The 141,219-nt window shown below is 39.2% G+C and overlaps 12 protein-coding genes, 1 long non-coding RNA gene and 7 other non-coding genes across 29 annotated transcripts in view; 11 read left to right on the top strand and 9 right to left on the bottom strand.

The window, feature by feature from the left end:
- The window catches only part of dpr3 (defective proboscis extension response 3), a 45,054-nt gene extending 1,173 nt beyond the window's left edge, over window positions 1-43,881 (top strand). The window contains exons 2-7 of the mRNA XM_017154182.3: window positions 34,668-35,071; window positions 35,244-35,321; window positions 36,178-36,310; window positions 40,386-40,713; window positions 40,779-40,876; window positions 43,244-43,881. Of these exons, the coding sequence (XP_017009671.3) occupies window positions 34,668-35,071; window positions 35,244-35,321; window positions 36,178-36,310; window positions 40,386-40,713; window positions 40,779-40,876; window positions 43,244-43,374 (1,172 nt within the window). The 3' untranslated portion in view covers window positions 43,375-43,881. The remainder of the gene's footprint in view (window positions 1-34,667; window positions 35,072-35,243; window positions 35,322-36,177; window positions 36,311-40,385; window positions 40,714-40,778; window positions 40,877-43,243) is intronic.
- On the bottom strand, window positions 16,322-17,797 carry LOC108066011 (uncharacterized). 2 transcript variants are annotated; one of them, XM_044395047.2, is made up of 3 exons: window positions 17,603-17,797; window positions 16,654-17,512; window positions 16,322-16,587 (listed from the first exon to the last, which is right to left on the bottom strand). In XM_044395047.2, exons 1-3 carry the CDS (start codon window positions 17,647-17,649, stop codon window positions 16,555-16,557), a joined length of 939 nt encoding a protein of 312 aa, XP_044250982.1. In that variant the 5' UTR covers window positions 17,650-17,797; the 3' UTR covers window positions 16,322-16,554. The 2 variants fall into 2 exon arrangements, with proteins under 2 accessions (XP_044250982.1, XP_017009817.2); XM_017154328.3 differs by having other exon boundaries at window positions 16,325-16,587; window positions 16,654-17,524; window positions 17,603-17,794.
- Window positions 43,882-55,649: 11,768 nt separating the features above from the next.
- Or22c (Odorant receptor 22c) lies at window positions 55,650-60,003 on the bottom strand. Its single transcript, XM_017154220.2, has 6 exons — window positions 59,471-60,003; window positions 58,654-58,844; window positions 58,379-58,566; window positions 56,649-56,750; window positions 55,770-55,922; window positions 55,650-55,700 (listed from the first exon to the last, which is right to left on the bottom strand). The coding sequence occupies exons 1-6, from the start codon at window positions 60,001-60,003 to the stop codon at window positions 55,650-55,652; spliced, it is 1,218 nt and encodes a 405-aa protein (XP_017009709.2).
- A 7,852-nt stretch (window positions 60,004-67,855) lies between these two features.
- Window positions 67,856-70,364, bottom strand: Kebab (Kinetochore and EB1 associated basic protein). 3 transcript variants are annotated; one of them, XR_011417549.1, is made up of 5 exons: window positions 70,233-70,364; window positions 69,865-70,173; window positions 69,648-69,797; window positions 68,225-69,424; window positions 67,857-68,157 (listed from the first exon to the last, which is right to left on the bottom strand). XR_011417549.1 is itself a non-coding variant. In XM_070211563.1 (5 exons), the coding sequence occupies exons 1-5, from the start codon at window positions 70,262-70,264 to the stop codon at window positions 68,936-68,938; spliced, it is 921 nt and encodes a 306-aa protein (XP_070067664.1). In that variant the 5' UTR covers window positions 70,265-70,364; the 3' UTR covers window positions 68,785-68,935. The 3 variants fall into 3 exon arrangements, 2 of the variants coding, with proteins under 2 accessions (XP_044251038.2, XP_070067664.1); XM_070211563.1 differs by lacking the exon at window positions 67,857-68,157 and having other exon boundaries at window positions 68,785-68,989; window positions 69,049-69,424; XM_044395103.2 differs by having other exon boundaries at window positions 67,856-69,424.
- A 1,523-nt stretch (window positions 70,365-71,887) lies between these two features.
- Window positions 71,888-78,585, bottom strand: Su(dx) (Suppressor of deltex). The gene is made up of 7 exons (XM_017154300.3): window positions 78,317-78,585; window positions 76,068-76,316; window positions 75,855-75,997; window positions 74,654-75,796; window positions 73,669-74,591; window positions 73,403-73,601; window positions 71,888-73,343 (listed from the first exon to the last, which is right to left on the bottom strand). The coding sequence occupies exons 2-7, from the start codon at window positions 76,228-76,230 to the stop codon at window positions 73,074-73,076; spliced, it is 2,841 nt and encodes a 946-aa protein (XP_017009789.2). The 5' UTR covers window positions 76,231-76,316; window positions 78,317-78,585; the 3' UTR covers window positions 71,888-73,073.
- A 2,269-nt stretch (window positions 78,586-80,854) lies between these two features.
- On the top strand, window positions 80,855-83,023 carry lectin-22C. The gene is made up of 2 exons (XM_044394823.1): window positions 80,855-81,169; window positions 82,556-83,023. Exons 1-2 carry the CDS (start codon window positions 80,855-80,857, stop codon window positions 83,021-83,023), a joined length of 783 nt encoding a protein of 260 aa, XP_044250758.1.
- A 590-nt stretch (window positions 83,024-83,613) lies between these two features.
- LOC108066016 (uncharacterized) lies at window positions 83,614-87,283 on the top strand. The gene is made up of 2 exons (XM_017154340.3): window positions 83,614-83,668; window positions 84,232-87,283. Exons 1-2 carry the CDS (start codon window positions 83,614-83,616, stop codon window positions 87,153-87,155), a joined length of 2,979 nt encoding a protein of 992 aa, XP_017009829.2. The 3' UTR covers window positions 87,156-87,283.
- A 930-nt stretch (window positions 87,284-88,213) lies between these two features.
- TRNAG-GCC (transfer RNA glycine (anticodon GCC)) lies at window positions 88,214-88,284 on the bottom strand. The gene has a single exon. It is a non-coding gene; the product is annotated as a tRNA-Gly (tRNA).
- A 1,173-nt stretch (window positions 88,285-89,457) lies between these two features.
- On the top strand, window positions 89,458-89,528 carry TRNAG-GCC (transfer RNA glycine (anticodon GCC)). Its single transcript has one exon. It is a non-coding gene; the product is annotated as a tRNA-Gly (tRNA).
- Window positions 89,529-89,657: 129 nt separating this feature from the next.
- Window positions 89,658-114,863, bottom strand: LOC108065998 (apoptosis-resistant E3 ubiquitin protein ligase 1). Of its 5 annotated transcripts, none has more exons than XM_017154305.3 (9): window positions 114,441-114,863; window positions 94,248-94,690; window positions 93,675-94,187; window positions 92,828-93,026; window positions 92,635-92,771; window positions 91,857-92,582; window positions 91,033-91,359; window positions 90,709-90,971; window positions 89,658-90,626 (listed from the first exon to the last, which is right to left on the bottom strand). In XM_017154305.3, the coding sequence occupies exons 1-9, from the start codon at window positions 114,634-114,636 to the stop codon at window positions 90,524-90,526; spliced, it is 2,907 nt and encodes a 968-aa protein (XP_017009794.2). In that variant the 5' UTR covers window positions 114,637-114,863; the 3' UTR covers window positions 89,658-90,523. The 5 variants fall into 5 exon arrangements, with proteins under 5 accessions (XP_017009794.2, XP_017009797.2, XP_017009799.2 ...); XM_017154308.3 differs by having other exon boundaries at window positions 91,857-92,564; XM_017154310.3 differs by lacking the exon at window positions 114,441-114,863 and adding an exon at window positions 105,185-105,341.
- Window positions 97,964-118,402, top strand: LOC108065918 (neprilysin-1-like). Of its 3 annotated transcripts, none has more exons than XM_070211522.1 (4): window positions 97,964-98,204; window positions 116,586-117,476; window positions 117,536-118,034; window positions 118,104-118,402. In XM_070211522.1, the coding sequence occupies exons 2-4, from the start codon at window positions 116,646-116,648 to the stop codon at window positions 118,364-118,366; spliced, it is 1,593 nt and encodes a 530-aa protein (XP_070067623.1). In that variant the 5' UTR covers window positions 97,964-98,204; window positions 116,586-116,645; the 3' UTR covers window positions 118,367-118,402. The 3 variants fall into 3 exon arrangements, with proteins under 3 accessions (XP_070067623.1, XP_070067627.1, XP_017009669.3); XM_070211526.1 differs by having other exon boundaries at window positions 117,536-117,941; window positions 117,992-118,173; XM_017154180.3 differs by having other exon boundaries at window positions 117,536-118,402.
- TRNAQ-CUG (transfer RNA glutamine (anticodon CUG)) lies at window positions 111,286-111,357 on the top strand. Its single transcript has one exon. It is a non-coding gene; the product is annotated as a tRNA-Gln (tRNA).
- TRNAQ-CUG (transfer RNA glutamine (anticodon CUG)) lies at window positions 113,823-113,894 on the top strand. Its single transcript has one exon. It is a non-coding gene; the product is annotated as a tRNA-Gln (tRNA).
- Window positions 114,046-114,117, top strand: TRNAQ-CUG (transfer RNA glutamine (anticodon CUG)). Its single transcript has one exon. It is a non-coding gene; the product is annotated as a tRNA-Gln (tRNA).
- TRNAQ-CUG (transfer RNA glutamine (anticodon CUG)) lies at window positions 115,240-115,311 on the bottom strand. The gene has a single exon. It is a non-coding gene; the product is annotated as a tRNA-Gln (tRNA).
- On the bottom strand, window positions 115,636-115,707 carry TRNAQ-CUG (transfer RNA glutamine (anticodon CUG)). Its single transcript has one exon. It is a non-coding gene; the product is annotated as a tRNA-Gln (tRNA).
- A 400-nt stretch (window positions 118,403-118,802) lies between the features above and the next one.
- On the bottom strand, window positions 118,803-119,485 carry Nplp4 (Neuropeptide-like precursor 4). The gene is made up of 2 exons (XM_017154215.3): window positions 119,381-119,485; window positions 118,803-119,129 (listed from the first exon to the last, which is right to left on the bottom strand). The coding sequence occupies exons 1-2, from the start codon at window positions 119,390-119,392 to the stop codon at window positions 118,947-118,949; spliced, it is 195 nt and encodes a 64-aa protein (XP_017009704.1). The 5' UTR covers window positions 119,393-119,485; the 3' UTR covers window positions 118,803-118,946.
- Window positions 119,486-120,920: 1,435 nt separating this feature from the next.
- Window positions 120,921-121,349, top strand: LOC108065952 (neuropeptide-like 4). The gene is made up of 2 exons (XM_017154219.3): window positions 120,921-121,057; window positions 121,147-121,349. The coding sequence occupies exons 1-2, from the start codon at window positions 120,953-120,955 to the stop codon at window positions 121,294-121,296; spliced, it is 255 nt and encodes an 84-aa protein (XP_017009708.2). The 5' UTR covers window positions 120,921-120,952; the 3' UTR covers window positions 121,297-121,349.
- Window positions 121,350-122,198: 849 nt separating this feature from the next.
- LOC108065926 (neural cell adhesion molecule 2) lies at window positions 122,199-134,077 on the top strand. Its single transcript, XM_017154187.3, has 7 exons — window positions 122,199-123,015; window positions 126,614-126,868; window positions 127,360-127,500; window positions 128,170-128,301; window positions 128,835-128,987; window positions 132,395-132,883; window positions 133,209-134,077. The coding sequence occupies exons 1-7, from the start codon at window positions 122,961-122,963 to the stop codon at window positions 133,391-133,393; spliced, it is 1,410 nt and encodes a 469-aa protein (XP_017009676.2). The 5' UTR covers window positions 122,199-122,960; the 3' UTR covers window positions 133,394-134,077.
- A 5,945-nt stretch (window positions 134,078-140,022) lies between these two features.
- Window positions 140,023-140,818, top strand: LOC138913777 (uncharacterized). The gene is made up of 3 exons (XR_011419618.1): window positions 140,023-140,037; window positions 140,096-140,264; window positions 140,318-140,818. It is a non-coding gene; the product is annotated as an uncharacterized lncRNA (long non-coding RNA).
- Window positions 140,819-141,219: the final 401 nt, after the last annotated feature.

The following is a 141,219-nucleotide window of genomic DNA, read 5'->3' as shown; positions in this document are numbered from 1 at the left end:
GGCTGAAAAGGGAAAGCGGCGGAAAAGCGGGGGAATGCTGTATTGCATACTTTTAGCTGCTGCCATAATATTTCAGAGCAATGCAAATTATGTTTACGTGCGTGGAAAATAGCTAAAATGGCCGCCGTCCATTCGGTTTGGAAACACGACTCCCAAACACCGCCCACCACCCACGCAAAGTGTGCTAAAAGTATGCTTTTAATAGTTCAAATTGCATTTAATGCATAATGCAGAAAATTGCTCACAACGGGACTGGCAGTCGACTGGCAGCAACATCTGCAACAGCCATAATAGCAATAACACGACCCATTCATTTGTTTCGCTCTCATGCTGAGCAATTTGTTAATAATTAATTTTCGAGCATAAAAATCCTCTGACGAGTGATGCGTTTTTCATTTCGACGCCATTTATGCACGTCTGTTTAAAGTTTTTCCGGGCTTTGCGGTTGAAATTGAAATTTTCTATTTGCCGTCGTTGATGTGAAAGTTATTTATTGTAATGCGGTCAGCATTAATGGTGCGTACTTTCATAATAATAAGTGTTTAATAAATATTTTACATTTCCCGTTTGACATATTGTATTTGTGCGGGGGAGTTGCAAACAAAGCAATTGCAATTAGAGGAAATGTAAACATGTTGAGATAAAAACATCAGAAAAATATGCAAAATCCATAAGTGGTTAAATGGTTTCGGTAAATATGTAGCATATCTTTAATTTATCCTTTTTTATGAAAAAACCCATTTTCTTAAAATGTGAAAAAAACTAAATACATTTAAGCTTTTAGTTAACAAAAATTAATTCATTAAATTAAATTTTATTTTTTTTTAAGTATTTAAGTAAATTCTACTTTTGGGTATGAATTTCTATATATTCAATTTTGCACAGGTATTAAAGTTAATATTTACTTGTCAGCTGGAGTGATATGTTTGTAGGTACTTAACCAACATGGGATAAATAATCAATTCGGGTTCAAAAGTTATCAAAAATGCAACACAAGATAATGAGTTAAAATGGGGCATATGTGGCTGGAATTGCTAATATTTATAAATTAATTTTGCCATCAATGTTGGATACCTTTCAAATTTCCCGACGCCCAAGAACACTCATATGGAATTTCACACAATTTCAAGTGGTGAATAATATTTGAGAGTTTCCCCCTTCTTGTGTTTATCTCTTTTTGAGTGATGGCAACTGATTGCCTTCAGCTGCTGGGGGATATTCATTGCATTTGCTTGAGGACGTGTCAAACGAAATTGAATTCCAGACACATTTCTAGCCAGCTTTAGCCTTCTATTCTCTGGTTCTGGTTTTCTGGTTCCATTCTCCATTCCGAACTGGTCAATATTTAATATTTACACGAACGTTTTCCGGGCTTTTCCAGGAAAAGCCTGCTGCTGCTGTCTGCCGCTCTTCCGCTCGGATTGTTTTCACCCATATTGGCATAATTATCTTCTGCATCATCATGCTGGGAAAACTGCTTAAATGCGTGTGAGTTTGCCAGGAGGAGCTGAGCTTTCCCAGGACCCCGAGACCCCTGAACCTCAAACCATCCAACCATTACCATTTTCCGACTGCAGTTGTCTGCGTTCTGCGGCTGCTGATTTATGACCTGGCTCATTGTCTAGTTTTGGCTCGAATTCCCCCCTTTTTTCGCCCCTCCAATTGTCTGCGGTTCTACCGCAATAATCTTGTTTTATTAGTCTCCAGCGTAATTTTTCTACAGTTTCTTCTTTTTCTGGGCTTTGGTTTTGGTTTTGGTCTGGCCTTCTTCTTTTTGTTTTTCCTTTGCCTTTTCTCTGGCTTTTCCAATCTTTCTATATATATTTTTTTCCTCTTGCGGTTTGCTGCCGTGGGGATTTCCCCATTGGCTCTGCTCTTGGCCCGACTTGTTTTATTTCCGATTCCTGTTTTATTTGCCCTCCATCTTATCTCATAAATAATTCATTAATATTTTCAATTGATTTATCCCCCAGTCCCGAATTTGTCAATGGCCAAACCGGTTTCCTTTTGAATCCCAGAGCCTTATGTCCGGAAAATCCTTGTGAGAAAGTGCTGAAGGACGGAAAGTGGAACATTAGACGAGTTTGTTTGTTTAAGCTGGCCGCTTAAAGTTGGCCAAGTTGCGGCCCAAGGAAAACTTTCCATATTCTGCCGCCACTTTGAGGTTTTGATCTTGAGGAGCCAAGTTTTCCCCCTACACACTTGTACTCAAGTGCTCATTTTGAACCGCTGGCCTCTGCAGGTCATAAATACATTTGTTTAATGACCGAAAAGGTCCGGCGGCCGGCAAAATGACCAAGCAGCGTTAACAAATCTACAGAAATTGTTGCTCACAAAGTGCCGGCCAAATTTTCAACTAATTAATGAAATTTATGTCGGTCAACTTTTCAACGTTAGCAGCAAGAAAAGCGGAGAAAATGAGGCCATCGTGGCAGCTAATTAAATGCAATTAGAACGGCCTTGAGGGGGGTGGACTATAGTCTCTATAGATAGTTGTAGGCCCTCCCGGAATTATGTGAAAGCCCCTGAAAGTTTGCCCCCAGGAAGTTTGTTTGCTGCTGATGCCAGCGGAATCTGCGAAAATTTATAAATCAATATAAAAGTCTTTGCAGTTGTGCAATTTCCCCGAGTTGTTAGGCTTGATTAGGGCATAAATTCGCTTCGATTTTACTTTTGGCTTCTGTGTACTTCCATTCAATTAACCGTGAATAGTTACGGTCTTCGTGCAGTTTATAGTTATAGCTTTCGATTAAGTTGCTCACAAAAAGGAACCTCATCATACATATCATCAAATCGAGCATCGTTTCAAATCAAGTTTTTGTTTGTACGGGCCCTTTATAATTCAGCAAATAATTTTAATAATTTAATAATTCAACAATTATAAGTTTAGTGGTATGAAAGGCCTGCAGTAATTTTACTCACCACCTGTGGAGAACCTTTTCCAACCTTGTTAGCAATTTGCCACTAGTTCAAGGTTCCTCGCACGCTGCCATTTTTTGGGCTCTGCTCACTTCCTCTTCGAGCACACTCTTAATTTGGCAGGTGTGCTGCGAATTCATCTCAGAAATTCACCTAATTAACACGTTCTAAAAACATGTGCTGCTTGTTGGTCTGTTTGCTAGTTGCCTGTGTCCTTGTTGGTGGGGGGCCATGAAATTAATTTCCAACCATGTGCAGCACTTTCAGCAGCCAAAAAGTTGCCTGTTCGTATGAGTAAATGTCAAAAACTTTGCCATCGACAAGAACTTAATTATGTAAAGCATGGAATAAAAATAAAACTAAAATACAGTCAGGTGTAGAGGATATATGGCACTATATTTTGAGGACTAGAACCCTTGAAAAGCAGCCATGAATTTTTGAAGCGAGCACATAGAAATGGAAAAATACAAGCGGGAAATACAATATTGGGTAAAGTGCATCCTGCGAGGCGGCGAGCTGCACATCCTGCCGCACATCCCGACACATCCTGGCCGCATCCTGGCGGCAAACCAGGACCCACAGCTAAACGGCGACCATTACCGCGACGTCGAGTAGGAAATAACTCGTGGCGGGACGGGGTTCCAAAGGCTCTGAGGTTCCGCAGTTCCCGGCTTCCCAGGATCCGAGGGGTAAAATTAGGTCAATTGCGTGTACGACGCGTTGTGAAGCCCAGCATCCTGTCTGCTATGTGTATGTGTTTGTGCAGGTCCTGCGTCCAGGATAGCCTCGTGTTGTTCATTTACGCTTTAGTTTTTTGCCGCTTCTTCCCTTTGCGGATTGTCAACGTAATGTGGTGGCTATATATGCATGAATACATATCCACAGTGGCGGGCAAGTTATTAGGGTCATTGCAAACGAAGAATTTTAAATTATAAGATGTTTAACCTTTAATTTACTATTTAATTATGATAGGTTTACATTTTTTTTTATTTTTCTACCTTTTTTATAATCTTGTCATAACTTTTTTTTCTAATAAAGACACAAAAAATTAAAGACAATAATTATAAATAATAGGGTAAAGTTAAGTTGCTTAAAAATTGAAAGGTCAAAGATTTCAAGACTTTGATGATATTAAATTCCAATACAATTTCTAAAGGACCACTACTAACTCCACCGCAACTGTGCGTATGTATAAATTCCCTATATAAGCCGCATTCAGCGACAAAGGAAACGGGAGATAAATTTAAGCGAAACTTGCTCGCATCGCCCCGAAAGTTGTTGGCCAAAGTTGCGCATATAATTTAAGCGTCGAGCGAAAAATATCCAACTTGGGCAACTTACTTAGGGCCCATAACACACTCAAACAGAAAAAGTAAACTTTGGCCTGCTTAAAACTACAAGAAAAATTAAATTTGGCCAGAAAGGAAAAAGGAAAAGGGGAGGACCAAGAACCGAAATGAACCAGGCCGACTTGGAGTCGGAGTGAAAATGGGAATGGAAAATGGAAAATGCCGAAGCAAAAGACGCCGCCTCGCTGGGCGCAAAAACTGCGCTAATAATGTGAAACTTTATTAATTTGCTCTACACTGCAGCTGCTGGCAGGAAGAAAAGGCTGCGGAGCTGAATTTACAGCTTGCTAATTTGGTTAATTTGGTTTTCTAGTAATTTTCCCCCATTGGAGGAGCGTCGGCTGTGCAATTTTCACTTTCCTTTTTTCTCGCCGCCGAGGCCCCAATTTTGCGGCTATTTGCATTCTCTCTCTCTCTATCTTACACTCGCCTATCTGCCGCGCATATTTTCGCAGTCTGCGATGCATTTCATTAATTAAATTGCAATTTCTAGCTGCGTTTTTTTACGAACGTTTTTCTCATGTTAATTTTATACTCAGTCTGGTGGTATTTTTTACAGCTGGGATTTATCTGTTCTTCCCCACTAGTTTTTCAACACAACACACTCTTCATATTCTTTATGAGGTTTCTGGTAATTTTTTTGTGGTTCTACCCAGGCTTGTGTTTTTTTAGAGGATATTATTTTTGAATAAGTTTTATTTCATTTCCCTTTTGATGGGAATGATTTTTACCGGCAAAAAGGGGGAATCATTGCTTTGACAGGAAAATTGCATTCACCCGGGGATCCGGGAAAAGTTTAAGCTTCTTACCCGGAGTTCGTACACGAATATGTATTCCAACCAATTAATTGTATGACCTGTTGTGAAAACATTCTCGTTGGAGCGTCATCAAAAGTCAGCGAAATCAAAGCCACTTCCTCTTGGCAACAGTGCGTATGAGTGATGGCCTTTCAACTCATACCCTTTTCACGACCTAACATTGCCATTGGCAGTTGCCAGTTGTTTAAATCAAACCACAGCACACTGGGCCAGCCGATCAGATTTTTGGCCAAAAATACGTTTTTCTTTTTTAGGAAAATGACCAAATTGAGTTTGCGATCCTTTTTATAATACATTAAACTAATTTATGCCAAAGTTTCAAAGAATTCGGGCAAGTAGTTTTCTTTTACCATATTTTCAAAGTGAAAAATTCATAAAATATTGATGGAAATGAAAAAAAATTTAGAAGTCAAAGATGCTGATGTTGCTGTTCGACTTCTTTCCAAAACTTGCAGAAGGGATTATTTTCAACAAGTAAAAAATATAATATAGCTCGTATGTCTTACTTGTTTGCTAAAATAAATGTAATTGTTAATTTTTACGCTTTTTTTCAGCAAATGAGTACTTTGCTTTTCGAGTGCCTTCGAGTGCCATCCCCAAATTAGTTCATTCCTTCAAAAAAAAATTCGTTGATCAATTTACTAAAAGCGTAGCCCACCGACTCGATGCGGTTTTGCCTTAGTTGCCGGTAATTTTAGTTTTAATTGAAGGCTTAACTCAAAGTCTAGCTATTTTGAAGAGCTTTGCTAGAGAGCCCAAAAGTATGCCGTACTTTTTTCTTCAGGTTTTAGTGAACATTTGGCGTGATTTTAGTGTGACTAACATCTTAAATCTACTTTTTAAGTACACTAATCGATCATGGTATTTTCCAAACCTATATCTATCTATTTAATCAGGACTATGCAAATAAAAATGTAGCATACTTTTGTGATGACTTCAGAATATGTCAAATTAACATTAAACAAATCAAAAAACAATATTTTTAAACAATTTTTTTTACATAATTTGATTATATAAAACTTAAAAGGTAACAAGAACAAAAAAATAGAAATTTTTTTTAAATCGATTGTTTGATAAACGTTGATGTGGGAGCCTCCGAAAGTTGCACTTTTTAACGGTTCATAAATCTTAAATGACATAATATTTTTTAGTGATGTTAATTTTTTTTAGTTTGTTTTATCTCATACTTTATTGTTTTCGAAAATGAAAGAAGTGCGTCTTCTAGTTATTTTTTTAAAAATAAAAAACCGAAAAGTACGTAAAATTTTCCGACTTTGGTCTGGATTATCTATATCATATAAAATTCCAAAAAATTTTACTTGTAGTTCGTTGGAAAGTTCAATCTTTTAAGAAAAAAACGCAAAAAACTGCATCCTTCTAACTGTCCTAGGAAAGAAATTACAGATTTTTGGCCAAAAAATTAACTTTCTGGCCCAGTGTGCACAGTCATCTATGGCGCTTGGAGGCCAAAAATACATACATGACAGCCAATTAGCAAACGATTTGTTTGACTTACGGTATACGAATACCGAATATAAGCGAAAGCTTTTAACCAAACGAAGAAAAACCTTTCAGGCCCAAAATGCCACATTTCCGCTATCGATTTGGCTTTCACTTGCTACGCTTTTCCCGCTTTTCCCCCCAACTGCCTCTTTATATTTTCCTGCCTGTGAAGAAAACGGAACTGATGTGCAGACTCCCCGAGAACTTAATGTGGGCTTAAGCAACCTTGTAACCGTAACATAAATATTGCGCAAAACCAACAAAGGTCTTGCTGCACTAAGAAAAAATCAGATGCATTTTTCCCGATTTTTAATAAGGAAATTTTTTAAAATATATTGAAAAATTTTAACTTTTATTAACTCTAAGAATTAAAGATCTGGTATCTTTAAAATAATTCTTTTTTAATAGTTTTTATTTTTATGAGTGCAGTAAAACCCACACGTGTTGGCAGGGAACATGCCACAAAAGTCATTCAACCGCAAAAGTTTTTGGCGTCAGCGGCGCCGACTGCGGAATTAGTTGTGCAAGTATAAAAATTCACACATCAGCTACATTGCACAGGCACCGAAAATCGAATAAAAAAGTCACTGGGATATATGCAACGTGCAGATATCTAGCATTAAGATTAAATTTATATTCGTATGCATTTTTATCTGTGGAAAATATGTTAAGCCCCATATTAGGTATCGAGTTTCATAATGTTTAAAATGAATTATATAGCTGTATTTTTTTTGTATAAAAGATTCTGATTTCTTCAACCCTTAGGAAATGTTGTTTTCCTAATAACATTGATGAATTATTTTACTTCTATTTTTATGAAAAAAAATTACACAAAAATTCAAATGAAAATTTGTATGAAAAATAAAATAAAATATTCCAGGTTATAAAACCCTTAGGACATTTGGCTTTCCTAATAATAATAATGAATTGTTTTTATTTAACCTTACATAAAATATTCTGGTTTCTAAAGCCCTTAGGAACTTTTTCCTTCTTAAAATAATTGATGAATTATTTTACATCTTTATTCGGAATAAAAAATCAGACCGAAATTCAAACTTTAAGCCATAATAAAACGTATTTCCCAAATATACCCATTTTTGTTTTGAGTAGAGGGAAGGCATAATAATAATTTGCATTTACTGCTGTTGGCTCCGCAGTTTGCAGGTGCGAGTGCTGCAGCAGCAGCAACTGAGGCACAAACAGCAGCAACATCTAGTGGCAACAGCAAAGGCACAAGCAGCAGATGCCGCATTAATTGCGCCCGGCCAAATACAGACAGCACATCATTTGTGTCAGCATTTCGTGTGGGCTGGGAAAGCTGTGGGTGGGGGGCCAAAAGGAAAAGCGGCCCACAGCCGGCGGGCAAAGCAACAACAGCTAAACAGGCCAAATACAAATGCTAAACATACGGATACAAGCCAACATCCACACACACACACAAGCACACAAACATTTTGCATTGCGGCAATAAAATAAATTGCAGACAAAAAATAAAAAAGAAGCGAGCCCCAGGAAAATAAGGAATGAAAACATATGTTAGCCGGCACATATGAAAAAGAGAAAACTATTTGCCGGGGAAATGCTGAAATGGGAAATACGCTTTGCAGCAAAAGGTTTCAGTTTCAGTTTTAGAAATTATGCTTGTGCGGAGCGTTTTTGGTCGGGGGTTTGATTTGATATTTATCAGCGTTTTTAGTATTGTATTTAGAGGGGAGAAAAAGAGAGAAGGGCAGGAAATCGAGGACTCGCATTTAAATGATAAGAATGGAAGTGTAGGCACGTGGAAGTGGGATGAGTTGTTGGGAGATGATGAAGTCATCAAGAGTATTAGCATTTGGATGATTGATTGGGCATGCCGGAAAAGAACCACAACGAAATGGTTTTATTTACGGAAGTAGATTCAATTTAAATACATTTCTTACAAAGGAATTACCTTTTATTATTTTAAGCATCTTGGCAGCTTCCAGTTCCAACATTTTATTTTTAGAAATATCATCTTAAATTTACAAATATATGGAATTTTATTGGCATTTATTACACCAAAGTTATTCTTCCTTGAACACTTACACTAAAATCCGATAATCTCTTTCCTACTTGGAGTCAACTTGTTATGCTGATTAAGAATCAACATCTTGGATGTCCTTTCTTATACACCCACATTAGTAAAGCTCCCGCTCTATGGGCACAAAAGGCTATGCAAATATGGACATATACAGATATATATACACACACATTCGCAGTGCAAACAAGTGCATCTTTAGCTTTTCCGCTTTTTCGTAGCTTTTCCAGCTCAGCCTGCCGGTTTTTTGCCCTTCTATTTATTTTTATTTGCTGCGCAGTGCTTAAAATAAATAAAAATACTTGTAATGCGCGTACATCTGAAAATCGTTATAGTGCCCTGCTGCTCGCTATCTCTTACACACTTTTACACAGAGAGACAAATTTGTTTTTAATGGCATATTAAGAAAATATGGGGTCCAAAGATTTAAAAAATAGATTCTATAAGGTTGATTACAAATTATTTTGAAATTTTCTTTATAAAGCTAGTTAAAAAAAAATTTTTTTTTTGAGCTACCTATTTTTTTCTGCACATCCTTGTCACTTTTTCCCGCTTTTCCGGCGGCTGGCTCTTCTGTTTTTCATCGTCTTGTTGCCGTCGTTTTTCGTGCATTTTAAGGCAAAAATGGAATTGCTTTTGGACGTCTGCGTGTGTGTGTGTGTGCAAAAAGTCTTGCGGTTGGCCAAAAAAGAATTTTTGCTAACGCTGCCTTTGCTTAACCCAAAAGTGCAATGTTTGCAAGGATGCCCAGCGCTAACAAACAACAGCCCACCGTCTCCCCCTTTTCATGTGTGTCAGTCAAACAGACATTGTAGCCCCGTCTTGTTGGCTGCATTTCATTTTTGTGGCGCAAGGACATCGAAATGCCTGAGGATGTCTGTGGCACACACACAACATAAATTTGCTTAAAGATTGACCAACAAAAAAAAAAGACAGAAAAACCGAGTGGCAAAACTGATGTAAAATGCAAGCAAAATACGAGTAAACAATGGGGTGAAATAGAGACGCAGAGTCGCAGACACAAATAGACTAAAGGTCAGAATCCGGATAATTTTGGGCACGAGATGGAAAATCCATGGCGCACACTTCGGGGCAGACTGTCTGGGTTCGTCGGGGCTGATTGTTTGCAAATGAACTTTAAGCCACTTGCCCTCGACCACGCCCTCTCCGTCGCCCCTTTTCTATTCATTTCCATTTTCTTAGCTTCCGTTTCCATGGAACTCTTTGTCCTTTTATTAACACATTTTCCTTGGAATTGGCGTAGTGGTTTTACTTTTTTTATTATCCCATCCAAAGGGGTTTCAGGAGAACACAGAGGGCAAAACATTAGATCTGATTAGATTGCATTGCATGTCGGCGGTCCAATTTGTCCGAGTAAACTGTTTGCTTTCACGCTGAAAAAATTCAAAACAGGCAATTCTAATTTAAATTTAATTCAGAAAAAAATATGTTTAATCAAATAGGATAAATTAAATAAGTTATTAAATTATTAAGTTATCACAGGTGAATTAACCAGGACAGCAGTCCAGTGACTACTGAAAATTTCCAAGTTAAATAAAAAAAATCACTAATAAAAATAATTTAATAAAAAGATTTAAGTCTAAAAATGTTGATAACAGACAGTAAATACCATTTTATAGAATCTTTAAATATTAAATTTCACAAAAATGTAAGCAAACAATTCTGTAAGAAGTTTTATACCTAAAAGTACTTAAAGGTTTTGCAGGAGATTCTTTTCGTTGAACCATTTTCCAACAATTTGAGTTACGACCCCAAATACATTTACAACGTGCATTTTAAGTTTCCACAAGACCGGCTTGTTTTTTTTTTTTCCTTGAAACCCTGACCTTTCCCGTTGCTCCACTTGTTTTCCTTGGCGAAAATTCCTGGTGGCTGACCATCTGTTTGCATTTGTATCTAAATAGTTTGGCTAAAAGTTTTAATTTGTTTGATACCAGACTGTTTTCCTGCCTTCAGAGTTAAGCTAAAAAAAAAACAAACGTTAGCTTTTGCGATAGTTTAATGATTCATGATTGGAAAGTTAAGTTTATGCAGCTCATGATTTGTGCCGGGAGTTGGCCATAATTTATTACTCTCCCAACGCTCTTAGAATGGATAAGAGAAATCGTGAAAAGTTGGTCAAGAGAGACTAAAATAAATAAATAAAATTTAGTAGGAGATAATTAATAAATGGCGAAGGAGCATCAATAAGTTATGGCCAGCATAAATCTACGCAATATATATTGTTTTTCTTTTTTTTGCCCACTCAGCTGCAAATAACTTTCGAATTCATCTTTGCTGCCACACATTTTTGCAGGCGAAGGCAAGTTTAAAGGAGTATTTTTAAAGCAAAATAAAATAAATATCCAGGGAATCGACTTTCTCTACTTGGCCAGGAGGTCCTTCTCCTGGCTCTCAGGTCGGCTCCTTGGCCTCTGATTACCTGGCAAATGCCAGGCCACATCAATCAATCGAGGCGGCAAAGTTTTATGCAACTTTCTGGTCCGTTGCGGTGTCTAACCAAGCCAATTAATTTGCGGTTTACATGCCATTCCGCTCGTCAATAAATAAATGCCGCCCACCGCCCCCATTTCCGCACTTCTGCCCCAACACACACCCCTGGGCATTTCAATAGGCGCCCAACGAGCGTAGCCCATAAATAATGGAAATCAACATTGCAAATTTCCCACAAAATAAATTTCCATGGCTGGGGCAGAAAAAAAAAAACATTTTCATGTCGATTATATGTTCTACATGGCTCTACATTTCACAGTAACTAATTTTGCGGGCAGGAACGTTCTCGCATTGAATCAAATTATTTTGCTGACTTTTTGCAACAACAATAATAAGCACAGAACTTTTGATTAAGGCATTTTTTCGGTTTAATTAACTGTTTTGTCTTTGCTCGCGAACGCGTGTGTATGAGGGGATTGAGTAAAGAGAACCGAATCAAACGTATTGAAACCCTTTGAGAAGAATATTAAATGTTCTGAAAGTCTTTTAAATTATTTTCAGTAATTACATTTTTTATTTTATTTAATTTAATTAGTAATTTAATTTTGAAAACATATATTTTTAGACTTCCTGCTGAAAATATATCTTTATTATCGATTGTATTATCGAAGGCCCGATAATATTGTATAATGTTGTTTAATAAATATTTTTTCTTGGTGCACAAGTATCTGACCGAGTGAAATTTTTTGCTGATTATGAGTTTTCAACTGGGGAACCATGAAGCTCATTAGGGAGTTGGGCGTTTTTTTTGGGGTGGAGAGTGGCATGCCGCACTTCGAATTTTTTCTTGCGGTAATCTGCCAGTGCATTTAGCTCTCAGCAGTGGCCATCATCAGCTTTCCTCAGCTTTCATCGGCTTTCCTTGGCCGTTTAATGCAGTCCAGAGAGCACTCGAGCAGTGGAAGAAAATGCTCGAGGGGTGGCCAAGAGGACGACGGCCCTCTCACGGAAAAGTTGCAGTTGACACCATCTTATGAAATTAGTTTCTTTTTCTCCCATTTTTGACTTGACATCGTTTTGGCCGCTGCTGGCACTCGAGGGTCGTTTCCTTCTTATCCCAGCCTCCACTTATTTTTTCCGTGTCCTCTCACTGTGTAATGTGAATATTCGTGCGGACATTGCTGCCCGGCTTCTCTCACAAAAGGCAATGTCGCAGCATAAATCCTGGCCAAGGCAGCTAAGGCAGCCCAGCTCCTTCTTCTCGGCCTCCCAGTTAAGCGTTTTTGTTTAACTTTACACTTGACCCCCGAAATGGGCAGCTTCAGTTGCCTTGGATTTATGCTTGCGTATTTTTTGGCTGTCTGCGAGGAATTTTGTAAAAATTGCAGGTTGATTTTCGTCTACAATTTTTATTTTCTTTTAATAAAAGCTTAAAATTCTATGATATACGAAATATTTTAGAGTTGGGTGTAATTTAAAAGTAATTTAAGGAAATGAATTTAAATAAATAGAATAATATTTAAATTAAATAAAATACAATTAAATTTCAATAATTTTTTTTCGACTAGATTTTTGATTATTTTGTTTTTTGATATCGGCCTTTTATAATATTTAGGATAGCTTTTTATACCCGTTACTCGTAGAGTAAAAGGGTATACTAGATTCGTGCAAAAGTATGTAACAGCTAGAAGGAAGCGTTTCCGACCCCATAAAGTATATATATTCTTGATCAGGGTCACTAGCCGAGTCGATCTAGCCATGTCCGTCTGTCCGTCTGTCCGTCTGTCCGTCTGTCCGTCTGTCCGTCTGTCCGTCTGTCCGTCTGTCCGTCTGTATGAACGCTGAGATCTCAGAAACTACAAAAGCTAGAAGATTGAGATTTCCCACACATATTCTTTGGCTTCCTACGCAGCGCAAGTTTATTTTAGTCGAGCGCCACGCCCCCTCTAAGGCCCACAATCGCCCACTAACGATTTTAAAATGCGTCCTGCGCCCACATCTTTAAAGATTTCCGAGAAGTATAAATGAAATTTTGTTGTGTATATTTATACCTATCGAAATGTAGAAGACATTTTTCAAATCGGACCATTCATTAAAAAGTTATACGCTTTATAAATTGTCAACATATATCTATCTCCCTCGCACTCCCTTTAGCTGAGTTACGATTATTAGTCGGGACACCAACCCGACACAGCGTTCGCACTCCCTTTAGCTGAGTGACGGGTATTAGATAGTCGGGACACCAACCCGACTATAGCGTTCTCTCTTGTTTTATCTTCAATTTCGAAAATGTTGAGAATAGAATTTGCTTGTAAATGTAAATAAACATATATTACCTTTTGAGATATGTACTTTTAGTACCATCTGCTGGCACTAAGTGCAAAGAAATTGACTGCCGAATGATATTTATAAAAACAGCAACGTTGTATTTTCAATGACAGTAAAATATTACAAGTGAAAGCCAGCTGAGGAGAGAAAGCAAAACCCAGATACGTTATATAGATCATGAATCTTTTTTATTGCAAATTAAGGATTAGCAAGTGGGAAAGTGCCATCTCGTTGGAATATACGTTTTATGTTTATGAGGTCAGCTAGGAGCGAATGCGGGCTTATGGCCGATACGATAAGTATTGAAAACCGAGAACGGGTTTGACCTTTTTGTGCTGCCATAATTCTTGACTCACTCTTTGTTTAGACGGGCGTGGTCGGGTCGGAAAACACACTCAGAGAGTGGGCAAACAAATCTGTTTAATTAAGGCGAAAGTCCTCGCCTCCTCCAAGACAAGAGCCACTGCCTTGGCAGCCACCACTTCCTCCGGTTTATCTCTCGCCCCGAGCTCTTTGGCTCCGTGTGAGCGATGAGGTGTTGGTTAGCCTTTGGGCCAGGCAAATTGCTTGGTCAGTTCTTTGAGGCCGGCAAACACACTCGCACACCCCGAAGAGTTCATTTCAGTCAAGGATATGCAGGACGAAGAGGCCATCAGGGGGATCGGGGGGATCAAGGGGCTCGGGGGGAGATGGCTAGGTGCCAGAGCGATAATTTGTTGCCAGCCAGTCGCAACCTCTCGTAACTTAGATGCTGCCAAAAAAACAGAAGCTCAATTTATAAATGAAATCGTTTCGTTGCCTCTTCCACGACACGCAGAGAAATAGGTTGAGCTAGGAAATGGTATGAGTTTCAAGGCAGCCACTTAGATTTGGTATTAAGGGCCGTTTTCTCGATAAATTTAAAGTAGGGATAAATCGTATACAAATTCATTTTTAAAGCGTACTTTTACTTAAACATCAACAATTATATATTTTCTTGAGAAATATAGTGCATAATATAATAGTGAAAAATATATCCCAATATTAGATTTTTAAAAATATATTATGGAAATACATATAGGTACCATACACATAAATTTTATATAAATAAATTAATAAATACCTTTAATAAAAATCCTAAAATATTAATAAAGTATATTCCGCAATCTTTAAAAATCCTTTTTATCTAATCAAATAATTTTAAATTAATTTCGTAAAATAAGAACGGATACAAATTTAATCTAATCTAATTCTCGTTAATGAATTATTTTACGTGTACCTCCCCCAACATTCTTGGAATCCCTCGTCCCGACTTTATCCTCCTGGGTTCCGCCTCTTTTGAGCGAGATTTGAATTTCTTTTTGTGTTACTTATCGCCTTGATAGATACACTTGGGTCCATTTGATTGCTTTGATGTATGGCTGGCTAAGAGAAATGGCAGCCGAGAGGAAAGTGCTTGCAGAATAGTAAGAGAAAGGTCGTCGAGGCGTCTTTGATTTGTTGCGGGCTCAATGCACTTGAATTTGTTTGCCTTTGATGTCGGCACATTAGTTTTGGGGCTGATTTGAAAGCCTCACAATTTACCTTAATAGGGTGAAAAATTTAAAATTTTTATTTTTTTCAATTATAGAATATTTTGCTGTTTATTAATTCATGTTGCTATTTTAGTCAAGTTTTCATTAGTGAAATCTGCAAGGGTATTAAAACTTCGGCTTGCCGAAGTTAGCTTCCGTCCTCGTTTGGTGTTTGTTTTCCCCTCGAAATGAACCCGTTTTCACATTCGAATTCTCTGAGCAACGGAGCAACAGTTCCGCAGACCGCAGGAAATGCATTGGCTAATCTATTTGAGCCATCGTGCAGCGTGACGTTACCCCTGCCCCCCGTTCTCGTTGTAAGTTTCTGGCCAACAAAATTGTGGCAGGTTGGCTGGCCATTCCATTCCCCCAGCGACAGCTGCTGCTGCATGCGACATCACAGAAAGTGGGGGAATGGCATGGGTTTTCCTGCCAAATCGCTGCCACAACAAATTCCGAGCGTCTGGCCAAATGAAATAGGATTCCGCAGTGAACCACAGTGGCGGGGCGAGTTTGAAAAATAGAAATAAAATAGAAATCGTGGCTGAGAGGAAACGTCATAAAAGTTGTCTATTTCTCACATAGATTTTCTCGGGGAAAATCGTGGAAAATATATACTCGAATTTATATATATTTCCTTGTGTGGGCAAGTCTATAGAAATGCTTTAGAATCGTCATGGTGGCTTTTGCCAGGATTGCCAGGAGAATGCTGCATCACTTCGCAGAGGAAGAAGATGTTGGTCGGTGGGGGGTTTAGGGAGTACTATGGGTGGTGGACAGCAGGGAGCCACTTCCCCAGGTTGAGCCTGTTGCCCGGCAACTTTTGTGCCCAATCGGATAATAAACAAACACCGGCATCTCAGCTTTACTTTCAAAGCGAGAATTATATTAAAGTCAAGCAGATGCTCTTTTATAAGTAGTTGGATTCCGGAACACAAGAGCCTTTGTAATGGTGTAAAATATGAACATCGTATTATTATTTGTCTAGAGACAAATAATTTGCATTTTATTAACTCAATATGTTCAAGAATTTTCAAATATTTCATATTTGATTTAAATATTTTTCTCTATGTTGTAAATCCATTGGTATTTTTATAAATTTTAAATAGGGAAATATTAAATTAAATTTACTATTTCTATTTAAATATTTAATATTTGTTGTTTTAAACATGGATCTTTAAATTCAATGTTCAGATTTGTATTTACCTTTCCTTTGTTTTTTTATAGAGTGTTTTGTCATTTTTGCAATCAAATGAACTACAATTTCTTTTGAGTAATGCATACTTACAAATGTTTAGTTTTTAGCACACACTGTTCATTCCCAAAGAAATATGAAAAGAGCATTGCATAAACGGAAATTCTATCTCTTCGGCCTTTTCATTTTTATTAACTCAATATTTTCAAGTATTTTCAGTTAAAATTTCTTTCAATTTGAGGGAATTTCATATCAATTTTGTTAGAGCTTTATTTTATCGTTGGGCAGTTGTTTTCTCAACAGGGGAATTTCCATCATGCGATGTTTGGGTGGCCAGATAGGTTGAAATCTCCTCCTGTAGAAATTCAATTCCTGCTTACATTGCTTCCATTTCGACTCGATTGACCTCCTGTATAAAAGTGAATTTGTCTATGCATTTATTGGCCTAAGTTTGTGAGTGGTTGTTGAGACTTACCAGCAGACACTTGTTGGCCAAAGCCTGGGGGCGTGGCCGTTCCCGCCTCAATTTGATGGGGTTGTCCATACGTACATAACGGAGGGCACAACCTTTGTAGGAAAGCTTAATTTCATCACCGCGCTCCGGATTTTCAGGGGACTGTTGCTCTCTATAGCGCTGATCTGATAAATATATTTCCAAGTTGGTTTCTTGTAAAGCCCGGTTGAACATAAAGTTTATCAAATAGCTGCCACAGTCTTTAACTAAATTCTTTCCGTCTTTTGGTGGAATATCGAACAGCATTTCTACGTAGTTGCAATTCTGCAAGTCTGTATCGGGTAAAATAGGTAGAATTTCTACGGGTCGAGCGTTGCTGCCACGTTTGGTGGAATGTCTAATAAAGGGCTTCTTTATATCCTCGAAAGTTCTGCCACTCAACTCTATCTGCTGTTGCAGGCTAATGGGTTCCAGGATTTTAGGGACCTGTTCCACCACAGGACGCTTTAGTCCTGAGCGAGGTTGAGGCGCTTGGACCCGCTCCTTGGCAAACATCTGGGAGCATTCCCGGGCGCGACTTGGTCGGGGCTTACTGTAACCACAATCCAGAGCCTCTATATCGGCAAGGAGAGCTGCATCATCGGGATCCATTGAGTTTCCATCGCAGAGGTCCCTCTCATAAGCCCTCTGATCCACCAAATCCAAGTCGAAGAGCGTTTCAAGTCCCCCGAAATGATGCAAAAAGGGATACTCCAGACTGGGAAACGAAACGGGGTGCACAGTGTACTCCAGAATATCCTTGCCGCAGGGCATAAATTTGCAATCTATCTCAGGTCCGGGTATCTCATTTTTGTAGACAATGGGGCAGAGCAACTCATTGCTGGGGGTTTTCCTGTTTTTAGATTGGGTTCCATAGGGGGTTTTTTGGTTAGCGGAAGGAAGTGCTTCTACCCCTGCCCCCCTTACTTACTGCTTTTCATTCCGCTTCTTCGGTTTGTCCGATTCATTTGCCGCCATTATGGGAGAGCTGTTTTCCTCTTGTTTCTCGCCTCGTTTTCACTGGGTTCGTTCTGGTCTCTCGTCCCAATTGCTCGACAAGTTTTCTGATTTGTGCTTCGTCAGTAACTTTGACAGGCGCTGCAGTTCATCCTGACAGACCCGTCGGCTGCCAGTTGGCAGCTCCGTGTTGGAAAAACTAGGTGCCGATAGCGTCTCGTGTTGCAAGTGGATGGATTGCCGCCTGCGGCTGGAAACTGCGAAACCGTTTTAAATTAAATTTAAATTAAGTTGTGTTACGAAAGACCTTTAAAATATATTTACTTGTTGGAAGCTACGAACAGGAAAATTATTAAAAACTAATTAAATTAAAGCTCAAAAACACGAATAAATAAATATATTACAAATTTTATAATAAATATATTGTAATTTGTTTTCCTCGAAATCTAAAAGATATATAAAGTATATTAATTTGCGGAAAACCATTAATACTCAAATTGATTATCTTAGTTTGTGAGCTTATATTTTTCTTACTTTTTACTTTTTTCAACACTATTGCTGGTTATCCTATCGATAGTTAGGCATTTAATTAATAAAATACTATTACTATTAATACTATTAATACTATTAATTAATATTAATACTATTAATTAATATTAATACTATTAATTAAATGCCTAACTATCGATAGGATAACCAGCAATAGTGTTGGAAAAAGTAAGAAAACTCTATAAAGTGTTGATAAGCTGAAAAGGAACAACCACTTCTGCTCAGCGACACGTGTCCCTAATCAGTTTTAGTTCGTCGAGGTCCCCACCTCAACTTGACTCGTCCTTAATCAGACGACTTTAAAATCCCTTCCGTGTCACTCTCACCCACATTTACCCCCACTTTAAGCCCCACGAACAGCCGAACATCCGCAAGATGGGGGCCACTCGGCCATAATGGACTCTGACTTGGCCACCTTAGGTTTTGGCCAGTGCTAAGCTCATTACGTGCCACGCCTCCACAACGCTTCCGCACATACAATTGCAAACTGTTGTTGTGGTGATGGAAATTGTGCACTGAAAGAAAAGCATTCACTTTTAAATGCCATATAATTTATTAAAAATTAAGCAGTTTTTTTAGAAACAAAAATAAAAAACCTAATAAATATTAAATGCATGGCTTACAAAAATGTACTCTCAAAAATAAAATGATAAAAAAACAAAATAACAATTTATTAAAAATAGAAGTAAATTAATAAAAATTAAAATGAATGAAATAAAATATTTTAAATAATAGAAATTATATAAACAAATATTAAAATCAATTACATGTATATATTTTTGTTTTATATATTAAATCTATATTATTTATTTATCATATAAATCGTACCATTTGAATTTTGTACAATTTATTTAAAGGTATATAATTGCTGTGGAATAGTTAAAAATAAAGGCTTATAAAATAAGCATTACATGGATTAGAACAATTTCTTAACAAAAGAAAATAATTTGTAAAAATTAAAAAACATTTACAAACATATTACAAATCGATGGATTTTAATTTACGAAAATTAAAAATTAATTTAACACTATCTATGTAAAGTAAAATAGCTCTAAATATTTTTTAAATAATCCTGGCTAATTTTCAGTGTGACTGATGGTGATGAGCCGCCCGATAAGAGTGGTTGGGAGTCCTGGTCGTGCTCGTGGTGAAATTAATTGATGCGACAATGGCTGAGCAACGACTAACTTAGGCCTCCAACTCAATTCAGGCCGCCACATCATGAGCTCATCATCATCATCATCGTGAGTTGCAAAGGGGCAGGAAAATTAGGAGGCGGCGGAGAAAAAGGAGGAACGGGAGGATCCGGAGGAGGAGCTGCTGCCGAGATGGGAGGTGTGCCACGAGCCATGTGCCATGTGGATGCCCCATTCGGAGGGCTGTGCAATTTGGCGTGCGGAATTTCATTAGAGCCGCCGCAGTCGCCGGAGCAGCGGAATCAAAATTTAATTTATGCTGACATTGAAGTGTCTGTGGGGCAATTAAATCGACAGCGGGGCGTTTTCGGCTGCCTTTGTGTTGATTAAGTACCGCCGAGCAATATTTTAGCATAATGATGTCCTGGCACGCAGTTGGGGCCTTTCTTTTTTAGTGCCTGCTCTGCTCCTTCGGCAAGCCTTTCACTCGAGTCCCCGCCACTTGGGCCAAAGGATTCACTCGGACCGCCTTTGATGGCTGATGCCCTGATGGTCTGAACGGCTCCGCCTGATTAGCCGCCCGATTAGCCTTTGTGCCCCGGAATTTACGACAGCTAAGCAAATTTTTATTCGAGTTCCTCGACTAATTTGTTGATGGCCTCCTTGATGAACCGTCAACCATTTTGGATTGCACATAATCCGGTTAGCAAAAAGGGATCTCCAGCTTACACGCTTACGTTTAATGGCCGGAAATATGTTACGGACAATCCAAAAATATATAAATTGATATACTTTATCTTCTCTCTCTTGGGATTATATATTTTTGTGTGCAATTTATCTCTGCTATCAAATTTATTTTTTGATAGAGAGTAGTTGATAAAAAAAACCTCCTTCGTCGCACCAACTTTCTTCACTTTTTTTCTGTTAGCTTAAAGTTGTGTTCGGTGGGCTAAGTAGCAAAAGATGATTTTCCCCAGCTAAAGATACTTTTAAGACAGATTCACGGCTTTTACTGTTCAGTAGCTCGAAGTACTTTTCATTTTCTTAAACTGCTTTTCCGCTGTTGCTTCTTTGTAGTAACTTTTTAAAAGCTGCATTTCTTCTGCTAGATACTCTTTGGGATTTTAGTAGATACTTTTCCGCGGGTCAAGATACTTTTGTATGTGAAAGGAGTAGAAAAATGGTTATTCGGTCTATAAGAGAAACTCTATCATAGAATTTTATTTGCTTAATTCGAAGAAACCTTTGAAAAAACATCAAGATTCTTATAATTACATTTTCTTAACATTCATTTTATTTAGGCTTATGTTTCCCACTTTTCCTTTTCCTAATCATGTAAACCCAGTTCTATCATTCCCTTTCTGACCTAATCGCATAAAGAATTTCACTCTTCAAAAGGAAACCCTAAACAGCTTTCGAGTTGCTCTTATTTAGAAATGATTTTTCCTGCCTATTTTGCATTCTATTTCTATTTTCCTGGCATTTGAATGCATTCGTTGGTTTTAAGAGCCCGCATCTGCTGGACTACGATTCGAATTTCGAAATGCTAGTTGAAAGTCGGAGCTATAATTAAGCTCTACAGCTGATTGGACACGCCCACTTTTAAATCGGCCATTCTACTAATTAAGTGCGAACGATGATGACGCTGCCCACTCATGAAATGATGACTGTGTTCTGCCAAGTTTTCCACTTTCCACTGGGGAAAATGTGGCGTTGACAATGGCGGCATCGTTTACTGATTTTTCAATTGTCCCCAGCCGACGGCAGGGAAAATCCTTTGTGGCAGGACGAAATGCGAGGAGGATGGGGAGAAGGGGGAGAAGTTGGCATACCGTTTCATTAGCATTATGCGGCCACAAAAGTATTCCAGGAATCCTGTCGTGTCCTGATCCTGGTCCAGTTTCGGGTCAAGTTGAATTATTTTAATGATCAAGGATTAGACAGAATGAGAAAGGGAGTGAGGGTAGAAAGCAGGATGGTGTCGCATTAGCATGCATTACATCAGGACACATTTGCACGTCTCGCCGGTCCATCCTGTCCTTCCCTGTCCTGTCTTGGTGTTGGTGTTGGCTTACCAGAGGGAATCTCGTCCTCGTCCTCCGAAGGGAGGGGACAAATGAGCATCCTGTAATTACTTTATCCGACATTCGTGTAGGATTTCCACTATTTTCGGGCGGCTTGACATAATAGCAGAGTTATTTGGGCGAAGGGAGGGGAAAAATGGATGATGGAGAGTCCAGAATGGAGATGGGCGTAATTGTAGCCAACGCCCCCGCCCACACAATTAGACGCCTTGCACATTCTCCAAAGCGACATAAATCATAATTACTTGCTCGACCTTTTCCACACACACACCTCTCTCTCTCTCTTCCTCCATTTGAGTGGGTGGTTTTTGGTGGGTGGCTCCAAGCGCACTCGAGTGAAGACGTTTATTAGGCGCCATTACCTCGGCATATAAAGTGCTTTTGGAGGCACTGCGTCCTTTGGTCCTCGGACTCCAACTCAAATTCCTATACCTATTCCTATTCCTCTTCCGACTCGCTCGAATGTGTTTTCTGGACCACTACAATTGATTGCACTGTGGTTATGGGTCGGGTAATTTGTTGGTGCCGTTTCGTTTCGTTTCCTGTCACCAATTCCCTGTTCATCTCCTCCAGCTCCTCTTCTTCTCTACTCCACTTCTCTTGTTCTCCTGGTCCCTCTGGCGAAAAGTTTTCTTTGCTTTGGAAATGCACCTGATGACAGCGGGGTATTGCCAATTTTCCGTATTAGTTTGTGAACGGAAATGAAAATCAGCTTAAGTTGAAACTGTTTTTTTACATAAACTATTGTTATAAAAGTAAAATATTTTGGGGAACCGTTTTTTTTAGTTTTTTTTTGTTAACAATAAAAAATGTAGGAAAATCTAAAATCATATTTTTGTAAACTTTTGAACTTTGATTTAAATTTATTTAGTATCTTAATGGCTGAAATATAAAAACATTATTGTTTTAATGTTCAAGAGAAAAAATTGAACTTATGAAATTCTTAGCTTACATCAATAATAATAAAACTAAACAACTTTTAGAGACCACAGTCAACTTAATAGAAATAAATCTCTAGAGTCTCAAATTGCTTACAATATAAAAAGTTTTCAACTTTTTTTTATTTAGTTCATCATCTTTGTTTTACAACTTTGCCAATTTGATTCCATTTGAGGGCACTGTAATATTCGGCTATTGCGGCCTGAACTTTCAATCTTTTTTTGTTACTTTATTATTGTTTATTTTGGCTTTTCACTCGTAGCTTTTAGTGGCTCTGTTGGCCAGGGACAAATGAAAATTTAAGAGGCATTCATTATTTAATTAGCCGCTGCTTGATGTTTTTTCACTGTCATCGATTTTTCACCTACTCTTTTGGCACCTCCCCTGATTTAGATGCATAATTAATAGATATTAATTTGAGAAAATGAAATATTCGCGGCTTTTTCGTTTGGTGTTTGTACGATTAGTGGTTTTGTGCTGCTGTGATAACTGCTGTTTTAATTTTTTAATTTGGCATTGAATGACGACAAGTATGGTATTTAATATTAACCAAAATCCAATTAGAGCCATGAAATGCGGGCCCCCAAAAAGTAGTCGCATTGTTGAGGTCGATCGGGTGAATTGAATTCATTAGCCACGTCACATGGGGCAATTAGGTTCGGTTTGGGCACTAGCACTTTAATTATCCCATACACAGTCGCTGAAAATGATCAAAGGAAATAGTTTCGAGCTTAAATCCAAAATGTCTAGCCTACTTAAGAGGGCTTCGTTGGCCGGAAGCTATTGCATTAACTATGTGTGTGTGCTTAGTATGCTGGCGTTATTTAATTAATTCAAAGCTCGCTTGGCATTTTGGAAAGTTGATTATCTGCTCGCCTCCGTTAGCTATTAGAAAAGTTTTTATCGAGGCAATTTGCAGGCCCGAGCAAGCATCAAAACTTGCTTAATTGTTGCAAAAAGACAAACAGTGGAAGATTTCCCACACTCGAATCCCCCGGGGGTATGGAAATTGCTTACATAGGTGTAAGGCATAATTAATTTCCAATTAAAGGCCGCTAGGACTCAAACCAACACGGGGGTCTCTCTCTCTCTCTGAGTTCCCAAACTAGGGTTAATGTCGGAGCGAAGGACCTTGGAGTCCTGGGGTCCTCGGGCTCCGCCACTTGTTGTCTTTGTGCACCTGTTTGTGTTGTGACAAAGTAAAAAACCGCAAAGTGTGTGTGTTTACCTTGCCAAAACCATGGCAGTGGCCCGCAGGCAGGAGGAAAAACAATAAGAGCAGCCGGAACTCTTTAAAAGAAAAGTTAGCATCGTCGCTTTGCCATTCAAATTAGCCCTTGATCATTTATAATGCACAGCCACAAAGTGTGTTAGGAACAGGTCCTGCAAAGAAAGAGAGAGAAAAGTTATGGGTTTCAGTTAAACTTTGTAAGACATAAATTTTAAATATGTTTATGGAAATAAATATATATATTGATTTAATAAATAAGTATTAAGTCCAATATACATATCATAACATAAACTTAAAAAATTTTGTAATTAATTTATTTGTGAGAAATAGATAATAACCACCGCTAAACCACCACTTACATCATTATATTTTTAAATTTGTTTTAATAATTAATTTTCATAGAAATAAATATATATATTCTGATAATATTTAAATTGATAAAAAATTATGAATTCAATAGATTTTATAAATCATTTATTGGTGAAATATAGACAATAACCACTTCTAAACCTCCACTTTAAATCATCTGATGTTATTTAAATCTTCTAGCTCCATATTTTCTCCACACTGAGAAAACTTGAGAACGAAAAAATCAAGAACGAATATTCTTGATTTCAGTATTTTGTCTTCTCACTTTTTTTAGCACAAACGTTCTTGAAATCAAGAATAAAACCATTCTTGATCTGGCTTTTTGAGAATACATCATTCTCGATTTCGTTTATCAAGCATGAACGTTATTGAAATCGTCCCCAAGCATTCTTAAAATCGTTCTCAACTTCGTCTCAGAGATGAAAAAAAATAAGAGAGAGGAAAAATGAGAGAGACATTCTCTCTGGAATTTTTCGGCAAGCTACCGAAGTCTACTTCGGCTCTCGTCAAATGCTCGTTTTTTTCGGCCAGTGAAGCGGAGTACACACGCGGACGACACACGTTTAAAGAACCTTCTAGAGGAACTAGATATTTTGAGTGCGCTCCCCTTCCTCAAACGTAAGTATTTAATAATAACAATAGAGTAATAATAAAAATAATGAAAATAAGCTATATAATAAATAAATACTTCGAACTTGTATGTTTGTGAAAAAAAAGTGACGCCACGCTAAATGCATCTATGTATGTATACATATGTGTGTTTGTGCAGGAGCGTGCTTGCGCTTGTAAGGTTCTGTTTTAAAAAAGTAATATGAAATAATACTTTAACTATTTTTAGGCGCTGGAGTGCCTTCATGGACAAGGAGAGATCAATGAGGCGATTCCGCCAATTGCTTTACGTATTGTGTTCCGGGAGAAGCTGTTCGCAAAACTCGAAAGTATGTATATATATAAACAATATACAATTTTTATTATTTATTGTTATTTAAACTATATATAAATTTTGCAGTTTGTGGGACGTAATCAGGAAAAGAGCGAGAAACAAACATCGCTGATTGGTATCGATCCACCTAGAGGAGGTAGCACGCTTGGCAAGGTACATTTTAAAATTATAAAACTTTATATTTATTGTACGTTTTATGTATGTTACTTAAATTTATTCGTACTTACTTAATAATGATAAGATTGCTGTTAGACTTAAATATGTTTAGTTATAAGTAATTTGTAATTATGTTATATCTATAATAATAAATAAAAAATTTATAAAATAAAAAAAGTGAATATATGAAATTTTTAATTTTTCTGAAAAATTCCTTTTTGCATCAAGAGTGGAACATTCTTGAAATCGAGAACGCCTATTCTTGAAATCAAGAACGCCTATGCTTGAATCCAAGAATTTGTCTTCTTGAAACCAAGAATACGTTCTTCTTGGTAAGAGAGAAATTATTAAACCCGAGAACGATTTACTCTTGGAACCAAGAACGCCTATTCTTGAAACCAAGAACGCCTATGCTTGAATCCAAGAATGTTTCTTCTTGAATCCAAGAAGACTCATACTGAAATCAAGAATACTAATTTTTAAAAAAGTAGTCTCAAATCAAGAACACTCGTTCTTGATTTTAGTAAAACCGTTCTTGGCTCACTTTTGAGAACGAAAATACTGAAATCAAGAACGTTGAGAACGGTTTTTTTTCTCGGTGCAGATGTATGTACCTCCTCGACAATTCTATTCTGTTCCACTGTTTTGTTCTGCGGCCGCCTCGTGTTTACATCATTTGCAATTCCCATTCGGCCAAGTTGAAGTCGTCTGGCTTGGACTGGCGGGGTCTGGGAATCGGGCTCTTAGAGCAGAAAACTAGGTTTCAGGTTAATTAAATTTTATTCTAGTTGCCGGCCAGCCGGAAGAGGAAGAGGAGTTGGCCAGGGCGGTATTGAAGCCACAAATCCCACACAGAATGGCCCTTTCAACTGGCCAGTGGTTCGGGGGGCAGCGGCGGCAAGAGAGCAACCACAACAAACGTTTGTTTCCAGGTGGGTGCCACGAGGCGTATACGTGATGCAGATGGGGCAGATTCCCCCCCTCACAATTGTGTGTGAGTGTGTGTGCCATACTTTCTGCCACTCGTTCTAAAATTCATGATGAGCTCCTTATTATTGCTTTGTACTCAAACTTTTCCACAAGAGGCAAAGTTTTCTATTTTCCGCCGTTGTTGCTTGTTTTGTATTGTTTCAAGCCGAAAGGTGGTGGCAGCAATTGAGTCGCTTTTGTTATTATTTTTTGCTTTGCTAGCCCAGGGAAAAGTTTTTCAAAATGCAATCGATCCGAGTTGAGTCAGTAGTTGGTGGCAAAGGGAAATGAATCCCCCAAGCGGAAGGGGATGCAGATCATTTCCGGTTGAGAGTTATGAGTCATTAGCCTGGCTGCTGCTCATAAATCCCTATAGGAATAATATTAAATAAGCCAGGGAAATAATTTACCCTACGATTGTAAGGCAAATAATAAACGAACCTCTTGCATCTCATTTAATTTCCTTAAATTCCTTAGCTTGGAGTAGAAAAATGACTTGGGTTCCTTTACACAAAGTGCCGTCACATAATATATTCAATTATCCTTAAAAGAAAGGGGATTGCACTTGCCAAATTACAAGACCCTGCAAGTGCGATAAGGAGCTCAAAGGGCGCCAGGCAGGACGTTGGAATGCCAGGATGCTAGGATGCCTGGAGGACGATGGGAAGGCAGAACAAGGACTGTAACAATCATCCATCAGCGGACGCAGGATAATGCAATTGAGCAGCAGCTGTCTGCTCGGACACGCCCCCACTTGGCACGCCCCATCCTCTCACACCGCCCACATCCTTCGGCACATCCTTGAAGAGCTGAGCAAAGCGCAAGATAACGGAGCAAAACTGACACAATGATGAAAGTGTGACAATGTAAATAGTCACACACACACACATGCACGCTCGTGCGGAAGGAGATAAGGAAAGGGTCAAAAAAGTGGGTGGGGGAAGGGCGGGGTGGCAGGACGTGCGTGGCTTAGCACAACATTTCCGCTTTCGTTTTCCATCTGTTCGAGCATCTAATTCTTTGCTCCTCCTTTTGGCGTGCAATTTTCCATTGGAAAACGAAGCAAGCACTTGATGCATGTCTCTTTCACTATGTGTCTTTGCACTGAGAGAAATAAATTGGGGGGGTGGATTAGCCAATCTAGATTTTATACAATGACTATTTTTTTATAAAATGAGATTTATTTCAATTTATTTTATTTTAGTATTTTTAACATTTTGAATTCTTACAGATAATTTAAAAAACTGTTTCGGTATTAAAAATAAATAATTTAATAAAAGCATATAAGACCAATAATAAAATTGATTACCTTATAATAAAATCATGTTCTTTTCATTTTATTCTAAGAAATAGAAGCCAAAACGTCTTAACATAAAAATCTAAAAAAAAAGCCGAAGTTCGGCAATAATACTATTAATAAAATTTTAAAATTGCAAATATAAAACCAATATATCTACGTTTTTTCTGGCAGTATATTCCGGTGCATATGTGGATATGTGCGTGGGTGAAATTGAAGCATTACATTGTCGACTGCTGATGGCATGCTGTTGCTCTTGCTCCTGCTGCCGTTCATCCTCCTGCTGCTTCGATTCTCCTGACACCTTTCACACTTCACGGGAGAGGAGGGATTGGAGTGCGGAGGGCAAGGGCAATAAGGACCCGACCTGAACCTAATCCCGGCCTGCAGCCTCTACTGGCTAGAGAGTTGGAGTTGCCAGGTTGCAGGTCCTGGTTTTGCTCCTGCCTGCTCCTTTGCATCCTGACTGCTGGCTGCTGGCCTCATTTGCAGCTTTCGAGTTGCCGCCTCGTTACACGTTAGCTTGTTATGCTTTTATGGCGGCCCTTGTACTTTTTCCATTATGCCAGCAAGTGTTGTTCCTCCGGCTCCGGTTCTTGGTCCTGTTCCTGCTCCTGTGCTACCCTTGCTAACCCTTCCCACCGGGAGCAGGACTCACCCCTCTGCTGTTGTTGTCCTTGGGCTTTTATTGCATGTTTTATGGAAATTTTCAAACATTAGACGCACTCTGCACATCAAACGCATTTAACGCATTTCAGGTCTTCCACTCTAGGACTGCTTTTCCTCGGGCTTTCCATTACCTTCTCATCCTCCTCATCTACTGGTTCTGCTTACCCTTACCACCCACTCCACCCCCTATATTTGTGTGTCCTTCGTGTATGCTGTCAGCCAATTTAGATGGCCCAAAACGCACCTGGGCAAAGTTATGTGCATGCCCCTATGACTCAATCTCTATTACTGCACTGAGAGAAAAATGTGGTCGAAATTCAAACCCGAAATTAACTTTATTCTAAATTCTCAGATCATATGTATTTTTCCATTTTGTTCGCATTTACTGTTTAGGAATATCATTATATATGTTAGGAGTTAAATGTTTTACAAAACAAATATTGTTGGGTAAAAAACGACTTTAAAATGTGTCTGGCGCTTACATCTTTAATGATTTCGAAAAGGTTTGAAATCAATTTTGTTGCGTTTATTAATACCTATCGAGATGTAGAAGATATTTTTCAAATCGGACCATTCATTAAAAAGTCATGAACAAATAATGAAATTCAAGCAGTGCAAGCAGTTGCATTGCTGCTTGCATACCTTCATCTCCTTCGCACTTCCCTTAACTGAGTACTGGGTATAGTCACTCGAATTATTGTTTTCTCTGTGACAGTAGGACTGCTTTTCCCTCGCCTTAAATCTCAATACCTCTTGTCCCAAGTTGCTGTGCATTTTGGCTTTTCGAACATGGAACACAAACTGCTAATTTGGTTTGATGTATTGCTCCAGAGACATCCATCAGCAGCTGGAGCTCCGGTTCTCGGCTCCTGGTCCTCCGGATCCCCGAAAACAATGAGAGCCACGGGCCTAAAACCAAAATTGATTATGTGAAATTTGTCTGATGTTGCGTGTGTGCGTCTCTGCTTTTGGCTGGTTTTTGTGTGTGCGTATGTCTCTGTTGGCCACAAAAATGTTTCGAGCCTTCTTTCCGAAATCGATTCTTCGGGGAACTATTTGCAGCATTTGTTTCGATTTGCGTTTGCATACGGAATGAAAGTGGACAGAGGAAGTCTGAATTACGGATATGATTTCGTCCACAAAACGGATAGGATTGAGTACCGTACCGGCTGGGCCATAACGAAATTGAAAAATTTGATCTGGCTCGTGATTAATCAAGCCAAAAGGAACTGTGCTCGACTTTTAAGAGGAATTATGAGTACTGATTTTTCGGAAATTCAACAAGTTGGTAGGGGCCTAATTGCGGACAAGAAAACTCATTTAGCACTGTACGAAAAGCACTTAATGCATTAATGACTAACTGGTAGTCATTTAAGTGGCTTTTGGGTTTTACACAGTAAAATGCGAAATTGCGAAATTTCAAACTTAAATCTTTAATTTTAAGGCTAAAGAAAAATATGTTTTTAAATTCACATAAAACAATACAATTAAAAAAATATATTTTTTGAAATAAAATAATGGTAAAAAGAGTAATTTAATAATTAAAATATTTTTTATTTTTTCGGAAATATTTTTAGAAAAGATTAAAATAAGATCGTCAATATTTTTACCAAATATTATAAAAATAACGTAGGTTTTTGCCAAGATTAATCCCTGATTAATCCTTAAGAGCTCAAAATACAAATTAAATTTAGTTTGTATTTCATTTTACTGACCAAACTGGTAAACAATTACAGCCACGATATTTCCCCAATTAAATGACTTTTAATAGACTTTCCGGCTTCTCCACATAATTGACACACAATACGCATTTGTGCGTTCATGTGTTAAGCTGCATGAAAAACATTTCAAACGCAAGCCCAAGTTATTAACAGCATTTAATCTTCTCACCTGGTGGCCCCGAGTAAATGCATTAAATATGTTCACCTGAGTGGCGAGTTAATCGACTATTTTTTTCGTTTTTTTTTTGGTGAAATGTAACCGTTAAATTGCATCAATTAAATGACATTTCAATAGACTCAACCACTCAAACCCTTTGGCTGAAAAATAATTTTTGGTTGCGTAGGGTTGGTTGGGTTTATTCAATCAATTCGCCGGCACAAATGCTATTAATTTTGTGGGGTTTATATAGAGTAAAAGAGAGAGAAAGAGAGATCTGGCTATAAATTCATTTATAACTTTGATACGGGACATGCCAAATGGCCACACAATGTTTGTCCGAGTCAAATCCACTTTCACTTGACACATAAATTGAGTTAAAAGGAAAATGCCAAATTGAATTTTATTTACGTTGAACATTCACGCTCGATTTCACACACGAAACAAATCCGCTGGCTGGCATGAGAAAAAATAAAGAACAAAATCAGAGGAAATCAGAAAAAATCAAAAAAAGAAAAGAAAAACGAAATCTGGGCATTGAAAAACCCCCAAACACGTGTGTGAAAGTGTGTGAAAAGCGTTGCTGAGCCGGGAGATCCTTAAAGTCAGCAAAATGAAATTTACATGAGGCCCACATGGAGCCTGGAGTCGCATCTCATTGTTATGCCAAGACATTGTCGTCATCAAATTATGGGCATGTAAAAATAGTTGCCATCCTCGGCCATATTGTTCGGCATTATGTAAATCTCTAGGAAAACCCGCCGCCTCTCCTTCCATTTCCCCATGAACACGCCTTTAATTGCAGAGGGCAAAAGGAGCCGGAGAGGGGGGTCTTTATGGCCGACATTACACGAGTGTTAACGATGACAATGAGCGGACAGGATTCGAGGTCCTGCCACGTGAATCCTGCGGAACGTGCGAGTCCCGAGTCCCGGACTCATTATCATTCGTCTGGTGTTTTGCTATTTTTATAGACACTTGCCACTCCATGGGGACCGAACGCCGAGTTCGGAGAGCTTCGAGCTGAGGCACTTCATAAATAATCAGATTTCTGTGCAGGCAGCAGATGAATCCCAGCCAGCGTTTATTGAACCCTCTCCATGTCTCCCGTGACATTTGCGCCGTCTTAAAGGAAAATTTCCATTCTCCCTCTGTCACTCCCATTTCTGTGTTTATTCATATCCGAAAATGAAAATTGTATTATATGTATATGCTTATGCGGCGCTAAGCCAGACAGAGTCTCTGACAAATCCATGGGTAGTTTTCAATTGCCTGCCATTTCAATTTATTTTCTTGTTTTTCCTCCGCTCCCTCACCTCGAATCTCGAACCCTGGAGGAGCTGCCATCTCTTTTTGCCCAAACTTGACATTAGGCGACATTTTTTGTTCGGTCCCGGCACTCGACTCTTTAAATAGAACAGAATGCTGTCAACAGGGGGATACAAATAGTGTTCTGAAAAAGGGTTCATCGGGGGGATTCTTTGGGCTTAAAATGCAAGAAATATAATATATCTTGGGGATTATCCTTATTTATTACAGAAATTAAATCATGAATATGTAAACATTCAGAAAAATAGCAATTTACAGAAAAAAGATGTTAAATGGATTAAATATTTTTAAACGAATTGTAAATAAATCCATTTCAAATTTATACATATTTTGTAAGTATGTTCTATCTTTCAACAATTATTCTTTAATTTTTTTTCATGTCTCTGTATCTTTATTTTATTTCATTAAATTGATTAAATATTTTAAAACGATTTGTAATTAAATCCATTTTAAATTTGTAAACATTTTGTAATGGAACATGCCATCTCTAAAAAATTAATCTTTCTTTTTTCCAAGACTTTGTATTTTTATTTTATTTAATTCCTGTAACTAAAAACCTCAGAGTTAATTGAATGAAAAACAACTAAAGGTTAACCAGCCGTGACTAAGTTAAATGATAGCTTTAATTGGGTTAACAGACTCCATTAAAACCTTTTCTCGTAATCTGCATCTCCGGAGTCCTTGACAATAGCAAACCAAAACCATATTCCGCAGAGGAAAGGATTGCTGGAACATCTAGTGCACATCCAAATGTTTGGCAGGATCCTCCTCCTGTTCTCTCCTGCTCCTTTTGTTTGCTCCTCGCTTGTCTAGTATTTTGCTGTTATTTTTGTCATTTTAAGTGCTTTGCCAAATGCACACGAATCGCTGCAGGCGCAGCACGAATATTTTGCCGAAACACTTGTGGCAGATGTGTATGTGAGTTTTTGGCAAGAAGAGTGGAAAGTGGCAGGAGGAGGAGGAGGCGGTTCTGGTCCGCGAGCCCCGGAGGCGAAAATGGGGCGTGCCGCGACCTACAGCAAACATTGGCCAAAAACACAAAACGCGGCGACCAACTTTTAGCCGCCCATGGGCTGCACTGCGAAATCAGTTTTCGGTTTTGGCCGGGGGACTGCCACCCAGAAATAGGCTCGAAAAGAAATACTCGAAAAAGCTTTGCGGATTAGTGCAAAAAAATAACCGAAAAACACACAAAACAACAGAGCTCACTGGTCTTTTATTTGCTTAAATTTGTTTAGCAAGTTTTGCAGTTTTTGTGGCCGTTTCTGCCCAAAAACTTTGAAGCGGTTTTGGAATCGGAATGGGAATCGAAATGGTATGGGAAATGGCAGGCCAATGATGAAGTTATTGATGGTGATGATGGAAAATCGCTTTCACAGCTGCTACTACAACTGCAGCTGGCGGGGGAACTGCCCGAGAATTTCCCTACGGCATTTCGTTCACCACCGACTTTTCCTTTGAGCATTTAGGTGGAAAAATTCCATTCGCGGCCGAGGGAGCATCACTCATTCGCAGCGTTGGCAGACGCAGATTTTTTAGGTTTTTTTATCGCCTCGCTTTTTGCCCGCTTTCTTGTTGGCGACAAACAATAAAATACAAATTTGCTACTTTACTTTACAGCAGCGCATAAAGAAGAACAACAAACGGAAAGCATTTCCATGACCTCATGTGGTGAACCCAGACGACTCGCAGTCGGCATCCGGGGGCAACAAAAAAGTACGGGGAGTGGGCGAGACCTTTAAGTAGGTCGCAGCAAAATAAAAAGTTTGTTTGCCAGAGCTCTCCATTCGAGTGTACGCATAAAACATGGGTTCGGCGGTTCGGCCCACGAATGCCAGGATAGCAGGATACCCTAGAACGAAGGTCGCAGGACGAAGGGCGAGGCTGGATAATCCCAGGAATTGACTGAAAATTATGTGAAAATAGAAACAAGATTAAAGGAGCTGCAGCTGCTGGTGTGAGCTGTGCGCGAAAATGCTGCTCCCAAATTTATGGCAGTGTGCGTAGAAGAAAATATATATTCCAAGGTTTTCAAATAGATAAAGAATTTAAAGGAATATTTTTCAGTCAGAGAAAATTTATTGAACGTTGGGAAAATTCTCTAGCAAATGAATTCACTTGAAACAAAATTAAAAAAAATAAACAAACCTTTAAAAATAATTTTTTGATTTATTTTTAAATAAAAACGCATTTATATTTAAATTTTTAAATAATTCAATTATTGTTAAAGGTTTTTTTATGGCTAGTAATCTTTAAATTTGTAGTAGAAAAAAACTGTTATTAAGTGCACGCCAATTGTTTTTGCCTAAAATCCCCCAAGGATGCCATGAAAAATTCTTTTCCAACTTTATTGCCAACTTCAAACTCAATCCAATATCCCCAATTTCCCGGCTCTCAGCTGGGCATTTTCCCGCCTCCCCCCACTCCTCGTCGTCGTCCACAACAAATTCCCTGTTGATTTGAATTTAAAAGTAATTTTTTTCTGCTTCACTTTTTTTTTAGTTGGCATATTTGCAAATATTTGCCGTCGTTGCTGTCGAGACAACATGGCGGATGCTTAATATTTCGTTGTGACTTTATTTGTAGCTTGTTGCATATTATTTCTGCCATTTTTGTAGCGTTTATTGTTTTGCTGCGCACAAATTGAATTTGTCACTTTGGCTCAACGGATTCGCTTAAATTGTCGCCGCGAAAAATGGGAAGCCGAATTGATATGCAAAATATTTTTGTGTGCACACATATGCAGTGGCGGATAAAAATGCGCAGCACTAATAAATTAAATGCAAATTGTGCGCGGCCCCGCAGCTTAAAGCCAAAAACGGAATTTATTTGCTTAAATTGTGCGAGTTGCGGGCGAAGCGGAAGGATGAAAGTGAATTGAATTGAAGTTACTTTGCGGTCGTCGGCGGGGGAAGGCAAAAAGTTGTGGCCAAAGTGGTTACAAATCAAATCAAAAGACCCAGCAAGATGAATGGCCAAAGGGAAGGGGTGAGGGGGTAGGGCAAGCCGACCGAGTTATAAATTCATTTGGCCAACAAGGAGACGCAACCGAAAAGCAAGGCTGGAAACGCCTTACACAAGGAAAACTTAGTTTACATACATTTTTGAAAACATAAATAGGAATTTATTAAGGCGATGTTATGGTTGTATTATAAAATATCCATTAATTTAAATTATAAATAAATACATAAAAAAACAATGAAAAATATTGAGTTTCTTAAAATTGTAAATTTGTTAAAACCTTGTTAAAAACAAAGAAAAAAATATCATTTTATAATAATAATAAGACCTCATAAGCTTTTTAAATTATTTAATCCTAAGAAATATATTTATTTTAACATTTATAAAAACATAAATTAAATGTTTTTATGATTAAAAGCTAAGATTAAATTCTCTAGGTGTCTAGAATAATATATTTTTTGTTTTGTGCATTTTATCCTTTTGCTGCTTCCTTGGCGTCTGCTCACCCTGTTCCCTTGTATTTTTGCAGGACTCGCTGCGGCGGCAGCGTCCACTGGACAACCGGAAGACTCCAGTGATGGGCCAACCCTGTCGACATTCCTGTCACCATCACCGTCGCCATCAGCGGCATCATCATCATTCCCTTCCCCTTCCTCAGACAGTTTTTCATCGTTTGCGGTGGCGAACGGGCCGCAAACGGAAGCCACGAATCACACTTTCAAGAGTTTAGCCTTCCTGGACGCGTCCTTTGGCTCCGATCTGTTTGCCCAGACGGACACGGAGCGGGAGAGGGAGGGGGAATCGCAGGACTCGCAGGACTCCTCGCAGTTGCTGCCAATTTTCGACTTTGGCATGCCGCGCAACATCACCGGACGCACTGGCCACACGGAGGCCATAATTAAATGCCGCGTGGACAGTCTCCATGATAAATCGGTGAGTTCCCGGTGGAAATAGCCACTCGTCCTTCTTCTCCTCCTCCTGGGGGTAGGAAAGTGATGAAGATGCGTGCCAAGGACATCGAGTGTATCATATGGATGTGTACTCGTTAATCAAATTTCTTTCTTTCTCCCTTTTCCTTTCCCCGAACTGCCCATCTGCTCAACAGGTATCCTGGATACGGAAACGTGATCTGCATATCCTGACCGTAGGCACCGCCACCTACACGTCGGACAAGCGATTCCAGGTGGGTCCAGCATGTATTCGTTTACTAATTGAATGCGATGGTTAACTGGGGGCCTCAAAGTCAGCCGGACACAGTGGGTTAATGTTATTCGATGGTGACTGAAAGGGGGAATATCTTGAATGTCGGGGAGACTTATTAAATTAAATGTGAGCCGAAAAGAAGTAGAATTCCATTCGCGGATTTTAAAGAACCCTCTTTAATTTCAAGGGGTGCGATTGCAATGTTAAATTCCAGTTAAAAGTCAGCAAATAATAATACAATTTAAAAAATAAATCCCTGGACCATCTGTCAGCTAAATTTCATAACAATCTCCCCCGAAAGGTGAACTACCTGCAAATCTATACAAATAAACCAAATGAAATCCCCAGATCCACCCACAGATTAGCTGCAAACATAACAAATACCGATAAACTTTCCACTCCGGTATCACAATGTAAAAGTTAACTCTGGCTCTCGAGGGGAATTATGGCCATAAGGCCACTTTCATTATGCATGCATAAACGATATTTCACTGGCTAATCCAACTCATAACTCAGGACAAGACCAAAGCTACCTCTCAGCCCACTGTGCTGATGCTGTGTTGCAAACCAACCAACAAGCAAACAAACAAACAAACATTCAATTGTATAATTGCTTAATTTCCATAAAAAAATAAAAGCACGATTGAATGGAAATACGAATTTGCAGCCTTGCAAATTGTTGCCTTAAAAGCGAATAATTATTCCGCCGAGACTGACAGAATGAATTGAATTGAAAAACTGCCAGACGAATATAACGAAAACTGAAATATGAAATCTGTAAACTGTGAAGTGAGACCCGTAACTGAAACAGAAATTGTGTCCTTTCGAATTGGCAGGTGACTGAATCGAAGGATGCCAGGGAGTGGACCCTCCATGTGAAGTCGCCGCTGGCAAAGGACAGCGGCATCTACGAGTGTCAGGTGAACACGGAGCCCAAAATGTCCATGGCCTTCCAGCTGAACATCATCGGTGAGTGTGGGACTGGGATCTCAAATATATTTCACATTTTATGCACATTCATATTCTTATTTTATCTATCTATTTATTAGTTTATTAATTTATTCATTTATTTATTTATTTATTTCTTTGTTTATTTATTTATATATTAATTTGCTTTTTTATTTCTTTATTTATTTATTCTTTAATTTATTATTTATTCATTTTAATATAATTTCGTAATTTATTTATTTACCTCTTTATTTATTTATTTGCTTATTTGTTTAGCAGCTAGTGCGATCTTAATAACTATCATGAATTTATTTATGTTTTGGCTATGTCTAGATTAGATTAGATGGAAGAATGGCCTTTAAGATTTTTAAGAAAGCAAGTATATTCTTGGGGTTTGGAGTTCTGCTCGGTTTGAGGGGTGGATCGCATTTCTTTCTGTCTAATAATAAAAAATACATTTAATTTCATTGCCATAATTATTGCATTTATTTTCCTTTGGACTGACTGTTTACCTTGTCGCCGCTGGGTTTATTAAAAATGTTAATTTGATCTGAAGGGGAATCAAGCACCAAGCGCTCGGTCCCTTGGACCAGTTTCCGTTTTGTTTCAGTTCGACCTCCTCTAGGCATACATTTTTAATTTCGCATTTCGGCCCATAAATAAATAAACAAATAAAAAGCGAGGTCGTCGAGGCTCCCGGGGCTACCAGCTCCTGATTCTGGTTTTTGGCCCCCAGGATGCAAAATTGGAAGCTTACATGTCGCCGGAGCTGCTGAGTTAATTAGCATGTCAACCCGGCGGGATTACGGGCACCGATTGGAAATGTATTCAGCGCTTTAATGAGCCATGCATAATGCGTGTGTCCGCATATAATTAGCTGGCAGTGTGTCACCCGTCCGGTTTCCTGTGTGTCCCATCGAAAACAATGTCTATTGTCTGCATTAGCGACTCCGAAATCCACCGGTAATGATTAATTGATGATGGTCTGATTACGGAATGGCAAAATGGGTGCCTAATAATATTATTTATATTCAAAAAACTGGGGTGTAGGACTATAAGAATGTTCTTATTTGAGAACGTAAACAAATAGATTATTATACCCATACTTTTCTTTTCAACAAAACCCTATTGTACCTTGTTCTTATGATAAATAGAAAGAAAATTCATACTTCCCTTCTTTTATTTTTTTAAAACACAATTACCTACACATAATGAAATTCCTTCGATATCCGCTGATTGCCTCATTGTATCGGCGTTAATTCGTAATCTCAGTCCGTTTAAAATACAATCAATTTGCATATTGATTTTAATGGGATGCCAAGGAACTGGCGATGGCGAGCTTAAGTCAGTGCCATTAAGATGGCAATTGTTTGGTCTTTAAATCACTGGCTCGATAAGGAGACAAGTGCTGTTCAGTGCGGTGGATAAAAGAGTGTCGAGCGCGGGCTTAAAGAAGTAAAGGAGTAATAAAGGACATCTCGGGGCCGAGCTGGTGACAGGTCCTGTCGGCATCTACTGTCAGCCACTTATGCAAATCAGTCGGCAATGCCTTTTTAAGTTTCCGATTATGCACTTGGGCGCGATGCATTTTCGTCCTGTCACTGGTTTATTTTTCTTTGTCACCCTTTCCCTGAATTTCCCAGAATTTCCCAGCCTTTCCTGATTTCCTGCTCTGACGCTTACAAACGAATTTCCGATTACATTTTCTTCATGGCCGTATGCATTTTAATTTACGTTAATGAAACAATTTCCAAAGGAGCATGACAGCAGTCGAGTGGAGCAGAGTGGCCACTGGCCATTGGACAGTGGTGACAGCCTGGCAAACTGGCTGCGTCCTTAATAACATTATCGGCATACGTGTCGTATGAGTGACTTTCGCAAGGCGCTTAACTCTTTGCTCCTCGCTTTCCTTTTTCGCTCTTTTTTATTTTCCGCTCCTGTTTCTGTAGCTGCTTGCCTCGTTGTTGCGGTGCATTGCATTTAATTAATGTCATTATGTAAATTTATGCGTCCCACCCAAACGATTTTATTTTTCCCTCAACGTTTCACAGTGTTTCTCATTTGTTTTTTGTTGCGAAAAAAGAGATTTATGCCTGATATAAATTCTGCCTGGGGCGGTACGTCCACCAAGAGTCCCGTAAAATATCCAAAATAAATATGCATAAAGTATGCCCTAAGATGACAATTTAAAAGGTTGGTATTTATGCACGCATAATTTAAGAAAAATATATACCGTATATTTCAACTGCAATTAGCAGCATAATTGATTGTTTAATCTTTTCGAAACGGGGAGTGAAATTCCGCATTGCGTAAAAATATTTTTCAACAAGGCATTAAAGAAATATTTTTCAAAGGCAATATTTTTATGCACATTCTGTTGCATTATTTACACTGCCATTTTTAATTATTGCCATTATACTTTTCGCAGATGTCTTCTTAATCTTTTAAATAATTATTATTTAATTAATAACTTAAAAAGAAATGTTGAAACATTTATTTCCACTGCATTTAATAAATTTGTGTAAATATTTCCACATTTAACCACCTCATTTAATTTAATTCCTCAGCATTTTCATAGCATAATTTTCTGCGCTCTTTCAAATCTCATCACGTTCTTTTTTCAAGAATTTAATATGGCTATTGCCTTGATTTCTATTTCCATACCCTCCAAAGTGGTAATTACAACCATTTGACCTTAGAGAAAGCCCACGTTTCGCGCAGCCCCTACTTGTATTTTTGTTGCTGGTGGCAGGTCGCATTGCATTTTATTTTCATGAAATATTTAAATTAAAAAACTTCATGCGCCGCCACACAAAATGCACGCAGAACTTTAGCGACAGCTGCTGAAAAATGAAGGAAAAATGAAAATCTGAAACGAAATGAAATGAAAAACAGTGGGTTGGGGGAAAATTGTTGCTGCAGCTGCCTGTCCCTGTCTCTGTCTCCGTCTCTTTCTCGATTTTCCCTTTCCCTCCCCCCGCTGCCGGGTGTTAATTGCCTTTAACGCAGTGACACTGCACAAACACTCTCGAAAAAGGGGGCGTGGCTGAATGGGGGGTTTTGGCCAGAAGCAGATACAAATACATACGCACTTAATGGCGCAATGGGATTTTTTAACTCACACTTTGCACATATGCCACAGACGCAAACAAACAGACGGAAAAAAGCCAGTGGAGAAAAGGGATGAGCAACGTGTGTGGAATCGTGGAAGCGAGATCTCTAGCAGACGCTTTAACCCCTGAAAACCCCCTCCCCTTTTCACGCCCCTCTCGGGAAACCCCTGAGCATCCTGCGACCCATGTAATCATCATCATATGCACTTTTATGAGCTGCTCCACACCACGCCTGTGGCCACAGTGGGGCAAAAGAGCACGGAATTTAAAGAGTTTTTTATTTTTATTTAAAAAAATATTATAAAATAAAAAATAAAAATAATAAAACGTATATTAAAATAATTAAACATTTTTAATGGTTATGCTTTAAAAATGAATTTTTATGTAAGTGAATTAAACACAATTAAAAACATATGTACAAAGTACAATACCCATCTGAGGCACTTATGCTATGCATATTACATTGTAACAAAATTTAGAAAATCATTCAGAATATTTTTACAATTTCCTTAAATTTATCGTGTAACATTAACAATTTCAATGTAAGACTAGGCCACAGTGCCGCGCCAGGGTTTTTATTTCATTTTGGCCACGCGTGTCTCCTGTTTTTGGGTATATTTTTTAATTATTATTATTTGCACAGTCCAATGCATAATAAATATTATTATTAACCCAGTTTCCCAGCAGTAGCAGTAGCAGCATCAGCGTGTGTGACTTTCCACATGGGTGTGTGCGCCACACCATATAAGTTTATTTACGTATCTGGTGTGATTTTCTCACCAACTACCTACCAACACTCCCCTTACAGCCAGGCATTTTCCAGGGCTTACTTAAATTTAGTGCAATTGAAAAGTTATTCCATAAAGTTTTATGATTAAAAGTTTTTATGTGCATTCAGTTGCGAATTCGTTTTACGAGCGATTGCCCCAAATTGATTTCGGTTGCATGTTTTCAATTCATTTGTGGCTTGTTTTCGCTTGCAGAAATCTCCCCGGACGCCAAGGCGGTCATCAGTGGACCGCCCGATCTGCACTTCAAGGCGGGCAGTGCCATTATCCTCAACTGTCTGGTGCAGCAGCCGTCGGTCAAGGACATCGGACCGATTTACTGGTATCGCGGCGAGCACATGATCACTCCCTTCGACGCCGACGATGGTCCTCCGGTGATGCTGGTCAGTAAGGATCAGCAGCCCCAAAGGACTTCCGAAGACTCCGCCTCCCCGAATGACATTATGAACGAGGTGGACCTGCAGAAGGAGTTCGCCACCCGCATCGCCATGGAATCGCAGCTGGGCGATACCCTCAAGTCCAGGTGGGTATTCAAGTCACCCACCACCTAATTGAGTTGTTCTCAGTGTGCTCCTTAATCCTCCGCAGACTCCGCATCTCGAATGCCCAGACCACGGACACCGGCAACTACACGTGTCAGCCAACGACGGCCAGCAGCGCCAGTGTCCTGGTCCATGTGATTAATGGTGAGTCCAGGGAGTGAGTGAGCGAATGTGGCCTGCACTAAGAAAAAGAAAAATCTTTTTAAATTTTATAAAGGTTATAAAGACTAGAGACTTTCAGGAAAAAAATGTAAAAGGTTATTATAACTGAAAATTAAATATTAGTAGGTAGGTGCAGTGATTCTTAAAGTTTAGTTCCTAAAGCGAATTAATTAAACTGAAATCCTTCGAATACCTGATACTCGTAGAGTAATTTGTGAATGTCATTTGTAGTGTTTATTAAACCCTATCCAAATGTTAAAGAAAATTTTAAAATCGGACCATTCATTAAAAAGTTATGAGCAAATAATGCATTTACTTCGTCGTTTTGTAGGGTTTTTATTACAATGTGTTACAAATTTTTGACTTAACATTTTCTTTGAGTGTATTTAGCTTCTGACTCAGGTGCTGGCCAGGTTGGCATAAGCCTATCTGTTACACTGTCAGCCAGAAGTTGGTGTCCCAGAGCCCAAGCCAGAGCCAAAGGCAAGGAGTAGTTAACTCCCAAAAGCCAACTATCATTTAGGACATCCCCTTTCGCTGGGGCAAGAAAAGTGAATAATTTTATGGGCCGCACTGTATCCAGCGACATTCATTCACAGACACGGCCTAAAAACTAAAAGTTTTTGCCCCACTCACTCCCTCCATTCATCCTGTTTTGTTTGGGAGTCCTTTTTACGGGCTGGCCTCCTTGGCGTATGAGTAATGCTGCTGGCTGGCGGAGCGCAACTCACTGACTTGGCTTTGCATATTTTACACATAAATTAGACGGGAATTAAGACATTTTAAGCTGCGAAATGAGGGGCATAAACTTGACGCGTCTTTTGTCCGGCAATTTCCACTGTTTTTTATGACCTTTTATGGCAGGACATTCGCAGCAAATTGAAGGCACAGCCATTTCGCTCGTAGTCTTAGTTTTTATGCAGTATCAAATGTTAAGCGAAATGTCCAGCACTTAGGTTGTTAAGTTGTTTATTCAAATGAAATTGTTGTACGGACAGGAATTTGCATTTTAAAGAGCAGTCCGTTCACCACCCACCAACCTCCTTCACTTCAAGCTCCGCTGCAAAGCCGTAATAAATATGATTAAATGTCAGAAGTAAGTTGCAAAAAGGCACTTAATCATGCCCCACATGTGGCAGAAAAGGCCGCGACTCGCTATGGGTTGGCTTGTGGAGTTAAGGAGGCAAAGGGAGGGCAGTGCCCAGATAGCAGACAACCCGTGGAAGAGGAGCTACTGTGACTGCCACTGCGACTGGGACTGTGACGGCTTGCATAAATACAGATAATAAATCAAAGGCAATAAAATTTTAAGAAAAATGATAAGGGTCTAGGCGGGGTAAAGGCGACCTGGGAGATGCACTATGGGGAGTTTCAGGGAGTCCGTGATATAAGGGATAAATCAAAACATCAAATTATTATCCGTTAAATCCATTAAATATTCCCTGTAAATTTATGATTATAGCTGAAAATTTTATAATAATAATTCCAATTAAATAGAAATATATCTTCAGTTAAAGCTTTGAATTATTTATTTGAAATCCCCCTCCTTTTGAGACCGTTAAAAAATGATTTTGCTAAAATGGAAATCGAATTTCGCGGCTTATTTATAGACCCCCAGATACCCTTCCCTCGCAGAGCATCCCCACACCCATTACTCATAGCTGGGTCCTTAAAAATCAGTGCGAGGCTGGTGGGGGCGTGGCCGTACGTATCCTTTGTGACGAGTCAAAACAAAGCATTGACAAATGATGCGCCTGGAATAACATTTGCTCGGGCGAGAAAGGCCGCAGAAATATTGCGTATACGCAGACACACATATGTCATTTATCTAGTCGGGACAAACAACCGCCGTGCCCCCTGCTCCATTTGCCATTTACCATTTCCCATTTACTCATTTTCCCACTTCAAAGTCAGAAGCAGAGCTACATAGGGAAAAATCGGTGGTAAAATCAGTGATTTATAATTTATTCTAACTTCTAAGTTATTCTTACCATTTAAAATGTAAATATAAAAATTAGTTTGAGTATCAGATTATGAAACGAAGTTTAAAAAAATATTAAAAAATATAATTGTATTGATTTCCCTTTAATTTAATATATATACTATACTAATAATATATTTATTTACTTATTAAATTTCTAGTACCTATTGACTCTTCCCAAAAAACTTTTCGTAATTCTAACCTGAATGTAACTACCTATTTAATATTTGAGTAACCTTTTTACTCTCTGTGTAGGTCACAATTAAATTAAGTTATTTGCCCTGGCATAGTTAATGGGGCTGTGCCCTCGTCGAAATTTGAATACACATGTTCATTATGCCACTGTTTGTCTATTTGTCTCCCCCCAGATGAGAATCCCGCTGCGATGCAGAAGAGCGGGGCGTGTCCTTGGACCCCCGGTCCGCTCCAGCTGTTCCTTCTGCTCCTTCTGCCGGAGTTGTTGTTGCTGCGAGCGGTACTGGCAACTGTTGGCAACTGAAACCGAAAGTTGGACCCATCATCATCGTCGTCGTTGTTAGCACTCTAATTGCAGCAGAACGAGAGAATTATGTTCCATGACGTTGGCATTTTTTCTGTGCGCTGCTGCTGCTGCCTTTTTTTAGAATTCTGGAATGGAAAAGAGGACAGAGGAAAATGGGAAAGGCAAACACAACAGACGCTTTCCCTTTCAGGCGAATGTTTGTTTTCCTTTTAATATTTACATTTCATTGTGCAAAATGAGACACTGAGCCGGGCACGCGAATGCAAAATGCAGAATGTAAAATGCAAAGGACGAAGGACGAAAAAGCAGAAGGACGAAGTATGACACTCTCTGTAAATACCACAAAGATGCGGCAAAGCTTACAGATATACAGATATACTTACATATACAAAAGTGTGTATTTTATTTCATTACTGCGGCTCCTCCGCACAAAGGATCCCCGCACACGCATCGACTTTATAAACATTTCATGCTGTCTTAACAGAGAGAGAGCCAAGCTAACCGAAAGTATGTAGCGTGTAACGAGTAACTTGGGTGCGGTGAGTCCTACGATCCGTCCGTGCGGGTGCATGCTATGGGTCCGGCTCTCGCTCGTCGGCTTTGGGGGTGGTGGTCTTGCTTAAACGGACCGGCACACTAGCTACACATTATTATTTTTAAGACAAGATTTGAGCATGCTTACGACAGAAGAAAGGCGAGATTTCAAAACCGGAAGAGAATAATAGACAGATTCAGGAAAAGATAGTAAAGAATAGTAAAGTTCGAAAAAAAGTAAATAAACGCGATGCCACAGATGTTGTAGTGGTCGCGGGATGCCCACCCAACCTATGATCACCATCCTCGAGCATGGCTCTGGTGACCCCTTTTCCCCTACGACCGCAGAATCATCGGCAGAGTTAAAATATTGAACTACTCAAGGTTCATGTTTAAATTCGTGTTCATTTAATCAAGATCTAAATTCCACACACATTTTCATTTATAAAGTTTGTATTCATTACAAGGTTTTCCAAAAATAATCGGAATATAATATGGCTGCTCTTATACAATTTTTAAATAGAGGTAATTCAAGATTTAATTGTAAATGACGCAAGGGTATAGTAAATAAAAATTTATATAATAAAAAAAATAATGGATTAGAAATATAAAGATAATTTTAAATTATAAATTCGATAATTAGGGATGTTCAAATATTCAATTAAATCTTCGTTATAATTTCAGCATGTTTCTTTTCATTCCAGCCAAAATCTATTTAATTAACTTGTTATTCATAAGATGTCGCGATCGGCAATGGGCTCTTGTTTAATTCACTTTATTTTTCATAGGGTTTATTTATTTTTATTATTAATCAAGGGGTATTTGTTCAAGTGTGAGATATTTTGAATATATATATTTGGCAAAGATAAATGTAAGATTAAAACTCACTGATTTTTGTAGGCATTCCAGCGGCGAAAGATCGATCTCCCGGGCAGGTGGCTGTAACAGGCAAACTTGGTCGCCATGGGGTTAAATAATAATATTCAATTAAATCTCTTAACACTCGCGACCCTTTTGAGGTTATTTAGATTGAGGCCCGAAACCGACAACGTCACCTAACTGGAATCTTGAACCGCTTTACAAAATTTCTTTACATATTCTTAATTAGATTTATATATTACTCTACTTTATTCTAAAAAAAAAACGAACGTCGCCTTCCAGGTTTAGTTATGGGAAGGCATAGCTTTCCAAGCGCGAGGTCTCCGTGGCAAAATCGAAGGTATACCGAATTTTCTTCACCGTTTCGGCTTATTGGAATTAGGTAATGGAACCCAGTGGACTGTGGATCGTGGAATTCAGATTCCAACCGGTGAATTTGGAAATTTAAAGCATTAGGCGCGCGATTATCACTTATTGGTTTGTGTAGGTAAGATTCTTTTCGGGAATTAGCTGGCTGACATCTACTTTATTTCCCGGAAAAACATGGTTGTTGGGCTTTAGGTTAGATAAGCGATCACTTAAAAAAAATAAGGTTTAGACTGCCATGCCACGTGATGCCTTCGCTGTAGGTTATGTGGGTCGAATCTCCTTTTAAACGCCTTGGATCTTGCTTATTTAAACGCCAATATTAATGTGGGGCACAATCTAGAACAAATTAAAGCCTAATAAGCACGGGTTCAAGGTTTTCCCACCGAGATAATTTTTATCTACCTGCTGATCATGCCCCCGCCGTACGGTAAGGGTGATTCGGAATTTTCCAAATGTCGTTTCCAGCCAGGTATTCCAATTTATAAGCCCCAGAGGGCACTTCTCTGCGGCGGCAGTAAAATGGATCTTAGACGAGGCTTTTACGCCAATCGTGACCCGGAGGAAAGATATCTAGAGAATAATTTGGGGTTAAATTGGAAAATTTCTGCCTTTTGTGAGTTTTCACTTACATCAGAATTCTTCTGTAACCCGCAAAACACAAATTATGTCTTCTCTGCTGCTTGGGAGTGATATTTTAGCCCGTTTCGCGTTATGTTCACTATGATTTCAAAAATTTCAAAAAGCGAATTGAAAACGCGGACGGATTGTACGTCTGGCTATCACGGTGGTCGAAAAGAGAAGAACGCTACCGGATTTTGGATAGGTGCGGTTAGGGTATGGGCGGAAGTTGGTGGCAGATGCTTATGACAGGTGCCAGAATCGAGCTTTCCACTGCATCTCTGAAACAGCTGTTTCGAAACCTGGAATGGTTGGTAACTACCTAAGATAAACCCCGGTTTAACTATTTTGCAGTCAGCTTTTAGGCGAAAATTCTAAACCAAGTCGCTTCAGGCGCCGCTACAAAACCCCCCCGCTACAATCAGACTAGGGTATTTAGTTCTAGATACCCTAGACTGATAACGCCTGGAGTGACTTTATTGTCGAATATCCTTGGCGTGATAATTGCCTAGTAATCGACCTTGTAAGTCTTCAAGCTCATAGTAAGAGTTACCTATTTTCCTCCTAATACGGGCTTTTACAAATGACGGTCCAAACTTGGCGTTGTAGCCCGTTTGGAAGCAACTCTGCTTGAAATTGCGGCGAAATACCTCTTGACCCTGTACAAACGATACCTCTCTTGAGCGTAAGTTATACCTTTTTTCGTTCATGTCGTGAGCTTTTTGCATTTGCTTTCCAGCTTCCTCACGAATTATTTCGAACGAATCTTGTCGATTAAACATGAGAGATCGGTCATCTAGCATATTCAACCTCCTCAACAATGCGTAAGTCGAACCAGCAGTAACCATATGTTGGCCAAACGCCATATAGTATGGTGTGGTCCCTATACTTGAATGGATTGAAGATCTTAAAGCACAACATATCTTGTTAAGGTACTCGTCCCAGTCCTTCTGATCTGGTCTTAAGTATGCTCTAATCCCTGAAATGACTGAACGATTCACGCGTTCAGAAGCGTTGGCTTGCGGTGAATGAACAGCTGTTAGAATGTGTGAGATTTCGTACTGCTTCATCAGCTTCTGAAACGCTTCGGAGCGAAACTGGGATCCGTTGTCTGACACAATGGTTTCGGGGACTCCGAATGTCATGAATAGCTCCCCCTCAAGATACTTTATTACAACGCTTGCGTTTATCTTCTTTACCGGTTTGAGGAATACAAACTTCGAAAAATGATCGAGAACAATGAAAATCCCGATATTTCCACTTCTTGAACGTGGGTAAGGTCCGAGAAAGTCGATGAAAATACGCTGAAAAAGCCGTACTGTTTCTGGCGCTTTTCCTAACGGTAGTCTGAGAACATGATTTGGTGGTTTAGTCGATTTACATGTCTCACAGGCATTAATGTATGCTTTTACGTCAGGCACGAGGCGAGGCCAAAAATAATACCTCCTAACGCGCTCAACAGTCTTGTGTATCCCGCCATGGGAAGCCAACGGACTGTTGTGAGCCTGAAAAATAACTTCGGGGACCAGCTCTGATGGTATCCAAAGTTTCCATGCATATTCATCGTGTACTTGTTCTCCTGTCAAATGTTCTGCCTTTCTATACAAGTACCCGTCCTCTGTTTTAAGATCAGGAAAATTAGCTTTCTTCTCTTCAACTTTGGCTATCAGATCCTTGTAAGCAGGAGATTTAAAGTGGTGAGAAGTTAAATCAACTAGCAAACCTTCCTGCAAATCAACTGCCGCAACTTCGTCCTCGTTAACGCGGGACAAGGAATCGGGAACCACGTTCATCGTTCCTTTGCGATGCTCAATTTTAAATCGATATCTTTGCAAAGCTAACGCCCATCGAGCTAAACGAGAACTGAGATCATGGTTGGACATAAGCCATTTAAGCGAGGCGTGGTCGGTAATGATCGTGAAATCATGTCCTTCCACGTATGCTCTAAAATTCTTCAAGGCTACTATTGCCGCCAAACACTCCTGCTCGGTTACGGTATAGTTTCTTTGAGCTCGATTCAGCTTTTTCGAGATAAAGGCTATAGGGCGTTCGTCTCCTTCGGAGGAAACCTGTACCAACACAGCACCGACACCAGACTTGCTAGCATCGCAATGGATGGCAAATGGCTTAGAAAAGTCCGGGCTACATAACACCGGAGCCTCGCTGAGACGTCTCTTCAAGAGTTCAAAGGCTTTCAGAGCATCTGGAGTAAGACTGAACCTTCGTTTGGTTGTCATTAAATCGGTCAAAGGAGAAGCGAGAGAGGCAAAATTCGGAACGAATTTGCGGTACCATCCACATAAACCCATAAAACTCCTTAAACCTCGCAGGGTTTTCGGGACAGGAAACTCGGTGATTGCTTTAACCTTTTCAGGATCTGTTCGAATTCCGCCATCGCCAATGATATGCCCCAGATAACGTACACGTCGCATGCAGAAATGACTTTTGCCAATATTGATTGTCAATCCTGCACGCTTGATGTGAACGGCAATCTCCCTAAGTACGTTAAGATGGTTCTCAAAGTTTGACGATACTACCAGGAGGTCATCTAAATATATGAATACCTCGTTCCTAAGATGCGCTGGGACGACTTTGTCCATCAAGCGAGACATCGTGCTGGTGGCATTGCAAAGCCCAAAAGGCATTACTTTAAATTGGTAGAGTGGCCTACCAGGGACTGTAAATGCAGTCTTGTCTCGGGATTGAACTTCCAACGGCACTTGCCAATAGGCATCTTTCAAATCAAGGCTAGTAATATACTCGGCTTTCGGCAACCGACTTAAGATACCGCTGATTTGAGGAAGCGGATAGGCGTCCTTTTCGGTAAAACTATTGACTTTCCGACAATCTAAGCAAATCCTGACTTTGCCAGGTTTTGTGACCATGACTATGGGAGAGGACCAGGCGCTTTCCGACTCTTCAATAACCCCTAATTGCAACATTCTGTCTATTTCAGCGTACATACTCTTCTCAACAGCAGGTGAGACAGGGAAATGGCGCTGTTTAATTGGCTTGGCACTACCCACGTCAATTGAATGTGTGATCAAACTAGTCTTGCCAAGGCCTTCCTGAGTAAATGAAGGAAAACAATTGATAACATTGGCTAATTGTAACTTTTCTGCCTCAGACAAGTCGTGTTGATCTACCTCGACCTCGCTGCTGACTTTGCTAGATTCTTTAGATTCTAGCTCGGATATATTCAGATTTCTGGGAAGAAGATCATACAGCCTCCAAAAGTCTATACCCAAGTATAGATCTTGTTTTAGTGATGGCACAATATAAATGTTTAGAGACTTTTGAATGTTTCCATATTCTATGTCAACCTTCATCTTGCCTACTATCCGTTGTGGGCTTCCATCTGCCGTGGTAGCACTAACGTTTAACGACTTGTAAGCATCATCCTTCTTTATGAGTTCGCTAGCTAAATCACCTCCAAAACAACTTATGGATGCTCCGGAGTCAAGTAAACCATACACAGTGCGATCTAATAAACGAATCGGCAAAAACGGTCTAGGATCTCGTGTTCCGATAGGAACTGAACAGATATATTTCAATCCCAGCCGACAGGTTCTAATGTTTTGCCAAAACGATTTGATTCTTTTAGAACTCCGAGATTTGAATCTTTCCAAGGGAGGGTTGGAACAAAATTCTGGATTTGATATATCAGGTAGGGTTTTAACTTTACAATGCAGCAAAGAACTGACATTGCTTTTTGGAACGTCAGGGATAATTTGTGGTGCAATGAATGGTGCATCCACGTCTAATCGGTCATTGTTGACTGATTGCGATAGGTATTCGAAGTTTTCGGTTTGTACGGCAACTTCGAAGCGCCGGACTTGGAGTTTTTTGCACACTTCACGCAATTTGACTTGTAGGTGTTATCTGCTCCACAGCCGTAACAAAAAAGTCGTTTATCGGCTAAACAATCCTGGTAAATGTGGCCATCTTTTCGGCAATTCCAGCATTTTAAGGAAAACGCGTCTACTTCTAGCTCGTTTTCCGATTCAGAATCTTTATGAGTATCAGATTCTGGAATCAGTTCTGAGATATCGCGTCTAAATGGGTTACCTTTACTATACCCGTGCGCGCGTTTAACGTCGTCGAGAAAAGCTTCACGTCGACGACAGGTTTCTCTTAACTCTGAGACTGTTGAAATGTCGACATTCAGTAGTTCATGTCGTATCTCAGGCCTTAGGTTATTTTTGAGAACTCGGACAAGTTTTCGCGAGCTCCAGGGTAGTTCTAGTTGATCGACTAAAATATTTACGCTATCGTAAAAGCTATCAAAGGTTTCGCTAGGCTTCTGCTTTCTGTTTCGGATTAACTCTTCGATGTCAATGTCATCCCTTTTCTGGCGAAATTGCATGCGCAAAGCAGAACATAGCAAATCCCAGCGGACTTCGGTTACCGACTTATGGTAACGCCAATAAAATTCGTTTGCTTTGCCCTCAAAGAGAACGCTAGCGTTCCGGCAAAGTACCGAGAAATTTCCATCTAACGTTTGATGCGTTAGCGCCTCAACTCTATAAATGAAGTTGTCTATTGAAACACCTGACCCCGAATATTTAATTTTCCATCCGTTTAAAATATGGACGACCTTGTCGGGTCTAGTTAGGAGATCGGACATGTTACTTCGGTGAGAGCCTGGGGAACCTATGTTGGGCATGAGCCGATGCCTGTTTTGAATTTGTTCAACACCAGAAACTGGCTCGCTACCAACCCCGTCTACCGGTGGAGGAGTTGCGGGTCTCTCTTCGCCGCCAACAGCGGAATTTGGCGGAGTAGTGATCAATCTCCGTACACTTTCTTCTACTGTATTTTGGATTAAATCGGTAATCTTCTCGGAAAGAAGCGAGAATAGTCTTCGCTCCATGGAGACCATAGTGACTGTGTTTATTGCTGTTGCTTGATCAGTAACACTATTGTTGCCGCTCTGAGCGCTTCCAGATGGACCTGGGGTATTATCGGCTACTTCTTGTTGGCGACCTTTAGACTGAGACCGAGTTTGTAACCCCTTTTCGACCACTGGCCTGCAGGAAACTTTGCATACTGGGCACAAGTCACTTTTCTTGAAATGCGCATCAATGCACTTCTTATGAAACTCGTGATGGCACGTGGTTTCAAAATGTTCAGAAGTTGTTTTAATTTCAGCTTTGCATATCGGACAGACTGGCTTGGTGGCTTCCTGTGAGCCTTTGCTCGGTGATCGGTCTAACCCCATGTTTACGATAATTTCCAAAGTTAGAAAACAAGGTAGCAATACGAAAAAAATAGAACTTTTAGAAAATGTCTTTATAAAATTACTTCAACAAGTAATAATCTACCGTGCGATTATTTATTCTTTAATAACTTCAATTAAACTCTGCACTTGATGTCTGCGTATCGTAGGAAGAATAATATTTACTTCTTTAACGTTCTCGAGAAGGATGAAAAGTTTATAGATGTAGATTAAAAGGGAGGTGATTAGGTTTCTAACAGTATGAAGCGGACTAGATATTTTAATTCTTCGAAAATGGATACTCTAATATTCCTGCTTCATATTGCCAAAAATCTAAACTCTCTAAGGCGAAATGTAAATAAACTTTCCCGTTAATCATTCGTGGATAGGGCACTGGAATTCTATGCCTCTATATTCCGTAACGCCTGTGTTAACGAAAACTTTTATTTACCGAAGAGTGGTTGAGACAGTGAAGTGGTAAACCAGTCCGAGCCAGAAGATCAACCGAAGTTGTATACGTTCTGTATTTTCATCGGACTAAGTTTTAAACAACATCACAGCCTGATGAAGGAAACTACTATCCCTGATTTCTAATTGAGGCCAGAAAGAAGACTGGTGCTTTTACCTCTGTTATCCAGTCAATTATAAATCAAAGAAGGAAGTTGTGATTAGAAATGAAAGTTAAATGTTGAAATATTTGTAAGAAATAAAGAAAAGAATTTGAATTTATCTATCGGTGAGTCTTAATGAGTGAATACTGTACTCACAAAGGCCACACACGTCTGGGCGCCACTTTTCTTATTAATAATAATGAATAATATCTGTAGCGTGTAACGAGTAACTTGGGTGCGGTGAGTCCTACGATCCGTCCGTGCGGGTGCATGCTATGGGTCCGGCTCTCGCTCGTCGGCTTTGGGGGTGGTGGTCTTGCTTAAACGGACCGGCACACTAGCTACACATTATTATTTTTAAGACAAGATTTGAGCATGCTTACGACAGAAGAAAGGCGAGATTTCAAAACCGGAAGAGAATAATAGACAGATTCAGGAAAAGATAGTAAAGAATAGTAAAGTTCGAAAAAAAGTAAATAAACGCGATGCCACAGATGTTGTAGTGGTCGCGGGATGCCCACCCAACCTATGATCACCATCCTCGAGCATGGCTCTGGTGACCCCTTTTCCCCTACGACCGCAGAATCATCGGCAGAGTTAAAATATTGAACTACTCAAGGTTCATGTTTAAATTCGTGTTCATTTAATCAAGATCTAAATTCCACACACATTTTCATTTATAAAGTTTGTATTCATTACAAGGTTTTCCAAAAATAATCGGAATATAATATGGCTGCTCTTATACAATTTTTAAATAGAGGTAATTCAAGATTTAATTGTAAATGACGCAAGGGTATAGTAAATAAAAATGTATATAATAAAAAAAATAATGGATTAGAAATATAAAGATAATTTTAAATTATAAATTCGATAATTAGGGATGTTCAAATATTCAATTAAATCTTCGTTATAATTTCAGCATGTTTCTTTTCATTCCAGCCAAAATCTATTTAATTAACTTGTTATTCATAAGATGTCGCGATCGGCAATGGGCTCTTGTTTAATTCACTTTATTTTTCATAGGGTTTATTTATTTTTATTATTAATCAAGGGGTATTTGTTCAAGTGTGAGATATTTTGAATATATATATTTGGCAAAGATAAATGTAAGATTAAAACTCACTGATTTTTGTAGGCATTCCAGCGGCGAAAGATCGATCTCCCGGGCAGGTGGCTGTAACAGGCAAACTTGGTCGCCATGGGGTTAAATAATAATATTCAATTAAATCTCTTAACACTCGCGACCCTTTTGAGGTTATTTAGATTGAGGCCCGAAACCGACAACGTCACCTAACTGGAATCTTGAACCGCTTTACAAAATTTCTTTACATATTCTTAATTAGATTTATATATTACTCTACTTTATTCTAAAAAAAAAACGAACGTCGCCTTCCAGGTTTAGTTATGGGAAGGCATAGCTTTCCAAGCGCGAGGTCTCCGTGGCAAAATCGAAGGTATACCGAATTTTCTTCACCGTTTCGGCTTATTGGAATTAGGTAATGGAACCCAGTGGACTGTGGATCGTGGAATTCAGATTCCAACCGGTGAATTTGGAAATTTAAAGCATTAGGCGCGCGATTATCACTTATTGGTTTGTGTAGGTAAGATTCTTTTCGGGAATTAGCTGGCTGACATCTACTTTATTTCCCGGAAAAACATGGTTGTTGGGCTTTAGGTTAGATAAGCGATCACTTAAAAAAAATAAGGTTTAGACTGCCATGCCACGTGATGCCTTCGCTGTAGGTTATGTGGGTCGAATCTCCTTTTAAACGCCTTGGATCTTGCTTATTTAAACGCCAATACTAATGTGGGGCACAACCTAGAACAAATTAAAGCCTAATAAGCACAAGCTCATGGTTTTCCCACCGAAATAATATTTATCTACCTGCTGATCATGCCCCCGCCGTACGGTAAGGGTGATTTGGAATTTTCCAAACGTCGTTTCCAGCGAGGTATTCCAATTTATAAGCCCCAGAGGGCACTTCTCTGCGGCGGCAGAAAAATGGATCTTAGACGAGGCTTTTACGCCAATCGTGACCCGGAGGAAAGATATCTAGAGAATATTTTGGGGTTAAATTGGAAAATTTCTGCCTTTTGTGAGTTTTCACTTACATCAGAATTCTTCTGTAACCCGCAAAACACAAATTATGTCTTCTCTGCTGCTTGGGAGTGATATTTTAGCCCGTTTCGCGTTATGTTCACTGTGATTTTAAAATTTAAAAAAAACGAATTGAAAACGCGGACGGATTGTACGTCTGGCTATCACGGCGGTCGAAAAGAGAAGAACGCTACCGGATTTTGGATAGGTGCGGTTAGGGTATGGGCGGAAGTTGGTGGCAGATGCTTATGACAGGTGCCAGAATCGAGCTTTCCACTGCATCTCTGAAACAGCTGTTTCGAAACCTGGAATGGTTGGTAACTACCTAAGATAAACCCCGCTTTAACTATTTTGCAGTCAGCTTTTAGGCGAAAATTCTAAACCAAGTCGCTTCAGGCGCCGTTACAAGTAAGGAAAATATGATAAGAAAAGGGAGCCCCCAGCCACAGTCACCCACAAAAGTACGCCCCTCACTCCCTTTCCAACCACCCCCACCCCCCCGAAAATTGTAATATATATAGAGGAAAGCAAAAAACATCTCTCATCCGACAAAACTAAAAGCAAAAAAACTTAATTATAAACACTAACTTGTATGGAATTTATTTATGGGCAAAATGAAATTTAGTCACGCGCCACTCGACGTCGAAATGGGAATGAAAATTGAATGAAATAAATGCGAAATGCAATATGTGAAAGCGAAAAGCAAATTCCTGTTGCAAAACCAAATCAATTTTGCGGCATGCTCGACTAACTTTTGTGTTGCCCATGCGAGTAAAACTAAAACTATGGGTAGGCATGAATTTACTACACGTAAGCCAGTAAGCAGATTTTAGATAATTTATGTGATGACAAACCCAATGAATAAATCAATGGAATGAACTCTTTCAACAATAAATTGAAACGAAAACGAAACGACGAATGCGCTTTTCATTTCGTGCTGCGGCAAAAGTTTTAATGTCTTTCTGAAATGCGGTGAGTACTTAGCAATTGCACAATTTCAGTGAGTTTCGCAACTCAATTAGTTGGCACAGATGGAAACTAAGTGAAAATCCCTTTGAGCAGAGGAAGCAAGCGAACAAACTGAAACCGAATGCGAATGCAAATTAAAGAAATAAAATCAAGGAAAAAATCGAATGGCAAATAAATTTGTGCAAATGCATTTATTCATGTCATTACCCGGGCAAAATAAATAAATTTCCCCTAAATACTTATCAGTTTATTATTGATTCAAATGAAAGAAAAAATGTGTTTATAGATTTTATCTAGCATTTCGAGATAATTTATTTATTTGTTTATTTTTCTTAAAAGGTTTAATGGATATTAAAAACTATTTTTGATAGGTTAATTATATTTTCTGTCAAATATTCCTTTTTTTTTGGGATTGGAATAGATTGGATAGTATTCCTTATAGCCTGTGATGACTTTAAGAATAAAATCCCAGTAAACCCGTACTAATTTCAGCCAAACATTGCCAACCATTTGCGCCAGCTTCACCGACCATAACAGTCTCGAATTTCACAAATTATAATTGATATTTGCTGCTTCTCTGGCGGCGAAAAGAATAACGAAAATATTGTTATAACAAAACAGCTCAGCAGACCTCAAGATGGCGCCATAAAAACGCCATTACTGTCTCTGTTACCCCATCCATTTCTCCTCCCTTTTTCCCATCCACCGCTGACCCAATTAATGTGCCCATAGCCGCAAGTGTTTTTCATTAGTTGGGAATCCGCACGGGGAGATCAGCATCAGCGCAATATTTAAATGAAACAATTACGGCCAGGACAGGCGGCACTTGTTGCTCCTTTCGGACCCCACAACCCCCAACACCCTCTTTAGCATTCATTCACAGGCAATTTAATGGCCATTCGGCTGCCAGTTTTAATTTAAACAAACAGCGAAGGACAAAACCCAATCCGGTATATCAATCATACGCCGTGCGGGCTTACAGAAACGTCTTCAGCAGCGTGATATATGAGCCGGCTGTGCTGAGTATCTGAAATGGAGGAGCAGGGAAACATAAACATTTATTATCATAATCAACGCAACGCATCGCATCCCATACAGATCCAAAGGCTGGCAGAGATGGCGTAAAAAACGGAACCGCAATTGTTTTTGCCCGCTGCGAACGCCGCAATATCATTAAAATCACTTTCCTAGTCCTCGCATCGCATTTGTACCACTCAATGTCGTACAGCACGTCCGCCACAGCGGCACTCTGCAGGAAAAAAACGAGAACAAACGGTGGAATGGGTTATGGTTCGGAATCTGGAACTGAATATGGGGGTGGGTGGGTGTACCCAGAGTGTACTGCCCCGCCACTTTGTTGTGTAATTAAAATTTTATCACAAGTGCCATTTGCGAATGGCACATCATTTTTTATGTGGCCGCCTGGCTGCTTAATGTTTAGCGTCAAATTGAAATTACAGGAATTGCAAAAAAAGAAACACACGGAAAATACTAATAACAGGAAAGTGAAAAAGAACATTGGAGAATAAAAACAAATGAGAAGCTGCGCTATAAAAAATATATAGAGTGATCTTAAAAATATAGAAATAAAGTAGCTATAAAAAATAAAAATATTTGGGTATAAAAAAGAAAAAAACATTTATTAAAAAACCCATATAAATGTTTATGCTATTAAAAAATCGTTGCCTTCTATTATCCAGATTTAAAGGTTTAGTTTCAGCAACTAATCATCATAAATAAAAAATATATATTTTTTCTTTGTTTTAAAACAAAAATAATAAGTATTTTTGCTTTAGAAAATTATTGTTATTCTTATATAATTATATTATAATTTAATAATATTACAAGTTAAGTCCAATAAAGTAACAACTTCTCCGCCAGTGTATCTAAACCGAATGAGTGATGGAAATGAAAATGGGCTGAGCCAGTGCAGGGAAAGTGGAAAACCGGGAAAGTGGTCAGGAGTTGCACTCACACTCTCGCCGACGTGATTGCCGCCGAAGCAGTAGAGGAATAGCTGCGTTAAGGCCGCGATGATATAGCAGATGTAGGTTAAGCCGCTCAGCGACGACGTGTTCTGCGGAGACAGAAGACAGAAGATAGAGATCCGGAATATAAATAAAGGAGACCAGGATAAGAGACGTCATTAATTGGAGAGGCATGGCTGGTGGTGGGAAACTGCAAGGGATTATTTAATATAGCGTACATATAAAACTATATAGTGTGTGAGAGTTTCGAGTGGTTGCGAAAATGGAAAACATCAAAGCAACGTACTTTGGCAAATGGTCTTGGGCTACTTGCGACTGCAGTCTGATTGCTTTTCCGCTCAGTCCCATTCTCATTCACATTTTCCACTCGCCTGACATTTCCATTGTGGCATTGAAAAAGAATTATGCAGCTTATGCATGTCGTCGAGTGCATAAAGCTGTGAGAATGCTCGATTTTACAAGTCCCCAATTGGATTGGCCAACAATAAATTGCATTTGTTTTTGCTCCTTTGCAATTTATTTTCATTTATTTCTTGCCTTTTCTCTAGCTTACTCAATTGAAGGTCGGAAAAGGGAATAAAGGAAATAATATTTAAATAGGTGTTTCACTACTCTGTTTTAATTTTTATAAATTTTCCGGGATTTTGTGAAGAATTAATTTACAATTAATTTATTAAAGAATTCCTTTTATTTTCGTTCTAAAATCTATAAGTTAAGTTTTCTTATCTTAAAAAAAGTTTTATAAAATAATAAAAAACTTGTAAATTTCATTGCTGAATTCGAGCTCGTGTCAAAATTCATTTCCGGACTTTCTTTCCCCAACACACAGTTAAAAAGTGATAATAGATCGCTGGGCCCAGGATCCCCGAGCGATAAACAAGTTTCGAATGGATTACTCAACACTTTGGGCCGAAAATAAGAAGAAGAGGCGGCAAAGGGCGGACGAAGAAAGTGCTGCCAGCATTTATCCCATTGGGGCCAAAAGCCAGAAGCCTTTTTCGAACATTTTCGCCGCTCTCCGCTCGCCGCTCGCCAGTTGCAGCTGCAAACAGCTTACGGGTCTCCGGTGTCCGGGACACCGGAAAACGTGCGAAAGTCGCATTAAAAACTTTTTTCGGGAGCAGTAACAATTCATGCGCTTATAAATTGCCACCGGAGAGCCACAGCCGCAGCCACAAAGCAAACAAACAAATCGGGAAAAGCGAATCAGAACGAAGCGGCAGGAAAAGCCAGGGAAAAACAGCAAACAGGGAAAAACTTTTAAAACAGCCGCCGAATGCATTTGAGGCAAAAGTACAGGGGCGAAGGCAGACAAAATGTTTGAATAGGGATACAAATTTCTACTTTGTAAATATAAAACTGTACTTATTGAAAGTTTTTTGAAGATAAGAAATAATTTTTTAAATAATAAAAATAATAGTTGTGAAAAAAAATTCTTATGCAAAAAAGTAAATCTTTACAGTTGAGCTAACTTTTATTAAAAAAAATGTTTCTTAAAAATCGAATTATTTTTCAGAACAATTAACGTTAATCAAAGTTCAATAAGAAAGAAATGTTTAGAATACGTTTTTGCATATAATCTGATGTTTAATAAGTGTAATGAAAATTCTACAAATAAATGCCTGCAGCAGCTCAATAATATTAAGATTTTCTGCATTTAGAAAACACTTTACCCCCTAGAAAACTGGCCCTAAAACGCCTCTGCAAAAGGGCTTACCAACATGATGTCCAGGATGGTCGAGCAAAGGACGAAAGCGGCGGACAGGAAATGCATTAAAACGATAACGGTGAACTGGCGTGTTAGGTCCGTGCAGAAATCGATAATCGCATTGTGCCGCTCGACAACTTCGGCCAGTTTTTCCCTCACCTCCGCGTTCATGGCCTCCGTGAAAACCTCCACAGACTCTGGAGAGGAAGGGATAAGCCAAGAAAAGTCACCGGGCGAAGTGCGAGAACCATTGTCATCTTTGCAGGAGGAATACTACGACTCACCGCCATGCAAATCGGCAAATATCCTGCGAATGTCCTGCTGGACCAGCCGAAAAACGCCGCATATGTAGAGGCAGGAGCAAAGGAAGAATCCGTCCACGAAGCTAAAGGCAAAAACGGTGCAGGCTCCGGAAGCGGTCAGCAGCACGTAGGTGAAGGGAAAAAGTCCTGGCTGCAAGGCAAACGCAGGCAGTCTGTTCGAAAGGGCTGAGATTAATATTCGACGGCAGATCTTAAGTGCAACTGGAGGGCGAAATGGGATTCATTACTTATGTACTTCTCGTCATTAACCAAATTGGTTAACTTTTCCAGCTGATACTGAATGGGGGTGCCATATGAAAAGGGTGAGTAAGGATGAGCTTTTATAAAGTAGTTATTTGGTCAAAGTAAAATTCGAATAAAAATCTAATTTCATATCAACAAATTATTACATGTAAAAAGGCCAATGGATTTGGGCATTTTATTACAACAGTGTTTTTTGAAATGAAAAAATATAATTGGGGATTAATGCCGAAAAAATTATGGTTTTTTCACTTCTGCTAAAAGCGGTCCCGCAAATAACTTTTAAAAATTAATATGTTTTCCAATTGTTGCATTTTTTATAAGGGGTTACAACATGATTTTTTGCAAAAAATTAAAGTACGAACACAACATTCTATATTTCGACAATTTGTGGCTTTGTTTTCAACAAAATACCTCCTAATTTATTTTAAGAAAAATTAGGATTCACAGAATCAGGATTGTTCTATGTTTTTTCGTCGTAGTTCTGTTAAAATCGGTGCCATAAAAAAAAACAAAAATCTACGATACAGCTACTCACATGATATTGAAGGGCAGTTCGATTTGGCCCGGCAGCTGGGAGAACCATCGATAGAAGCCCATAATCAGGGGCTGCAGGTTAAAGGCGGTATTCGTTGCGGTTCCCGAGGCGAGCAGCAACAGGCTGAGTCTGTTGGCCGTGGTGGCCAGTCCGACCAGCATCCTCTGGCCCTCCTCCCGCCGCGACTGCCACAACATGGCTCTCAGGCGCTGGACCAGCTCCGCCCACCGGCGGTTGGAGCGGAAGAAGACCCACAGCTTCAGCACACACACCGCCTTGGTGGTGCCGGGGCAGAAGGCCTCCAGAGCGACGACCAGGTTGTCCAGGTGGACGCAGCCGTAGGTAACCTCGCCAATGGCCCCCACCAGCACCACGGCGAAGGCGAACACGAATAGCAGGTGGGCGTGCCAGGGACGACCGGCACCCGCTCCCCGGATCCTTTGTGGCCAGATGCCCACAATGCGGCCGGAGAGGCGGGGAATGCGGTAGAAATGGCCAGCAATGGCAGGCTCCGGCTCCCCGCTGTCAATCATGCCTGCGATGAACTCAAGTGGATACTATCGATGGGTCCTGCCGCAAGTCGAGTGGTCAGCTGCTCCGGGCGAGTGTCAGGAGCAATGTTGGGCACCGCTTTTATAGGCACTCAAGAAAACTAATTGCAGGAGGAGAGCTTCAAGGAGTGCACTGTAGAAAAATACATGATTTTTTAAAGGATTTTTTAAACTACGATTAAATAAAGTAATAAATATTTTAAAGGATTTTAATGACTACGTTTTAGTAAAGTAATAAATACATTTCAAAGAATGCATAAATTTACTGATGGTGCCTCAAAGTATGCAGCAATATTTTTAAGTCCATTAATTTCATTTTCACTGCATATTTTTAGGCTCATTTATAAGTGATTTTAAAACGAAAGGATTTTTAATTTTTAACAAACTTTTTAGATTTCTGCATATAATAAAACTTTGTTCTTACCTTCGGAATCCTTCTATCATATTTTCCCAAGATCAACCTGTCTGAAATATTTCTATAAATTTTAAAAATAAAAAATTAGATTATTCCTTTTCCCTTAGTGCACCATTGCCAAGTTGTGCCTTTGGCTATGGCCAAAGTTTTAATTGTTTTTATGCTTACGTCTGCGCTTACACTTCGAATTCCACTTCCTCCCCGCCGCTTCCGCCCATCAGTCAAGGTCCTTCCGACTCACCTGACTTCGTCTGTCGCCATCCCGCTCTAATTACACAGGACTCGGTTACAGTTGGAATATTCCATTCAGTGCAAACAACTACCATTGTTTGACATTCAATATTTTGTGTGTTGCACAACAAGCGACACAAAGGCAAGGAATACAAATTTAATTAATTGTTATGCGGCAAAACTTTCAATTTCTTTGGCCACCCCCTATTCTCTACCCACTTCCTTCTTCTCTCCCCTTATTTTGCTTTTAATTGGGCTTACCTTTCCTCCTCCATTCGACTAAAAGTTGTTAATTGAGGGTTCTTGGCCAAAATGAAAAGTAAACGGAGTAGATGGGCGGAGTGTTTAACTAAAAATGTTTATCAGGTCCGAAAATCAATTTACTTGGAAGGGAAAAATGGAATTTCCGTTTCTATCGAATTTGGCAAGCAATCTCTATTGCTTTTAGTTGAATTTAGAAGGCAATCTTTTTCGTAGGCTCAATAATCCGGCCAAGAGAGTTTGCATTTGCATGCCCAAGTGAGGGCCATACAGTCGGTGCCAATAGTTAACAGACAGGTCCAGCCAAACCAATTAAAAGCCCACACACACACACAGCCTGGGCCATTTGATAGATGGACAATAATTGCATTTTATTTAGGGGGCCACAACGAATAATATTTGACTGGCGCAGTGGCCAACTGGCAATGCAGTTGAGCCATTTCATTGAGGTCGTCCCATTAACTTGCAGCTCTCGTTACGGATTTGACTTGCATAATGTTTGTAGTCGTAGTCCCCAATCCCAATCGCAATCCCGGGCAAACAGGCAGCCCGTGCCTAAGCCAAATCCGGAGCTAATCCTGTTACAGCAACTGTATCAACGCCTATCATCGATGGCCACGCCCACACACACACACACTCGCTGCGCCCCCTTTGGTGCAGTTTATTTTGCCAGTCTGTGTGACATATATCAACATGGAAGTTCTATAGCCTATATAGCTCCACCTGCATCAGCATATTCAATAAGCGGCGAGGCCCACACGGCGTATGCGCAACTTGGTGCCGCATAAGCGCACGTCAAGTGTTTGCCTGCGGCCACCTCCACTTGTAAGCCCCTGTCCATCTGCCTATCCGTACTTCCCTCCAGTGCTTCCTGTGGAGCATCCTTACATCCTTGCAGCCCCCTAGCAGTGCGATTTGCATTCAAGTGACCATAAAGCATTGCCTCGATGTTCACGTCATATCTGCTTGTGCACCTTGAAAAATATTTCTTTATTCAAAAAAAAAAAATAAAATACCTTTTTTAAAGTTTAGATAAGAAAATGACTAGCAAGTATTTTTTCTTGATTTGAAATACCTTTACATCATAGTTTATCAGCAAATAAAACTACAAAATAATTTTAAAATCGGACCATTTTTTAAAAATAATGAAATGCAAGCATCCATTTCCCCCTCACTTCCCTTAGCTAAGTAACATGTATTAGATAGTCGAGGTACTCGGCTAAAGAGTTCACTCTTGTTTTATTTAACAGGTTTAAAATTGTCTTAAATGTCAATAGAATTTTATAATTCTTCGATTTTATGCGTACCTTTAACTCAGTTGTTAAGTAATCTCTTGAATTATTACCTTTCCATTTAATATATTACTTAATTTAATGTACACAATATTTTTTCCAAGTGTTCAGACTCACTCCCCCACCTTTTGCCGCCCACTCAGGCGATTATGTAATATGCAAATTGAAAGATTAAGCGGTAGGCATAAAGATGGAGCAGCGAAGAGGGGACACCCTGGGCCAGCAGAGGTGCTCCTTTGAAGGATAATACAACCAAGCCACCCACCAATCCACTCGCTCGGGGTAGAGACTTAACAAATTGATTTGCGTACCTGGGAATCAGAGGGCTCAATCCCTACCGAAAAATCCCCACTATAGTAGGGCTCATCAGTCAGCGGAAGTGGGGTCAGAAAGGGGATTTGAGGGGCTGGCCAGCCCCTTCAGTGTTTTTGGGGGGCCTTGTTGTCCGCTGGTCCCTTGTAGCCTGTCACTCCGATGGGCTTGCCCTTTTATTAGCCCAGCGTATAGAAATGCGAGCTTCATTTATTGCCACGACGAGTACACCAATTTTCCATTAAAATTTCACCCCGAGTGCTGCTTGTGTGTGTGTGTGTTTGTGTATGTATGTGACAATTGCATTTGCGCATTTCCATTTCCGTTTCCGCTCTACCATCGTCATGCGGCTGGCGTTTTCTTTTGCTAGCTGCTTTTGGCAGTCACGGCAAACGGCCTTGGCCACAAGCACCCAGCACCCACACCCACACCCCCACCCACCGCCTCCCCTTAGTTGCCATAAATTGCCAGCCGCATCCATTCATATCTTGGGCTGCTTCCTGGCCCGCCATGCATCATCGTCAGCGGCATCATCGCCGCCTTGAATTATGCGCCAATAAATTTGTTTGCTGAAAATTCCACCTAAATCGGATTTCCCCCTAATTCAGTTGGAATTTAAAAATAAAATATATTTTTTATAATTTGGTATAAATATTGGGGAATTTATAATCTCATCTCCATGTTCATTCGCCAGTAAATATTAAATTATTAAAACTAATGAGGTTTTTAAGCATTGACATATGAAGTTCTGCCAAATGTATTCTTTATTTTTATAGATTTATATTTTTTATGGATCAAGGAAAGATTTAAAAATCATGTATAAAGGTGTATAAAAGTAGGCAATAAAACTAACGTGGTAAAATTAAATTGTTTCATACTTGCTTACACCTTTATAAGGGCTGTAAGTTTAAGCTGATTATTGCCCCACAAAGTAATAAAAAGAAATACTTGTAACTTTAGCTTAATGATATTATTGATAAGACTACTTTAACTTTCTTAACTTTCTTTCTTTGTTAAAAAATTCCACCTAAATCGGATTTCGCCCCTCAAGCAGCTAAAATTAAAAAATATATATATATATGTAATTATTTGGTGAGAATATTTGAGAACGATACTCGAATCTCCAGCGATGGCAGTCCCCTTTCCCTGTGCATTCGCTTGCGAACATTAAATTAGCGAACAGGATTCGACGGCCGGGCAACAGTGCGTATGATTAACACTAAATGCGTTCCCTGTCAAAGTGCATAATTTCAATTGGCAATGCAATTGCAGCCAAATGGAAAAATTGGGGGTGTTTGTATCTACGGCCTGTCACATAATTTTGCTTATTTTGGCAATTAGCTGGAAAATTGATGCTTCAAAATCAGAGTTCATTTGACGGCGAGGGTGATTCAAACAAACAAAATTGAGCAAAGAAAACAAATGGGGAATATTTAATTTTCTCTACAAATTACGTAAATCATTTTAATTCAGAATATTTGAAATATTTAATTTAAAATTCCATTTAACTTGGAATTCAGTTAAATTTAAATAGAGCGAGGGTGGACCGAACGATAAAGCTGAAAAATAAAGTATAATATTACAATTTTCAAGGCACCTTTAAAAATAAATAGTCCATTAAAACAACCTCTTAACCATATTTCGCTGATTTAAATATCCATATACTTTCCAATCTATTTTCCATACCAATCAACCATTTTAGCGGCCCATAAACAAATGGCTGTAAACACCGTAGATTTTATGCGCTTGTCAGATGATAAACTGCTCTGAAATTATGTTTATTAAACATTGAAGAATGCATCGCAAATCTTCTATGCATAAGTGACACTTTGCTCCCCGTTGGGAGGTTTTTATGGGGCCACGTAACTCAGGAGGGCAATGTTCGGGGGCAGATGAAAACTACTAAAGCAACCCACGTGAAAGTTATAACTTGGCATTAAATGCACAAAACCGAGCGTGGATATCGTGGATACACGGATCCCTAACACTCGCACTCGCACATCTGTGGCAATAAAATGCAGTTGACTGCCACGGGAGGCGGAGGCTGCGGCAGGGGGGCGTGGCAGGCAGCCAGGCAGGTCCTGTGAAGAGCATCTTCTCCTCTTCTTCAGATGGAACAGACACAATGCGACGGGGCAAATGTGTTGCGCATTTCGGTGGCAAAAGTTGCACAAATGTGTGAAAATTGTACAACACAAACAAGCGGAAAGGAAACAGGACCCCGGAGTCCTGGAGCACGGAGCCGGCAGGATACGGAGCTGGTGGCGAAACTTGCAGGACGAGTGTAAAATGCAATTGAAAAATGCCACAGTTTTGCATAAATCAGCAGGAAAGCGCCGAAAATGGGTGCACAAACAAGCAGCAACAACGCAGCCGGATCCGGCTGAACAACAATAACAAAAGGGCGAAAAGGACGAAGGAGGCAGGAGCAGGAGCAGGACGAAAAGCAGGAGCAGCACGAGGCAGGAGCTGGCAAACATGGCCGCAGGCAACCCGTAAACATGGCCAACATGTCGGCGGCGCTGGGAAAAGTCGGCAAATGGGGGGCACAGACCGCCGCAGATATAATTTACTGATAATGCAATTGCCGTTCGAGCAAACGCACGCGCCACCTGCTGCAGCATCGTCCTGGATATCCTCGTCCTCTTGCTACTGCTACCATCCCCCCCCCCTTTTCGCCCTTGTTGCATGGCCGACTAAGCAAGCAAACTTCCTAGAGCCCAAAACCGCTGAAATGTGCACAAAAAATTGAGCAATAACAATTACGCTAGCCACAACGAAGTTTTAATGCACTGCCAGGGCGGCGAAATGGTCAATAAAAAATACTTGGACTGGCAAATAGTTAAGAAAAGGTTGTATATACTTATTTGTGCCATTTAAAAAATTTGGGTATTTGGCTAATATTAAAAATCCAGGTAATTTAAATATAACCAACCTCAGTTTTTAATTTTTGTAGAATTTTAAATTTTATTTAAATTGAATATATGAAAAATATTGCAGAAATCACCAAGGATTTTACATAAAGGCTTTAGGTGTCTAAAAGTAGGCAATAGAAAATATTGTTGCATACTTTTCAACACTTGTATAACGATTTTAGATTTCAAGCTGCTTATAACCCTTAGTAAATGTAAAAAAAAAGTTATTTAATTGCATGTCAAACTTGATAAAGATATTTTTATTGTGTTTAAAAATAAGCATCACTTTTATTAAATAAATTCCTGTATAAATACCTTGCACAATGTAATAAACACAAATTGGCTTAGATTAAAATAGTTTTTCCGTGCAGCTGGGCTAATTACGGTAATGCCCCTTCGCAGGACATGGCCCTGTGTTGCTACATTCGAGCGGAAGAACGGAAGAGCAACTGTCAAATATTGCGAACGCTGCACAAACTGCATAAATATTGCAATCGCATGACTCGACATCGGCTGGTTCCGTGGACGCAAACGCGGACTTGGTCACGCTGCAGTTGACATTTTTTCCTTTTCGCTAGAAGTGGCAGCTAAAACCGTAGGACACATAGAAAACAGTTCAGCCGGCGAGTCATCATCCGGTGGCTTCGGTGGCTTCCACCGCTCCGCATACAAATTTTATTCGCTTCCGCTGGGCGATTTTCAAATTAAAGCGGTCTCACTTCGAACTTAAAGTCTAGTCGGAAATTAAACAACAAACACAACAGTCGTTGCCTTCTTCCATTAGTGCCAGGACGAAAAAGCAAAGGATGTCGAAGAAATAGTGCCTTTTGATTTTCGGCAATTCTTCTTTGGCACAGCGCTTCTCTTTTATATTTTCCAACGAATTTCTTTTGTTTGTTTGACAATCGAACGAGTTCGAAAGTTTCCGTATGAACGCTGGGAAAAGTACAGTGAGAGATCGCTAATTACAACATAAAGATTATTGAATTTAAGCAGAAGTTGGAATAGACAAATTAAAAAAAAAAATGGCACTTTTCATCATCAAACAAAAGTTTATAAGCTTCTTTAAAAAAAAGTTGGGATGAGTGTAAACAGCCAACTTCTTTGCTTTATATATAACTACCTTGTATAAAATCCAATTTGCTTAAGTAGGACATAGAGGCAATATAAATATAAATACCTTGAAACGAGCTCCCCTTTTTCCCGGGGCTTCCACTGTCTGAACGTCATGACACTTTCCATTTGCTTGAAGTTCCCTGCTCGGCTAATTAACTCAATTGCAGCTTTTCCGGGCTCCGCAATTCTTCATTAGCTCGAAGTCAAAGTTTACGATATGCGATTATTTCACTCCAGTGATGCTGTGATGCTGCTTCTGTCAGTGGTTGATGTGGATGTGGATGTGGATGTGGATGTGGATGCGGATGCTGTTCTTTTGTGAGTGAGTGGCTGCTGCCGAGGTGAGTGTTTGTTTTATGAAGGAAAATAATGTACAAGACGGCCCACCACCCACCACCCACTTGCCTTTTTCCAACTGCCTTCCACCACAGACCGTAATTGTTTTGGCCTGACTTTCGGGCGAGTTTTAAAGGTGCTCTCGGTATTTTTGGGCTACGAAGTTGGGAGTAGAAGTTATGACACACGATGCAGAGCAGATAACTATTTCCAAACTGGGCCTGAACCAACTACTATATGGCTTAATCTTGGCATTTGGACCACATTTTCCTTGCCATCACCCTTATCCTTACACATTTCTGCACTCTAGGTGTATGTAGTTTTTAGTGTTGTTATTGTTTAATTTGCGCAAAATTCGGCTTGTTGTGTGTGTTGTTTTTGGCTGGGGAATTTGCATTCGAAATTTTGGCATTGTTTGCTCTAGGAATTCGCATTTCCATTACACTAATTCATGTATTTTATTACACTTGCCTGCTCTCGCACTCGCAGTCGGCAGTCGGATTTCAGATTTTCGGGCGGGCTTTAAACATTTTGTTGCAGCTTGCAGTTTGCAGTGAAATAATTTATGCAGTTCACTGTTTAATTGCACAGCTCCCCGTTTGTGGGTGCGGTGCGGTTATAGTTTCAAAGTTGTGCCGGGGACTGACGCAGGCTTGCATCTCTTCCAGTTGAGTAATAAGATTATTAGTTCCACTCTGGGGCACAAACACAAACGCAATATAAATCTAACCGGAGCACATGCATATACATAGCTGGCCACGCCCCCTCGTTAGGGGACGTCCTTGCTGCAGGACCTCTAAATTAATGCCAATCCACAAGTCTTCCACAACGAAGCAGCTGTACAACTTAACTCTTGCCTAGCAGTTACACTTTTGCTTTCTATTTTATACATCTTTAATAAGATCATATTTTATAATATTTATTGCAGACCATTTTGACCCATCTTAAAAATATTTCACATTTATTTATTTGCTTTCCTTCTTTTCACACATATTATAATTTGGGTGTTCTATCAAAATTAACTTAAGTAACAAAAGAACCAATAAAAATAAATATACACAGGAATATACAAATAATAAAGCTGTTGAAAATTAAAATATTTAAGTAATTCCAAGTTAAGCAGCTTAACTTTTCAGCTATTTCCTTTGAGTGAGTGTAGCCAAGCTGCCGATGACTCATTTAAATGTCAATTACACGAACTTAAATCCAGGCCAGGACATTGCCGAGGCTTCCAGTTGATAAATTCAATTAAATAAATCTGTGAAATTCAGTAAGGAATTACTAAGCCAGCCGCTTGGATGACAGGGGCTCAGTGTGCAACTTACGTAACACGCAAATATTTGCTTAAATTAACTGGAACCTTATGAGATTTAATAAGGAAGGTGACTTAACTCGCCTAAAGGCTTCCTTGGGGCGGCTTTATGCTTAACTGCGCAAGATTTAAGTAATTATCTTCATACAGCAGCTGCAATTGCTCCATACGCTCAAGTATATCTTTTTCCGTGGGATTTGGGTTTAAATGTAACTGGGATTGGGAGCTCATGTGTCTATTTTTAAAAACCAGACAGTCTGCCAAATCTCTTATTTGCTCATTAAAATCATCGATGCTTTCCTTGTTGCCCTTATAGCAGCGTTTTAATTTTATCTTGGCGAGGTTAACAAGCTCGGAAAATTCCTGAAGACGCAGAAGATGCAGGTGGTGGTTATGCAGACTCTCCTCTTGAGAATCCAGCTGTCTGAAGAACTCTTCGTCCCCAATCCGATTCTTTATTTTATCCATATCATTGGATACCGGGGTTGCATTCTCTATTTTTAAATTATCCAACTTCAGTGGCAGGCTCATTATATCATTAGGAGTACCATGTTCCACCTTTGGTTCCTTTAGTTCTGCCTTCTCTTCTGAGACAATGGGAATCGTACAAAGCCCCTCACCCTTTCGATTCTCAACGTTGTCCAACAAGAAATAGAGTATTTCCAGCACATGGCCCATGGCTTGTCGGGTGTTGGGCGTTCTCAGCCAGCTTTTGTTCACCTTTTTAGAATACCGGAGCTGCTGCAGTGCCTCCGCCATCTGCTGCACATGGCAATTTCTGCTAAGATGGGAGAATTGTACACCATTAGAGGGCAGGAGGCGGACTAGTTGGCTCACAAAATCCGAGATAAACTGACGTAACTGGTACTCAGTCTTTTTCTGCCATTCCCTCGCCATCTCATCCAGCTTCCGCCGCAGTGAATCCTTCGACAGCTCAGGATGGAAATCCAACTTTCGCTTTGAGTTGGTCAGCTTGGTTGCTTTGCTGGGTGCATGGAGGCTTTGGAGGCTCTTGGGATCCTTGGGGTACGAGAATCCAATCTGGGGCACCAACAGCCTGCTCGACGTAAAGCTAGTCGTTGTTGCCTTTGTTTTTTGGCGGTCAATCGATGCTGCGACTAGGCGATTTGAAATAGCCTCCTGGCGCTCCCGCTCAAGAATCACACTTGTGCGGATTGGTTGTGGTGCCGAGGAAGGTACAAATGTGCAGGTGCTAAAAGAGAAATTTTATTCATTTTAATATTGGTTTTTGGACTAGGATTAGAAAATTAATACTATAACTGGAAGTAATGGATCTCCGACTGAATTTAAAATTGTTTAATATTATAATAAAAATTAATTACTTAGTTTGGAATACACAGATGAATAGATACTATATACCAAATAAGACAACTCTTTCTATTGCGATTACTTCCTTAAAAATAGCCTTTACACACCGCTTTTCCGAAGTTTTTAGAAGATCCTGATTTTCCAGATTGCTTTGGGAAGTTATCTTGCAGGCGGAAGTTCCTAGATGAGATTTCTCCCTAAGTTCCTTAGAGCGTAAAGGACGAGGTTCCGAAAAAGGAATGCCTTTTTTAGACGACCTATTTTATTGGAGTTAAAAAGGTAGTAAGTTCGCAGTTAGATCATTGAAATATCACAACGGATTACCGAAATTCTGGTGTTTTGGGTCTTTCCCAGGTTCGTTGCCTATTTTGGGGTGTAAGGAATCGATTTTTTGACGGTATCCTGGAGGCAGATGATGATCGGAACAGCGTCTCCAGACGCTGCAGCAATTGGTGGGGGCGCTCCAAACCCGTATCCCCATCGGTAATTAAAATAGCGGGTATTGGGGATTTTGGATTTTTGGTTCCCTGACCGTTTTGTGGGGTTAAATATCCCTTCTTAGGGTTAACCCTACTAGATCTCATCACCTCCAGCAAGTCCTTGGAACGCAAGGGCATACAGAATCTCGGAGTACTAATCAAAAATATGTAAATTATCAGTAAGTATCTACAGGATACTGTCTACTAACTCACCGATCGTCGGCTGACTTCTCCATACCATTCATATACGAGTTTTTTAAGGATTTATTTATTGTTATTTATTGTGATTTTTGTTTATGTTATCAAATTGAACTGTCGGAAAGCTATCGAATATTGATACTCGGAAAACAATCGACATCGGAAAATATTGACATAAGTATCGATTGCACCACCGATAAATAAAAATAATTGATAACTTTTTGGTATTTATATACCAAATCACCAAACCAAATAACAAAATACTAACGATCGCTCAATTTGAATGATAAATTTAAAAAATAACCGTTGTAATGTTTGTTTTAATAAATGAAATAAAAGAAAAAGTTATATCGAATTATATTTATCTACCAACCAGCTGAATATAAGTGCCACTCTCCAGCAATTATTGCCGTAACACCCCCTACCTTTATTAACTTTAAAAACTGCATCCCATTGGCAAGGCAACACGGGCCGCGAATACATAAATCATGGATGAAAGTGAAAATTGGTTGCACCTACAACGAGCTCCGGATCCCAGGTGGCCGCCGAAAGGTGCCACCTCCGCCGACCCGTGACCCCGCCCATTTGTGGCGTAATTACGAAACAATACACGCGTGGGCGCAACTGGAGCCAGCAGGCCGCCAGCCAGGAATTGAGGGCCAGGAGCCGGGAGCCATGAGCCTGGGGGCCCGAAGCAAGGGATCGGAAGCCAGCGGGGCACAGGTGGCCCCCAATTCCCGTGCAGCATGCAGGTGTTATTTGCGAGGCTTCTGAATAAACACTTTACAAAATGTATACAGTAAACATTACATTAAAGTAAAATAAAGAAAGTTGGATAATTTAATATCAAAACGATATTAAGTACTGTAAAAAAGTATGTAAGTTTTGTAATAAACATAAAAATGTATGGAATCAACATGACCATACAAATTAAAGTAAAATAAAGAAAGTTGGATAAATTAATATCAGAACGATATTAAATACTGTAAAAATAACGTTTATGGAAATAGTTTTGTTTAAATTAAATAAAACAAATATACCCCAATGCCAAATAGGTTGCATGTGTAATCAATTAAAAAAAAAATTGGGTATAAAGTTCTATAGTTCTTTTTCCAATGAAAATTTAAAACAAATTCAAGTACCTACAACACTGGATTTTTTATCCCTTGTATTTAAACTTCATTCCATTAAAAAGATCTAAGAATGTTCTACCCCAGAATAGATATCTCAGTGTACCTCATCCTGTACACTGTATAGTTTTCTTGTTTTGACTGCTGCGTTTTTGCAATTCAACCGCAATAAATAATGGAGCAGCTTGTTAAATTTGAGCGCACGCCCACCAGGAAGCGCTGCAAAAATGTAGGTTAGAGGATAACGACGATGATGATGTTATCAGCGGCCCATTGTGGATACTCGGTGGTCATTTCGCTGGCCAACCAAAACGAGACTCGACTGGTGGTGTGGAAATGCGATTTTTACATATTTGATATACATTTTAATTGCGGGGCATTAAAATGCAGGCACTGGCCAAAAATGCGCTTAAAATAATTAAATTTATTGCCGCATCACCGATTTGGCAGCTGACTAAGCGAAAACAAACCGCACTGTGTCGACACAGCCGAAATGCCCTCAAGTATTCGCGGGGCATGATGAATAATTACTCGGCTATGTATCACTAAATAATTTTGCATTTATTTTATATAATACAGTACACATTGCATTAAACTAAATAAAATCTATTTAATATATAATATATATTTAATATGTGATCGTACACAATCAACCCTATATACGTCGCTCCTCCTTACTCTCCTATTTGTCTTAGTCTGCACATTTATGTAGCGTAATTGTAATATATTTAATCGCTGCCGTCCATCTCCCATTTTCATTTCATTTTAGTTTTGTTAACAACAATTATTGCTATTTGAATTCATTATTGGTTTAAGTGTATTCTGTCGTTTGTATGTTAAAACCCTAACGTATTTTGTTTGCTTTGCGGTGTTTCAAGTTCTCACGATGTGTTCGTTAGTGTGGATATACGTATTTAAAATATAGTTTCTATTTAGATTTATGTGTATACTTGATAAACAATTGAACAGCGTTAAAAACAGTTTGCCAGTAAACCAAACTCAGTTCGTTAACAATTTGAATTCGGTTGAGTAAACTATTTACAAGTGGAGCGTATCAATGCAAATATAAATTCACCAATAGTGGTTAAAAACATGCAAGCCGGGCTCGTTGTACAATTGAACTAGAAGCAACCAGAGTGCAATCTTATGGCGAAAACGTAATATTTAGTTGCGATTGCTGAGCAGCTTTTTGTGAGCCAACAAATTTGCATTTAAATATTTAATTTCATAGGGGCTGGCTGAACTTTAAGGTGGTTTTATTTATCGGCGTAAAAGTATTGACGGCAAAAAATGTATCGACAAGTACAATTGAAGATAGAGGTAAAAAATGATTTACAGAAACGAACTATTGAAAACATGTTGTTTAAATTTACATAGAGCAATTAGGAAATAATTAAATTATGTCTAACCAATTATAAATAACTCTAAAATAGGCGTTTCAATACATTCATACATATATCGTTTTCAAATTTCGCACTCTAAACAAATCTTTCATTTCGTATTGGTAGCGAAGATAGGAATAGACAGACAAAAGTGTGTGTTTTGTGTTTACAGTATACAGTAGTAATACATACGTATGTAATAATAATAACAGTAACTATTTAACGCAACGTGGTCGTCGAATGGGAAATGGTAATGGACACAGGGAATGGGGAATCAGGGGTAACGCAGGCGCTCAACTGGAATTAAACATTAATCAACAAACCGACCACAAATCGACTGCCACTCATTCCTGGCAGAAGCCCTCAGTCTCCTCGATGGCAAAGGTCAGCTTCTCCACCAGCTGATCGTAGCTCTTGTACGGCGGCAGGTCCAATCGATTGAAGCAGGTGTGCGATCGCGGCAGCCACGTCTCCTTGCCCACCTTCTCGATGCAGAAGCGCTGCGGCCCATTGGAGCCCATTAGCTCGGCGAATCCTCCGACTGGCACGCGGCACGTGCCCGTCACGAACTGCAGCAGCCGCGCCCGCTTCTCGTTGTCCGTCTCGCGAACAAACTGCGAAGGTAATTACATGGATTAGAAAATGATAGGGACACAAAGCGAGTTCAACCAACCTGCCAGAACCAGACGACCTGCTTGGAGTTGCGGTTGTAGTGCCTGTAGATGGTGTTGCGCTGCCAGTCCTCGACATCCACGTCCTGCATGCCGCACAGAATCAGCTCCAACTCGCGCTCATCGAAGTACTTGAGCCATTCCAGGGGCACCACCTCATTGAAACCCTCCAGGAACGTCTTTGTCTGCTGTTCAATGCCACTGTATACATAAATATAGGGAAATCATATTTAGCAATGAGCAACAAAGTTAAAAACGTCCTGCCTACCGCGTCATTCGCCATTCCGTCATCAGCGTGATGTACTCCTCCTTGTTTTCCTCGTTCACACGCTCCTTCTCGCCGTTCTCCTTCAGCTCGTGATGGATTATCTGGCCGAGGACTTCGAAATCCACGCTGAACCACAGCTCCAAGCCGCACTCATCGATGTTGTTATCCTTCACCCAGATGAGAGAGTTGTAGAACTCCGGATCGATCGTCTCGATGTCCTTGATGGTCAGCTTTTTGTTCAGCATGCGCTTGTAGAATGGCATTGTGAATCCGCTGTAGATAAACCGTCCGTGATACAAGGCCATCGCAATGAAGCGACCGATGAACTTGAAGTACTGCAGATGATCGGGATTGACGTACGAGGCGGGATTTATCTGCAGGCTGTAGTTGTTCTTGTTGGCGTACTCAAACAGGCAATACATCGGATTGAGAACCTCGTGCGAGAGCAGGAAGAACCACTCGCGCGATACGCCGCCATAATCCAGACCCTCCTCGCCACGAAATATTATATAGAGCCGCCTGCGCAGTTCGTAGGCGGGCAGACGCATGATCTGGTGGTAGGAATCCTCGAACAGCGTTTGTCGCGTCACCGTTATCTTGATGTGCGACGGCAGAGCGTTGCTCTGGCACAAGTAGCGGAATTGCGACAGCTTCCAGCGGAAGCTGCGTTCGTAGGCGCGCGGAACTCCATAAACTCCTTTGGCGCCTTTGGGTGCCCCCGGTCGAGGATCCTCAAAGGTGGTGCGTCGCGTATTGTGATCCACGAAGAAGCGTTCACCGGCCGCCGTGTAGCGGATTTCCCAGCCTGGCGGGAGAGGTCCCTCGTTAATCAGGCTTACTTCTTGACCCTGGGTGCGTGGATCCTCCCACTGGGTGGTTCGGTTCTTGTGGTTAACAAAGTACACTCGGTTGTCCGATTGGATCTGTTTAGGATGGAAATTACATTAAATAAAGAGCAATTTAATGGTATAGCAAACGATTTCACCTTCTTCTCCCATCCATCGGGAAGCGGTCCCAGTGCATCTTCGTCGTCCTGCGTCACCTGCGCGGTCACCGCCGTCGGCTGCTGTTGTTGCTGCGAGTACAGGTACCGCTGGTTACCCTGGGACACAACGTGAGCCCTCTGACCTTGCCAGTGCTGGAAGTGCATCAGGCGCTCGCTATTCGGCCTCTGCCAGGTGGTCTTCCGCGTGTTGTGATCCACATAGTAAACGCGACCGCGTCCATCTTTCCTGATCTCCCAGCCCGGCGGCAGTGGCGTCGGTTTCTCCCAGTAGGTGGACCTCGTATTGTGATCCACATAGTACCTCCGGCCATATTGATCCAGGCGGATTTCCCAGCCAGCCGGCAGGGGCTCATCATCCGCCGGTTGTGTCTGCAGTTGCGGATCTGTGCTTTGACTGACGGGCAGTCCAACGCCGGGCTGTTCCATGGGTGGTCCTGCTGCTACTGCCGCGCCTCCTGCTGGCAAATAAACAGCGGATGGCGGAGGATTTTCGGGCAGAGCTCCGTACACTTGGGTCAGAGGTCTTGCGAGTGCGGGAGCCGGCGGCTGCTGGGGATACGGAGCTGTTTGCGGCACAGCCGCCCCGCTGCCATTGACCATTCTCAGGGGTTGAGGTTGATTCGGGGATGGTTGTTGCTGCTGCTGCTGCTGTTCCCACACAGGCGGAGCTGGCGCAGATCTCCTGTGATCTCCATTTGGCAGTGGGGAGCGGCTTTCTCCACCACCATTGCTGTTGCCGCTACTCGAGCGAAGTCGCATTCGTGCTCGTACTCCGCCGTAAATCATGCAACTGCGTCCTGCGGCCGCATCACTAACCACCGACGGATTGACAGCCTGGACGGGTGGATTGCCATTCTGTTGGACGCCCGCCGTTTGAATCTGCAGCTTGGACATGTCCAATTTGAGGCCATTGAGGATGGCCACCAGCTCGCCGCTTTTCGTCTGGCGATTGTCCGACTTGCTGGTGACGAACAGGTCGATGGTCAACTCGAGGAACTCGCAGCGTCCATTGTAGTGCTGCAGAATGTGCGCCAGGTTGATGACCCGTTCGCCCAGCATGGCATCCTTGCGGAAACTGGAGTGATCCAGCACCTTGAAGTGCAGCGTGGAGTTGGGTGTAATCTAAGGGTGGGGAAATAGGTTTTAGATTGAGAATTAATGGCTTTTAGTTATTATTTACCAGCACTGTAAACTCCTCGTTCCACTTGGGCAGATAGCTGTTCTTGACCAAGTCCGTCTTCCGCTTGCTTTTGCTATCGATCAGCAGCTCCACGTAGGGATTGGGCTTGAGAAAGCCATTGTTGCGCAGCGAAGCCTCCTCGACTGAAAGGATTTCGGGGCATTATTGATTGTAACAGAAAGAGAAACGGGAATGTTTCTTTTGTTTGCTCACTTGTCACGCTTAATTGATGATATCCTTGATTGGCACTCCCACAGGCACCCGCCCCCGAGCTCGAGGGGGGCGTGGGGCTGGCGGATCCGGCTCCATTCACTTGCTGACCGGCCTCCATGCCGCCGGAAGCTGCACCCGCTGGCAGCCCATTTCCATCGGCCATTTAGTGGCTGAGTGTGCTCCTCCTCCGCCTCCCCGCTTTGTATTCCTCCCTCTGAGTGACCTTCAGCACCTCGGGGAGCTGTCGTTCTGAAAGAGAAAGCGGTTAGTGAGTATGGTGGTGGAGTATTGGTGGTGGAAAGTATCGAATGGGAAATTGCGTGTTCGGGAGCTGATAAGATAAGTCCGGAACACGGTCTACATACGTAAATGGTTTATCAATAACCGACAAAAAAGTACAAAAGTCGAAAAGGAAGCTTTTATTACCACGTATTGTATTATTATTATATTAAAGAAGTGCTTCGTATATGGTGATTTATCAAGTACTCTCTAGGTGGGAAAACAAAGTTATGAAGTTTAGCTCTCGACTATTTAAAGGCCTAATCTTGAGGGGTAGATAATACCTGCTCTGGCGCTATATCATTATGAAAGCGACTAGCCGCAGATAAGATATAGGCTGTTTAGCTTTGTTTAGTATATATAGTATATAGTGTAAACGACAGTATTGCTAAAAAATTGTTAACGAATAGGCCTTCACTTTTTTCGTGTTATTAACTCCTCGAACAAAATGTAAGCTGCAAATTTCCAGGTTTTTTCGCTATTATCGGGGCTGAAGTACAGTGCGTCTCGAAATGATTGTACTCTAAATCTAGGAAAATAAACTAAAAAATGTTTCAAAACAGCTAATAAGAATTTTTTTTACTTTAAATTTGAATAATATATTTCATTAGAAATAAATCATAAGTACAGTATGAAAACAAAAGTCCAGAATAGATTTAGGAAACTGATAAGGCTGTATAATTGTGAGCAATGTGTTTAAAAATATAAATTCCAATACTTTACGATGAGTAATGGAACTCACAAAGCGAAAATGATGGAAGTTAGCTACATTGTAATAGGAACTCCCCCTTATAACTTTACTGATAACTACGATCTGCAGCTGATATTATGACCTTACACTACCGGGAAGCACTGTATTTTGGGCTATTAATTTTCGCCATAATTCGCGACTGTCACGGGTGTGTGCGTGTGAGCTCCTCTGTACTTTTTTTCGTGTACAATTTCCCCGCCGATTGCTGGTCATCTATAATTTTGATAGCAAACACCCCGGCGCACACAATAGATTGTATAATAATGTTGCCATGTGAGTCATCGAAAAAAAAACACGAAAAAGAAAACGGTAAATGAATTCAATTTCAATTGTTGAATGGTCATTGCATATTGATTGTATACACAGAGAAGAAATTATTGGTATAATACAATTAATGATTAATTAGGATATAAGATAGATTTTATCAATTACCAAACAATCCAGTTTTGAAATCAAATTTTTTATAACAAAATTTATATCTGATTTATTAATAAAAAAGATTTAATAATAGACTTTTCTCTCTGTGCACTCGTTGCGATTTCCCTTTTGCTTGGGTTTTTACTGCATTAATTTGGCGAGAACACGTGAACAATTGCAGCTTGTTTATTTGTTTACTCGTCAAATTCCTTCAATCAGATTGAAATTGAAATTGTCTTGAAATCTGTTTTAATTGACACATCGCATCCGATAAATTAGCACGCACTTTCCGGTTTTTACTCGCTTATCAATGGGGGTGCCCCCTGTTCTATTCAAGTGTTTATCACCAAAGAACAAAGGGGAGTTATCTTGTGGGGCAGAAAAAAGCGAAGAGCGAAAACACAGTGGAAACGAATAATCAGCAACAGCTGTCAATAAATCAAGAATGCACTTTCTGTGGGGCAGGGAGGGGGAGGGGAACTTGAACTTCCTTGAATTATCGACCGTTGGGCTTAGTCACCCACACAGCGACACTTGGCCACTATATAAATATGTATATTTATATATATTGGTGGTCATGTAACGCAGGCCAAAAAAAAGAAGGTAGTTGTACCTCTCCCACTCCTTAAATGTGTGTATGTGTGGTGATTGTTTGTAATTGAGGCAAAGGTCGCGACTTTCGTCTCGCTCGCACTCGCTGCCGCTGCTTTACCGCTTGCAAATTCCAAGGCAAAAATGTGTGTTCCTTTTGTTTTTAGCAATTTCTGGGTGTTTCTCTTCCTCGTTTCTACCTGCGCCTTACCTTCTTCTTCGTCTTCCTCTGGTGCTCCTACAACTTGCGCCTGTGTGTGTGGATGTTGTCTCCTGTGTGCGGCTGCATGTGTGGGTGCGGGATTCTTAATTGAGTTTTCCTGGGCCAAGCAATTGATGCCCGGAATATTGCACGATTGCCTGATGCCGCCCTCGCCTTGGTCCAAGTAATTCCAAGTAGTTGGTGCGCTGCGCTAATTGTTTATTTGTTATTTTGTTTCGCTTCTTTCGATGAAACAGTGTGACCGCGGCACGGCTCTAAGAAATATACCACTATTATTTTTTGAAATATACCAAAATAATACCAAATCTCACGACGATATTCATGGATTCTATCGATAGTTATATTTTACGTTAGGACAAATCGATAAAATAATTAAATCAGCTTTGTAATTTTTTAGGAAATTTTTTATATAGTATAAATTAATTATTTATTTGCGATTTTAATAATAATATGTATTTCTTACAGGCAAAATTACATTTTTCGATGACGATAATGGCAATCAATTGAATTTCTTACTGCCACTCTGCATAAATAATTGGTTCTTTCGCCATTATTTGTCCTTTTTATTGTCCTGCTAAATTTATATAAATTGTGGGGCTAGAAAACAAGAACAAAACTGAATTATCGAAGGATGTCTTTGCTATGCACAGAGGATCATGCACTCACTATAGTAGGAGTGTGTACTCGCTATGTTGCCAACCTACTTGTTGGACAAGAGTTGCCAGATTGGTTAAAATCCATCACGATTCGCGTAGCCAACTGCATTTAAAAAAGACCGCGAAATATTCTTTTTAGAGCATTTATGCTCTTTTCTCCTCCTAATAAAATAAAAGTAAGTTTTCGGTCTTGAAATCGTATTGAAATGTAGAGTTTAATTAAAAATGTGAAATTACAAATGTATAGTAGGGCTGACGATCACTGTTATCAAGTTGTTAGTTTGTAACTAGATGTAAGCAGAGAAAATAAATTGGCAGTCCTGCAAACTACAGTAGACTGGCACGCATTCTGGCTGAAGTATCCGAAATTCAAGCAAATCGAATCGAGATTCTTTTACATCGAGGAAGATTCCAAGCAATACTTGTCCGCTGCTTCGAACACCTGTCGCGAAATGTACGGTTACCTGGCGAGCATTTAAGATTATAGCGAACTGAACCAGTTAAGTAAACATCTATCGAGAAACACTTGGTAATGGATTGGCATTAACGATATGGAAAAAAAAGGGAGAATACATATCTTCGGCCACCGGAAAACTAGCTCCTTTTATGAGGTGGGGCCCTGACTATCCTTATAGCGGCAGTTTGTATAAGTGCTTGTACTTGTACAATGGGCTAATGTACAATTATCCATGCAATAGTAGCTGCCGCTTTATATGCCAGGCAGATAATACCATTTAATCTGTGTCTTTACTTAAAAAACTATACCGTTCTAAATATATTTTGTGTAGGGGAGAGTGGGGGAATTTCGTCACAGGGGCAATTTCGTCACCTGCAATATCTCGGAATCCATAAGTCGTAAAAATATATAATTTTTTTTTTTAGTCCTTCAAGACGGCCAGACACAACCAATGCATTTGTTTTGCACAGAAGGCCAAGATAATTAAGCTATAATATTAAATGTGTTTTAACAGTTCAAAAGCTATATTTAGTTCTCGACGAAATTTTTTCTGTATGCCACAATTCAAAAGGAATAAGATACACGATTTTTTATATAATACACAGTGCTATAATGTGCATTTCTGCGTCAGAGATTTTTAACTTCGCGCCTAATTTCGCAAGAAAAATAATTATTTCTAAAAAAGTACGGTCTGGGGAAATTTCGCCACCCTACGCTAAGGGTAAATTCGCACCTATTTTAAATACATATTTTTATATTTGACGAGCTGGCTAACGAACAGACTACCAGCAGCAGCAACAAATATAGGACGTCAACAAAAATGGTACGCTTGATCAGTGTAGCATATTTTCAGGCGTTAAACTCCCTACATTTTTCAGGTGACGAAATTTCCCCAGTTGTGTGGTGATTTTACCCCCCTGTGTGGTGAGATTGCCCCAGTATATTGGTTTTACATTTTATTTTTTTATAAATCACCAAGCTAATTAAAAAAATAGGGGAATGTCACATTTTAAAGCTTGGTGCTAACCGCATTCAACAATAAAAATAGAAATATGATAACGTGTCTCAAGATGGACAAAAAATAGCTTTGAAAAAATGCTGACGAAATTCCCCCACTCTCCCCTATTATAAATTAATCGATCTTCAACAAATTGGAACATTTAAAATTGGTACCTATTTACCTTTCTCCATATGATGTGTACAATAAAATGCAATAAATTGAGCGTTCTTATTTAAATTAAATTAAGGTTCTTTCAGCATTGAAAAAAGCGGGGCGCTATCAATATTCATTACTCAAGTGTTTTGTGTGTTGAATTTATTTGGGTTCTTTTTAAAAAATAAATAAGAGTATTGGGTATAAAAACCCTGAGTTAGTACTTTTCGAGCATTTGAGTTCAGCGGTAATAAATTGAAATGAAATTCGGGATTGCGCTGCTTTGTGGGCTTTTAGCTCTACATTCCTGTGAAGTTCTGGCGGATACGGAAACCGCTTGCCTTCTAAAAGATCCACCCATCCAATGCGGGGGATTCTGCCTGAGTGTTTTGACGCCGGTCTTGAATCACTTGACCATCGCCCAGGATCACAGAAATCCCAGTGATCTTAACAAATCTAATGAGGTCCTTGTAAGGCAGTACACCATGGAAACTCAACTGGCTGCCATGCAAGAAAAGCAAGCCTCCTTTGAGAACTCACTAGATAACACTAGTTTACAAAATAATATTCTTGGTGTGCTCCCCAGCATTTGATGGCAAATTCTGTTAGTGCTGGACCCCTAGATCACGAAAATAGCACTACATTTTTTTTCGATGGCACAGTTTTTTTTTAAAGATTTTTTAAAGTTCGAAATGTTAAATTTCTGACTTTTTTTGAATTTCTTCTTATATCTCGGCAAATATCCACTCGGTTGGGCCAGTTTTAGTTTTATTTTAAAGTCAATAGATCAGAGCTTAACTTTGCCATACAGATCAATACGATTGGATGAGTAATGGCAGCGCAGGAGCTTGACAAAGATGAAAAATGTGTTTTTTGGTATTCTGTAAGTCGGCTGTATATATCGTAAAAACTCGAAATAAATCCGTTGAAAAATCATAATGGGTACAAACTAAAAGTTTACATCCTACCGAATAAAACAAGCCGGATATGGCCCAAATCCATGGAAAACTGGATTTATGGTGGATTTTTAAAGTACGGATTTTTCCACTTTTTTCGGTTGACAGAGTCCAAATTTAAGATTTATCATAGGCGGCGACATGTAAACAAAAATGAGTGGTGACGGCAGCCGGGTCAAAAAATATCTAAATTTAAAAGCTAGAAAATTATAAAATAAATTTAATTTCTGAAAATTCCTTTAAAAATATAAAATTGCTTGCGTTATGACTGTGAGTATTTTTAACTAAGTACTATCCATTTGGATAGTTCATTCTTATGAAAAAAGTAACCTTAATTAAAAAATTAAATTCACTTATATAATTTTCTAGCTTTTAAATATCTGATTTAGCTATTTAGTGACCCGGCTGCCAACAACAATTATTTTTGCTTACATGTCGCCGCCTATGATAAATCTTAAATTTGGACTCTGTCAACCGAAAAAAGTGGAAAAATCCGAACTTTAAAAATCCACCATAAATCCAGTTTTCCATGGATTTGGGCCATATCCGGCTTGTTTTATTCGGTAGGATGTAAACTTTTAGTTTGCACCCATTATGATTTTTCAACGGATTTATTTCGAGTTTTTACGATATATACAGCCGACTTACAGAATACCAAAAAACACATTTTTCATCTTTGTCAAGCGTCTGCGCTGCCATTACTCATCCAATCGTATTGATCTGTATGGCAAAGTTAAGCTCTGATCTATTGACTTTAAAATAAAACTAAAACTGGCCCAACCGAGTGGATATCTGCCGAGATATAAGAAGAAATTCGAAAAAAGTCAGAAATTTAACATTTCAAACTTTAAAAAATCTTTAAAAAAAAACTGTGCCATCGAAAAAAAATTTAGTGCTATTTTCGTGATCTAGGGGTCCAAATCTAACAGAATTTGCCATCAATTGCTGGGGAGCATTTCGGCTGTAAACTAGTGTAATCAACAAAAGGATTTGGATATCAAACAGCAGAACTTTACTGAAAGACAGGATTATTTGGAAAGCCAATTGTCGGCGCTACAAGAAGCTTTCTTCAGAGTGGAAACTAAAATAAAATATCTGGGATTCGAGCAAATCGGTTCGAAATACTTTTATATCGAGAAAGTAACTGAGCGGAACTGGTCCTCTGCCTCGAAATCCTGTCGCAATATGGGAGGACACCTGGCGGATATTAAGGATCAAGAGGAACTAAATGCCATTCAGGCGAATCTCAAGAAGGACACTCACTACTGGCTGGGAATCAACGACCTGAGCAAAGAGGGAGAATTTTTGTCCATGCCCTCCGGCAAAGAAGCTCCTTTCTTGAAATGGGCCTCTGGACGACCCACTCAACTGAACACTTCCAACTGTGTGTTTCTATATAATGGGGAAATGTATGATTATCCCTGCAACTACAGCTTCCGGTTTATTTGTCAGACAGAGGAGGAAAATGAGTAAAAATGAGAAGTATATAAACTTTAAATATTTTTAAAGAAATTCCCTATTAAATTTCTTTTTTAAATGTACATATCTCCACAACAAATAAAATATATCTTACCTAATGCTGTAACACTTGTGCTTTTTCAATTCAATTCTTCAGTCCCTCATTAGCTTATCTCTATTGCTCGCTTTGGGGTTACTAAATATACCGGTCCGACATTATATTGCGTTTTTAATCAAACAAACTACGCAGAAAAAGTGAAATTTCCTTGATTCTCCGATCTTTCCAGTAGCCCGAAAACTATTTGTTTAAACAATTATTAGCAGTCGTTTTAAATGCGAGCACTGAGAGAGCGAAGAGTCGAAGAAAATTCGACATGTACTTTGTTGTTTGCTCGCTTTCGGACTTTTTCACACATCGTCCGAGTTTCAGAGAACTCCGACTCGACGACTACGACTCAAAGTGAAAATGATCAAAATTTAATGTGCCGTCCGCTCTGGATCCGCAGTCATTCGTGTCGGAGCATTCGTGTCGAACGGAGCTGATCGGAATTTCGTATTAAGGATTTTAGACCACGGCCGAAAGGATTACGCAAAAAGGATACGCGATGAGGCAGCTGCTTGTTTTCGCGCTAATCAGCGGATTGTTTTACTTTTCCGAAGGTAAACTCCGCCAGAAAGTGAAGTGTTCTGAATTAGATTATGAACTCTGGTTTTCTTAATTTTTTTGGGAATTTATCTCAAGAAGTTAACGGCTTTTCTAAATATTTATTTAAAACTTAACAAAACATTTATGTGATTTTAAATTCGATTTATTTACAAATTAATATTTGAGACAGTAAAACTTAATAATGAATTCCGAAAAATTACCAACAAAGGTTTTTTTAAACCGAATAACTTTTCCGTAAAATTAAAATTAAATTCCCATAAATTAAATTTGAAAATGTATCCGTAAAACTTGACTTAGATAAAATAAAATTGGGAAGTAAAATAATTCCATAAAATAAAGAAATTAATTAGATTTGAAAATGTATCCCTAAAACTGATTTAAATTTGGAACTTATCTTATAACAATGAAATAAAGATAGCAAATAAAGAAAGCCCAAACTGTTCAACTAAACTATATAAAATTCAGTTAAATTCCCTGTGCTTTCCACCATGTTAATGTGTAAACTTCTTCTCTTTCCGTACTTTATTTTCCCCCCTTTTTTCTGGACTGACTGAAGGCAAACCGTGCCCCGAAAAGACACGCCCCCACAAAACCCGCTGCGACGCCTTCTACAAGTGCCGGGAACTCGAATCCAATTCGCATGTTTGGATTCCGGTGAAATGCAACGAGGGCCTGGTATACGAGTCCAGTTTGGGCAGTTGCGTGCTGCCTGGTGAGGATTGGGAGTGCATCACGCCCAGTGAGATGACGAGCTCCACTCAGTCGCCGGCGAAACCGGATGCGGACATCCTGATAGTCAACGACATGGATGAGGCGGGTCTGCTGCTGAGTGAATCCAGCCACAAGGACGATGGCACCGTGGAAATCGTACTGGACTCCACGCTGAGTAGTGAAGAGGATGAGGAGACGGGCAAGAGCAAGCCGAATTCGGAGGAGGATGTCTCCGCCAGTCACAATTTCGATTCCAGCGGAGATGGCGAGCTGGTGGAGCTGGAATCCCCTGCCTCTTTAAAACCAGAGAATCGCGAGGAGGTGGAGACATCCTCCTCCACCAGCAACATGGAGCACCGAACAGAGGTGGAGAAACTGAAGACCGAACTGAAGCAGGTGGCTGGGATCAGTGAGTTGGCCAAACCGGGCTCACCCATCGATCCCAATCTCACGGCCCATTTGCAAAGATTATCCCAGCTGATCGATGGACTGCAGCAGACCTACCAGAAGACGGATAAACCGCAGGCGGAGATGCGTCCGGATCAGTTGAATGCCTTCTTGGCTCACTTTGATATCAAGAATCGTTACGAGATGATGAATCCCATGGATCAGGGTAAGACTACTCCTAGTAGCACCACCACTAGCACCACCGAGGCACCCAGAACCACGCCAAAGCTACCGGAACCCCATGTGAATAAGACCCGCCTGCAGGAGCACTTGAGTCACCATCGACTGGAACCGGAAACCAAACTGATGCTGAGCAATGCACTGCCCTATTCTGCACATGGAACCAGTGGTCAGGGTTATGCCAACTCGCAGATAGTCGTCAATCGTCCCGAGGGATCTGTGATGTTTGCCCTTCCACCCAATTATGGAATGAGCCAGGAGCAGAGTGCCTTCTCCAGCCAACATCATTCTCTCCAGAGTCACGAGTACAGCGATCATGAACCGAAAATATCAGAGGATACCTTGAAAACGGTTCTAGAACTATCCAAGCAAATGATAGCCGCTCAAAATATGCCCAAAGTTCTGCCCCAACCGGGATTTAATGCTGGCTATTATCAGCCGATTTTACAGCCGGTATTCGTTAGCCCCCAAGGTAATCCCTTCCAGCAATATTATGGCATGCCACCTCCATTGAATCCCCATTATAATTACAACAATAAGAAGCACTCTTCTGGGGGAAGTTCCTCCAACAATGGTTACAACAAACCCAGCACCACCATCATACACAACAATGTGATACCTGTACATTTATCCAGCACAAGTTCGGGTGAGAAGGAGGTTTTGGATACATATGGTCATAGTCTGGGGGTATATCCCAGTATGGATAAGCATGTGACGGGTGAAATGGAGTATATGACTACAGCAAGACCCATTTCGATCACAACTTCAGCTACTACCTATGGATCCCAGTCCCCATTTGCCAGTGATTATACCTTAACTACTCCACGACCCTTTGAACATCAACCCTCGGCAGCCACAGTGGCCACCTACTATACACCCAGTCCTCATTTGGGAGAACACAATGCCAATAGGGTTTACCAAGCCACCGAATCATATCAATCGATGAATATGCCGCGACCCATGGACATGTTTCCGGGACAAATCGATGCGGATAGGGTGAGCATACGGCCCAATTCGCAGAAAATCGAAAGCATGGAGATGATGGACGAAGATCTGATTAAGGCCAACTATCAGAGTGGGAATGGAAATGGTAATGGCAACCAGAATGGGAACACTCTTCCTCACGTACTGACCTACAGCAGCGACATGAGCCAGCAATTAGCACCTGGCAATGGCTATCTGGAGCAGAGTTATAACCACCAGCAGCAGCAGAATCATCATCATCCATATATGCCCAGGCCCAGGCCCACGATGAGCAGCAGTATCTACAGCGATTCGGATGGCAATATGGAGATGAGCAGCATGTTTACCAGTAATCCTAGTCTAAACCCCTTTAAGGCCAGCACCAATGCGCCATCTAACGGACAGTTGGTGAACTTCAATGGGAATTTCATCAGTCTAGATGTCTTTCAGAAATCTATACTACCACTAATGACCAAATCGCAGTCGGCACTCAATGAACTGGGCAATGTGGAGGTCATCACTTGCCAGGCGGGCGTCAGGCAACCGAATCAAACGGATTGCACCCGCTACTTCGTTTGCAGCAAAAAGGATGGGAAGGTCCTTTCCTACTCCTGTCCACCCTATACGGGTTTCAATAAGCAGACCAGGATCTGCGATGCCCCCACCTATGCGCAGTGTGGCAATGTGATGCCTGCTTTTAGTGGTTATACAATAGACACCAACAGGAGACTCCAGATGGAGGCCATCAAGATGCTGAGTGAGGCAAAGAGGAGGCAAGAGGCTGCTTTAAAAGCACAGAGCATAGCGAATCTCCTGCAGCATTATGGAGGCAATCAGCAGGGATCACCTGGCATCTCGGCGAACATAGAAAGCGATCCCTTGGACTCGTATGTGGTTAACCTGCCGGAAGTTAGCCTGGCCACCACCACAACCAGCAGACCCACCATCATCCAGGCTGGCAATAATTTGGTGGGCAGCTCCTCATCGCCCGCCAAGAAGAGGAAATACTACTGCAAGGAGGGCGACAAGATACCCGATCAGACCTCCATTTCCAGCTACTTTGTGTGCTACAAGAACGCGCAGGGCCAGATGAAGGGCCACAAGATGAGCTGCTCCAAGAGCCTGCTCTTCTGCCCCAAGACCCTCATGTGCACCCTCGCCTCCAAATGTACGGACTAATCTTTTAAGCCAGCCGAAATTGTTGAGAATTTTTCCACATTTGCCACCTTAAGTTACTAGTTTCTAGCCGCTAAGTTATTTATTCTAGTTTTAGTTGACGACCGCAACGAGACCTATTAAACTTTTCGAAAAACCCAAAAAAACTCTGTATTTCTTTTCTTTGGGAAAGTTTCTCGGCTTGTTCTAGACCAAATAAGACCTTGCCCTTCCGGTTTCTGGGGCTTCGGCTGGAAAAACTGACCTTCTTGAATGGCCCTACAAACGTGATATATGCCAGGCGGTCACCAAAAGTCAGGAGCGGAGTGGGGTCTATGGGGGTTTATTGGAAAAAATAAAATAAGGAATAAAAAATGTACAATTTCCCTTACTTATCTTTATGTAATATCTCTGTTAATCGCGAACAAGTTTAAAACACTTCTTATAATGTCTTTTTTAGTACACCCACTCACGGGAAAAACCTGTTAGGAAAGTGTCATAAACAGCAACACTTGAATAATATAATATTTATTATATATATAAGCAATGTGGAGTGTTATAAAATAACCAACAAAGTTCCCACACTAAATTAATTAAAATCACGTAAATGTTCTTTACCCTTTGATTCGATTCCGTCCCTGTTTTTGGTCACTGACCAAGGTAGCTTAAAAGATTTTCACTTTTTTAATGTCTCCATGAAGCTTTTACTTGTTTATGTTTTTAGTGCGCTGCCCAAATGGTCATTATTACATGAAACATGAAACAGTTGACATTTACGCTCGTGCAGTCAAGATCTAGTTTAATTATAAGCTCACAAGTGTGGCATAAAAAATTAGTGCAAATGTACTGGGCAAATATTTTATTGTTAACCTGTTAACACTGTTTTGGTAGTACGTCAAATTTGCAAATATTAATGAATAAATAAGAGTTAGCGAACTTTATGAAAGTAAATTAAACATTGACTTTAATTCATTACGTGTTTATATTTCTTCTTTAAAGCGTAGTTATTTTAAGGTATTCAGAAAAACAGTAAAGAAATATAAAATGCAAAAAAATTTGTCGTCGACAAAAAAAAAGTAATTTGCATCGGCCGGGAATCGAACCCGGGCCGCCCGCGTGGCAGGCGAGCATTCTACCACTGAACCACCGATGCTTGTATGAGGGGTGTCCAAACGTCAATATATACTTACGTGACTGAACCAACTTCACTTATATGTGCTGTATCTAAAAATAGCTCTTATCTTAAGACGACTGACATCCCCTAACTTTTTTATTTAAAATATACAATTTCCCAATAGAACTAAAAATATATGGTAACAATAAATATGGAAAACATTTTATTTCTATTTCCTAATTTATGATTTTATTAATTTTATAATGAAAAATGCTTGGAATATTTTTAATTGTGATCTTATTAAAGAAAATATTTATAAATTGGAAAACTGAAAGATTTCAAAAATGGTTATCTTTTTGTAAATTAGGGTTAACCCCACCAAAAAAACACTTGTAAGTTTAACCTTCGGGTCGGAGATTTTTCTTTTCGGGCTTTCTTCTGATTCTTGCATTTCACTTTCATCTGAGCCTCCCGAAAGCTATTACCCAACAGCCCACGAAGATGCTGCTTCTGACCCTGCCCGGAGAGATTTGGCTTTTGGCGCGCGTGCCCCTCTAGAAAGTGACAGTTTCGGTGCACACTTCTAGGTAAAGTCCACTTTCTCCTTCGACGGCACTCGGCCCTTCCGTGCTATCCATACTCTAATTAGTTGCTAATTATTGTTTAAATGCCGACGCACACACATTTGGGCACACTTGACTGGATGAGCACGCGTTTTGACGGCTAGAAATTATTGATTGGCCCCCCAGTAATTTGTCACTCACGCTCCTCCCAACTCTCACTGGGCCACACATTGTATAAATCTAGTCATGAAAGACCCCAAACCGAAGTACAGTTCACAGAAGTTACGCTTTTCCATCGGCACTTTTCTATGGTTGAGTCGGGGACTTGCGTAACCCTCCCTGAGTTCATTGGCTTTCCTCGAAGTCGAGTTTCTGCAGGTGACCTCCAGGGACCTTGGAAAGAAAGTTGTACGACTCTTACGACACTGGTTTCTGGAGTGTTAATAAAATTAGATAAATTATATAAGTGCATGTATCATAAATTACTTTAAAAACTTAGGGCAAAGAGAATATAACTAGTGATTATATTCTCATTGATTAGGGGAAGTCAATTGTCTTTAGATAAGAGCTATTTTTAGATACAGCACATATGCGTGAAGTTGGTTCAGTCACGGTAGTATATATTGACGTTTGGACGCCTTTCGCACAAGCATCGGTGGTTCAGTGGTAGAATGCTCGCCTGCCACGCGGGCGGCCCGGGTTCGATTCCCGGCCGATGCAAATTATTTTTTTCTTTTTTAAACTTTATTGATTTCTATATTTCTACTGTTCGCTAACTCTTATTCATAGAAATTACTTTAAACCGTACTCCCACCCCTAATTTATTAAAAATAAAACCAGTCACAAAACTTCCGTTCTAAACAGTAGATTTTTATTGTTTTTTAACCATTTGAACCAACCTTCCGCCACACCGATTGATATATAAGCTTTTTAGAGTTCTCTCAACAACTACAATTCCATTACATTTACTAAATTTTAATTTGTATGACATCTTTGATTTTTGCTTTGCGATTCAACAACATTTAAAAACTACGATTCAACATTTGCTTCCACATATTGCTTTTAAGGAGAGCACAGCGAGGGAGAAGGATTTGGGATTGTATTCGAGTTGGGCCACAATTTGGCAATATATATTTGGTTTTTGGTTTTTCATTAGAAGAAATGCATATGAACATTGCTGTCTGTGAATGTTTTGACAATATATAACGTTTACAATTAGTTTTAAGTACAGTATGCTACAAACTCTTGGGTTTTCCTCCTGGGGTTCCTTACACAGCGCAACTAACAATTAATTAGAGTAGATTTTCTTTTGGTTTTAATGACTACTTATTTTGCTTTACCCATAAAGGTAGTTTAAAAGTTTCCCATTACGCTTAGGTTGCATTAGTCTATAATACAATTATCACATTCCTTTTGATGATGATATATACTCGGTTTTAATTTGCATCTTGACTCGATTTAAAACTACACTCGCTACGCCGGCTAATCCGAGATAATTATTGCTTAAGGGATCAATCTCCCGCAGGGGGATAATAATATTTCTGGCCAGGGACTGAATTTAATTGCGATTTATCACTAGGCAGGCTTACGGACTAGGTCACTTAGTTGCTAGCGAGACATTTAAAGCGCACAAAAAGGAACACAGTAGCGTAGCAGACGAAAATCGAGGGGCTTTCCCCCCTCTATATCCTCTATAAGTTTGCAACCATCATCATCTAGACCATGCCGAATCCCTCGCTGCCCTCGCTGATGGCCAAAAGCAGCGACTTTTCGAACTGCTCGTAGCTCTCGTAGTCCGGCAGGCACAGCTGGTTGAAGCTGTAATCGAAAAAGTTTCGTTTTTAGCGAGCGGAAAGATTAAAAACAAATAAATTCCGGATGGGCGAAAGTTTTAACCAACCAGGTGTGCGCAGTGGGCAGATTGCCGAAGGTCGGGGCCGCCGTTATCTGGAACTGCGGATTCAGCTCCTGGAATCCCCCGGGCGGCAGCTGGGAGCAGCCCGTGGTGAACTGCAGCAGCCGGGCCATCTCCGTCTGGCTGAAGTTGCTCACTCCGGCCCAAAACCAGGCCAAAACACGCCGAAACTCAGCCGAATTGCCATTGGCGATGTGGTGCGACTTGAAGTCACTGATGGAATACTCCCCAGTCCCGCACATCAGCAGCTTTAGAAATAAAAATAATTATTTACAGGTGTGTTTACTTATTTCTACTTTCAAAACCCACCTCCAGTTCGTTCTCATCAAAGATACTCAGTAGATTATCCGGTATAATGGAGTTCAGACCCTTCAGGAAACTATCCACCTCGTCCTTGACACTGTTGCACAGACGCTGCTGGGCCAAGGAGTCCAGGTACTGGTTCTTGGTGGCATTGGTCACTCTAGTCTTGGCCCCGTTGGGAATCAGTTCGATGGTCTTGCTCAGCTGGCCACTGCTGCAATCGTACATCTCCTCCACGAAGTACAGCTCCAGGGTGTCCGTGGCATCCAGATCGGTGTCCAGGATGTACTTGATCTTGGACAGATACAAGTCGGGGTCATCTTGCTCAAAGTACTGTAAAATATAGAATATATGATAGCAATAAATATCTTACTTTACAATATTTGTTAAAAAAAATACTACACTCGGTATTTGAAAACCGTATATTTATAACTTTTAAGCAATGATAAAATATTAAGTTCAAATGTTTGAAATTCAGACTTTGAGTCATCAATTTTACATTAAATTAATGTCATTACTTCATTCGGTATTTTAAAACAGTATTTTTATAACTTTTATGCAATGATAAAATATGAAGTTGATATGTTTGAATCATCAATTTGACATTTAATTAATGTCATTACTACATTCGGTATTTTAAACCCGTACTTTTACATTTTTTATGCAAAAAATCAAGTTGATATGTTTGAATCATCAATTTTTATGCAATGATAAAATATCAAGTTGATATGTTTAAATCATCAATTTGACATTAAATTAATGTCATTAATCATATCGGCTTTTTATTGATGTGAAATAAGGTAGAAATTTGTTTTCCGTGTACAACTTACCTTATAGTGCACTCTAAGGCCAATCAGTTGGGCCAAGAAGGAGCGACTGAATCTGGCCCTGACCAACTGGCGATAGCTTCCGCCCAGAGCGCTCTCGAACAGGCACTTGCCCACCATCTTGCCGGCGAACTCGAAGTGCTTCAGCTTCAGATGCGCCGGTCGCGTGGGATTCGGATGGACCAGCGCCTGGTGCTTGTCGTGGAAGGTGCAGAAGAGCCCGCCGCGGGCATCGAAGAGGGCGCTGCAGACCAGCTCGAACCACTCCCGCCTCAGGCCGCCCCAGTCGATGCCCTGCTCGCCCTGGAAGGTGACCTCGAAGTTGCCGCACCAGTCGGACACCGAGAATCCCTTGGCCGCCTTCATGCTGCTCTCCAGGATCTTCTCGCGCTGCACCTTCAGGGCCATCTTCTCGTGATAGTAGCTGGCGTGGAATTTTCGAACCTCGTGGTAGAAAAAGTCCTGCTTATCCTTGAACGTCTCCGAACCGCCGATGTTCTTCAGCAGGAAGTGTGTGAAGGTGGCCGCTATGATATTCCGATCCTTGGAGGCCAACTCGATCTTGGGCTGAGCCCCATCGTCGATGATGAAGACGGGGCCGTGCAGCTGGGAGACCAACTGCGGCAGAAAGTGGAACTTGGTCGAGGGACACAGCCGGAAGGTGGCAATCCGCTTGGGTATAAACTTCAGGATCATCTCCTTAATGGTCACCTGAAAGATCAGCGAGTTCTGAGCCCTCACATTTCACCCGATATCAGCGTAATCTTGAGTTCCCACTCACCTGTTTGGGTCCCACATAGCAGAGCACTTTCCTCGGCTTGTTCTTGGACACGCCGAAAATGCTCAGTAGCTTGGCCTCATAGCAGATGTTGTGCTTCCGGGAGGCTATGTTCTTGTGCACCAAGGTGGTGTCGCTGCCTGAAAGGGGTCATATATTAGTATACGATTTTTAAAGATTTTTAAACCCCACTTACTGCTTAGCACTATGATGTCAAAGTCGCCATTGGGCAGCTGCTGATCCCGGTAGCTGATGACGGCCCTTAGGCAAGTGGGCTCTGGGAAGAGGGCGGTCACCGAGACCCGGGAGTTAACCCTGTCGTAGGCAAAGACAATCGCGTGCTGCAGCTTCTCCACCGGAATACCGTGCAGGTCGTATATGGCCACTTGGTAGCCCTATAAAAACACGATATAGTAAGATATATTAACTATTAAACTCGGATCTTAACACTTTAAAAAATAATTTGTTAATAAGTTAAAATTTTTCGTTGATTTTAATTTATTTCATTATTATAAAAAATGGAACTTGATAAGCAGATCTAATTTTAAATGTTCCAAACTATCTTTAAAAATAGGTTATCATTTTCTATTGATTTTCTGGTACAATCTTAACACTTTTAAATCATTTAAACTAATTTTAAAATTGGTTTAAAAATGTATTATAATTTCAATTGATTTTCTGATAAAATTTAAAAACTTTTAAATAGTTTAAAATGTTTATATTATTTTCTGTTACATTTTTAATACTTTTAAATAATTTAAACTAATTTTAAAAATTCTTTTAAAATGTATTATAATTTTCAATCAAGTTTCTGATACAATTTAAACACTTTAAAATAGTTCAAAATGCTTGAATTGATTTTCTGACACATTTCCAACACTTTTAAATTATTTAAACTAATTTTAAAAATTCTTCAAAAATGTATTATAGTTTTCAATAAATTTTCTGATACAGTTTAAACACTTTTAAATAGTTCAACATGCTTTTAAAAATGCTTAAAAAATAAATAAAAATTATTAAGTGATTTTCTTTTATTTCCCCACCTGCAGAGCCTCATCCGATTGGTTTTGATCGAACAGGCATGCGTTTCCAAACTCATCCCTGGGCTCGATGTGCATCAGAGTGGGTGCTCCGGCACAGCAGATGACCGTGCTGGCTGGCCGGATGAACCGCGATCGCCGGGCATCGATGGCGCCGGGCAGAAAGGATCGCAGGAAGGGCGAACCGGCAATGTGACTGGCGCCAATCAGCACGGATATCTTGTACTGGCCCGCCGTTCGAACTGTGAACTTAACCTTGGCGATATTGGCGTTATTGGGATCGGTGGAGGAGCCCAGCTCGCTGATGGTGACCACCTTGCGCGTGCCCTCGGTGACCTCGACGAAGAACTGGTCCGTATCACAGATGGGATAGGGCTGTCCGTTGCGCTGGAAGAAGCGGACCACGAAGCACATGGTGCCGCCGACGCTGGCGGGATCCTTCCAGTCCCACTGAACCTTGCAGTTGGCGGGCAGCAGATACTTCCCAGTGACGTACTGCAGAAGGGAGTGACGGGCCTGGAAATAAAGCTTAATAATTATAAATTCTGGGATATAATTTCTATTAGAAATCCCCACCTCTGGGGCCAGCGAGGGCTGCGTCATGGCAGCCAGGGTGACGAGGCCGGCGACTGAGACGGATACGACCAGCATGCCGCCCCATGTCCAGGCGTCCTGGTGCTGGCTGCTCTTGACCACCGTCGACCAGAGCTGCGCCTTCAGGGCGTCCAACTGGGCCTTCGACGTGGGCAGGTTCTGTCGCGCCCCCGACCACAGCTGCCAGTCCTTGCCGAGGATCTTGCTGGCCCGCGAATCCTCCAGCCAGTAGACGTCCTCCAGCGAGGCAACCTCCACGGCCAGCAGTCGTTGGTAGTGGTGCTGCAGCCGGTGATCCCTCAGCCACTCGCGCAGGATCAGCTTCTGCTGCAGATGCAGGGCGGCCCGCTGAAGACGCTGCTCGTCCAAAGGCGGCAGCTCCGGCAGACGCTCCGGATCGCCGCAGCTCGACAAGGAGGAGATTCCTAATAAGATAGTAAGATATTTGGTGATTAATAAAATAATAAAATATTTAGATGAATTATTAAAAATGCTTTAAGTTTTTATTTATCTAGAAAATCTTTTTTAATGTCCTAAAACTCCATTAAATTTGATTCTCATTCTTTTGTTTTTTCGAATAAAATTATTTTTAACTTTTTAATATTCCTAGTTTTTAATTATAATGCTTAAAATATATTTATTATTATTTATTTTACCTTCATAGATGAATTTTCACTAGTGCCACTGTTAGTTAAATCGCATCCAATTAATTGGCTAAAATATGTTTACTTTTACAATTTTAAGCAGCAATAAAAAAATGTAAATAGGAGACAACTTTTTTGGTAATTGAGTTTAATGGTTAAAGTTTCGTAAACTTTGCCGTCATGTCAACTCTTCGCCAATGTCATCATCAACGTCGAGGCCCCTTCCGTCCGTCAGAATAACTCGGAGCTCAACGACTTCCGATGGTGTCCAAAATTACAAGCCAACTAATTTGGCCAGGCGACTACGTCAATGCCGCAATTCCCTCCTTTTTTTCCTGCCCCCAAACAAACTTCCAATCAATTACATTTCAATTTTTTATGACTTAACCCAATGCCAAACCGAAAATAGCCAGAGAAAACGACATTTAATGCGTTGTTTGTCGCTTATCGCTCACCGAAATCGAAAACAAGGGGTTCCCCACTGCTTAACCCCTAGTTTGGGATTCCTTGAAAGCTTAACCCTGTAGTTGTTCCCCTCCATCCGAACTCGGCGAACCACTTTCATTTGCCATTATTGTACTTCAGTTGGTGTTGTAACTTTGACTTTTCACCATGTAAAAAGTTAAGTGGGTGACAAAGACAAAGAACGAAAAACTCCAAGGGGGTCTTGAATAAAGAGCGAACGAGAAGCGCAGTGGTTGAATTTAATATGCTAAGTAACTTCCAAGAAGAAATAAAATAAGTGCAACTGTCCCGGAGCAATGAGAAATTATAGTTAAAATATTCATGAAGAAATTGTAAGCAATTTTCTGCGAAAAATTGTCTAGTAAGTCATTTTCTAGTTTGTGCTTTTCGAGGAAAAAATATTTTTATATGAGAAAAGTTTCCAGAGTGTACATCACAATAGTCTGAATAAAGAAAAATAATTTATATATTTTTATCAGGATAGTTTACAAATTGTAAATCAAAATTTTTATTTATGCATATTTATTTATTGTTAAATAGTAGGAAATCAAAACGATAAGAAACATAAATTTATTAGCATTTCAGACAGGAAATGAGCTTGAACACATATAATAAATACATTTTTATGACTTTTTCAATAAATAAAATAAATAATATTAATAACACTAATATATTAAACCGGAAGATAAGAAACACATTATTTAAGGCCATTAATCATTTATTACAAAAAAAAGTAAGTGCCATTTCGTGAGAAAATAAACACACATAAATAAGAGTACATTTTGTGGTAATTCCAAAAGAAAGCTATGCCGAAAAACGGTAATGAATTTATGGCAAAAATGGGCGAACCTCTGTCGCTGGTAAGCCGAAATTAACCCCTGGAAAAGTCAGACATCCCGGCTAGTTAGCCCCAGTGAAATGCACTTAAACCCGGCTCCCACAACGCACCGCAAAATCCAGCTAAGCCAGAGGCGAAAGCCCAACTTAGTTTTGACCAGGGACAGCAGGAAAAAAAACTAGAGACCATGCTAAACCGCAAAACGAGTAACGTGCAAACGAAACCCAGACCAATTGTGGTTTTCAGGGGGTGGCAAACCCCCTTTTAAGCCCCCTTGGAAAAAAACCCATAGAAATAATAGAATATTCGTGGAGGAGGTCGATGGTAGGCCAAAGTTTGCGTGCCTGACATTCGAAAACGAATTCATTTCGTTACCAATTTCTTTCGTATATTTCAAACCCCTCAGAATTCCTAACTTGTTCATATTTCGCGCGAAACGAACAACTTCCGTTTGATTTGGCCAAGGCGATAGGAATACGTATATTTGGATGGCAGAAAAATGCCTGAAAAGTCCAAAGTGCCAACAATGAGAAGTTACTTTCCACAGAACTCAGTTTGCCCTTTTCCTCGTCTGCCTTTTAATCCCTGGTTATTTGTATAATTAAAGTATTTCCACTGCATATTTAATGGGCGCGCTGCACCAAACGACCTTTGGCAGCCGATGGCTGAACAGGAATTACTAATCGTTTTTAATTAAGGACCAACGAGAGGGTGAAAAGCTGGAAAAGTCACAAAAGTGGCGAGCTGACAAACAAAGCCGAGGAGGAAGGCCGCTAAATGAAAATGCCTTCTGAAGGTTAAAGCGCGACGTGCAAGGATGATGATGATAATATAGATGATGGGCATGGGAACGGGCATGGTGATGATGATGATGATAAATGTCAAGTGAAAGCTTCGAGGGGCGAAAAGCAGCAATGACTGATGAGGCCGACTTTTGACAGTTGAAGCTGAAACGATGGGGAAAGCGAAGGGAAGGCAGGTAAATAAATGCCCTAAGTGAGTGAATCCCAGAGAAACCCCACTGAAGGGACAAAATAGAGACGAAGATAATTCTCTTATCAAAAGTTACTTAATGACTTCCAAATAAAAGTAATTAAAAGAGCTTGGAAAAGGATCTAATTCTATAAATGACAAAAATTCAATTTACTAAGCCTGGATTTAAGCTTCAAATGGAATATTCACACTCGTTATATTCTTGGTAAGCCCAGGCAGTTATTGAATTATAAATAAGTCTATTTCTTTACCAAATCAATTACTTATAACATACGGACAACTGGGCGTATGCTTGATGTTTTCATGCCATCTTGCCTGCCTGATAGTTATCAATAGTTAATCTAGTTTATGGGGTGGAATAATTTCATTTGTAGCGTGTACACAAAATGACAGCAAAAAGAGTGACAAACTATTTTTGGCCACACTTTTGTTTAGATATAGAACTTTTGGGAAAATCAAATAGTATTCTTACCCTTTGCTTCACCGAAACACAACTTTACTTCGACAGTGGGAAAGCTCTTGCCCTTCGTTGACCTCATCACCCCTCCAACCTTGATGTTACTAACGATCATGGATATATCATAGTTGTCGGAAGAAAACCCCTTATAACTGACATAGCTACGGATCAGGACTAAATCCGGTCTGAGAGCGGCATCTTCGGGTGTGCATTGCATCTGACCCATATGTTTAGGGGAAAATTTCCTTTTCCGACGGCTAATTTTGACAAACAACTCTAAAGAGACCTGCTGAATTTCGAATGCCGCCTGTATTAATGGGGATTACCCCGCTCTCCAGGCCCCTTTGTTCGCTCATTAGCACAAGGATGGCAGGATGGCAAAGGCAAAGCCTCGCCAAAGTGCTGGGCAAATGTTTGCAGAACGAGCCAACTTGGCTCCAACCTATTAGCCAAGAGTAGCTTAAGGCCAGGAAATTTAATGTCCCCAGCTAAGAGTACAGTGCTAAATGGATAAAGCGATTTTTAAGTAAAGTAAGGAGTAGGTAAGTAAGAAATATAATTGAATAATAAACCATTTATGGATAAAATTTATAAAAAAATCTACATAAAATCTAGAAGATTAATTGCAATAAATTGCAAAACCTATAGAATTCATTTAACTGCTTTAACTTATCAAGATTCTTAAAGTACCTCCTTGAAATAAATACTTTTTAAGTTCACCTCTAGTGTTGCACAAGGAATGTAATGTTTTTTCTTTCTTCTTAAAATTGATTTTACCATTTCGAAACGTGCTGTTATTGCACAATGGCAGCTTTTCCAGGGGGATGCATGGAATGATTTCGCTGTTTATTGTTTGCTTTTGACTGTCTGCCCTCGCTTTTCCTCCGCTTTTCCTCCGCCTTTTCCCCCATTTTCCCTCTTTTTGTGCTTTTGCTCCATTGTTATCCCTGCATTGTTGTGCTCTTTGCTTTATCCTTTTTTTTTATCGATTGTTCTCTGACGATGGAGGCTGCAGAAATTACAATTTGAATGACATTCGATCGCAGAAGGGTGGAAGGGGGTGTGAAGGGGGGTAGAGGGGGCGATTAAGGTTGCCACAACAAAAGCCGCAATATTTTCCTTAACCCCCTTGCTCCTTTTGTGTTTGTTTACCAAAGTGAAAAATGATAAAATTGCCAGCTTCATCTTCCACCGAGGACATCCTGTGTGTGTTCCCGTGTCTCCCCATCGTCCCTTTTTATTCATATTTCTTTCAGAGTGCACTTTTAGAAATATAACCCATAAAATATATTCCTTAAATTTTAAATGAATGGTATTAAATTCCTTCAAATACAATAAATACAAATTGGGAATTCTAATTAGTAAAACGAAATTTTTTAGCAGAAAATTTATTCATAGATAGAAATTTAATTTTAAAATAAATTCGAATTTACAAAGCACTGAATTTGTTGGTGAATATTGAAAAATATTTTTGATAGAATCTTAAATATTCACTTTGGAAAAATATTTGATTCACGAAGGGATGTTATGTTATGTTAAAATGAAGTAGTACCTTGCAGTACCTTGACAAATTTTCAACAAATAAAATGTTTTTCAGAATGCAGCTTAAAGTTTTGCTGGTGAAATATTCCAGCAGCAATCGGGGCAACTGGGCGAGTGAACAATGTCCGCTGGCTGCACTCGACAGCTGCAACAAATTCATCCACAAATATTTCATCTGCTTACAATAATTTATGTTGCCTGTCTGCAGCAGACAACCCAACAAGGAAACAAGTGGCAGTAGCGAAAGATGTGGGTGCGAGGAATATTTGCATATTTAATTTAAAATAAAGCGCACTCTCTGCTTTGCAGCAAGAACATATACACATATATATATATATAAATATATATGTATAATGTATAAGTGTAGGGAAACTCATACGAATGCAGGAGCACTCACCCTGGGCTTGCCACACTTGCCTCAAGTGGCGGCATAAATTCAAATGCCACTTTGGCAACAGTCTCGGCAAATTACGTATACGCAGTGTAGGCACACAAACGAAAGCAGGCATCCCTCTCACTCTCTCTCTGTTTTTCTCTGTCTCGCTGTTTTTCTCCGTGCTGGCTCCCAAGTGTCCTTACGGCAAGCTGTGCTCACCTCTTCCCCCCTTTATGGTCTCCCTCGTCGCAGGATTCCCACATCCTTTCAACTCATATCCCCGCTGCCTGCCTTCAATATAAATTTCGCAATTTAGGCAGAATCTGTAGCCAAAATACTTATATATGCGACTCAATTGCAGATGAATGTGGAAATATGATGTGTTTACATAATATTTACCCATTTCTTGAGTAATTGAAATTCAGATAAGTTTATAATTACCATAAATTAGGCTTTGTATGTTTTACTCTAACACTTGATTTGAATTTTGAAACCATTAAGCACTTAAAATATGCCCCTAAACTAAAATCTCAAGTTAAAATAAAAGCCCAAAATTAAGCCTTTAGGAAAAGTCCAAACACCTACGGTAAACCCCAAAAAATCTGTCTCAAATCTGGCTTGTATCTCTAAATGGGGATACCCAACTTTCTCTGGCCAGAGAACAATTTCATTTATTTGGAAAAACATTTCGGCAAACACACACACTCGGAAATTTGCAGAGCCTTGGCCTCCGGGGGAAAGGCGGCAATGGAGACAGCAAGTCAGGATAAAAGGATAAAAGGACAGGCCCAGAGAAAGTGACAGGGGCGCAGACAGCGGAAGTGCAGGAAAAGAAGCCATCATCACATAGTTCCCCTGCCCCCAGGTGCAGTTTACCTAAGCCTGGACAGACAAAATGAGCGTTGCAATAAAATTTTTAAACACTCACACTTGGGGCAGGCATTTGGAAAAAAGCGAACAGCTGAGGAGGGGAAAAGTGTTGCCTTGGCAATTGCCTGCAAATGATGCCACAGCTGAGAATCTCAGACAGAGGATGACTGCCTCGTTGGCAGGCGACAAGAAAAAAGTGGGCAGAAAAAGGCAAGGAAAAGCTTTGAAAGCGGGGGGAAAAACTATTAAGTAATGGGGAGAAAATGAAAACACCGTGGAAATATTTTTAGTTTATAGTTTAAATATTTTAAATTATAGAATTTCCTAAGAACCAAAGTCATTACGATGTTTTATTAATTAGGATGGAAATTTTACAATTAAGTAGAATGTTTTGAAAAATATATTTAATGGTTTCCATAAGGTTTTGGTACTCTGAATAACTTAAAGGTTTATAATTTCTATCGAAACCATCTTAGTTGTAATAATTTCCTTGTTCACCTATTTAAGATTTTTTTTCTAATGCATTTTAAAAGGCGAAAGGATAAAAGCTAGACAGGTGGTCTCATCTTGCACCTCTGACTTGAAGCTTCTTTTGGCCATCGTGAAACCAACCGCAGCTGTTGCACCTGTCTACATAGCTCACCTTTGTCTCCTAACCCTTTTCCCCCTTTTTGTTCGCCTCCTTCCCTTTTTTTGGCAAGGATGCTTTACATTTTTGTGGCAAGGATGCAAACTTGTATCCTTTGCATGCGGGCAGCCCGCACAAGCCGCATGGCACAACTTTGATGGCAAACAGATGTTTGCCACTCACTTGCATATGGGGGGTATATCCATCCCCATCCCCATCTACGCCCCCTCTAACCACACCCCCTTCTTTTCCACCATCCCCTCATCAAGGCGGTGTGACATTAAATGTCGCTTAATTTGAGTGCCTCTTGGCAGCAGCAGCTGTTGCCGATGGGATCCCGAATGGGGCAAGGATGTTGGCAACATTCGGCACTGCGGGTTCTTTGGCTGCATTAGAAAACCACAAATGCAGAGGAAAAAAGGAAAAATCATCAGCCAGGAGCATTATTCACACCCAGAAATGCGAGAGGGAAGTGAGAAATAAATTCTTGAAATTCTCCAGACATGAATTGCGGTTGCATTTTTGCAATTTATCGATTTACAATTAAGTGAGAGAACTGCAATCGAAAGCAGAGGGGATTTTTGGGGTAGGAATGTTATGTTCAATGGTAATTAAATTTCATTTTGTTAAAATAAATTGGAATGCTGAAAATTCACAATAATTGCTTGGCTATAAATATTCTATAATAATAGAGCGAGGAAAATAAATGGAATTTTCTTAGTTTAACAAGTGAACATAGTTTTTAGTTGTTTAATTAATGGAATTCGAATATATTGTTAAGCAACCTCCTATCTCAGTTTTTGTATACTTTAAAGAGCCCCGACTTTAATATGGAAAATCACAATTGTGTGACATAATTTCAGGCAAGCGTCGACAAAATGCATATTCAAATGCTATTTCGATTGGTGAATTAAAAGTCATTGCTGTGCAGGCTATCAACGGAAATTTATGCCATACAAATGCATTTGCACAATGGTTATGCAAATAACTGCAGGCGAATGCCCGCCAAAAAACCCTTAACCTACTTCCGGTTCGGGATGGCATAAATTCCATTATTTATTCATTAATTTAAGGCTCAACCAGGCCTGAACTTAATCAAAATTTGCTGGCTGCCGCACATACCATAATCGTAGTTTCCATAGTTTCGTTATTTGATTTCTCGTCTGTTTCGGGCAATTTAATTAAGCACTCCGCCTTTTTGTTCCTAGCTGGCAGGCGGAAAACTGCATTTTCCCCTCGACCTTATACGTGAAAATCCACAAAAAGCAATTTGCAACTTTAATGCACACCCACACACACTCGCGGGGCGGGGAATCCCACCGACACGCCCACTGAAAAGCAGTGAAAAATACACTGACATGAGCCTGCAACTTTTACCTCTGATTCTCGACTTTTTTTCGGATTATTTTTTGCTTTGGCTGCATCTAACTGGGTAAAGAGAAGCCAAATTGGGTTAAAACCATAATGCCAAAGTATTAATGTTGCACTTAGTGGACGAAGGGGCTTTCCGGGGGGTGAAACCGCAAACATGAATTGGTTTAGGTAACCGTTACCTGTATATATATATAGGTGTACAGGTATATGTATGTGTGGCAAACGTGGCAGAAAACATTTGCCAACTGCCATCAGCACAGACTGCATAGATTGCAATGGAAAGCTTTTCTCTGGGGCCCGGGCAATTAATGGCCCGAAAGGCAAAACAGAGAAAGGGTAGAAATAGGCAGTTCCAACTGCTTATATTAGGCAGATAAAATACCCTATACCTACAAAAACTTGAGCTTTTTAGAGCATAAAATTATAATAATGTATTTTGGTTAAAAATATATTTTGGTTTAAATAATAAGGACATTGTAAATAGTTTTAATGCGCGGATCAACGTGGGTAAAAATTTAAAGGGATTGTGGTATTCAAAAAGTATGCAACAAAATATTTGTATTGAAATCACACCCACTAAACACAAATCCTGGATAAGCCACTGATGGTGTTAAAATTGTATAATTCAGTTAATTTAATAACTGATTTTTCAACATTTTTAAATTTGCCTTGTGTTTGTTTCTAGCAATATTTATATAACCCTCCAGTAATAACTGACTAGAAACTAAGCCAGGCTATACTTTATTCATGAATTCCCGTGGGGTGTAAAAGGTTTTCCTCTGTGGAAAGCAAACACCTGCTCACAATTGTTAGGCTCTGCACGAGGGTATGGAAATTCGGAAAACGCAGGTTGAACATGGAATATTTGCTTGCCTAGGCTCGCACACATGCATACATTAGCAGGATACCACCCCTTCCCTTTCGCACTCCCGCTACCTTCCATTGGGGTCTCTCTCTCTTTCGCGCACTGGCAACATGAAAATTCGCATAAACAAATTTACACGAACGAAGCTGCAACACTTTGGCATTTGCCAATTGGAGTTTCGAGTTCGCATTTGTATTCATGTGCGTTTGTGTGAGTGTCACTGCAGGTGTGTGTATCTGTGTGGGCAATCGTTGAAGGTCCTGCGTTGAAATGGTTTATGCGGAAAAAAAATTAACTTATTGCACATATTTCACTTGAAAAGTTTTAAAGGCGAACGGAATTTGTGGGAATAAATCAGAGTGGTTCATGTAATAAATTCACTGCGGAATAAAAACAATAAGCACAGAATAGGTTTATGAAAATAAAATAAAATTTATCGCTTATATAATTAAATTTATTTATTTATGCTCAAAAATATTATTTCTATTACAAATACTCAGCAATAAAATAGAATTAAACAACAAAAATCACCATTGAATAAATACTACCCTAATTGATATGAAATTGATATGAGTTTGTGCATTATTTAAAAAAAATTTCTTTAAACTAGTCGTATCAGTTAAAATCACATAAAATCTGAAAGCTGGGAATACACCACAGCGAAGTAAAAATGATTTTTCAGCTTTTGAACCCGCAATGACACTTATTGACATCGCTTAATTGCCCGAAAAGGAAACATTGGAAGTGCATTAATGCAATCATTCCTTTTCAGTCGATGAAATGGAATTAAAAAACGCCAATTAATCCTATCAGTTGTCAGCCATCAGAATTTGAGTGGACAATCAGGCTGAAAGCTGTCATTAATGAGGTTTCAAGGCTTATCCCTTCGACATAAAGCTGACTCGCTTTTTATACGATTTTTAACGCAATTTCAATTTGTTGGTTTAATTTAAAAGGCAAGTTATTCGTTGTTGTCTGGTAGACCAATTTATTTTATTATAAAACTAATTTCTTTCCTATTTAATGTTTTTAAATTTATTTATATACCTGCAATCGGTTTCGAATTTCCCTTGGCCAAACACTGCAGATGTTGCATCATTTGGCTCGCTCTTTGCCATTTCAATTTCTCTGTCTATAACTGCGGTCAGACTTAGGCCTTTCCCCACCCCCAAAAACCGCTTACACATTACGTGCATAAGAGCACTTTGCTGGCCATTTGCGTTTTGCATTTCGGACTGGCTTTCAGGAGGTCCTAGGCCCCTGTCCCCCTCTTCAGCCCAGAATTACCCCCTTTTCTGGGGGTTATGTCATTGGCATGCAAGCGATATCAAGCCAACCCACGAATGGGAAAAACCAGCTAGAACCGCACTTGACTTTCGTTTTAATTAGGAGTAGGAAAAACGAACCCCGATTGCACATGTGGGGCTCAATGCGAAGGTTAAGCTGGTTTTTTCCAGAAGGTTCACGGGGAAAAATTCTGAATAATATTATGCCTTAATATTTAAAATAGATTGCTAAATGAATGGAAAATATGTTATTAAAATATTATTGCATACTTCATAAACAGGTTTATAGGGGTTTACAAAATCGGAGAAAGATTTATTAAAATATATTTGTATTTAAATGTTTTAATTTCATCATAAATATATTTCTTTTTCAACAATATTCAAGAGTTTTGTTTTCTGTGCACCGTTTGAGCTGCTTGGGGGAAGCGGAAACGGAAGCACTTGAGATTGAGTGCCATATTGCGCATACGCCGCATTAGCCAAAGTCAAATAAAGAAACCGAATTTGAATTTGATGCACCCGGTACCCAGTACCACAGTACCGGTGGCTCAGCCCATCCCATTTGTTATCACCGAACTCACCTGAGGACGAGGACTGCGAATGGCGCATTGTGGTGGCCATGGCAATGGAATTTATTTCCGATTCGGGCGACCACATTATGATCTCACTTCCTATTCGCACTTAACGTTCCGATTACTGCACCTTTTGAATATATCTGGCCCGTTCACAACCTAAATGGCTAAGTCATGTTTGTCACGGCCTTTTTCGATTTTTTTTCAACGCCTTCTTTTGTTTTGTGTTATTTTGTAAATTTTAATTTATTAAAAAAGTTTTGTCCGGAAAGTTTTGACATATTTCATGCATAGCTGCGGATTACTAACGGCCGACAGCAGTTGACGGAGGCGGGGGGCGTGGCTCTGGCTAACAAAACCTTGGATATATACACTTTTTGCATAAGTTCGGTAAAAGTTTTATTGAAAAAAATATAAAAAAACGCTCAACACAATAAACGCAAATTGTAAAAAAGGAACAAGTTGAAAATTATAATGGAATGGAATAAATGCCTTGAGGAAACTAAAAAATTAAAGTTGGCAGAAGCGAAATTAGGCGATAGCACTACGGTACGAAACTGTAAGTATCAGAGATCTACAAAAATAACTTTAAAATATCTTTGGTTAATTTAAATAAATTATTTTAAAGTAAAACTTTAAAATATTATGTAATATTTATTTAATATTCAAATATTTGTATTTTTAATGAGATTCGCTCACTGGTTTTCGAATAAAGAAACGCACTGTAAGCTGCATTATAATTTTTGCAAGTTTCCTTTCCGCTTTTCCTCTTTTACGTATTTTCTTCTCTAATTTTGCAGTAATTTTCTCTCTTTGTCTGCCAAGAAAATATATATGAAACTTGCCAAAAGCTTAAATCAAAATGAAAGTTTATTCGCTCTATTTCCCCTCCCCATTTTCCTCTAATCCAGTGCCTTCATGACCGCCATTAGCTGGCAGGAAAAGTCTCCTCCCTTTCGACCCCCTGCAGTCTTAATTTTAAACACATTTTCAAGTGGCAAGTGCCAAATGACAGTGGCAACGAAACAACAACACCATCGATCTACATCCTTGGGAAAAAGGGGGAAAAGTTGGGGAAAAACGAGGGAAAACTGGGAGCATTTGATGGCATTGTAAACACTAAACCTCCCATCCCCCCTCCCTTTGGCCTGCCTCAAATTGCTGTCATTAAATTGAAAGTGCAAGGAGCAACAAAAGTAAGGACACTGAAAGAAAATAATAAATAATTAAGATTTATTGTAGTATGGGAAATCCCATGGAATTTTTCGATTTATTTCCATATTTTTAAATTTTAATATTACAAGATAACAGAGTTCCTATTTTTCCAGTGGATCAGAGACAAAAGCTACTTGCTGTTGACCTGGCAAGGACAACTATTCCAGATCTAGTATACATATACCTCGAATCTACCCAAGTTGCGTGTGCTGTTTTCCTCGTTTTCTCCCTTTTCTATATAGTTGCGCGATGTTTATTTACACAGCTGAGACTCAATTACAGTCAAGTGTGTGAGACGTGCGAGGAGATAGTAGATAGGACTGAAAGAAAGTGGAGAGAGGGGGCTATGACCCTCTCCGAAGAGAAATTGCTGAGAACAGCTCAATAAAAACTACAAACGATTTGCGCGTGCCATCTCGACAGGGATAATAAACAAGCAACTTTGCAGTCGACGGGACAAAAACTGATAAAATAGTAAAAGCTTTCAGGAAAAGTAGAAAATGTATTTTCCAATGAACGAAAATCAATTCAAGAGATAAGTGTTTCAAGTGTTTTCAATAAATTTTTTTTTAATTAATTTGAATTATTACCTATTTATTATTATACATTTTTTTCGCGCTGTTATATTCAGGTAAATAATATTAAAAAGAGGATCATTTGATGCTTCTACTTAAAGCCCTACAAAACTCTTTAAGGAATCTTCAACTATCTACAATCTAAATCTTAGCCATCTTCGCTATAATCCCTTTCCCATTTCCAGTGGGCAATCAAATCCTGTCGCTGGCTGCCACATCGATGTGCAAAAGTCACCCATCTTGATTCGTGGGCCCGAATGGAAAAACCTCTGACCAAGCATGGACAGGGCCAATATTTATTGATGGCACTCTCGACATTGACAGTGGGGCAAAAACGTGAGCGAAAATTATGCGGCATCCCCCTTTCGGTCAATAATTTCGTAACAGCAGCCGAAGGCAGCTTCTCGAAACTCGAAGCTCGAAGATGATGATGATTATTATCATCATCATCGTGGGAAAGGTGGCCATTGATGGCGCCATTTTTGTTTTTGTTTACCCAACCGATATGCGATTTGTGTTAGTGTGAGTGTGTGTGTGTGAGGGTCCTGCTCCTGTGTGCGAGATGTCTGGTAATGCGAGCTGACAAAACTTTCTCTGTGTGTCTGGGCATTTGTTTGTCTGCGTTCGTGTGTGTTTACTGTCGGAATTTGTAATGAAAGTGAGCTGTTCATTTGCTTTGGGTCATCAAAAGGCCCACACACACTGACAGAAAAACTAGCACTGAAATTAGGGAAAAAGTATAGAATTTTGTTAACTAAAAAAATGTTTTTTTAGTCAATTAAAGTCAATAAAAATACGATTTACAATACAATTTGCTAGGTAAAATAATAGGGACTTTAATATATTTGTTTTTTTTTTTATTTCCAAATTTGTATATTTTTATAAATTTTATTACTTTAAAAATATTTAAATTTTTTAAATAACGTATGCTAAATAAGATTTTACATAAATTTCCTTATTTCTCTCATAAGTTTCACTTATTGGAAATTGATTGAAATTCAATAATTTAATTGTTCATAGTGCATGTCCAATCTGCCCTTCATTTACCATTTCCCCTTCCTTTTTTCGCTTTTTGTCTTGCGTGTAAAGTAAATGTTGGCTCATGCCATATTTTGTTGTTTTACGAGTCGGCCAAAAAAAGAAACCAAGTAAAAAATAGACGAGGCAAGCAACAAAAAGGACAAGTCAGGCCTATGCTAACCATAAGTTGTCATAAGTCCGGGGGGTTCTTGAGTTCTCAGGTCGAAGATACGAGTAGAGTCAAATATAGGCATGATACTGAAACTTTTATGACTACAAATTTCTTTAGTGCAAAGCCGGGTCGAAATGCGTACTTTATGTTAATGCCCAGTGCAGGGAGAAAGAGGGGCGAGGATTCGCGGGGGGATGCAGGAATGAGTTGAGGCCGGAAAAGTCGCAGATGGAGAATGACTCAGGCTGCGAGGGGAAATGCGGCGAGATGGAGAGACTGCGGCAAAGTTTTTGGTACCGCGGATAGGGGAGTATATTGGGCAAAAACAAAAAATTAGAAAAACTAATGGGAATCTCATTCATTTTATACTGCAATTAGTTTGGAAATAAAAAAATTGTTAAGCTCTGATGCCTAAAAGTAGGCTATAAAAATTTGAAAATTGATCTTGACTCCCATAAATTTAAATGTTGGACCATTTTAAATTAGCTTAAATTATTTCCAGGGTATTACCAAATAAGACATCCTTTTCCATTTCCCATAAAGTCAGTTCTAAACTGTTTTTCATTTTCTTTGGCTCACTTTTTTGTTGCTCTCCGCCGCTGTGTTATGCAAGTTGAAAATAATCTTTTGCGTTGAAATGCGCAAATGTTTTTTTGTTTCTCCCCACACGCTTTGTTTGTTCATTCAAGGACGCAACAAAAGCAACCAACAATATGATAATTTCGCCAAGAAGGAGACGGCTAAAGCCGAAACGAGATGTTGGGAAACTTGGCTGCTGCATTATAATAATTGTGGCTGACAAATGCGACAAAAACAAAAGCTACGAGAAGGATATGCCACAAAATGCTGTCGAGGGCCATGGCAATAATGATAACTAACCGCAGAAGAGCGCCGCCAGCGCTGAAGAGACGCATAATAGATAGGTACAGTCGAAATTCCATTTCTAGAACTAAAAGTTGTGATACCTATGCCTATCAAATAAAACAAGGAAATCATAGAAAACCAATGGATTTTGAAAACAATCCTAAAACAATTTTAAGGCTCACAAGACTAACCGTAGATCCAGATTAAAGTACATTTTTTTATAGAATTTAATAAAAGCTATCAACTTTTAATTCTAAAATACCAAAGAGTTCACGAAAGTTTTTTTTCTTTATCATTTGTACCTTAAAAATGTTTGGTAACAATTCAAAAAAAATTTAAACTTATAATAATTTGTATTTGTTCTATATGGTGTTAATAAACCTATTCCTTTTGAAGAGATCCGAAAAATCCATTAACGGATCAGGATAAAATATATATAAACTTAGTGAGCATATTTATAGAGGATTCACTGTAGATAGTGTGTGTGCAAGAGGGATGGCAACACAAAGGAGGCGGTTTTCCGCCCTGACATCTTTGGCCTACATAACAAAAACAGTTGCAACTGTTACAGCACCCGGGAAAGAGAGAGGGATGTGCAGGAAGGGTGTGTGTTAGAGGGAGAGCGAACGATAGAGAGGGTGGGAGAGGAGAAAGTGAAATGTAAGTGAGTGCAAGCGAGAGGGAGGGAGCCACAATGAGGCCTCTTGTTATTTGCACATGTGTACCCCTTGTTGTTCTTGCCTGCCTTACATGTTTGTTGCTTTTCTTGGTTTTTCTTGTTGCCGTTTTGGTGTCTTTGTTGTTGTTCCTGCTGTCTGCTTTATTATTTTTTTTTTGGTTTTGTGTTCTGTCTCTTGGCACTTGTGTCATTTTTAACTGCTTGCGAGTCTCCGCAGGCTCTCAGTTGGGGTATAAAAACCTTTTAATTTGCTCAGCCGCATACTCCATACAAACCGCCTCCTAACCCCCACCACCCACCACCCCTTTTCCACGACAAAACAAGCGCAATTTCCTTTTAATTTCCTTGCAAGCCGGAATGAAACAAAAAAGAAAAGGAAACCCAAAAATGGTTTTCGGCCTGCAAACGAATAAATGGAAATATTTTTGTTTGCTTTCTCCGCCTTCGACGGACATTGGTCAATGTTTACCAAACAATTATTTCCTCTTTTTGTCGCACAAACTAAATGCTTCCGAATCTTCTCCACTTTCTTGCCTTTTCCTTCCTGTTTTTCCCCCTTCGATTGGGCAACCAATTTCGTTCGACTCGCATTTCGGTCTTTATGGAAATATGCAAATGTTTGCTTTACAGCGATTTAGGGCCGGTTTCTCGAGTCCCTGTCAAATTCCCTGATAGCTATCCGTTCGAAAAAATTAAAGACCAGATAAACTGTTCGTAAAAGCAAATCGGCTTTCTCGACTGCTTTAATTTATCTGAACGAGAAACAATTACAGAGCGCTGTTAACGCACAGAATTGTGCTGTAAAGCGCAAAAAATGGCGTGCTTCGATTATTTCATCAGCTGTTTGGGTATATTTCAAGGGAAAAATCAGCTGTGATTTCGTTTCTTCTTCTAGTTGGCTTTGGGAAATCAGCTGTCATTCTATCGAGCCGAAAACGCTTAACAGGGACTCCGAGTCCCTGTCAAAGTTAGCTCTCACATTTATGCTCGAGAAAGCCAAAATGCCTTAGCAGGGACTTTATCTGGTCGAGAAATGTTAGCCGGCACTCGAGAAACCGGCCCTTAGGGCCGGTTTCTCGAGTCCCTGTCAAAGTCCCTGATAGCTATCTGTTCGAAAAACTTAAATACCAGATAAACTGTTCGTAAAAGCAAATCCGCTTTCTCGACTACTTTAATTTATCTGAACGAGAAACAATTACAGAGTGCTGTTAACGCACAGAATTGTGCTGTGAAGCGCAAAAAATGGCTTGCTTCGATTATTTTTGGGTATAATTCAAAGGAAAAGTCAGCTGTGATTTCGTTTCTTCTTCATAGTTGGCTTTGGGAAATCAGCTGTCATTCTATCGAGCCGAAAACGCTTAACAGGGACTCCGAGTCCCTGTCAAAGTTAGCTCTCACATTGGTGCTCGAGAAAGCCAAAATGCCTTAGCAGGGACTTTATCTGTTCGAGAAATGTTAGCCGGGACTCGAGAAACCGGCCCTTAATCTTTTATTTTTGCCTATCTCAGCTCTATCAACTTTCTTTTGCCGTCTGCTTTTGGCACCGGAAATCGAAGTGAGCGATTTGGCCGCCCGTGATCAGCGCGGTTCCATGGTGTAATGGTTAGCACTCAGGACTCTGAATCCTGCGATCCGAGTTCAAATCTCGGTGGAACCTGAGAAAGTTTACTTTTTTTATTTTTAAAGGTTTTTGTATAAATTTGCTTTAAATAGTGATATTATTTTTAGTTTGATCAGATAACGTAATCCACTAATTTTAGCACCTGGGAACACACGTCTTTTGTTTTGTATTCTTAGTTTGTTCCGTCTGTTTATAATTCTTTATAAATTCCACAAGCATTATGTAAGTACAGGTTGGACAACTAAGGACTGACCTGACCCCAAACAAATTAAACACATACATATAATACAAATCATTCCCCAAATGGCACTTTATGCATAATTGACCGCACAAGACCTTTTTTTCCTCTCGTGCCGTTAACTCATTAATTAATATGCAGGTCAAAAGTAAATGCGATTTAAAGGTTAAACGCGTGTGTAGAAGAGGAAAATTGCGAGGGGAAAATGGAGGAAAATGGTAGGAGCGACAGCAAGAATGCGAGTGGACATGGACATGGTCAAGTGCGTAATGGAAGGAGTTGGTGGAGGAGTGTCATCAAAATTAATTGCCAATTAATTCTTTATGAGCAAGCCGAACTGTCCGAGCCAAAAAAAAAAAAAATAATAACCACAGCAACGATGAAAGCCAATGGCAGTTAAAGTAAAAAAAAAAGAAAAAAAATCACAGGGTAAACGAAAAGAAAATTTTATCAAAATTAGAAATAAAATAAATATTATACAATAATTGTCCAATTGACCTGTAAAAATTAAATATAAATATACCTTTATTTTTTGGAAGTGAAAATTGTCTATTATAAATTCACATCCCTAACCTTTTTAATATTCTGAAGATTTTTAAAAATAATATCATAATAGCCTATTAAAACTTCAAAAATCTCAAATTTTTGTAATATTTTTAATTCGATTTTTAGAACATTTCCTTCCCAAATATTCACGCTTTAATTGCGAAACATTTCGCTGTGCACACACATTGAACAAACTGAAGATGAGTCAGTCAGTTTATTTGGATAGGATAATGGAACACACGAGCCGAAAACACAACGGAGGCAAGTCCTGGTGGAGGTTGGAGACCTATAAAATGGCTGCGCACTGAAGTGTGATGAAGAGGGGGTATAATTCACTCCCCCCCATTTCACGCCAACAATAAAAAATTAATATGCCAAAATGTGGAAAATTGTTCGGCGCGAAATTTGCTTTCTGCATGCATTAATTTGGGACCCAACCCAGTGCGTATTAGCAGAGATTAGCTATGGATCATTAGCTTTGAGTGGGTGTCTCAATGGACGGGTATTTCAAATGAAAACACGTGCTGCCCTATGTAGGTTAGGGCTCTTTTTCGTGGCCGTATTGTCCTCGTTGTCACGAAATGTTTTGACAACTTTTGCGTGGAAAAACGGAAAAGTGAGGTAAAATATGGGCAAAAACTGAACGCGATGTAACTCAACAAATCATAACTTTTGGCGTTTTTCGGCCATTTATATTAGCCTTGTTATTGGTTTTATCTGTTTCTGTTTTTGCCGTTTTCTCTTTATTTTTTTTTGTAGTATTTGTTTTTGCTGTTGTACCAAAGAAAAACGGGGGAAAAACGCGGCGGTTTCCCAGGCGTTTGGAAATGTGAAACCAGCGCGCCTCAAAGTAAAACCAAAACTGAGCATTTAAGGACATTTACGATTGATTTTATACCGAAAGCCGAACTCCGAAAAGAAAACCGAACCCGAGTGACACAGAAAACGCTCGTGTCCTGCGAGGGGAGCCGAAGATTCCCGAGGTCCAAATTCGGAGAAAGGAGCTTTTGCTGCATCCTGGGTCCCTTCGCTTGAATCTCACACCCTCTCACAAATCCAGCAGGTTGTTTTTTGTTTGGCGCGCTTTATTAAAATTACATTATCATTAGACACGGCACCATGTGCTTAATTAGCTTATTTCATTATTAGGAAACAGCCAGTATCCGATATATTCTGGCTGAACACTTTTTCCCTAATTGCTTTTTGAGCTTAGAGTTTATATTCGACCTACCTTTTTTCTAAAAGTTATGGGTGAAAAAGGTATTTGCGAAAAAGTCGACACTTCAAAGTTGAGCTAGTAAAATAAAACTTTGCTAAAACTATGACCATTTTAATCAAATTATCTTATTCATATACCGTAACATTTTACGCTTTAGTGAAAGTTTTTTAAATCGAATAAGAATGTGACATACTCTTTGGAAAATAAAACGGAATATTTCAGACTACTGACATCTTCGACCCCTTTGGTTACAGGGGGTTAATAATTCCAACGCCTCGGGTTCAAAGACATGTTTATCAAGTTTTTTAGCCATAGCAACAAAACCGTTTTTAATTATCTTTTGGCGTTTCGACAATCAACAAAGAACAATAACAACTCTAATAGATCTATAAAAAGATGGGAATTTCTGTAAGCTACTTTCTCTTTTCCGATCTTCGGGGGTTGAGTTGTTGGCTAGGTTCATTAGAAAACTGCCACCTGGCTGGCGACATTTATAGAGGTTCTATGGTGTAATGGTTAGCACTCAGGACTCTGAATCCTGCGATCCGAGTTCAAATCTCGGTAGAACCTATACGAATTATTTTTTTTTTAATTTGCTATCTATTTATTTTTTTAATTTCTTTGATGCCAAAAGTTAAATCTAATTACGCATAAACTCATTAAAAACTACGAGACTTGGGCAATATTTTTAGGTCAGTTTAGAAAAGCAGAAGATCAGCGAGGTTCCATGGTGTAATGGTTAGCACTCAGGACTCTGAATCCTGCGATCCGAGTTCAAATCTCGGTGGAACCTGATAAAGCATTATTTTTTTTTTTTTTATTTAAACATACGTCATAACCAAATGACTTTGATTCGGTTTATTTGGCACTCAAAAAAAAACAACAAGTTTTTATAGTAGCACGTGTGTTAAGAAAGCTCTCAAAGCTCAAATCGTCAACAAAGTACCGAAAGTTTGGTGGGCGGGAAAGAAAGAGACAGGGAGATAAACGACCCCACCACCGAATAAAAAATATAAACAAAAGCCAGAGGCAACGACATTAAACCTACGATAAGACATAATGCAATGGCTCTTAATAAATTGATTTGGCAACAATCATAATAAATTTTGAACTCACCTTTATCGCGAAATAACTGCTTATAGGACGAAAGGTTCTCCGAATCCAGCCATTCGTCGACGGTGGGGAGGGGCGGGGCAGTGTGGGGGGCGGTGGGATGCGAGGACCAAATCAATAGCACTATCTTTACCAGCGAAACGGTGAACATCAAACTCAACACCACGGCAATTAGGACTTTCAGCGAGCGCTTCAACATAATCTCAAGATCCCGATTAAACGCGCAACCGTCTCTTTCTAGCTGCAGTCCAGAATTTTTGTTTTGGCGCTACGAACGAAACTAAAAAACTAACCGAGTAAAGTAAACACTATCCATGGCCACACGCGATAAACAAGGCGAGCATAATATATAGAGAATATTAAATTACTTTTGCTTTGCTGAATGATTTGGGCAGAAAAAAGCGCAGAGTGCAAAAATGCAGCAAAAATAAATGCACTGCGCTGCTTCCTCTTCGTTTTTGGCTGCAACCTATCGATAACACACTATCGATAAAGGTACGTTAGGTAATCGATATTTTTTTATAATTTTTATAATTTGAATATATAATTTATATTTATTTAAATTTTTCATATTCTGATACCAAAAAATCTACTTTCACCATTCACAATAATAACAAAAAACAGCTGTTTAGTAGTGACACCAACCAGCAAGCACATACTCGAACCAATATAAAGCACATACTTCTTGTTTATTATTTTAATAATATTAACCACGTAATCCATACAAATCAATGCAGCACATAATTTAAGATAAATTAAAAATACAATTGTTAATTACAAAAAAAAAAAAAATCTTCAGCTCAGGTTCCACCGAGATTTGAACTCGGATCGCAGGATTCAGAGTCCTGAGTGCTAACCATTACACCATGGAACCGCTTGACGGGGTGATGACAAAGCCCACAAACATGCTACAGCAAACAAAACAAAATGCTGATTGGGCACAAATTATTTAACATTTTGTTTACTTTGCTTTTTATAAGATAGAGTTATTTTCTTTTTTCTTTTAGTTATAAACAAAATATTTACACATAAATGATAGTTTTAAAATATACATTTTTTGAGCTCTTTTAAAACGTAATCCAAATACACACGTTAATATGGCATGCTAAAATATAAATTATATACAAAAAAAATCGCATCACAAATTTCTTAATTTAAAATATAAAAAAAAAAACAAACTAAAAAATGTATGTCAATTAGGTTCCACCGAGATTTGAACTCGGATCGCAGGATTCAGAGTCCTGAGTGCTAACCATTACACCATGGAACCGCTTGTCGTGCAGCCGGCCAAAGCAGTTCAGATTTTTCGCTAGCTCTTGATTCTGAGACCTGTGTGATTTTTTCCAAAAAAAGTTATATCTTTTGGTAAAAAATTGTTACAAATGTGAAATAGAAAAGTTGCTAATATCCTAGATAAGCGGGCTCACACCTGAAATTCACGAAATAATTAAATTTAATGACCGCGATTTCTAAGGAATTTACGAGCAAAAATAACTTGGCGGACGGCCATGGTTCTCTTGTAAATCTTACTTTGAATACCAATCACATTACTAAACAAAAATTTAAAATTTTGATTTTTAGGGAGCAAATTTACATTACTTTTCGCTTTGGGAGCTGTAGAATACAACGGACGGAAGGTCAATACCCCCCTGCAATAGTATGTGAATTTTAGTTATTTTAATAAGAAATGTTTGAAATATTTCAGATAACGGCGAGATTTACACTCGTGTGCTCTAGATTTTTTTCCTCGTCATTGCTCGATTTCTTATTTGGCTGTTTCCAGGTTGCTTATCGCAATGAAACAATTATATACAGAAGAATTTTATTAATTAAACTTTACCCCCTTATTTAAACTAAAAGATTAGGCACTCATTCTTTGCACACATAATTGATGGTGGGTTATTCTATATAAATATATTTGTTAAAAAAACATGCCATAAGTGGCGTGTTCGACTATGTATAAGCATATAAAAATGGGTAAGTCTTGCAAAGAGCTGACAGTATACATGTTCGTTTTGAATCGAACAGTCGGCCTATAAGTTCGGACTAAATAGGCATATCACATCGGTTGATCTGATCAACATGGAATTATACCCAGGCTCGGTCAGACTTCTGATCCTCTCGGTAATACTAATATTTTCCCCCAAGGGCGATGGTAACGAAATCCCGAGTTCCAAAAGTGAGGTCCTGGAGTTGGATGCGGCCCGCATGAAATCCCTAATGAACTTGGATGTAGATCCGTGTGACAACTTTTATGAGTACGCCTGCGGAAATGCCAAAGACGAAAGTGTCCCATTTATTGAAACGCAACATCTGTTGGGCAAGATGGAACTATTATTGGCCAGGACGGACTTGGCCGAGTCCCTCAATGTGTCCAGCGAACTTAGGGTGGCCCAAAGATTCTACAACGCCTGTCTGGAGGCTGATCTCCATCCCTTTCCCGCTGCTGATCCACATTACCTACAACTCATCCGGTCGATCGGAGGCTTTCCCGCCGTCGATGGTGCCACCTGGAATGCCTCTAACTTTAGCTGGATCAAAATGAGTGGCCACTTGCTCGATTACGGGGCTGAAGGTCTGATCTTCGAGCCTACACCAAATAGTTATCCGTCGGACATCCATATGGCGCATCTCGGCTTTGGATTCTTCGGCAATAGAGAGGATATTACGAATTCCACTTCTCTCGCCTACCAATTCGACGAGCAGCAAATGCGCGGATATTTAAAAACCTTTCAACTGCCAGACGATAAAATTGCAAAAGTGACCGAGGGGGTTTTTGCATTCTACCGTGACGCGGTAGCAGCTGTACAGTGGAATACCTACGAAACCTGGGCTCAGAGTGAATCCGAATTTAATTTGTTCCTCGAGAAGATGGATGTGGTGTGTAAACGTCATCCTGAGGCTGCGGCCAATTATCTGGCCATGAAGCTGCTGTTCTCATTCGATGCCAAACTTGGAGACTACACTGAGCAAAGAGATTTTTGCGAAAGAACACTGCGCAACGTCATGCCGTACCTCTTCAACAAACTCTATTTGGCGGTAAGTCTTGTGGTTTACGAAAAACCTAAATTCATAATTATAATTTAATTATTTTGAAGGCCTACCTTAGTGAGGAAACAAAGATGGGAGTCAAGGACTTGCGGAAGAGCCTAAGAAGACAGCTGTACAAAACCGACTGGTTGGACTGGGAGAATCGAAACGAGGTGCTGCTCAAGGAATCCCAACTTTTGGCGCCCCTTACCTCAGTCCAGGCGCTAACCGATCGCCTAATCCAGGAGATTGGCCAACTGGAAATAGTCGAAGATAGTTTTCCTGCGACTATTATAAATCTTAGACGGCTCACTGTTCACATGGATCAATTAATCAGCAGTCAACCTAAAGAACTGCTCAATGAAATCCAATCGCAGAGGGATTTGTTGATGGGCTTCAATTACTTTGTGCAATTTTTGCAACCACCACATTACCACGATTACTTGCCGTTCGCCGTGAAGTACGGCGGCTTGGGTAAGAGTCTCGGCCATGAAATCATCGAATATATTAACTTCCAGTCGAAGGGTGTGACCGAGGAACGCGTCAAGTGCTTTCTGGATCACTACAGTAAGTACCTGAACCAGACGACCGATGCACTCAGCCAGCACTTATTCGACATCGCTACAATGCAATTAGCATTTGCGGCCTATCAAAGCCACAAGAAGGAACTGCTGGAGGATCCTAAGCAGCAGAATATCACCGAGCAGATGCCTGGACTCAACCTGACACCTGATCAGCTCTTCTATGTGAGATTCGCTCAATCGCCTTGTTACACTTACAAATCAGAACTCAACTCACAAAGGGCCGAGATTCTGGGCGCCTTATCGAGCAGAGCGGCCTTCAACTGCCCTGTAGAACCCGCCTTGCGCGATACTGCCGAAACATGTCGTCTGTTTTAATCTTTAATCACTTTCGGGATTGTAAAGGGTTACACTTGTAATTTAATAAAAATCGAGTTTCCTAAATCACCCAGCGATTTGTTTTATCTACGTCAAAATTATACACAATAAAAAACTCAATACAATATTAAAAAAAAAATAATAATATAAAAAAGGTTTTAAAAAAATTGTCAACGTTAATTTCAATTAAAATTTTGCACTTGTTTTAATATTCAGCAAAAAACTTTTAGTTTTGTGAAAATAGCTCAATTATATAATTACCACTCAATTACATATTTTTAAGCATTTAAGAAATATTTCGATGGAACTTTTTTAAGTCTTATATATTAGCGACACATTCGCCATAAATGCCAAGTAGTCTGCTCTGTGAAAGGGCCCACACAATTTCCGACTAAATCAATCTTTGATACTAACATGTTCTTCAACATTTTATTTGCTCAACTTTTGTATTTTTTTTTTTAGATTTTTTCAAGCACTTATGACTAATTTGATTTGCCAGCACGCGCATATTCCGTTATCCGTAATCCGTATTCAGATGCATTATCACGAGTCGTCGGTTGGTTTGCGTTGTCCGGGGCACTTAGCCGTAGTAGGAGTAGGGGGAGGCGTAGTATCCACCGGAATAGGCGTAAGGGCTGGCTCCATAGTAGAACTGGGGTGCGGGTTCGGGGCTGGCAATCGGGATTGGAGCGGGATTGGCACGCGGCACTGGAGCGGGAACAGCCAGGGCAACGGCGAAGAGGGCGGCGAAAACAACAACCAGCTGGGTGACGTTAACAAATTTGTTTAAAAATATTACATTTCGTCAATTTAAATAATTAAAAAAAAATATAATTCATATTTAAAATATAATGTAAATAAAAATTCAATGATAAATATATTAAAAGCAAATATATATTTTTAATATTCAAAAAAAATTCTTTCTTCATGTTTAAATTTAATTTCACAACACAAGGATATTTTGAATATACTGATTTCGCCACAAGGAAATCATTTTTTTCCGCTTCAACTCACCAGCTTGAACATTTTGTTTGTTTTGATTTTCCTTGAGGACTTGAGATGCTTGTGTAGCGATTGCAATTTGTGTTTTGATGCCGTTCTTCACTTTTCAGCACTCTTATATAGTCCTCTGCCAGTCGACCAAAATTCGCACTCATGACTTATTTATGATGTCGCACTTCTGGACTCTGATCGGATTTATGGCCATTTTTGTTTTGCTCACATCATTCGGCCCATAGACTTTTGCTTCTATTTTTACTGCGATAGTTTTTGTCAAGCCAAAACAAAAATTTCCTTCGCATTCTAATGACTTCTTATTTTCTGTCGATCTGTGATGATGGAATCGCTTGGATATAGACTGGCCTTGAACGTGATTTCAGCCCGAGACTGAAGAATATTTCTAACTACGCTTATTGCATTTTAATTGGGAATTTGCGGTTGCGCATTTGGGCTACCATTTAGGTGATTAATGATTTGTGGGCATTGTCGGGTGTACCGAATGAGTTCGGGAATTAAATTGTGTTTGATGCGATTTTGTCAAGATGACAATTGTTTGGGGGCATAATTAATAATTGTAATTGGATAGAAATTGCGCATAATATAAACAAATAAAAATTATTTAATAAATGTTTACCTTTGCATTAGGAGACACATTCAAAACATTACCTAGTCCTTGTGAAAAATAAAATATTTTTTTATTCCAGAAATACATTTTTTTATATTTTACCCTTTGGAACATTTTTTAATTCAAAAGCTAGGAATTTAAGTCCCTTTAATCATGTCAAGTTAAAATCCTTTCACTGGTAAATAAATCTATGCAATTAATTAAATAAATTAAATATTCCAAGATATTGAAATAATTATTTTTAGTTAATTATGTTTTCTAATATTTTTAGGAAATTCTTTAATTATTTATCTTAATTATTTATTTCATTACAATTATACAAAATAAAGTCAGAAACAAATTTTAAATAATACTTGGCAAAAGTAAATTATAAACAACTATTGTTATTATTATTGAACTATTACACCACAACACATTATTCATGTCCCTAACTCTTTATTTACTTTAAAATTCTATGAACATGGCAAATCCTCTTATCTTCTATTCCGGCTGCAAGTGTATTGCATAAAAATTGCCAAATCATGTATTCTTAAACTCCCAAATCGATCGAATCGACAATGAAGCCAAATGTTTGCCGCCGGCCAAAGCGAAACCAAAAGCCAAAAGCCGATATAAAAAAGAGTCAACGAAAGGAGAGTGAGTTGACAAAAAGAACGACACACATTTTGTGGATTTTTGGGAGGGGGTTAGTATGGAAAGTGGATTTCTGGGCGGAAGAGGGAGATACTTACCGATGATAATGATGATGATGATGGTGGCGATGTCGTCAGGCAAACAGATTAAGAAACAATAACGTTCTTTGTACGTCCTCAGTACGTTTGGCAGGCATTAGGCGAACGCGTTAAGAGCCGTAATGAGCCATAAACTTGGCCGGCGGGAATGCATGTGGAATATCAAAATGCGATGCAGTCAGCGATGAGAACGAGTGGCAGAAAGCGGCTTAGATCCGCCTTAAATCGGCAATGTTTGTGAATATAAAAGGCTGGAATCGGGCAAACATCGAGTGCAGTTCGATTTTGTTTGTCAAGTCGAGAATTAACCCTTTTTCCATCATCATGCTGAAGCTGGTGAGTTTGTTTGCTGTGCCGCAGGACACTCGCCTTTGATCCTGTAAACGCTGAACGAATGCCCTACTTCATACCTTATGCGCCCACAGGTATTCCTCTTGTTCGCCGCCCTGCTGGCCGTTGCCCTGGCTGTGCCCGCTCCAGGACCCAATCCCAATCCCGTTCCGGTGCCCCAGTTTGTCTACTCCGCCGGCTATCCGGCCGTGGGCTACGCCTCTCCCTACGTCTACTACGGCTGATTTCAATCGCCCGGATTCACTGAATAAATCTTTTCGATATGTGCATGAACAAACAGAGTGTTTTATTTAAAATAGGTGGTATTTGCTCATTATATTTGTAGTAAATAGGGGCTATATTTTGGTAATAAAAATAATAAATATACATTATATTTATTAAAATATTTTTATTTTTATTAATTTATGGAATGTTAGTGCTATCTATGATTTTTAAATTATAATACAGTATGCAATAACAATTGTCAAACTTAAACTTCGACAAGATAACTTTCACAAGAAATAATTTTAAAGCAAAAGCTTGAGTTGCTTTCGAAAATCGCTGTCAATTAAGTCAAGAAATTAAAGGATTGTTTTGTAGGTTTATAATATAAAATTTATATTCAAAGCTTTAAAAACTAAAAGATTTTTAACAAAATCAACTCAAAAGCTATACAGGACACTTTTGTTACAGAAAAGTCTTAAATGTAAAATTTTTATAGATAATGTCTGAAACTTGGTGTTATACCAAATGTTATATCCCAAAAATAATACGTTTACAGAGTATCTTGCTGTTTTCTGTTAAAATTATTTAAAGCCTCACAGTTATTTAGCTTGTTAAAACACATCCTTTGCTATAAAAGCTCTTGCCACCCCCATAAAAAGCTTTATAAAAGCTCTTGCCACCCCCATAAAAAGCTTTATAAAGTCTTTCCACCACAAAAAGTCCTTGCCCCTCCTTAAAACCTCCCTCAACATTTCGAACTGCGAATGTTTGGAAACAAAGGCTTAGGAAGAAAGTTGCCAACTGAAATGCCGACAGAAAGTGTGCCAACATAGCGAAGTTCCCTAATAGAAGAAGTTTTCCCTTTTCGGCCCGACTTCCTGGCGATGGCACAAAAAGGATGCGGCAGGACGAGCGATGACTTCAGTGTACTTTCTGATTTCGCAACGGTTCGAACGTGAGCGCGGCTGCAATAATCGAAGGACTCGCTTTTTTTGGTGAAGTCATCCCGAGGACTTCGTAACCGCACTCGAACTCGCACTTCGTCAAGCATCCGCCGTGTGTGCCGAATGTCCTGCGGTGCACTTTCAGTCGAATCTCGACGCTCGCCTGCAATGGAACAGGCGATTTCCCAGCGGCGGCTTCTCCTTCGAAAGTCAGCCAAGTAGAGCGCGAAAATTGAACGTGAAATCGCTGGCAAATCGCTGGCAGGATATATTTTGCCGGATATGTCAACCTACGCGTACGCCGCCACCGCCCACCACCGCCACCTCCCGCCGGTGGCTTCGTCCTTCGTCTCATCCGTCGATCCGAGTGCTTCCTCAAGTGCCAGTGCTTAAGAAGAGGATAAAAAAAGAAGAAGGCGGGCAGGCTAGGAACCACAAAACAAAATAGCCAACGCAAAAAAAAGATATAAAGCAAAAATGTTGGCCCTGAGCTGGATGATGATGATGTCATGCCATTGTCCTGGCCAAAAGTGAAAGTGTTGTTGCCGCTTTTCCGGCCACGGGTGACACATGAGCGGCTCTGTCATGTGCCATTATCCCTCAAGTGAACAGCCTCGTAATTAACTGCTAAAGCCACCAGACGTGTAATAAACTCACTGCAACCAAAAAAAAATAAATAGAGAATTAGTGAAATTAGCCATTAAGGATTATAAACGAAAAAAGGATATTCCCGCTGAGCTATGGATACTCTGATTGCGCTCGCCTCTCTGCTGCTGCTGCTCCTCTCGCAAAATGGTAGGATAATCTTAGATCCCAGAAGCCTTTCATTTGTCCACCTTAAGTAGCAGCGCTTTAGAACAAACTCTCTGGGCCAAAAAATATATTTGTTTCAACTTCCACTTTGTGTTTGTACGCTCTTTGTTTTCTTCATAATGAAATTCATAGCTGAATGCCAAATGAGTTCATTTGTTTTGGCACAACTTTTGGCACTCCTTTGTGTTTGTATTTATGGGAGAACGCTGCATTTGTGGATTTCTTTAAGAATTTCTTAATGAGCTGAATATTTCATGAATGCCAAGAGGACGATTAAACATTTTAGATGTTTAAAGATAAAATAATAAAAAGCTGGTGGATTTTTTTTAATTTGTAAACGTAAAGGTATTTGAAAAATGTTTTGCTGTTTTATTTCTAATCATGTGTCAAATTTTATATTTTTATTTTGTTTTAAATGTGTGATTTAAGTAATTTAAAATTTTAATAGGAATCAGAAATTTTAAATGAGCTGAATATTTTATAAATGCCAAAAAAACGTTTAAAAACTTTAGATGTTTAAAGATGAGGTTAGAATACGTTATTGTGTTTTTTTTAGAAATTCCTAAGGGCAGATATGTTTTAAATATTTATTGCTGTTCTTCTTCTAATCATTTTAAATATGTGATTTAAGTTATTTTAATAAGATGAATATTTTATAAATGCCAAGACGACGATTAATCATTTTAGATGTTTAAATAAAAGATGATAAAATGTTAGTTTCTTTTTTTATAAATTGTTAATGGCAGAGATATATAAAAGATTTATTGCTTTTTTATTTCTAATCATAGCTCATTTCCATTTCTTGTTTTAAACTCTAGTATGAATAAATTGTATTCCTCTAACAGGGCACCATTATTTTTACAACTTTTCATATTTTTGCAAACATTTTGTACCGCACTTTTCTTGGACTTTGCCGTTTCCTGTGCTCATCCAGCTAAGACAAATATTTGCTTCTTTTCCGGCTGCCACAAATCTGCTTTCAAATGTAGCGGAATCAGGCTCTCAAAGGCAAACATTTCTTTGGGCGAACTTTCTTTATTTTTTTTACAAAACTTCTCATGTCTCTGACCAAACATACATTTTTTATCCTTTGCGGCTACGCAATGTGGCATGGAAATATTACACATACGCCCATTGCGCTCTCGGCCTAAAAGTATGCAATGGAAGATGTTAGGCGCCAGAGGAAAACGAAGATGCACAGGCACCTAAGCGATGCTAAGCCATGTGTGAGCGCTTTGTCAGTGCCGATGGAACCTTCGCCCAAATTAGCCCATGGCCATGTGGCTCTCCAAGATGAAACGATTCATGGGAATCATGCTGAGGAATTCATTATGGCAAACGAAAGGCGGCAGGGGGGTTAAAAGGGGGATGTGCCCAACTCAAGCCGCTTGACAGGCTTTGAAGTGTGTCAAGAAAGGGAAACGGAAACTAAATAGGCTGGAAAATATGTCTGCAAAAACTTACGAAAAGTACAAAGCCAAAGAAAAATCATGGAAGATAGATTCTTAACTGATGCATATCAAGCTCGGTACTTCACCCTTTCAAACAATAACTATGAAATTCACAAGCAGAATAGCAAATATTTATTTAATGTAGAAAAGTACCCAAGCTTTTCTGGTTTTCCATTTCATAAGTTGTCATCTTTACAGCCATCAAACCTAAAATAAATATACCTAATGGAACTATTTCTATGCAAATTTGAAAATTATTGTTAAAGGTTTTTTTATATCTCTCATTCAAAATAAAATCAAAAAAATATTTACAATTTCTACAGCTTTAGAGAAATATGTATTTGTGTGTTCAGTTCAACTAAAGTAAAATACTTTTTGTGCTTGAAAAAATCCTAAGGAGTCTTCTGCTTAATAAATTCAGTTTACAATGCCAGAATTATATTAACTCAACAATTCCACTTACCCTTTTCCTTTTGGCCCCTCATCATCTTAAACGTGATTGATATGCAGCTCAGAAAGGAGCCAAACCTTAACAATCCAATTGCAGATATTGTAGCTCCACTTATGTGTGCGCCTGTATATTGCTTACGAATTCAAAAAGGCAAATTTGAATTTTTATTGGATTCACTTCAACATTTGCCACTCACACACACACTACCTAGCTATCAAATAAAATATTACTAAATTCAATTTGATGGATTTGATGCTCTCTAGGCTAAGTACATATTTCAAAAGGCAAAGGTATGGGGTTTATTGATTGAGATGAAAAAAGCGCAAATGGATAAAAGATGAAGCTTCGCAAATCAATTGGCCAAAGTTTGTTAGTAGCCTCTTTGAACTGTTACTCATAATTGATTAAATTTTATATCTATTTAAAGCAGAGTACATTTTATATTTATAAATAATAAAGTTAATTTATTTATTAATCAAATTTAGGAAACACATTTATAAAATCTCGATATTGAATAACATTTCAATCAATAAAGCTTGTTTTTGTTTAGACTTTTTGATCTTTCGTTTGATTTCAATGCATGCCAGAAATGTTTCTAAAAAACTTTTAGCAAGAAAAAATATAGCACTCAATTTCAAATAAATTTCCTTTCTACCTCCAATAGATTCAATTACCAATAATTATTTTAGCCAGCCGCCGACAACATGTCGAAAAAAGAGTAACTACAAACAAAATATTGTAAAGCAAGCTTATCTCTTTGGCAAATAGTTTTGGATATTTATTTTCAATTTTGTCTGCACAAAAACTCTCGAATTGTTTGTCTGAAATTTTAGCCGGCTAAAGCTAAGGATTCCAAGGGGAGGGGTAAAAGGGTTTTGGTTGCCGGGCGCGGCAAAAAATACAACAAAAATTAGGCCCGCGTGTTGGGGAATTGAGGAATTTGCCGCTTTGGGATCCGTCATAAAAAAGATGATGAAATCATTGAAAAATACTTTCTAATATGCAAACAATACCGACTGATGGTGTACAACAGGGTAAATTTAATTTATAAAGCTATAAAAAAGTATAGTAAAGAATGTCCCGTTGTGAAAAAAAAACAAATTATATGCAAATCTTTTTCACTAAGAATTTGAAAGAAATTTTAAAAAAATCACGTATTGGGAAATTATCTTTAAAATGGATAGAACTTATTAGAAGTCTTTAAAATTTTACTATTTTTATGGGATTTTATTTTTTTACATGTCTTTTATATTTTTTCTGAATCCGTTTTTATCAAAGAACTTGTGTACCTCTTATTGCTGACTATATCTTTCCCAAGCTCTTTCTTTCTTATGCTATTTATGAAATAAAATTGCAAGATAAGAATTTCTATTAAAATTGCAACACAAACGGTGGAGGCACTAAAAAGGCGGAGAAAGGGATTTAAAGGAGATGCCTTCCATACTTCATAAGAAATCAAAATGTCTATATACAGAGCCATTCATTCACTCGCAGCAAAGCTAATTTAATTCAAGGCATGCAAATAAAAGGGGAACAGGGTTAGGTGCAAAGGAAAAAGCGGGAAGCTGTCTATATAAATTACGATTATTTTTATGAGATGACGGAACCACCCCGCCTTAACCCCTTGAAAAAGTGATAAATTTAATGCAAAAAGCGCTCCCTTTTTGCCCTTTTGCAGCTGCAATCCTTGGCCAGCTGGACAGTACCAGCAACGGGGGGAGTGGCATTGGGCTGCCCCGCCCATCATCCAACCCGCCCTCGCCGCCCCTCAGCCTCCAGCCATCGACGCCATCAATAACGCATTTTGTAAATGACTCCTTCATCATCTTCTGCCAGACAGTACAAAAGAATATCGACACCAAGTGGCGCGATCCCCGCGGACAGACCCGTGAGAACACCAAGGGACGCGTCCACATCGAGAAGAAGACGACGGGTAAGTGGTGAAGTAATGACCCAGCCGAGTGGATAAAGTCACTGGCTGAAATGCAAAAGTATCTCCATGAACTCTACACAAAGAGAAAGTTAAGCCGGAGTGACCTGGATATGAATAATGGCTGCATTATTAAATCATTCCTAAAACAGGAAGTAATATAGAGTGCGCAAGTAACCATAGGACTTGGATGACCATAAATAATATATGATCTCAGAAATTGTTGAAAAATTTATATTTAATAAACCTTTTAACAAGAAGAACTTGTAAAATAATGTTGTTTAGTACTTAAAGTAAATTAAACAAAAATCAAGGATCATTTACATTTTTTTGTTAGTTTTAAAATATGTTAAAAATGTTATCTAAAATTCAAATATAGGTATAAACAACATGAATTAACATTAAAGAAACTATTCATCTAAGTATTTTACAATTTTTTAGTAATTTTATTTGGCACATATTTTATTTGCCTCTGTATTTATCCTTTGTTTAAGGACTTCTGGCTTTGGTTTTCGAGCACATCTCGCTGGAGGACAGGGGAAACTGGACCTGCGAGGTGAACGGGAACAGAAATGGCAATCGTAATGTGAATGTCGAACGTGAATTTTTGGCCTCCTTCGAGCTGCTCGTAAATCGTAAGTTGACTTCAGCTTTGGGGACTTAGGAAGCATAAAAGAAACGGGGTCGTAAAATGTGCAGCAGGATCTGTTTACTTGCTTTCTCGGTTGTGATTTGGACTTGGATTCGGTAAGACTGCAAAATTCAGAGTAAATAAAAAAGTTTCCTTATTTTCTTTAACATTTTTGTCAAAGTTCAACATTAGAAAAGTTCATAAAATTAAATGGTTTTACTAAAAGCCTTAAAAAAACTAAATAAAAATCCAAAAATAATTTTCTTATTTGCAAAATAAACTTGACACTATTGGTTTTGCCAGTAATAAAAAAGATATATTTCGCTCAACTTCTGCATTTGCAATTTAACCACTTGCCACAATCCTCTCGACCACTTTTTGCTGAAAGTTCCGAACCAATTTCCGTCTGACAAATCATTTAATGTATTTACAAATCAGAATGAGTGCTTTGTTAGCCACATTTAAAGTAACTCGATGAACTGGCACACAATCTGTCAACTTACCAATCAAAGAGAGACCAAGTAAACAGAAGCGCCAAGGAAGCTGGTTAGTTTTATATACACCGAACGAATGGGGGCTATCATGCCTGCATATTTACACACGGAATTTGAACAACGCACCCCTTTGCTTTTCCCTTACCATTTCCCTTTCCCATTTCCCGTTTGACCCGCAGAGAAAATCTCATTTGGCAAGACGGAGCAAGTGCAGTCGGTGCGCGAGGGACGCGATGCGCTGGTCAATTGCTTTGTGGAGGGAATGCCCGCGCCGGAAGTCTCCTGGCTCTACAATGGCGAATATATAAACAGTAAGTTGGCACTTGGAAAAAGCGGGTTACTTAGTCATACGATTAGCTTGTACAATTATTTTTCTGGCAATTTACTATCTAATTTTTAAAAATTTAATGTAAATAATTTTAAAATGTTTTGAAATGTGAGATTAAGGTAAATATATAATTTTATATAAGTTTATTAATCTTAAATTAGAGTAACCTTGCTTTTTTTAGCAAAGAAAGGAAATTAAACACTTGGAAAAAACACAGCTTTTAATTTTAATTTATTTCATTTATTTATGCTTAAATTATTTAAAATGTTGTTCAAGAAAAACTGCCAAAATCAACAATAGCAAAAAATATATAATAATTTAAAAGAACTTATTTCTTCATGCAAAAGCACTTTAAGTTTATTTACCTGGATTTATTTAGCTTAATTTTCATAGTGCACTCCAAGCCGCTGGCTCGGCAAACTTGTTAGCCATGCAGCTACCTATACCTATATATATCCCCCTACGATTCTGACCGTTTTCCACCAACACCCTCCCCCGCCTTTGTTTCGTTTGCAGCTGTAAACTCGTCGAAGCACAATCGCCTGTCCAACGGTCTGTACATCAGGAATGTGAGCCAGGCGGATGCCGGGGAGTACACATGTCGGGCCATGCGTATAACACCGACTTTTTCGGATTCCGATCAAATAACGATATTGCTAAGGATACAGCGTAAGTGTCATTGTCCCACTATATCCCACCATATCTATACAAACTCCGTTTTTGTCCTGGTCTCTCTGCAGGACACACACTCGATAATATTTAATCTAGAATTTAGTTTGCACCCCACTTGTTGGCAATTGCATTTGGCTGCCCGTCCCCTTTTCAGTTTTCTGTGGAAATTGGGCGGATTGCCGGGCAACAAAATCTTTTGCTGATGGCAGCTTAAAGTTGTTTAAGTCCCCTCCGATTTTCCCCCCAAGGGAGTGAACATGCTTCGTTGGCTTTAATGAGATTTCCAGCTGCGAGCAAAACTCCCGATTGAAGTTATCCCCTCGGCACTGAAGTAGGGAATTCCTTCCGGATGTCAGGGTCAAGTGGCTGGGAAATGCAAATTATTGATGCAAATTTCGTAATGAACATATACCCAACTTACGATTTACAAAACAGGAGCACTACGGATTCCTTGGGAAATTGAGTATCTAGGGGATCTGCCAGAAATTTACAATATAAATAAAATTCAAAGGGAGTATATAGTTGGGTATATAAACAATGTTTAGAAGTTGGAACTCAGTTACTCAAAATACAAAAAGTGCTTACTCACTTAAATTTCAGAAGGACCTTATATTTACCTTACAATTTATCCCTTACCATATTCATCTATCACTTTAACAGCTCTTCCATCTTCTTAAATTCCGCACACTAGAAAAAGTTAGTTTATCACAACCTAATAATTTCTGGTATTTGCCAACCGAAAAAATGCTCTCCTGGGAGTCATTTGTAATACTGGCACTGCCAAGTTCTCCCTATCGATATCGGAACATATGGCTTCATAAACAAACCAACACCAGGCGAGCCAACTATGTAGAAGCTCGGTCCTCGTCCAGCTTCCTAAGCCCCTCGTCGGGATTGAGTTGCCGTCAAAATTTTACTAATGACTGCCGGTCGAATATTTGCACAAGTCAACTTCAACGCACTGAGAAAAATACTTTTAAATAAATAATAAAAATAAGATAAACGTAATTACGTTTCCTTTGGATATATTTCTAAAAGAAATCTTCCATTAAAAGCTTTAAGACAATATTAATTTATTTAGTGATTTTTAACTCGTGCTATAGAAAAATATATCAAAGAATTAATTAAAAATTGTTGAATATTGGAAAAACCGAAAGATTAATTTTTCCTTAGACAATTTTTTAAAGGCTTTAGAAGGCTGCCCTAAAAGACCCCCATTTTTCTCAGTGCAGCTAAGGCCACCCAAGCGGAGCAATCCGTTGGGCAGCTGGCAACTGGAAGGCAAACAGCAGGCGAATGGAAACCGAAACTAATTTGCTGCCCAGCTGAAACGCCCCGGAAGGGAATTCCGAGTAGAAACAGAAACAGTAGCAGCAGTTGAAATGCTGCACCCAAAAAAAAGTAGTCATCAATATGCCCCTATTTAGGTGTCAATGTGACACTATTGAGTGGAAAAAAATCTTTGATCCGAACGTCATTAAATTGACCCTATTCTGGTGTCACTTTAATACTTTCGAAAATATTAATTTGACCCCTTTTGGTGTCAAAGAGCCACTAGCCGGTGTCATTTTCTTAGTATTAAATAAAATTTGACATTTGCTTGAAAGCTCCTGTAACCATTCTGCCATGGCAAAAATTAATATGGGAATGGCTCAGGGGCCAAGGCGCTTGGTTCTGATATTATTTTGTGCTCGGGGGAACGAGGTTCGAATCCCGCTCGCAACAACATTATTTTTTTTTTTTTATCAGTAATCTAACACAACTTAACATTTTTGTTCTTAAAATGATATATATGCATTTTAAAAACTTTTTACCTAATATGATTTATCTGGGTTTCGAACCGGGGACCTCTCGCATCAGAGGCAGACGCCTTACCAACTGGGCCATCGAACCATTTTGCGCGCGAGCGAACTCTTGACAAGTATAAACGAAATCGATACTCGAGTAAAACATCGCCGAACTTCGAACTTCGAAAATCAAAAATGATAATTATTGGGATCGATGTGAACCTAGTTTTATCAAAATGACACTATTTAGTATCAAATACGATTTTTCTGAAAACGCGGTGTACTTTTGACACTCATTTGGGAGCAAATTGACCCCAAAAATTTGATCCTAGGGGCAGTGTCATTTTAACCCACAGTTATTAAATTGACACTCAGGATTTTTTTTTTGGGTGTGCAAATGCTGCAATATATAGGTTTGCATAAGATTCCCAGCAATAAACTTCAATGGACCGCATCGGCGACGATGGCGACAAGGACACCAAGGACACTGGGACAACGACGAGATGCTAAAATGTGCTATTAGCTACTCCTCAACGGAATACAGGGTGGTGGCCCCTGGAGTCCTTGGAGGCAGCACACAATTTACAGTGGGCAGTATGTGAGCTAAAGGCAGCTATTGAAACTTAATTGCTTTCGGCTGCCATAGAATTTGGTAGGGATAATAATGGAGTAAATATAAACACTGCAGGGGTAATGCACATATATGAAAGATAGCAATTATACAAGAGAACCAAACGGAAGTTTTGCTTCTAAAGTAAAATAATACAAAATATTTTTTAAGATTTATAGAAATACTTTTTCTACTCAAAGATACTTAAAATGCATTTTAAACTAAAGAGCTCGCTCTATTGATATTTTTATTATCTGGCAAATCTTTAGTCAACCAATGTCAACTGACTTTCCACAAAAAATAAAAGTTTTCCGAAAGGCAGAGAAAGCGAGAAAAATGCAATTCGCAGCAGAGGGTGATTCAATTTCCCGATACTATGTTTTGCTTTTCTTTGCTATCCATTCCTTGACTCAAGGTTGAAACCATTTCTTGTTGATATTTCTCTTCAAAACGGAGCTGGGGGAGAAAGTAAAGGAAAGACAGAAATCTATTGTTCTTGTGATTTGATTATTGCGGTTTCTTGCACTTCACTTTGTGCAGGCGACAAAGAATCAATATTGTTTTGGTTTATTTGGTTTAAACTGTGGGTAGTGTTTGTTTTAAGTAAGGGGATCTATGGAAAAATTACTGGTGTCTCGTGTGTGGTGTCAATGAGAGGATTTCAGCACAGACGACGACAAAGTGCAACAGATATCCTTTCTCATTTTTTCCTACCTTTATGGAAGTGTGTGCCAGTGGTAACAAAAACAAAACCAAACCAAAGTTTCTGCCATGAGGGCAAAAAACGTACACTCAAAGAAAATTATTTCTAAAAATATTATTTCAGGGAATTTTTTAGAATTTAAAAGGGGAAAATATATTTTCTGTGGAACTTTTTATATACTTTTATTATAAAGTTTAAAATCAAAATCACAAGTCTCCTTAGCAACTCACATTTTTTCTAGAAAACACTCCCAGCACCCTCGCTTTTTACTCATTTCTTATATTTTTTCTCAAACCTCTTGCAGATAAACCCCACTGGTTCTTCAACGAGACCCTGCCGGTGCAATACGCCTATGTGGGCGGGGCCGTAAACCTGAGCTGCGATGCGATGGGTGAGCCGCCACCGTCTTTCACCTGGTTGCACAACGGCAAGGGCATCGTGGGCTTCAATCACCGCATTTTTGTCGCCGACTACGGGGCCACGCTGCAGCTGCAGGTGAAGAACGCCTCCCAGTTCGGGGACTACAAGTGCAAGGTGGCCAATCCGCTGGGAATGCTGGAGCGGGTTATCAAACTGAGGCCGGGGGCCAAACCCTGGGGCCCGAAGCGCTTCCAGCTGAAGAAGCTCTACACCGACGCCTTCGAGCTGGATCTCCCAACGCCCCGGATGATAAATGTCTCCGACGAGATGCAGATCTATGGCTACCGGGTGGCCTACATGAGCGACACCGAGTTCAAGTTCAGCGCCGGCAATTGGAGCTACGCCAAGCAAAGGGACTTCTCCTTTCATCGGGGTGAGTAGTAAATACTGGTGAAGAAAGATATTTACTAAAAAATATTAAATAAACACTAAAATAAATAAATAGATTTATTGAAGTGAAAAAAACCTTAATCCCTCTATCATTCGATAAATACCTTAAAAAATTTTATTGTTTAAATATCAAGCCACTCAACTGTTTTGTATAATTGTGCATATTCAAAATTTCACTTCAATTGCAGGCTAAATATTTTAAAGTTGACTACACACAATAATTGAATTTACACAGAACTAATTAAAATTTTGTGGATGCCAATTTAAATTTATATTTTCGAATATTATTTTTTTTATAATATTTCCAGGTCACAAATTCATTATCCCCCATCTGGAGTCGAACACCACGTATCTGATGAGGGCGGCCAGTCGAAATCTCGCCGGACTGAGTGACTGGAGTGCCGTGAAAGTCTTTACCACGGCCGCCGGTTGCAGCTGGAATCCGTCGCTATACCCCATATACGCACTCCTCCTCGCTTTCATCTGGACATAGAGCTTGTCCCCATAGAAAGACAAATACCAAATACAATCCCATCCCAAAACTCGATATTGTTGCTGCTGAGTTTTCTGTTTTCTTGTATCTTCTGTGATAGAACTTTGTGTGTGCAATTCACTTTAACCTAACCTAACCCAAAGAATGTTTAGAGGAGGGAATTATTAGACGAAATGCTTTTTGCTATATATAGACGATATCTGTTCAGCCTATTGCCAATTTTTGCTGCCAACTTTCATTCATCAAACGCATTTTTTGTACGTTTTTTATGAGAAGAACTTAAGGAAATTATTAATGATCGACGATTTTGATGAGGGTGGAATCCTTACGATACATACAATACATATGCATTGTCAACTCTACCTTATAGTTAATTATGAAATGCCCAACTCTACATAAATGTTGTTCAAGCTAAAAACTAAAACGATATACAAGTAAACGAAAACTTTGATGAATTTTACAAACCACAAATGGAAGTCCAAATTATTGATTATAAATTAAACGAAAGCAAAGCAAATCAATAATAGAAAATGGATTGAATTAGCTTAATTGAAGTGAAAACAAAAAACAGAAATGAGAAAAGAGAGAAACGAACCCCCAAATAAACGAAATGAAATGTTTAGCTGGTAAGCAGTGCGTATGAGTAATATGAAAATAAATTCAACTGAATGTGTATAAAAATGACTTTGATGTTTATCTGGCTTTCAAATAATTTATGAAATTATTTGGGTTTTTGAGGGGTCGAGCAGGTGAGTTTATGATAAATGGCCCGAGGTATTTTTAACTGCATTAAATTTGGAATGGCAAAAACAATTCTGTCAGAAATAATCGTAGAATTTGCAGAGTTTTAAAAAAGCACGCAAAAATAATCTCAGAGAAATTATAATTTGTTTTAAATCAAAACAAAATATTATAAACTGTTCTGAAGAAAAAAAATGAAAATTCATGTATTGCATTTTAAACTATAAAATATTCATAATTATTAAAATTTTGCCTTGATTATTAACAAAACTAATACATTGAACAAATGTATTAAATTAATTTAGCCACCTGCCTTGGAATGAATGAATCCCACTGAACTGCCAACCCATTTGCTGAATAATTTCCTGGCTTTCCTCCCGTTAAGGTGTCTCCTGATGGTTATCTGGTGACCTTTGTTTGGCACCATGCCCCATAAAAATGTTTATCATATTCATTAGTGCAAATCTCGTATTGCTTTCGGGCCATAAACATCCAGGCACAAGGACAAAGGACAAGGCCTTGGACATAATGGCAGCCTCATTGCTTATGCCAAACACGCGCCCAATTACAAGGATATTTCGCAGCCACCCAACCCCATTTTTTGGGGCAATAAAAAAAGAACATAATAAACTAACTCATAAAAGTCAATAAACTGTCAAATGGCAAAACATTTACATCACTTAAGTATAAATCTCTCGCCCTTCCGGACACTTTGTCCTTTGTGCATCCTTTTGGCAAGTTATCGCATATGAAAAAAAAAGCAATGGGAGTGGGGGAGCCGACATTCAAGTGCCATTTACATAAGCCCACAAATTCGCCCAGCCATAAATGATCATTAACGCAATCGGCCGTAATAACTTATTGTATTTTATTTAACTTTTATTTCTGTGTGCGCGCCGTGCACACAAAAAATCGAAAATTGTTACGGGTCAGTGAGAAATTCTCCCGCAGACGTGACAACGTGAAACAAAAATAAGCAAATTATGGCGCACAAATAAATACAATTCATTTCGCTCGTGTTTGCCGGGCCATTCATTGTGTGAATGTGCCACGCCCACATGTGCACAGGGGCAGATTATTAACACACGATTTATTGGCCTTTTTTCAGTCACACCCAAGGAATGATGAAAGGCTGCATTTTAAGGGCTTTATCGAAGATAATCTGAAAGGAATTTTCCATTTAAAAGGGGCTTTAGGGAGTTTACTTTAAAGTAAAAGAGAGGATATTATACAAATTGGGGAAGTTCTTGAAAAAATATCATTGAAAATATAATTTAAATGGAATCTTCCTAAATTTAAATAATTTAATAAATAATTAAATAAACATCTTAACTGATATCAATACAAACAATATAATATTAAAAATTAAAAAGATATATATTATTCTTTTGGCTTTGGGGAGTTCGCTTTTAAGTAAAGACAAGAATACAAATTGTTTGAATAGAAAACCCCAACTGCTATTAACAAATGTAAACCAAAATTGTACTTAAATTTTCCCAACTTAAAAACAATTAGCAAAAGTATAATTTTACCCGGCCTTTTCTGACTTAATGCAACATATGAAATTAATCGGCCTGCCGCAACAATCACTTAATGGTCTATGCATATATTTAAACCTGTCCCACATTCGCCACGCCCTCTTTAAGTCATAAGTTAACCAACTGATCAAAGTCGGCCAGAATCAGAATGGTGGAAGATGTCAGTTGCAGTTGCCGTTGCAGCTGCACTTTTCAGTTTCCCCACTGCAGTTGCCATCTTGTATTATTTATTATTGTTTTTACTTTACCGGACTCGTCTTTTGCCGGGCAATTAATGGGATTTTTCATACACATATATGGGTAATGTGGGATATACTTATAGGGGAGGCAAAAAGGGGTGGTATAAAAGCAGTAAACATTATTACCTGGCCATCAGAAGCAGCAAAGTTTGCCGGTCAATCTCGCCCCGTCTCTTTTGCTCTGTTGTGTCCGTAATCGTTTCGGTTTATTTTAATTAAAATTTACAATTAATACTTAATGAGTCGGGCGAGTGACATCAACAGCAGCAGCGCAACTGCATCAGCATCAAATTGAATTTCCCATATAAGACTGTTTGTGTGAGTGGCATGTGCCATCAGCCAATGTGCATGATAATTTTCGGAAAAGTAATTTCCACCCACCCACACATACAGACTCTGCTCAGATTGAAAACATACAAACACAAATACACACACACAGGTATTTAAATAAATTTACGTGAAGATATCTTCTCTTTTACGCCCGCATTTTTGGGTTCATTCTCTATAAATAATTGACGTCTGTCAGCATATTTAATTGATGAAATGGTAAAGTGATGTTGCTTCTAGAAATGCAATGAAAGTGTGAAAGTCGCTGACATTTATTCTATCTGTTTTCCCTTATCCAATATTTATGCTCAAATTGTCAGAATTGGCTGAGAAACTTCGAAATCACATTAAGATAATTGACTTTGAAAATGGCAGAAATTTGCACATCAAAGAAATAGACTTAATATGAATTAATCATTCTGAAACGAATCACACCATTTAGCAAAAGTAGTTTTTGAGTTTTAAATGAGTAAAATATTAAATATATTTAATTATTTATAAATAATTCTCTATTTTGTAACCCCAAAAGTATACTTTCATAACCAAACCTTTTATAAGATTTCCATTTACCTTTCTGTAATCCAATTACAGCCAAGCTCTCATATAATTTGTCCGATAAACTTTCCGGCTTGATATAATCTCCCCAGGGCTTAGTTCTCTACTAAGCACACACATGAGCAGAAGTTTTCTAATTACCATTTACAGCCTCGCCGTACGTCCAAGTTTCCTATAAATAAGGACCCCATTGGCAAAGTTATGAACAAATCATTAAGCTGTCAATTTTGTGTAGTTTGCCGATAGGTGTAATAAATGAATGGCTCATAAGTAATTTTCGCCAAGCAAATGAGACCAGGATAAATTTGAAATTGATTGCAAGGACTTTTCCCCAGCTTGTTCCTGTGTGTTTATTCCTGTGTGTGTTTGTGCTGATTGAAGTTAAATCTTTGCTGAGGTAACTTAATATTAGCCCCATTGAAAAGTTATGAAATTTTTCGGTCTAAACTTTGTCCACACATCCCTGGCTCAATCTGTGCTCAGTTTTTGGGAAGGCAAAGGAAAAATTCGGAAAAGCTTAAAACTTTGTCTACCATTTTTCCGTTTTGGGCAATTAAATGGGAGTTTCAGCTTTCATTTTTCCCTCTTCCAAATTGATGACAGATATATCTCTCTCTGTGCCGCTGAATTCCTAAATGGGTCAGAAATGTTCGAGCCCCTTTATTTCTTTCACTTTTTTTTTGCGAAACCATTGACATATGCAGGCGACTATGAAACCCCATTTCCCACTACTATTTCCCACACTTCAGTGTCATTGTCTCTGCTTCTGCCCGGCCGTATATTTTGACATAGAAAACTTTTGCACCTTGTAACGACTTTTTAAGTGCCACCACTCGCTTTTTCAAAAAAAAAAAACAAAAAAAAAACCGGCAGAGCGCAGAAAGAATGAAATGTGGAGCAAAATGAATATGTAAATCTAGGACTCTTTGGTAACAGGAAAACGAAATGAAACAAAAATAGGGGGAGAGTGTTGGAAATGAAAATAAATGTGAATATTTATGTGATTTATATGGAAGGACGCTTCAACTGCGAGTCTGAACTCACATACATACATATGTGGTGGGCCAAAGGGGGTTAAGTTTCAAGGGTTGGATTTAATGGAAATTTGCATTTGTATGTCAGCGAGTCTGGCTGTCTTTCACGGCTTTGTCTGTCTAGACAAATGAGTAAAACCTTTAAGCAAAAAAAAATATTTTTTAAACCTTTAACCGAATATTTTTCAAAATCTAACCATTTAACTGAAATATCTACATTTTGCAACTCGTTTTAATTGCTTTTGGTTGCCAAAAACTGGGAATCCTGGGAATCAATAAGCCCCTTTGCCCGGCCGCAAATAAACATTGAATACAGCAAAGCATTATGCGCTTATTTACTGAAACCATTGTGCAATTCATTTTACCTTATTTGGCATTTTGGCATTACGCATACGCCGCATGGACCAAAGCATATTAATTGAACAACTCTTCGGGGCGGAAGCACCACACCCACATTCCACAACCCACTGCCATTTTTACTTTGTTTATGTATATTTGTGTTCATGGTTTTTGGGTTGGGAACGAGCTTTGGTACATTCTCTCATTATGCAAATGGTTGCTCTTTAAGTGCACTAAATATTGCGCATACGCCGCGTGTGCCAATGGAGCAGCAAAACCAAAAATTCATTCGGCACATTTGTAAATGCTTAATTCAATATTTTATTTTGATACAAAGTTCGAATATACTTTGCCTTTCCACTGCACTGAATATGCGATGCGGAAAATGTTGCGAAAAATTCGGAATGTTAATGAGAAGTGCATTTCCCTTGCGCGCGAAAACTGTTCAAACAACTTTAATGATAAAGTGCTGAAAACAGAGTGCAATATATGTTTCTCTTTGACTGTTGCAAAATATTTCGTGGGTCAACGAACGGAACTTAGTAACTAAAATAAATAGCATCAAATATTTTTTAAACATTAAAGTACTAAAAAGAAACCGACTCATGTTTTTCAAATGATAATCTTTAAAAACTTTAACCCAACATGACTATTGACAATTGATATTAAAGTTTAAAAAAAATGGCTTAAGGGTATTCCGTTTTGTTTATTTGTCGAATAATTAATTTAAAATTAATTTGTTTTTAATCGCGTACATTGCGACAAAGTGAAGGGCATACCAGGATAATTTGCACATGTGGGCAAACAAATGAAAGCGCATTAAAAATGTAGAGGTAATCACGATGCTAATGACATCGGCGGACAAAAGCGACGGACGGACATTTAACGGACAATGGAGTTGGCTTCTGTGTCGGGTTGCATTTCAGGGCAAAACGTAAACAAATTAAGCTATCTGTTTCGCCATTTGATTAATTGCAATGCAATGCAATTTCAATTTTTTGCCGCAGCCATCCTTTTGTGTCCTCGTATCCTGCTGCCATATCATAACTGTCAGCGTCAGGACTGCAGATTGTTCCTGTTGCGATTTTTTTCCACCATAGTTCAGATGACAGCGGTACAAGAAAAAAGCAGCCGCCGAAGAATTGACAGCTCATGGCAAAACCCATGCCCGGTTACACTTTTTGGCCATTTGCTTGTAGTTATGGCATTCAATGTATTTCCATCCTGTTAACAACAACGAATGCCGGCCACATGCAAATAATTAAGATAACTGCAGCTCCATCTGACAGCAAATGGGATTTATTTAAAATGCAGCGACCGCAACAGGAGCACAAAAAATATGCAACTGTTAAAAGTAACAAGGGGATTAAAACTGTGGATCCGGAGGTGGGAAGCCATTAAAAATATATGCGCGTAATTTTGATCAGCGACCGCAGACGCGATCCAAAAAAAATAATCTTTTTCATAAGGGAAACAGGGTATCTGAATAATTGTATATTAATCTAAGGAATTGCATGTGCATGGGCCATAAATCCAACATAACAAAATTCGCCTGAAAATATAAACAATTTCTGGAGTACAGCCTCGTGAACTAAAAAGACAACAGGAATGTGCCAAGGAAAACCAAGTTCATGAAGTAGAATCCCTGATTATTTTGACGGGTGACAAATTCAAAAATGTAACTCGCAATGTCAAGTGCTTCATAGATTTTATCTTTAAGCGTGCAAAGTTGGATGGGGAGGGTTGGATTGGATTAGATTATCGAACCTGCGAAATTTTCTAGACCGAAGCAGAACGATAAGTGCGAAGAGTCTTTTGGAATGTACGAATGCATGATTGAACAAAAAAAAGGAAAAATAAAGTTAAGTAAAGTAAATATTACATTAAATTATGCTCATTTTTTTATTTATATAACCTTTTCCTAATTAGTTAATAGGTGTAAAAAGGCGTAACATGTTTAAAAGGTGTGTAAAATTTTAGAATCTATATAAAGAGGAGTTGCGAGATCCCAAAGTTATAAAGAAAAACGTTCTGCAAAATGAAAGTGTTGCTAATTTCTTTTTTTCTAGTTATTATCTCAGTTCTGGCAACTTCGCAGGTAAGTCAAATTAAAGCACATCAATAAATAAATACATTTCATTATTTCTAAAGCCGCCTTTGGTAAAAACCGCTAAAGAATGTGCCAAGGACAACCAAATTCCCAATGACGAAGCCATGGATTTTATGAAAAGTTACAAAATGAAAAGTTATACCCAAAACATGAAATGCTTCATAAATTGTGTCTTCGAGCGATCAGCGTTATTGGACGTTATGACGAAGAAGTTGAAAGGAGAAAAACAAAACTGCGATTCCATCAAGGACACTGATAAGTGCTCAGCGTCCTTTAAGAAACTCGCATGCTTCCTTAAGATCGAAAACAAATTACGGAAGCAAGATAAAAAAGGATAATGAAAACGAAATTGATCGACATCGGAATTTACGATAATTTTACATTATAAATAAAAAGTGTAAAAACTGTAAAATCTTTCCTATAAGGAAAACGTGTATCTGAATAATTGTGTCTTAATATAAGAAATGGAAAATATTATAAATAAAAAAAAACACCTCTAACGAGCAAAAGGTTCGTGACGATCGCACCATCAACATACAAAAGTTCTAATATCAAATTTTGTGACGAAACATGGTTGTACATTTGATTAATAGATCAAACAATCTCACGCAGTAGCTTTATAACGTTTTTTACTTTACAGCCGCGTGGCGTAAATAGAGAAAAGGAATGTGCCAAGGAAAACCAAGTTCCTGAAGTAGAATCCCTGATTATTATGACGGGTTACATAGTTAAAAATGAAGCTCGCAATTCAAGTGCTTCATGAATTGTATCTTTAAGCGCCTTCAGTTGGTTGGGTCGGATTGGATTGGATTAGATTATCGAATCTGCGAAATTTTCAAGACCAAATTGGTCTGACCAATCATAGCGATAAGTGCGAAGAGTCTTTTGGAATATACGAATGCATGATTCAAGAGCAAAAAAAGGAAAAATTAAAAATAAAGTA

The sequence above is a fragment of the Drosophila takahashii genome, chromosome 2L, assembly GCF_030179915.1.
Source record: "Drosophila takahashii strain IR98-3 E-12201 chromosome 2L, DtakHiC1v2, whole genome shotgun sequence".
NCBI lineage: Eukaryota > Metazoa > Arthropoda > Insecta > Diptera > Drosophilidae > Drosophila > Drosophila takahashii.
This window is presented reverse-complemented; position numbering and strand designations above follow the sequence as displayed.

Bases quoted from the DNA above. Each gene is read 5' to 3' on its own strand.
- LOC108066011 (XM_017154328.3), bottom strand. From the start codon at position 17,649: ATGGCGGCAAATGAATCGGACAAACCGAAGAAGCGGAATGAAAAGCA. The intron at 17,525-17,602 runs GTAAGTAAGGGG...ATCTAAAAACAG, and splicing joins AAGAAGCGGAATGAAAAGCA to GAAAACCCCCAGCAATGAGT. The intron at 16,588-16,653 runs GTAAGTCTCAAC...ACTTTTATACAG, and splicing joins TGGCCAACAAGTGTCTGCTG to GAGGTCAATCGAGTCGAAAT.
- Or22c (XM_017154220.2), bottom strand. From the start codon at position 60,003: ATGATTGACAGCGGGGAGCCGGAGCCTGCCATTGCTGGCCATTTCTAC. The intron at 58,845-59,470 runs GTGAGTAGCTGT...CCTTTCGAACAG, and splicing joins GAACTGCCCTTCAATATCAT to ACTGCCTGCGTTTGCCTTGC. The intron at 55,923-56,648 runs GTGAGTGCAACT...TTTTTCCTGCAG, and splicing joins GCAATCACGTCGGCGAGAGT to AGTGCCGCTGTGGCGGACGT.
- Kebab (XM_044395103.2), bottom strand. From the start codon at position 70,264: ATGAATGGTATGGAGAAGTCAGCCGACGATCG. The intron at 70,174-70,232 runs GTGAGTTAGTAG...ATTTTTGATTAG, and splicing joins GAGAAGTCAGCCGACGATCG to TACTCCGAGATTCTGTATGC. The intron at 69,798-69,864 runs GTAATCCGTTGT...CCAATAAAATAG, and splicing joins CCCAAAACACCAGAATTTCG to GTCGTCTAAAAAAGGCATTC.
- lectin-22C (XM_044394823.1), top strand. From the start codon at position 80,855: ATGAAATTCGGGATTGCGCTGCTTTGTGGGCTTTTAGCTCTACATTCC. The intron at 81,170-82,555 runs GTGCTCCCCAGC...GATATCAAACAG, and splicing joins TACAAAATAATATTCTTGGT to CAGAACTTTACTGAAAGACA.
- LOC108066016 (XM_017154340.3), top strand. From the start codon at position 83,614: ATGAGGCAGCTGCTTGTTTTCGCGCTAATCAGCGGATTGTTTTACTTT. The intron at 83,669-84,231 runs GTAAACTCCGCC...GACTGACTGAAG, and splicing joins ATTGTTTTACTTTTCCGAAG to GCAAACCGTGCCCCGAAAAG.
- LOC108065998 (XM_017154304.3), bottom strand. From the start codon at position 97,888: ATGGGTCAGATGCAATGCACACCCGAAGATGCCGCTCTCAGACCGGAT. The intron at 93,027-93,674 runs GTGGGGAAATAA...GTGTTTTTATAG, and splicing joins AATCGGATGAGGCTCTGCAG to GGCTACCAAGTGGCCATATA. The intron at 92,583-92,634 runs GTGAGTGGGAAC...GTGAGGGCTCAG, and splicing joins GCTATGTGGGACCCAAACAG to AACTCGCTGATCTTTCAGGT.
- LOC108065918 (XM_017154180.3), top strand. From the start codon at position 116,646: ATGAAATCCCTAATGAACTTGGATGTAGATCCGTGTGACAACTTTTAT. The intron at 117,477-117,535 runs GTAAGTCTTGTG...ATTATTTTGAAG, and splicing joins TCAACAAACTCTATTTGGCG to GCCTACCTTAGTGAGGAAAC.
- LOC108065952 (XM_017154219.3), top strand. From the start codon at position 120,953: ATGTTTGTGAATATAAAAGGCTGGAATCGGGCAAACATCGAGTGCAGT. The intron at 121,058-121,146 runs GTGAGTTTGTTT...ATGCGCCCACAG, and splicing joins CCATCATCATGCTGAAGCTG to GTATTCCTCTTGTTCGCCGC.
- LOC108065926 (XM_017154187.3), top strand. From the start codon at position 122,961: ATGGATACTCTGATTGCGCTCGCCTCTCTGCTGCTGCTGCTCCTCTCG. The intron at 123,016-126,613 runs GTAGGATAATCT...GCCCTTTTGCAG, and splicing joins GCTGCTCCTCTCGCAAAATG to CTGCAATCCTTGGCCAGCTG. The intron at 127,501-128,169 runs GTAAGTTGACTT...TTTGACCCGCAG, and splicing joins CTTCGAGCTGCTCGTAAATC to AGAAAATCTCATTTGGCAAG.